Genomic DNA, 118,460 nt, shown 5'->3' on the forward strand with positions numbered 1-118,460 from the left:
TTTTCTGTCTGCCTGTGTATCGACCTTGTTTTGGATTACCGACCTTCTGAGTGTTTTGCCGCCTGCCTGTTACCCTCTTTGCCTGGACTGCGTTTCTGATTCTTTGCCGCTAGCCCCGATCTCTTGCCTGGTTATGACCACGATTATTGGACTGTCTCTGACACTGTTGTTTGCTCTGGTGATTCGACCCACGCCTGCCTGTACTGTATTCCTATTGTTTGCCAATAAACCGCTTATGGATCCCAACCAGCCTGAGTCTGCGTCACAGAATACTTCGCCACAAACCGATCCAGCGGTCCTTGTGCACTTCTCTAATGAGTTATCAGCCCAAGGGAATTTGCTGGCAGCTCACCAGCAACAGTTGGCCCGACTCACCACCGTAACGGAGGAGCTGGTGAAATCGCTACAAAGTCTGCACCAACCCGCATCTGATCCAGGCCCTTCAACATCGTACTCCAGCTCAACGCCAGCGCTGGTGTCTCCGACCCCCGTGAGTACCCATCCACGTCTTACTTTCCCCAAAAAATTCGATGGCACACCAACACGTTGCAAAGGATTCCTCATGCAGTGCTCCATGTTTTTCGCTCAGCAGCCCCACTGATGAAAGTAAAATCTCACTACTGTGCTCCATACTCACCGGGAAAGCGCTGGACTGGGCCACGGCGGTGTGGGCTAACCAAGGTTTGAACATTACATTTAACGAGTTCATGCAGCGCTTGAAAGAAGTGTTCGAACACCCAGAAGGAGGAAAGAGCGCTGGGGATCAGCTGTTAGCCCTGCGGCAAGGGAGAAACACAGCCGCCGAATTCGCCCTAACGTTTCGCACGCTCGCTGCGCAGACTGTGTGGGTGGAAGATACACTAAAGCTACTGTTTCGTCAAGGATTGAATACGGATTTGCAGTCCGAGCTTGCTTGTCGCGACGAGGGGATGACGATGGACCAGTTCATTGAGTTAGCCATCCGTTTGGACAACCTAATACGGTCACGTAGACCTACCCGCGTCATCAATCCTCTCAACCCAATGAATCTACCCCCCGATGTCGCCGAACCCATGCAAATCGGACGCACACACCTCTCTGCCGAAGAGCGCGAACGCCGCATCAGGAACCGCCTTTGTTTATACTGCGGACAAGCAGGCCATTTGAGAGCAGAATGCCCGACGCGTCCTCCTCAAGCGCCGGATTGCAGGGTGAGTTTACTGATTTCCTCCATCCAAGCTACCCATTGTATTGACGTTCCAATCCAACTCACGTTCCAAGATAACACTTTGTCTACTAAAGCATTATTAGACTCTGGGGCAGCGGGCAATTTCATTGATGAAAATTTAGTCAACATGCATAAGATACCACTAATACCATGCAACTCTCCTCTGGCAGTGGCAGCGCTAGACGGACGCCCCCTGGGGACCGGTCACGTAATGCACACCACCTCTGAACTCACCCTGCAAGTTGGAGCACTGCACACTGAAAAAATTCGCCTGTTTGTCATCCACTCTCCTCACAACCCAGTCATTCTTGGTTTACCCTGGCTACAGGCACATAATCCACTGATATCATGGCGGGAAAAACAGATCATCCGTTGGGACCCTACCTGCTCTTCCACATGTTTAAAGGCCATCCGCCCCACCCCGGTGAGAACAACTACAATAGCGAACCTCACCAATTCTGCCCCCAATGTACCCTCTGAATATTCAGATCTACTGGAAGCGTTCAGCAAAACCAGAGCCTCTCGGCTACCACCACATCGACCCAGCGACTGTGCCATCGAACTCCTGCCAGGTACCACACCACCTAGGGGCAGAATCTTTCCCCTGTCTCAACCCGAAGCTGAAGCCATGAAAACTTACATAGCGGAGGAGTTAGCCAAAGGTTTCATCCGCCCATCCACCTCACCGGCCGCAGCGGGGTTCTTCTTTGTGGAGAAGAAAGACGGGGGCCTTCGACCTTGTATCGATTACCGTGGGCTAAACGAAATAACAATTAAGTTCAGATACCCACTACCCCCTGGTTCCTGCAGCATTAGAACAGCTCAGAACTGCCAAAATCTTTACAAAGCTTGATCTACGGTCTGCCTATAACCTCATTCGCATCCGGGCACCAGCAGTGGCCACTACGAATATCTTGTTATGCCCTTCGGGCTGTCCAATAGTCCGTCCTTGTTCCAGTCTTTTTATAAACGATATATTCAGAGACATGCTTAACCAATGCGTGATTGTATACATTGATGACATCTTGATTTACTCTGACACCCAGGAGGAGCACGTCAAGCAGGTCCGAGCAGTCCTAAAACGTCTCATCGATAATCAACTCTTAGCTAAAGCTGAAAAGTGCGAATTCCATCAAACCTCGACTACATTCCTTGGGTACATCATCAGCCCGGAGGGGGTGTCTATGGATGAAAGCAAGGTACGTGCAGTACTAAAATGGCCTCAGCCTTCCTCAATAAAAGAGCTACAAAGATTTTTAGGATTCGCTAACTTCTACAGAAGGTTCATCAGGAACTTTAGCTCCATTGCAGCTCCACTCACCTCCATGATAAAGAAAGGAAACGCCAAACTCCACTGGTCCACTGACGTCACCCAAGCCTTCAATGAATTAAAGAACCGCTTCACTTCTGCACCCATCCTCCATCATCCCGACCCAAACACCCCGTTCGTAGTGGAGGTAGATGCTTCAAATACAGGCATTGGGGCTGACTCATTATCCCGCCAACATGACTCCACGCCTCAGAACCCCTGCCCAGACTCCATTATTCCATCCTCCTTGATTCTAGCCCCAGTACAGTGGGATATCATTTCTGAAATAAACCTGGCAAACACTCAGAACCCACCCCCCTTGGACTGCCCGCCCAATCGAACGTATGTTCCGCCCAATCTAAGAGAAAAGGTAATCCGGTGGGTGCACTCTGCCTCAAGCTCCGGCCACCCAGGTATTACGGCAACAGTACGCCTGCTGCAGAACCAGTTCTGGTGGGAATCATTACAAGCGGACACCAGAACGTTCGTAAGCTCCTGTCACATTTGTGCCGCAGCAAAGTCTTCTAAGCTACCACCAGCAGGGCTACTTCATCCACTACCCATACCACAACGACCTTGGTCACACATAGCCATCGACTTCATCACCGACTTGCCTGTCTCACAAGGTAACACCACCATATTAACAGTTATTGATCGTTTCTCCAAAGCGTGTCGGTAGATACCCTTACCCAAGCTCCCATCAGCCTTTGAAGCAGCAGAACACCTTTTCCATTACGTGTTCCGTTATTATGGTCTCCCTGAAGATATAGTTTCTGACCGGGGCCCTCAGTTTACATCAAGGGTTTGGACGGCCTTCTTTCGTTTAATCAATGTAAACATAAGCCTCACCTCAGGCTACCACCCACAGTCGAACGGTCAAACAGAACGTCTTAACCAAGAAATCACCAAATTCCTCCGTATGTACTGCCAGCAGAACCAATCTGATTGGAGCCGCTTTCTTCCCTGGGCAGAATATGCACAAAATTCCATCGTCAAGCCTTCCACGAAACTAACACCCTTCCAGTGTGTTCTGGGGTTCCAACCTCCTCTGTTTCCTTGGTCGGGCGAGCCGTCTGAGGTTCCTGCTGTGGACGATTGGTTCCGTCGGAGCGAGGCTGTGTGGAATCAGGCCCATGTCCACTTACAACGAGCCATAAACAGGAGTAAGGTGCAAGCTGATCGTCATCGTCGATCCAGCCCCAACTACTTGCCTGGACAGTGGGTGTGGCTTTCCACCCGGGACCTTCGGCTGCGCCTACCTTGCAAGAAACTCAGTCCCAGGTATGTGGGTCCCTTCAAAATCTTGAGACAAATTAACCCAGTGTCATATCGACTCCAACTGCCTTCTAATTATCGTATTTCTCCCACCTTTCATGTATCACTGTTGAAACCTGCCGGTGGCCCGAGAGTGGAAGCGGAGGATGATGACGAATCGGGCCCCCCACCCATGATCATCGACAGCGAGGAAGCATATCAGGTGCGAGATTTGCTAGATTCCAGACGCCGGGGACGCCGGATGCAATACCTGGTAGACTGGGAGGGGTACGGTCCGGAGGAGAGGTCCTGGGTCAATGTGGAAGATATCCTCGACCCCAATCTCATCACGGAGTTCCATAGGACACACCCGGGAAAACCGGCCCCTCGGCCCCGTGGAAGACCCCGGCGTCGGATGTGCTCTCGCGTCAGGAGCCGCTCGCAGGGGGGGGGGGCTCTGTCACGAATGCCAGCGAAGCTCCCTCGATCGGCCACCGGAGGTCTCACTCTCCCGAGTACTAACTGGACTACAAATCCCAAGCGCCCACATACCTGGCCTGATTACGACGCACCTGTTTCACGTCAGCCAGCTATTTAGGCCCCACACACACACACGCACCTCGCGAAGTATTGTTTGCCCCGCAACAATTTCTGAGCGTTTATTTCTTGTTTTCTGTCTGCCTGTGTATCGACCTTGTTTTGGATTACCGACCTTCTGAGTGTTTTGCCGCCTGCCTGTTACCCTCTTTGCCTGGACTGCGTTTCTGATTCTTTGCCGCTAGCCCCGATCTCTTGCCTGGTTATGACCACGATTATTGGACTGTCTCTGACACTGTTGTTTGCTCTGGTGATTCGACCCACGCCTGCCTGTACTGTATTCCTATTGTTTGCCAATAAACCGCTTATGGATCCCAACCAGCCTGAGTCTGCGTCACAATATTCTAGTACTTAGTATGCCCTCCATAATTTTGAATATACTGCTCTGACCCTTCTTGGCACATGACATGACAAACTGTCACATCCAGTGGCGTAACTTTGTTTTAAAAAGTGGGTGGGACAGGAATGTGTATGTGTGGGGGGGTATTGTAATTGTATTATTACAAAAATATAATCGAGAGTATGTATATTAGTTAATAAATAAGTGGATCCGCTGGTGAAAACAAATTGTCCTGATGGACTGGAGGCAATATTTTTGTTTAGTATGCAAGAGATTCTGGGTTCGAATCCAACCATGTAGGTTTTTTTTTTTTCTCATTAAAACCAAAGATGTTCGTCAGTGATTGTATATCAAGAGCAGGGACACGTTTATTTGTATTTTGTTTTGTGATTCAACGTAACGAATAGAGAGTCTCTGCAACAGTTAAGCGATAGATTGAAGCGCTCGTCCGTGTGAACACTGCGCAGCGTGCACAAGCGCCAAGAGTACACTGTTGCGCCTCTGATAACAGCGACAACGAGCACTCAACATGATTTTTGTTTCTTTTGTATTAGATATCCGCGAGATGCCGCGAGATGTTTCAAAAAGTGGTGGGGACAATATCGACCCTTTCAAAAAGTGGTGGGGACATGTCCCACCCGTCCCACCCGCAAATTACGCCTATGGTCACATTTGTTCTGTTTAACTTATGGATGATGAGCTCCTTAAATGCTCTGATCTTTAATGGGGAATGTTGCTCAACTCGTCTCAACAGAATCCCCCACAGGCGCTCAAGAGTGTTAAGATTGAGTGCATACATGTTCACAGAAAGTTTTTCACTTTGGGAGAATGCATATCCTTATTGTCATGTTGAAAAAATATCCAACAATGCAGAGAATGAGGAAAGCGTAACAACTTCTTTTTGAAGTGGTGGGAATTCATGACAGCATTGATAAAGCACAACCAGGGATGGGCAGTATTTCAGATAGGCTACATGTATTTAAAATACGTATTTGAAATACAAAATACTATTTTGTATTTTGTATTTTGTATTTTAAAGCCTTTGGAAAAAATCAAATGTAATTTGTATTTAAATACATTTAATATGAGTATTTTTGTATTTTCAAAATACTCAAAATACTTTGAGACAGTCAACCTCTTTATCAGGGTGTTGTTTTCATGCATCAACTAGTTCAGACCAGACACGCCCCGAATAATTTGAAACGATATGCCGAATAATTTGTAAAACACCTCTTATACTATGTCAAACACTCGTCTCGTGAGAAGTTTGTGAATAAATGGATTTCTTCACATGTAAACTGATTAGGTTGTGGGTCATTTTGACGACACATGTGAAAAAGTTTTTTAGTACACTTCTTAAACCCTAAGCAAATAATCAAGTTAAACCCAGTAAACTTGAAATTGTGACTTGAGACATTAGAACAAAACATATTAATATGATAACATATGTATAACACTAAATTGAACAATACTGTGTTATATATGTTTTTTAATTAATTAATTATTTATTTAAATTAACGATTGTATTAAACACCGACCATTACTTTATTCATTATTTTGGCTATGCAGGCTCATTTTGTAAATGTAATCATTTTAAATTTTGAACATGGTGCTTTATGAAAATGTAACTGGACACATTTCCAAATTGTGATTGTGTTTACCCATCTATGCAAATGTTTGTTTATGTAGAGACGAAATAATTAGGTTAATCATTGTCTGTCTCCATCAGTTTAGTGTAGTGATATTGTGCATTTGTGATGACAATGATGAAAGATACACTAAACCTTTATTTTTGTTGTTCACCAAAAATAAAAAAATTTTTTATTTTAGATAAACTTTATATTTTCTAATTATGTATATAGAAACAAATAAACTTTACATTAAATAAATATAAAAGTTACTATACTACTTGCGTAAAAAAAGCATCAAAAGAGTTTGAAATTCAGTTTTTGCTGTGGTATCAAAACTGATATTGATAATTGTGAAACCATGCCATATATTGTTACTGTGAAGTAAAATTAAGATTTTGGTCATATCACCCATCCCTATTCTTTGCTACAGTGGCATGAAAAAGTATGTGAACCACTTGCAGAATCTGTGAAAAATAATTTTAATAAAATAAGTGAGATCATATAAAATGCATGTTATTTTTTATTTAGTACTGTCCTGAGTAAGATATTTTAAATTAAAATATGTTTACATTTAGTTCACAAGACAAAACAATAGCTGAATTTATTAAAATAACCCCATTCATGTGAACTATTGATTCTCAATACTGTGTGTGGTTACCTAGATGATCCACGACTGTTTTTGTGTTTTGTGATGGTTGTTCATGAGTCTCTTGTTTGTTCTGAGAAGTTAAACTGAGCTCTGTTCTTCAGAAAAATCCTCCCGGTCCTGCAGAAATTTCAGTTTTCAAGCATTTTTTGCATATCTGAACCCTTTCCAGCAGTGACTGTAGGATTTTGAGATCCGTCTTTTCACACTGAGGACAATTGAGGGACTCAAACACCACTATTAAAAAAGGTTCAAACATTCACTGATGCTCCAGAAGAAAACACGATGCATTAAGAGCTGGGGGTGAACTTTTGAACAGGATGAAAGTCACAATTTTTCTTATTATATTTAAATATCGTTGTTTTTCATTTAGTACTGCCCTTCGGAAGCAACAGAAGATACTTGCATGTTTCCCGGAAGAAACATTAAGTACAATTTACCTTGATATTTACATTCAAAAGTTTTCACCCCTCTGCTCTTAATGCATCGTGTTTCCTTCTGGAGCATCAGTGAATGTTTGAACCTTTTTTAATAGTTGAGTTTGAGTCCCTCAGTTGTCCTCAGTGTGAAAAGACTGATCTCAAAATCCTACAGTCACTGCTGGAAAGGGTTCAGATATGCAAAATCCTTGAAAACTGATGAATCTGCAGGAGCTGGAGGATTTTTCTGAAGAACAGAGCTCAGTTTAACTTCTCAGAACAAACAAGAGACTCATGAACAACCATCACAAAACATAAAAACAGTCGTGGATCAGCAGGTAACCACACACAGTATTGAGAATCAATAGTTCACATACTTATGAATGGGGTTATTTTAATAAATTCAGCTATTGTTTTGTCTCGTGAACTAAACGCAAACATCTTCTATGTAAAATATCTTACTCAGGACAGTACTAAATAAAAAATAACATGCATTTTGTATGATCTCACTTATTTTATTAAAATTATTCACATTATTATTCACCATAAGTAATAGACTACATTGTAACCTTGTCAGAAGTAAGTATATAAATGGCTGCTATTTTGCACTACATAAGTTTATTTGTAATTACCAGCAAGGAAGCAAGCACTTAAGAAAGAGAGAGAGAGAGAGAGAATGACAGAGAGTGCAGAAATGAGGTAAGGAATTAAAAGTCAGTAGGCCTGTGTAGTTTCTTAATTCACTGTGACTATTTATAATTAGCTTAACAAAATTGTCACATTGGCTTTTAATGATGGTGATAAAACATAATAAAAGTTAAAAATTAGTTTTTTTTTTTGTAGTTTTTTATTTCCTACAGGGCAGGGGAAGGGAAGAGGTATATAAAATTAAAACGAAAGTTTCTAAGTTGCACACATCTAAATGCTTTTTGGCATTCAGAATAGGCCCAGATAGATTTCAGCCTAATAGGGATACCTGCCCTGAATCTTCAATTTCACATGTATTTTGTGTATTTTCAAAATACAAAATACTGTATTTGTATTTAAATACATTTTCCCACACAGTATTTTGTATTTGTATTTAAATACATTTTTCCACACAGTATTTTGTATTTGTATTTTAAATACATTTCCATGTATTTACGCTGTAACGTCTGGACCAATCAGCCACACAATTATTCATTGTATTTAATGAATTACCCATAAACTCACTCTCACTATCAAAGTTCTCTGAACTCATCCCCCTAAAACTGTAACCAGCATCCCAATGTTGCTAGCACACAGGCCAACCTAGGTGTCCTGTTACAGTTATATGGTACTTTTATGATCCAGAAGAATTCTGGAGAGACTAGTGACTCATTCTTCCTGAGAAGGACAAATAAACTCTCTTAATCCTATGTATTCTCTATATAACCACTTGGGAAATGTATAAACATGTATCCAATTTTCCCATCTCATGACTTTCCTTTTATAGGCTTTATTCTATGTATTAATTCTCTCTTTTGAACTATTTTGGTATTAATGTTCCATAGTTGCAAATGTATAGTTAACTGAGATCACATTGGCAGCATGTTTGGTATCTACGGACTCCAACTTTAATTTCCTATTTGGTAATTTATGTTACATGTTACTAACTCTGTGACATGTTAGAATTATAGGAAGCTAGAAGGTTATTCTCTCATTCATCCAATCCAGTGTCTTATGCTAATATCTTGCTACAGAACAAAGACTCGTAAAACTTCCCTCTGAAAGGGGAACTCCTTATTGGCTCAGACACCTCAAGAGGGTGTGACATCTTCACCCCTTATATTCACTGATCACAACGAACCCCCTCTCTTCCTGCTCGTCCTCCTCTTCTTTTCTTTTACTGACAAATGCTGACTTCAAGATGATGCTGTAAGAAGCTAGAAGCTTCTAAGGAACCCCAAGCTTGTGCCAGGCCTCGGCCTAGACCTTCCATTCACCAAAGATCCTCTGAATCCAACTGGTTCTCTTTCATCAAGACAATATCAGCAAAGATTCAACGGAAACCTCCACAAATTGCATCAGGACAGTTTTAATTCAACTTGGAGAGACATGCAAGTATCATGTCTCACACGCGTGTTTTGCGCTCATATACGGGAGTCCCTATTCATGTCGGTCCTGACTACAGGCTTTTAGAAGAATAAGATTGTTATTTCCCATAACCTGGAAATGAACATTTCTTAGAATTAATAAACAATTAACACTGTGTGTTCATTGAACAACAGGTTAATTGATTGTAATATTAATTTTATTACATTAAGTTAATTTTATTAACTGATTAAAATATTAATAATTAATTATAACTAGTTATGATTAATTATTCATATTTATTTTGAGCTAATTTGCTGCAACGGCCATCTCTGAGCACAACTCCCTCACACCTTCAGCACTCATACATCCCTATATAAGAGCTTTACTATCACTGAGCTTTACTGTGGGAACCAGGCACTTCTCACTGTACTCCTCCTCTAGCAACACCATAACATTTTGGATGCTGTTAGATCAAAAATTATTGATTTGGTCTCATGAGACCAGTGTATTGATTCCCAGAATCTGTATTTTGTAAATATGGGCTTTGGAAATGGCTAACTGACTTCATTGTGCTTTGGATACAGTAGGTAGTTCCAGTGAGAACAACAACACCATGAATGTCATTTCTGCAGGCTGCATCTTACTCTGTGAAATAAACAGTCACTCTTTTCATAGCTTTTGCTGGCTCTGAGACACTCCCTTGGTATTTCTCCTGTTCTTTATAGCAAAAAAATCCCTCATCACTTAATGAAAGCTTAAAATGAAGGTCTGATATTTCAGGGGCCTTGTCACAAGTCCATTGTTTTTGAATTTCTGTGTTACTTTTGCTATATTTTCACACTTAAAACACTGATTTGGTAATCCTCTTGTACCACTATCTTCTTCTGTGCTAAGAAATACAGTGCCCTCCACAATTATTGGCACCTTTAGTAAATATGAGCAAAGGTAGATGTGAAAATAAATCTGCATTGTTTATCCTTTTCATCTTTCATTCAAAAAATTCACAAAATTCTATCCTTTCATTGAAGGAAAACAGTTGAAAGTGGGGGGAAACTCACATTATGAAATAAATGTTTTTCTCCAATGCATGTTGGCCACAATTATTGGCACCCCTAGAAATTCTTATGAGTAAAATATCTCTGAAGTATATTCCCATTCATATTTACATTTTTTTTAGCACACCAGGGTGACTAGGAGCATGAAATTGTCCAGCCATGACTTCCTTTTCCACAGGAATATAAACATGAGGAAACACAAAGGCCAAATTCCCGTAACCATTCATCACAATGAGTAAAACCAAAGAATATAGTTCTGATGTGCAGCAAAAGATCGTTGAGCTTCACAAAATAGAAAGTGGCTGTAAGAAAATACCTAAAACATTGAAAATCCCCATTTCCACTATCAGAGCAATAATTAAGAATTTCCAATCAACTAAAGATGTTACAAATCTGCCTGGAAGAGGACATGTGTCTAAATCGTCCTAATGTGAGGAGGAAAGTTTGAGTGGCCAAAGACTCTTCAAGGATCACAGCTGGAGAATTACAGAGATTATTTGAGTCTTGAGTCTCAGAAAGCCTAAAAAAATGATCAAACAGCACCTACATCCCCACAAGTTCTTCAGGAGGGTTTCAAGAAAAATCCTCTGCTCTCATCCAGAAACAATCTCCAGCATATTCAGTTGTCAGTCAAGACTGGAACTTCAAAAGGGACCAGCTTCTATGGTCAGATGAAATTAAAAAAGAGCCTTTTGGCAGCAAACCCACCAGATGGGTTTGGTGCACACATGGATAAAAAGTACCCATGCCCACAGTTAAATATACTGCTGGATCTTTAATGTTGTGAGCCTATTTTTCTGCCGGAGATCCTGGACACCTTGTTCAGATACATGGTATCATGGATTCTATCAAATACCAACAGATAAAAAATCAAAACCTGACTGCTTCTGCTAGAAATCCAATAATGGGCTGTGGTTGGATCTTCCATCAGGACAATGATCCAAAACAAACATCAAATCCAACACAAAAATGGGTCACTGAGCAAAAAATGAAGCTTCTGCCATGGTCTTCCCAGTCCCCTGACCTGAACCCTAAAGAAAATGAGTGGAGTGAACTGAAGAGAAGAAGCACCAGCATGGAGCTGGGAATCTGAAGGATCTGGAGAGATTCTGCATGAAGGAATGGTCTCTGATCTCTTGTCAGGTGTTCTCCAAACTCATCAGGCAATATAGGTGAAGACTCAGAGCTGTTATCTTGGCAAAAGGAGGTTGCAAAAAAGTTTTGAATAAAAGGGTGCCAATAATTGTGGCCAATGTGTTTTGGAGAAAAACATTTATTTCATAATAAGTTTCCCCCCACTTTCAATTACGTTCCTTAAACGATCAAAAGGATAAACAATGCAGATTTATTTTCACAGCTGCTTTTGCTCATAATTACTAAGGGTGCCAATAATTGTGGAGGGCACTGTAAGTCTCCTGACAGTTCTCTCCCAAGTGGTTCTATTGTTGTCAGCATTAAGTCTGAGAATGATTCAGTGAGCTACATAACACTTTTAATTGTCAAGAAATTACTTCTCTTTAAATGTTTTGGTACAACCTGTTGATCAAACATTGCATTAAAGGGTTAGTTCACACAAAAATGAAAATTCTGTCATTAATTACTCACCCTCAAGCTGTTCCACACCTGTAAGACCTTCATTAATCTTCGCAACACAAATTAAGATATTTTTGTTCAAATCAGATGGCTCCGTGAGGCCTGCATAGCCAGCAATGACATTTCCAATTAAACCTTTAAACTTACACCAGAAAATTTTTATTTGGTTTTATTTAGTAACTTTAAGCAGACTTGCTGGAACATTATATCTCTAAAGAACCCTATCATGTCTTCTAAGTAATTGAGAAATTGCTGACTTTCAGAAGTTTCAGAGGGCATGTACTCATTTATGCTGTGCACTGAGGAGCAGGAACCTTGAAAAAATAGAATAATATGTGACCTGATCCAGCAAAATGAGTCACAGTGACCCAAATTTCAAAATTGAGATTTTGGTATCAGTGGAAAGATGAGACAATAAGCTTTAAAATGATATCCTAGTCAAGTCATACCTTGAATAGTTTTAAAGATATACCCATTTGAATTATGGTCGTCTGCCCTCTTTTTCAAATTGAAAACCTGAGAAAAACGCTTTTAAAGTTTTTTGCCCGTTTTTTTTTTTTTGTTGATATCTTTCAAAATCCATTGCATTAAAAGGGATAAACTATTTATTTTACAGCTTAATATGACCAAAGACATTTTTATATATATAAATGCTAAACCAGGCTGAAGCTCAAATTATTTGAAAGTATTTATTTGAATTAACACTTTAAGACCTGAAGGCTTTTTTAGTTTTTTTTTTTGTTTGTTTTGTTTTTTTTTTTTCCTGAGCGACACACACAAAAGTAAAGACTCATAACTCCAAAACTCTAGCAAGGAGAGTCAAAAGGTAGGTATCATTTGATAGAAAACATTTTAAATTTTAAGAAAATATAAATTACATTACATTTGGAAATTGTCTTGCTGAGAAACAGCTGATAAAAGACACAAATATATATACTTTTTTAAAAATAATTTTTCTTTTTTTATTTGACATGGAATAACTCAGGAACACAATAAGATCGCTTAAAAATTCTTTTTTTGGTGATGCTCTCCTATATGTGTGCTGCATCTGGTTCAAATTTCTTGGTGATAGCATAAAGAATAGTTTGAAAAACTGTTGTTCATTTTTTCCGCAGCCAGGTGGCGCCAACGGGCGGTAAACTCCGGTTTAGAGGTGCTTCTCAGCACTCCTTAGGAGTTTTTCAAAATGGTTAGATGCATTAAAAAGATGAGATTCTAAGCTTTAAAATGATATCTATTATGTGTTATTCCACGTTGGAAAACAAACATGGATGGGTCCGGGAACATTGGATACACACTGCATCCCGGAGAGATGAGAGACATGTTTTTAGCCAAGTATGTTAAATAATTTCGTGAGTAATATCTTGTGATCAACGCAATATATTATATTGATTTTGGATTCGTTTTAATCTTGAGAGTCTGCTTTAAATATTGATGTGCCATTTTTATGATCTGTGCATTTTTCATGAAGTTATGAGCATGTGAAATATACATACTTGTATTCAGTTAGCTGCTGTGCTATTTTTGTTGTAAACGCATATTACTCAGACTCATTAGAGGGTGAAAACAACAACAGAAGCATGTTGGAGGCTTGATATGAAAGTTTAAAGTCTTTGGTTTTGTATGCAAAAAGAATTTTTGTGCTACCTATATGGATTCAATTTTTATTGGCTTTTAAAGAGAGACACGCAAATGGGAGCTTTATTTTATAAGGCGCGCTAGTCTGACAGGAGGATGGCTGGACCGATCGCGTGCCTGTCAGTCGAAACGGGGCTTCCCATTGTTAAAAATCAGCATTTAGGTCAGTATGTTTACATTTCTAAGCTTTTTGATTGGTTCTATACAACGTGTAACACCATATTTGTAGAGCAGAGATAATGACGTTTCAGGGGATACTGGGAAATGCTCATAAGTGACGAGAGGAGTTGAGAAGTTCATTTCCAACGAATTTAGTAAAACCATGTCAAATTTAATAGCCATTTAAATACCTTTACTCAATTATCTGGACTACGAAACTTTGGGAGATTATTTTTGAAAGTCTGTTCTTTGAAATTAGCTTAAAAAAAAAAATTATTTTTTCATTGTTTTTCCACATTATCGGCCCATATCTTAAAATAGAACGTTGCGACTTCCGACTCATTTCGCCAGATCGGGTCACATATAATAAAATGTAATATAATATGATATAATATAATACAATATAATATAATATATAAATGTATGTAGGCTACTTTGGTGCATTACAAAAACAAAAACAAAAAATCAAATGAAACCAAGTGAAATTTGCATAAGACAATACTAGATTTTTTTTCTCAAGTTTACACAGGTGTGCTACACTTCAGTGTAACCATGGGTGTAGTTTATTTAATATAAGGAAGTGTTTCACTAATGTTTGACAACCTAAAAGTGTCCAAAATACATTTTGTCCAAACAAAATATTGTTTTTTTTAAAAATGTGTGTTGTTGTCACGTTTAATATTTTATGTAATGCAATAACTCTCATACATGTTTAGGCTAACCCACATGAAAAATACTATAGTATTTTATAAATACTTTAGTGTTTTTGAACCATACTATAGTAAAGTACTTGAATTAATTTATTGTGGTAATTCTATAGTTGCTGTGGTAATATAACAACTATAGTAATACTTTACCCAATACTATACTAAGATTTCTACAACTATAGGGTATATTATACTACAATACACTACAGTTTACTGTAGTAAAAACTAAAGTATACTACAGTATTTATTACAGTTTATCAGTTCACTATAGTTGTAAATACTATAATATATACAGTATACTACAATTTACTATAGTATGGTTCAAAAACACTATAGTATTTACTATAAAGGTGTTTTTAAGAGTTCAAGTGTCTTTGCTTTTTGAGGCCAATGTATGTTAATCAAACAGACATGAGGTATTTGTATTGTTAGGCTTCTTGTAAAATGGCTTCTTTCAGAAACTGATGTTAACATTACTTCAGCTTATCCAAAAATTCTAAGATATTTTGAAGATACAGATATTATTAGATATCATAAATGACAGGTATAATCTACTGGAACATATTCTCATTTTTTCATTTAAAATCAAGTCACCGATGGGCTCTTCTCATCTCATCAACAGCGCCCCCCTTTGTTGATTTCCGTGATCTGCAGCATATCCTGCCATAACATGATTCTCACCTGTTATCTGCCTTTCATCTGCATCTAGTTTAAGCACCAACGTGCCAAGTTGTTAATACTGATGCATTGTAGATTATAGTTTGTTTGCTTATCTATTGCTATTTTGTGTTATGAATTCTGTGACAATATTAACAAATTTGATTCTGTTTTCCATGATTTCTCAGATCATTTTTCATGACATAAATTAGATAACACTCTTTGTATACACCAATTTACATTAGTTAACATTAGTTAATGCATTAACTAACATTAACAAACAGTGAGCAATGTGGTTGTTAGAGTATTTATTAATCTTTGTTAACACTGGTTGATAAAAATACTGTTCACTGTTAGTTCAGGTTAGCTCAGGTCAATGAAAACCAGATATGCCACCGGACATGCCTCTAAGCACAGTAGCATATGCCAATGGCTTCTGTACATAAGATGCCATGTCACTTGATGTTATTGTTAATATCGCTACTGGGAAATGCTAACAGAGAAAGAGTGAGCTCTAAATCATCTGCTCTAGTTCAACAGCAAGTCTTATCTATGTTTGAACTACCATTACACAGTAACAGTACAGTCAATAAAACGCATTGGCACATCTCTCTCTGTGAGAGTTACACTGGTGTGTGGCCTAGGTCAAAGGTCGTCCAGTCATGTGACTAGATATCTATATCCTCATTCATGAAGTGAAAGCTTTACTTCATATCATATTATATTGGAACTACAGTATAGCGTCTGTTATGAAGGAGAGCTACTTTAGGGTCTAACAAATATTTGTCTATAAGGAACAGAGCACTAGATCGCTTCCGTACTTCACCAGCAGAACGGGAGACATTGCTGTCCTCGGAAATCATGTGAGTTGCTTCTGCTTTTGAAACACATCTCAGAATGACAGTTTGACACTTATAGTACTTTCAGTGACATTCTGCATTATAATGTTTAGATTAGTTCATTCTAAGAGTTTAAACTTCACTAAAAATTTTCAAATTGTATTTAAATTAAGGTCTTTTATCTAAACCAATATTTAAATATAATCTAAACAGATCACAGAAAAACATTTTTTAACTAATATCTCTTTAAAAATAAGGAATTAACAGACATATTAAAAGCATGTTATATTCTGTGAGACAAGTTATAGAAATTGTTAAAATTTATTTAAAATTGAATTGATCATTGCAATTATTTTAAAATAACATAAAATAAAATAGAAAAAAATGTGTATTTTACTACAAATAAAGGTTCTAGAATTCTTGCAAAATAATGCAGCAAAAATCATTTTTCTGTTGATAAGGGGAAGTGTTTTTAGGTCACTGGTGTGTGATAAATCTTATCTGTCTATATATTTAGATAGATTCTATTTTTTAGGACACAACATCTTATATAATAGCCATAAAAATATTAATAATTACCCTGAAAATAATGCCTACTTTCATTGCATAAAATAAGTAGGCCAGTTTATGTTTTGATCAAAATGTTACAGAATTTAAAAACCAAAGCTGTTTTCATTCCACTTCTATTTTATTCATTCATACATTCATGCTGTGCTCCAAACCCTTGCTCATTCTTTCTCATTTTTCACTCTCTCTCCATTCTTTCTCTTAGGGGGGAATGTCAGAATGGAATTTCCTTGGATTTGTTCCTGCATTGCTCTCTTGTTCCTGCTGTGAGTAATGCTTGCATTTGTCCAGACAGAACTCTCTCCCCTCAGGATTAACATGCAACACTTTCTCTAGACAAGAAAGTCATGCTTCACTATTAGATAAGAACTGACATGATTACATGAATATCATTTTTTACAGTTACTTTTAATCAGTTGGTGTCAACTGCTGCCCAAATAATGCTTGTTGGAGCCACCGTATATCACCTTAAAGGGTTAGTTCACCCAAAAATGAAAATTCTGCCATTAATTACTCACCCTCATGTCGTTCCACACCCGTTCATCTTCAGAACACAAATTAAGATATTTTTGATAAAATCTAATGGCATAGTGAGGCCTACACTGACAACAAGATAACTTTCAGATGGCCAGAAAGCTACTAAAGACATATTTAAAACAGTTCATGTGTTAAACCTTAATGTTATGAAGCGACGAGAATACTTTTTGTGCAAAATAATGACTTTATTCAACAATATCTAGTGATGGGCGATTTCAAAACACTGCTTCATGAAGCTTCGAAGCTTTACCAATCTTTTGTTTTGAATCATGCTTCGGAGTGTGTATCAAACTGTCATGTGATTTCAGTAAATGAGGCTTTACATGTTTCACAATTTCAATTGTTCACCACTGGGGGGTGTGACTCCAGTGTTTTGAAATCTTTAGTAACCTTTCTGGCCATTTAAAAGTGTTAATTGTCTTGCTGGCAATTGAGGCCTCAACTGAGCCATCGGATTTCATCAAAAATATCTTAATTTGTGTTCTGAAGATGAACAAAGGTCTTATGGGTTTGCAATGACATGAGGGTGAGTAATTAATGGCAGAAATGTCATTTTTTGGGGAACTAACCCTTTCCCCCGGTTTCACAGACGGCTTAAGTTAGTCCCAGACTAAAATGCATGTTTGAGCTGTTTTAACTGAAAGCAACTTGTACTGACATATCTTAAAATATGTCAGTATCATTGTTTTGTCCCAAGACGCACACCAGTAATGTTTTTTTTCTAGTGTACAGTTATAAAAGATACTTATTTAAATATCCTAATTGATATGTCTAAGCCCTGTCTGTGAAACCGGGCCCTCAAGTTCCCTACTTTATTTGAATCATTAGACTTCTCTCAGAGTGTATTTGTAATGTGGTTGATTTTCTTTGTGTTTCAGGTCTGCATCATGTTTCTGCTGTCATTTGTACAGCGCAGAGCGAAGGCCCAGCCCTTTGAGGATCGCTTTCCCTATCTCAGGGGTCGATTTGGCATTGTGGTGTGAGTGATCTCGGAAAACAAAACCTGAAGTTCCGCGGTTAATATTAATCTGTGTTTTTAGTTGTCTAAAGACTTTTTATGTGTGTGTATTTTTCTTTGCAGTCCATTGGATTTCATCGGTAATCTAAGTAACCGATGGTCTTATGGTTTCGCATTTGGCGCTATTGCTCCCAGTGTGATTCAGCTCTTCTCTGAGTCCTACACACCACTTAATGTGCCTAACTGGGCTAAAGGTATAGCAATGCAAATATTTTATATTTGTTATACACTACCGTCCAAAGGTTTGAAAGAAATGTAATACTTTTATTCAGCAAGGATGCATTGATCAAAAGTGACAGTCAAACATTTATAATTCTACAAAATATTTCTATTTCAAATAAATGCTGTTGTTTTGAACTTTATATTCATTGAAGGATCCTGAAATAAACTGATGATTTCCACACAAAAAAGCAGCAGTGGTTTTCAACACTGATAATAATAAAAAAAAATGTTTCTCGAGTATCAGATCAGTATATTAGAATGATTTCTGAAGGATTGTGTGACAATGATACGGAAGAGGATTAGGGCCAAGCAATAATAAAAAAAAATAAAACCATCTCGAGATTAAAGTTGTTACATTTCGAGAAAAAACTCGTTAAATTTCAAGAAAAAAGTCGAGATAAAATGTTGAAAATAAACTCATTAAATTACGAGAAAAAACTCGTTAAATTTCGAGAAAAAAGTAGAGATAAAATGTTGAGAATAAACTCATTAAATTACAAAAAAACTCGTTAAATTACAATAAAAAACTCGTTAAATTTCGAGAAAAAAGTCGAGATAAAATGTCGAGAATAAACTTGTTAAATTACGAGAAAAAACACGTTAAATTTCGAGAAAAAAGTCGAGATAAAATGTTGAGAATAAACTCGTTAAATTACGAGAATAAACTCGTTAAATTACGAGAAACAACTTGTTAAATTTCGAGAAAAAAGTCGAGATAAAATGTTGAGAATAAACTTGTTGAATTACGAGAAAAAACTCGTTAAATTTCGAGAAAAAAGTTGAGATAAAATGTTGAGAATAAAGTCATTAAATTACGAGAAAAAAGTCGTTAAATTACGAGAACAAATTTGTTAAATTATGAGAATTTAACGACACTTTTCTCATAATTTAACAAATTTGTTCTCATAATTTAACGAGTTTTTTCTCGTAATTTAATGAGTTTATTCTCAACATTTTATCTCGACCTTTTTCTCGAAATTTAACGAGTTTTTCCTCATAATTTAATGAGTTTATTCTCAACATTTTATCTCGACCTTTTTCTCGAAATTTAACGAGTTTTTTCTCGTAATTTAACTAGTTTATTCTCAACATTTTATCTCGACTTTTTTCTTGAAATTTAACGAGTTTTTCCTCATAATTTAACGAGTTTATTCTCAACATTTTATCTCGACCTTTTTCTCGAAATTTAACGAGTTTTTTCTCGAAATTTAACGAGTTTTTTCTCAAAATTTAACAACTTTAATCTCGAGATGGTTTTATTTTTTTATTATTGCTTGGCCCTAATCCTCTTCCGTACAATGAAGACTGCAACAAGTAGGAATAAATTAAATAAATATATTAAAAAAGAAAAGTTATTATTAAGTTATTTTAGATTGTAATAATGTTTCTTAATATTTCAGTTTTTACTGTATTTTAATCAAATAAATGCAGACTTGGTGAGCATAAGAGACATTAAAAAAATCGTACAGATCACAAACTTTTGAACAGTACTAGTGAATATAGTGAATATAATCTTGGAAACTTGATCTATTCTTTAGTTTTAATCAAAGGAAAGTTACAGTTGACCTATATGTGTGTTTCTTTCAGCCATTGTGTACCTGGTAGGAGCGATAGAAGTTGGGGTGGCTTACCTGCCGTTCTTTGCTTGTCTGTCAACGCCACACCGGGCACTAGGAGGGGTTTTAGGTGTTCTATACACACTCATGTGGTACATAAAAAAAAATACTCATATACACAGAAAACCTTCAGTCTGAATTCTTGGCCTAGCTGATCCTCTGTTTGTTCTTGTGGCTGTAGGGATCTGTATAGTGTTGTTAACTGACTGTTGAGTTTGTATATTCTGTTGGTTTCAGGCTCATTGTGAGACTGTACGACACGATAAGCTGTCCCTCTGGAATGGTCAGTGAATATTATTAATAATTAACTTTAATTTATTAATTATTAACTTTATATTATTACATTTATGTGTGCATTTTAAGATTAGTTATCCGTCAGTATTTAAAATACTGAATGCAATAGTGTGACAGTGGATAATTAAAGCACATTTCGCTGTTTGCAGGTTTTAGGTCGTCACGAGAAATTGATCATCCTCTGGCCGTTCTTCCTGTGCCTGCTTTTCCTGCTGGGACGGTTTGTGTATATCATTGTGAAGGCAGTAAGAATCCACATGCAGCTACAAGCTGATGAGGTCAGATCATCTTGTTGTAATTTATGTTATGTTTACATTTTACAATAAGGTTCAATTCATTGGCATTAGTTAATAAAATTATCCTTTAATATGCATACTGAACGGACATGAATTAACATTACTGTAAACAATAGTATATTTAGCAATTAACACTAGTTTATAAATGAATGTTTCTCTGATCTGTAGAATGAGGAGGATCTACAATTCCATCAGTTCAGATATGTACAGACTCTACTGAAACGCCCCTCTGAACGGTACACACTCACATCAACATTCATTTATCACTGTATTCACACCAATCAGCCAATACTCATTCTTCTGTTGACCCTCAGGCCAGAAGAAAAGAGTTGGTTCAGAAGAAAAGTCTATGACTGGGATCCTCACTTCAAATTCCCTAACAGAATGATTGGCACATCCGTTATCTCTTTGATTGGTTTGTACACGGTCAGTTGGCACGTACAAAAGCATTATTTTTTTGTTGTTTTTTTTTTAGATTTGAGTAGCTTTAAACAATGCAAATGTGTTTGCCTATATGTAGATGACGCTAGCAGACTACAGCTTGAGTGACTACACCTTTGACAAACTAGATGCTTTGAAGGACTCACTTGCAGAGATTGCATCGTCCTGTAATCAAACAGACAACATCTTCACATCTCTCATTCCCAGCATGAATGAGTTCAGCATTGTTGCACGAAGTAAGAGCCGCCTTTTTCTTCTTGTCTTTTTGTTTGTTTACACTGCTATTCAGAAGTTTAGAGTTAGTACGTTTTTTTATTATTCATTTTTTTTTACACTTTTATTCAGAAAGGATGCATTCAATTGATCAAAAGTGACAGTAAAGACATTTTTATGGTTACAAAAGATTTCTATTTCAAGTAAATGCTGTTTATTTGAACTTTTTATTCAGTGAAGAATCTTGGGGGGAAAAAGTCACAATTTCTAGAAAAATATAAAGCAACACATCTGTTTTCAACATTGATAATAAGAAGAAATGTTAATTGAGAACCAAACCAGACCATAGATAGATAGATAGATAGATAGATAGATAGAGGAAAATATTATTAGATTATTTATTTAAAAAAAAAACCTTTAACACTGAAAAGTGATTTAATATTTAATATTTTTGTTTTAGGGTCTTGGCTGGCGACAACCATTTTTTCGACTCTGACATCTGTTACTTACACTTTTCATGTGCTTGTATGTTACAGGTATTCTTGCTTAAGCAGTCTTTATATATAAAATTCAACACTATATCAGTCATTTAAAAAAAAAAAAAAACTTTACTAAACAATGAGCTGCACTTATACCTGCAGGAAACATTTAAAGAGGTTGTGGAGGGGACAAAAAAATTTTCTTCCAGAGAAGTTCCATAATCCAAGCCCTGCAGTCAGCGTGGTAAGTAAAGATTTGTAAATTCATTGGGTTTCCTCTACGATTGAGGTTAACAACATCATTAGAAAGACAAACTCAGTGGCATTTAGATTGCTTATCATGATGCCAAATGCTTTTTTTTCTCAGGCGGCTATAACAAGATATTCAGGCTGGCAGATTGCATTCACTCTGTGGGGTATGTAAAACGCTCTAAAATTTGGACTATGTTATTCAGTTTCCCTGTAGTAGTGATCTTCATGTGACCTCATATCCTGTCCTCAGAAAATGTGGTGAGGTCAGCTGATAAACATTACCTTCTGTTCAGAGAGGTCATTACCTTCACGGGCATGTGTCCCTTGGCATACTTTGCTTGTGTTTTTAGTCAGTGTGACTCGAATATATGGAATGATATGATGACATGGTTTGCTGTGTTGCTTAAAAAATGATTTTTGTTTCTGCAGGGTTTCTGATAGTTCACTTTGTGCAATTTGTTTTTGCCTTAATGTTTGTGTATGGAGTTGTTCTACCAATCCAGAAGGGACAATTTCTCAGGTGGCTTTCTAGTGTAGGCGTCATTCTGTGAGTTTTGACATCTCAAGACAACATTATTTTCATAAGCATAATCATTAGACCATTTTTTTGAATTTGCATGACACCATTCTAAACTACTTTTACAAACTACTGTTACAAAAAATAGATTTTTTTTGTAACATTATAAATGTCTTTACAGTCACTTTTGATCAATTTAATGCATCCTTATGGAATAAAAGTTTAAGAAAAGTCTTACTGACCACAAACTGTTGAACAGTAGTGTTTTACAGGTGCTGGTCATATAATTAGAATATCGTCAAAAAGTTGATTTATTTCACTAATTCTATTCAAAAAGTGAAACTTGTATATTATATTCATTCATTACACACTGATCTGATATATTATCACACAGACTGATATATTTCAAATGATTATTTATTTTAATTTTGATGATTATAACTGACAACTAAGGAAAATCCCAAATTCAGTATCTCAGAAAATTAGAATATTGTGAAAAGGTTCAATATTGAAGACAACTGGTGCCACACTCTAATCAGCTAATTAACTCAAAACACCTGCAAAGGCCTTTAAATGTCTCTCAGTCTATTTCTGTAGGCTACACTATCATGGGGAAGACTGCTGACTTGACAGTTGTCCAAAAGATGACCATTGACACCTTGCACAAGGAGGGCAAGACACAAAAGGTCATTGCAAAAGAGGCTGGCTGTTCACAGAGCTCTGTGTCCAAGCACATTAATAGAGAGGCGAAGGGAAGGAAAAGATGTGGTAGAAAAAAGGGTACAAGCAATAGGGATAACCGCACCCTGGAGAGGATTGTGAAACAAAACCCATTCAAAAATGTGGGGGAGATTCACAAAGAGTGGACTGCAGCTGGAGTCAGTCCTTCAAGAACCACTACGCACAGATGTATGCAAGACATGGGTTTCAGCTGTCGCATTCCTTTTGTCAAGCCACTCTTGAACAACAGACAGCATCAGAAGCGTCTCGCCTAGGCTAAAGACAAAAAGGTCCAAAGTTATATTCTCTGATGAAAGTAAATTTTGCATTTCCTTTGGAAATCAGGGTCCCAGAGTCTGGAGGACGAGAGGAGAGGCACACAATCCACGTTGTTTGAGGTCCAGTGTAAAGTTTCCACAGTCAGTGATGGTTTGGGGTGCCATGTCATCTGCTGGTGTTGGTCCACTGTGTTTTCTGAGATTCAAGGTCAACACAGTCGTATAGCAGGAAGTTTCAGATTTCATTTTACAACAGGACTTGGCACCTGCACACAGTGCCAAAGCTACCAGTATCTGGTTTAAGGACCATGGCATCCCTGTTCTTAATTGGCCAGCAAACTCGCCTGACCTTAACCCCATAGAAAATCTATGGGGTATTGTGAAGAGGAAGATGCGATATGCCAGACCCAACAATGCAGAAGAGCTGAAGGCCACTATCAGAGCAACCTGGGCTCTCATAACACCTGAGCAGTGCCACAGACTGATCGACTCCATTCCACGTCGCATTGCTGCAGTAATTCAGGCAAAAAGAGGCCCAACTAAGTATTGAGTGCTGTACATGCTCATACTTTTCATGTTCATACTTTTCAGTTGGCCAAGATTTCTAAAAATCCTTTCTTTGTATTGGTCTTAAGTAATATTCTAATTTTCTGAGATACTGAATTTGGGATTTTCCTTAGTTGTCAGTTATAATCATCAAAATTAAAAGAAATAAACATTTGAAATATATCAGTCTGTGTGTAATGAATGAATATATCATACAAGTTTCACTTTTTGAATGGAATTAGTGAAATAAATCAACTTTTTGATGATATTCTAATTATATGACCAGCACCTGTATAGCCAACACCCTAACTTATGATAATCTAATATTTATCTATTAAAGATGCTGCATGTGTTTTAGTAGCATTAAATTGTGTTTTATGTCTTTTCAGGCTCACAATATTCATAATTATAGCCTTGGTGGTAGTGCAGATTATTCTGGTCCAAGTGTTTTTCCTGCAGGACAAACTCTCACCTGAAGACAAAGAGAAGCCTCTTGCAATCAACAACAGGTAGGACCATTAAAAAGCTCATTTTATAAAATGAAAAACAAAGAGATGAGGCTGTAAATATGACCTTAAACAGTCATGATGGTTTCTAAGGTGTCCTGAGTGATAAATATAATTATAAATATGAAACATAAAAACCTTTTTTAAAAGATATTTCTCAAATAACCCATCTCTCTTTTGTCCTTCCACAGAAAAGCGTTCCACTGCTTTAACTACTTTTTCTTCTTCTATAATGTGATTATGGGGTTGAGCAACTGTATTTTGCGCCTTTTAAGCAGCTGCATTGTGGGTACATGGCTGGTGTCACGCATTGATCGGACCATCATGCAGCGCGGCTATGAGTCCATGGATCCAGGTAATAATGACATATGCTGGGCTATGCAGTGAAAATTTTATTTTCCAAATATCATTTTATTCTTAAAGTCATTAATAGGAACATGATAATTATGATGTTAATTATTTTATTATTTAACCCCTTAACTGTCATCCCCCTTTTGAGAATAGATGTAAAAATGCACTATCCAAACTTAAAAGGTTGTAATTCATGAATGTTATGGAATATAGGCATAGGTTTGGTCTTGTTTTAAAGAAGACACTCAGTAGATTATTACTGATGTGAAAAATGAAAGTATGAAAAAGTTAAGGAAGTTTAAATTTACTGTAAATCAAATGTACTGTACTAAACATTTATTTTATATAAAATATATTTTACAAAATCATTTTTACTCTAAAATTACTATGAAATCAAAACCATATATCTAACCAAATTTGAAGTTGATATCACAAAAATTGAAGTTCCTATGAGATTTTGTTTAGGCACTGTACCAAACATAGCCACCAGGTGTCATCCATATTCCATTGAAATTTAATATTTTAATATTCAAATATCACTTCTATAACAAAACAGTCACCAAATATGGAACCTTGAGACTCACACCTTTCTTCAATATGTGAAGATTAGAAAAGGTTTTGATTATAAAGTATTTAAAATAAATTTTGTAATATGAAACCTGATACCACCTACTAGGGGAGGAGTTCACTAAAATAATTTAAAGTACTGTTTCCATGGGATTGCAATATCCAATTTCAAAGTGGTTTTCACAGGATGAATTTTGAGTTTGTACGCTTTCGAATGATACCTAATTCATGATGATTACTAAAACCTGTGATATGAAAAAAGGTGATAAATAAAAAGAGTGCCAAGCGTCCCGCCAGCGTACCACTAGGGGAGGAGTTCGCTAAAAGAAATTAAAGTACTGTTTCCATAAGAATGCAATGTCCAATTTCAAAGTGGTTTTCACAGGATGAATTTTGAGTTCACAATCTTTTGAATGATACCTAAATTATGAGGATTACTAAAATATGTGATATGGAAAAAGGCAATAAATTAAAAGAGCGCCAAACATCCCGCTAGCGTAGGGGAGGAGTTCGCTAAAAGAATTTAAATTACCGTTTCCATGAGAACTCAATGTCCAATTTCAAAGCAGTTTTCACAGAATGAATTTTGAGTTCATAAGCTTTCGAATGATACCTAATTTATGATGATTACTAAAATCTGTGATATGAAAAAAGGCAATAAATTAAAAGAGCGCCAAACATCCCGCTAGTGTAGGGGAGGAGTTCGCTAAAAGAAATTAAAGTACTGTTTCCATAAGAATGCAATGTCCAATTTGAAAGCAGTTTTCACAGGATGAATTTTGAGTTCGTAAGCTTTCGAATGATACCTAAATTATGAGGATTACTAAAATATGTGATATGGAAAAAGGCAATAAATTAAAAGTGCGCCAAACATCCCGCTAGCGTAGGGGAGGAGTTCGCTAAAAGAAATTAAATTACCGTTTCCATGAGAACTCAATGTCCAATTTCAAAGCAGTTTTCACAGAATGAATTTTGAGTTCATAAGCTTTCGAATGATACCTAATTTATGATGATTACTAAAATCTGTGATATGAAAAAAGGCAATAAATTAAAAGAGCACCAAACATCCCGCTAGCGTAGGGGAGGAGTTCACTAAAATAATTTAAATTACCTTTCCATGAGAACTCAATGTCCAATTTCAAAGCAGTTTTCACAAGATGAATTTTGAGTTCGTAAGCTTTCGAATGATACCTAATTTATGAGGATTACTAAAATCTGTGAAATGAAAAAAGGTGATAAATAAAAAGAGCGCCAAGCGTCCCACCAGAGTACCACTAGGGGAGGAGTTCGCTAAAAGAAATTAAAGTACTGTTTCCATAAGAATGCAATGTCCAATTTCAAAGTGGTTTTCACAGGATGAATTTTGAGTTCGTAAGCTTTTGAATGATACCTAAATTATGAGGATTACTAAAATCTGTGATATGAAAAAAGGCGATAAATTAAAAGAGCGCCAAACATCCCGCTAGCGTAGGGGAGGAGTTCGCTAAAAGAATTTAAATTACCTTTCCATGAGAACTCAATGTCCAATTTCAAAGCAGTTTTCACAAGATGAATTTTGAGTTCGTAAGCTTTCGAATGATACCTAATTTATGAGGATTAATAAAATCTGTGAAATGAAAAAAGGTGATAAATAAAAAGAGCGCCAAGCGTCCCACCAGAGTACCACTAGGGGAGGAGTTCGCTAAAAGAAATTAAAGTACTGTTTCCATAAGAATGCAATGTCCAATTTCAAAGTGGTTTTCACAGGATGAATTTTGAGTTCGTAAGCTTTTGAATGATACCTAAATTATGAGGATTACTAAAATCTGTGATATGAAAAAAGGCGATAAATTAAAAGAGCGCCAAACATCCCGCTAGCGTAGGGGAGGAGTTCGCTAAAATAATTTAAATTACCTTTCCATGAGAACTCAATGTCCAATTTCAAAGCAGTTTTCACAAGATGAATTTTGAGTTCGTAAGCTTTTGAAAGATACCTAATTTATGATGATTACTAAAATCTGTGATATGAAAAAAGGCAATAAATTAAAAGAGCACCAAACATCCCGCTAGCGTAGGGGAGGAGTTCACTAAAATAATTTAAATTACCGTTTCCATGAGAACTCAATGTCCAATTTCAAAGCAGTTTTCACAAGATGAATTTTGAGTTCGTAAGCTTTCGAATGATACCTAATTTATGAGGATTACTAAAATCTGTGAAATGAAAAAAGGTGATAAATAAAAAGAGCGCCAAGCGTCCCACCAGAGTACCACTAGGGGAGGAGTTCGCTAAAAGAAATTAAAGTACTGTTTCCATAAGAATGCAATGTCCAATTTCAAAGTGGTTTTCACAGGATGAATTTTGAGTTCGTAAGCTTTTGAATGATACCTAATTCATGATGATTACTAAAATCTGTGATATGAAAAAAGGCGATAAATAAAAAGAGCGCCAAGCGTCCTGCTAGCCGGACGGCGACAGAATATTTTTTATCAATTAATTATACTTGGGTGATGAAATATTTTCCCTTTACAGGCTCTAAAATGTAAGCTTAATGCCAGTGTTTCTGCACAATGGTTATAATTTACTTTTTTTGGGCAGGATATAGCACATGGATAGGGATGATATTTGCTGATCACTACCACAGCAACCCAGTTATGGTGTCTTTCTGCCATCTACTGCTCGGCAGAACACTGGAGAAACAGGGACCTGCAGTGTCCTCTTATGCAACTTTTAGCAATAACACAGGTAATAATGACAGACATATGAAAGAACACATTTCTTTAAACAGACATCCAATAAAATAACTGTCTGCTGTTTAACAGGATGTTCAGTAGGGGGCAGAGTACGTGTGCGCTGGCTGCTGCTTTACACACTGCTGAGGAACCCTGCACTCATCCTGCTGAGAAAGAGAAAAAAACTGACACACATCGACAACCAAGACCCTCTCCTCATGGCCCGAACCATCACCTCACAGGCTCAACAAGCAGATGAGCTGGTCAACAACAAAACTGCCGAAACAGAACCAACACAGTTAGACATTTGAAAGAGCTGGAACTCTTGAAACTTTTTCCTGGGAAGCAGAGCAGTGTCAGGGTGTTTATCTGTTTAAAGACAGAGAACATGTTTGTGTCTGAAACATTAAGGTCATCTATTGCACTACTGGCAAAACAGTAGATGCCTTCTGACTCATCTGCATGTCCATTTTTTTTGACCAATGAAATGTTCTCTAGAACGCTTTAAATTGTAACATCATCAACTCATCAAACTCATCAAAGCCGTTAAACGGAGCCTCATCAGCGAACTGGGTCCGGTTGCATGAACTGCTAAGACTAGTCTTACAAGTTAGTCATCACATTTTTTTCTTTAAAACTGTTCATAACTGTTTTAAAGGATTAGTTCACTTTCAAATTAAAATTTCCTGATAATTTACTCACCCCCATGTCATCCAAGATGTTCATGTCTTTCTTTCTTCAGTCGAAAAGAAATTAAGGTTTTTGATGAAAACGTTCCAGGATTATTCTCCTTATAGTGGGCTTTAATGGACACCAAACAGTTGAAGGTCCAAATGTCAGTTTCAGTGCAGCTTCAAAGGGCTTTAAACAATCCCAGACGAGGAATAAGGGTCTTATCTAGCGAAACGATCGGTCATTTTTGAAAAAAATGTAAATGTATATGCTTTATATAAACAAATGATCGCCTTCTATGTGGTTCCGCCAAAACCACATTTCCGTATTCTCCAAAAAGCTTACGCTGTATGTCCTACGCCTTCCCTATTCTACTTACAGATAAAATTTAACTGGCGCCGCGTTCGTTCCTTAAGTAGAATAGGGAAGGTGTAGGACATACAGCGTAAAGTGCGGAACCACTTGGAAGGCGATCATTTGTTTATATAAAGCATATGCATTTACAGTTTTTTCGAAAATGACCGATCGTTTCGCAGGGAGTACTGGGTTAATGCTTTTCATGAGCTTCTGAAAAAAATTTGAATGTTTGATTTGTTCAGTGCTATTGGTCAAATAGTATTTTATAAGAAAAATGTGAAATATTTATTTGGGTGAATTAACTTCATGGTGAATGTCCAAAATAAATAAATAAAAATAAAATACTACTATGGTACTTGTTTTGGTACATTTTGTAAGTCCATGAATAATATTTTTAGCATAATTAGAATTCACTTATTTGAAATAAATCTTTGTGAACTGATGTTGGTCAGATCGTCCATAACATCTTTGTATACAGTATCATAGACTATAATAAAACTTACCTCTAAGACTGAACTGTGTTCCTTATATCCATTCCCATAATAGTGTGATAAGTAATATAGCATGGTATTGAATGTTTATCATAAACAATGCACTATAGTATTAATATTACTCAGAGGTACTTAAAAGTATACTTTTTGTTAGTGATGCGTAAGAGGTGTCAGTAACATATCTAGGCCCATTCATCCATTAGTAGGAATAGTATTATAAAATGTCTTTTCTGAAGCTAAAGATTTTTCTCTACTGATTCCTTAGTGAATAGTTTTTTAAATTTAGTTAGTCAGAGGTGGGTTGTGTGTGAGCACATGACTGTCATCACCCTGAATTCTCACAGCAAGAGTTTTATTTATCACTTTTGCCTTCAGCCCCTTTACAGAGCAAGATTGCTCATTTTAATAGGTTTTTACAATACTAAATGCTGACAAAGAATTTTCTACTCTTTATCTTAAAGGGCTGGGCCTTCAATAGTCTAGTCAGGGTCATTGGGATTTATTTATATATTTATATATTTGTTTATTAATTTGTTATGTAAATACAATAGAATAGTAAATAACGTACTTGGATTCAGCTGAATTATTTTATTTTATTTTATTTATTTTTTGGCTTTATGACATTTGACCTCAGTCCTTTTTCAGATGACGTCGTATGACGTAGCTGCAGGGATAGCAAATACACGTGCGTGCGCGCGCGCGCGATATTAAACGGCTAGATTAGTGTGAAGAGAAAAAGCAATCAGGTGAGTTTAATTAATAATACTTCCCTTAATAATGTTTTGGTCATATTTTTTATGATTTTGGGAATAAGAAGTTTCTTTACAAGTTAAAAGAAACGGAATAATAAAGTTAAATCAGATGCCTGTCCCTTGATAAGCTAGTTAATTAACGTACTGTCTGATGAAAGTTAGCTAAGCTTCCTCCTTCCCGCCTGTCTTCTTTCTGATATTTGAGTGATTAAATGCTTTATGTTTTTCGTAAGTGTAAGGTTATCTTGGCTGATACCTACTACCAAAATAATTACGGCTTTAAAACATAAAAATATTGTAAACTGTATTTTTGGGGTTAATGTTTGTAATATGAATAAGTATGACATTAAAAATAAAAAACAAGCATGAACCATTACTTTTTACATGAAAATAATTTCAGTCTAAGGGTCGATGACAAATAAGTTCATAAAAGCTTATGTGAGAGTTTTATAAGTTCATAATATTCATGTATGTTCATACGTTTTTGGAAAACTAAGTGGGGAAAAACATGAATAACTTTTTCAACAACTATAAAATTTAAATTAATGTGTGTACACTGCTTAATTGTTATTTTCAAGTAAAATAGTTCATATAGATATAGAATTAAAATAACAATTAAGCAGTGTACACACATTAATTTAAATTTTATAGTATTATATATACATCAAACAGGTTTTCTAGGGGTTAATCCATCTGACCTGAACTTTTCAATCAAAATATTGCCATTGTTCTGTTATACACAGCTTTAGTTTGATAGGTTGCTCTATTGTTATGTAGACTCTGAACATTCATTAATTACCACAGCCATAACTAACTATAAACCTTCAAAGCATATCAGTCTCACTGTAAGATGCCTACCTAGACAGTATTTTTGAGTAGCTCATAACTCATCCGACTCCGAATGTGCCTGCGATGCCCAAGATCCTATCTAGCAACTCATTAGGTTACAAAAATGCTGTCTGCAGCCATAGTGTCTTCATTCAATTGGCTTTGTGTTTGAGTGCAGGATGAGTGACGTGGAGTTGGTGAAAAAGATGCTGCGAGCTGTTCTTCAGAGCAGTAAGCACGGTGTGGCCATGGCCCGCCTGCAAGGAGATTACCGGGCTCTGACAGGAGAGATGATTCCCTACCGGAAGTTCGGCCATGCCAATCTAGAGAGCTTTCTGCGCAGCATTCCTGGTGTGGTGCGGCTTGAACGCTCCAGTGCTGGGGAGGTGATGCAGTCAGTTAATCTGTTAATAGACCTCTTATCTTTTGTTTACGAATGCTGCGCATGAACTTCAGGCTGTGTGAAAACAAAAGCATCATTGAGATTTTATATAAATAGGCCATGGTGAAACGATTACAGGTTTTGTGAATCGATAATTTAATTTTTGCTTCTCCTCCTGTTAAATACCACATATACACACACACAAAGAAAAACATAGAGAAAATGTTATTGATTAGTCTATGTATCATCATGCCAGAATCAAACTATAATGTGACAGACTTTATGTGTATGTTTGTAGGTCATGTGTTTTGCTGGTGTGTGTGAGGAGACGGCACACATCGCACAGCTGGTCGCCCGGCAGAAGAATGTGAAGAAGTCCGGCTGCTCTAAATTGCTGAACTTCCAAATGAGAGCAAAGTCTTCCTCTTTGTTTTCATATAACGGTAACTCGCATGCACAAACAAACGAAAAGCCCCAGTAAGAGACGCTGTTTGGCTGATATGATGTCCTTTTCGTGGTTCATTTCAGTCAAGTTTTGTATTTCGTAATGTCACATATTTCTTATACAACTTTTTTTTTTTTTTTTGTAAATAAAATGCTTCTATGCTTTCACTATTTTCTAATCATCAATATTTCTAATATATCAATCAATATTTTCTAATAATTTTTCTAGCTTGTGCTATTCTAGGTGATGTTTGAATTGAACTTTGTATTGCAAGCACTTCTCGTGTTATCATCTCCTTATGATCAATCACTTGTCCTCAAGTCCTCATTTCTAAGTTGCTTTGGACAAAAGTATCTGATGAATGTAACTTCTGTATTATTCTGCTGTTCATAAATTAACAGAGCACATCTTAAAGTACACTAAAAGTCCCCCTGTAGTCTATATTTTTATCCCTTGAAACTCATCTTTGATCACCAAAATGACATATTTAAATGTTTTTTCCTGTGAAAAATATTTCTTCATGCCTTAAAATGGCTTGAATGTAATTCTACACTTTGCTTAATTTAGTATACGCGGTTCCCCGCCTCCACTCACTCACACCAGCTCAGAGATCCACGCGGTCAACTTTACTGTAGTAAACGCTGGCAAGTGGAAATACTGGTTTAAAGGGTTAGTTTACCCAAAAATGAAAATTGTCATTTATTACTTACTCTCATGTCATTCCACACCTGTAAGACCTTCGTTAATCTTCAGAACATAAATTAAGATATTTTAGTTGAAATCCGATAGCTCCGTGAGGCCTCCATAGGGAGCAATGACACTTCCTCTGTCAAGATCCATAAAGGTACTAAAAACATATTTAAATCGGTTCATGTGAGTACAGTGGTTCAATATTAATATTATAAAGTGACGAGAATATTTTTGGAGCGCCAAAAAAACTAAATAACGACTTATTTAGTGATGGCCGATTTCAAAACACTGCTTCAGGAAGATTCGGAGCACAGATGAATCAGTGTGTCGAATCTGCTGTTCGGAGCGCCAAAGTCACATGATTTCAGCCGTTGGCAGTTTGACACGCGATCTGAATCATGATTCGATACACTGATTCATTTGTGCTCCGATGCTTCCTGAAGCAGTGTTTTGAAATCGGCCATCACTAAATAAGTCGTTATTTTGTTTATTTGCCGCTCCAAAAATATTCTCGTCGCTTTATAATATTAATATTGAACCACTGTACTCACATGAACCGATTTAAATATGTTTTTAGTACCTTTATGGATCTTGAGAGAGGAAGTGTCCATTGCTCCCTATAGAGGCCTCACGGAGCTATCGGATTTCAACTAAAATATCTTAATTTTTGTTCTGAAGATTAATGAAGGTCTTACGGGTGTGGAACGACATGAGGGTAAGTAATAAATGACAGAATTTTCAGTTTTGGGTGAACTAACCCTTTAATTCAGCCATAAAATCTTTGAACCAGAAACTGATTCAGAAGAAGTGAAAGAGTGAATTATACAGGGTCGTCTACAAAGTCGATGTATGAGAATGGTAATACGTTTCATGTGTCACTCTTTACAACGTCGGACACATAACGGTAATTAATGTTTAGCCTTATGCTTGACTACGTTATCAAACAGCTAATAATGTGTTGTTAATGTTACACAAACAATGTTCCCATTTGCCATCTGAGTCAGATAGCTGCCTTCTAAAAATCAACATCCTTAGAAACACTTTGAACAACTCAGAACGTCGCTGGAGTAAGGCACATAGTTCATCATATATACATCGTATATAATTCACCCATTATATTGCTAAATGTACCCGATTTTTCATATCAACAGGAAAATACTCAGAGATAACCTGGCTTCTCTAGAGACTCCCCTACTTCGCAGCATAGTTCATGATATGCTAAAGCCTGCCTGCATGTTGACGTGATCAGTTACATGGTAGTTTTTGACGTCACAAATACCATTGATTTCAAACCGCGTTTTTGAAACTTTCTTTAGATTAATGTAGCTTTAAGGAGAAAATACTCAACAATGGTGTTGACTTATGAATTTGCACATGGTTTGTCTTAAAGCATTAAAAACACCACATAGACACACAAACAACATTAAAAACTTGATTTTCACCACGCAAGGTCTTAAAGCTTAAATTCTGTGAGGTGTAAAACCTTAAATGGATTTTATTTTTTTTGTGTGTGTGTTGTAAAACTAAAGTTGTTTTTTTCTTTTAAAGAGCATGTTAACCACATTAATCAAGTTAATGGGATTAACTCTGACATTGAAAATCTTAGTTTCTGTGCCCACGTCCCATGAGAGCTTATTAAAGGGTTTAATGCTGTGCCTTTGCCCACCAAGCTTGTCTGTATATGTGTGCTGGCTATATCTGTGGCATTCGGTCACCGTTGCGCTCTAATGCCACAAACTATTTAGCATCCTGCAGACCGTCATGTAGCCCTTCGAGGTATGTGCTTGTTTATTGATGTGGTTTAACTGTTTTGGTCTTCGCAGTCAAACCTCGCTTGTCTCTGCGGCAACCGGGACACATGACTCATCCCGCTCGAGGCACCGCATCCAAATCTAGTTTTTACCCTAACCAGCGCCAGCTTTACAGCACCGACCTCCCCTCCTCCCGGGCTCCTTCCCGGCAACAGAACTGGAAATCACCAGGGTGAGTGATGTGAGACAAAACACTTGTGAGCACTAAAACATTCTCAATACATTCATCCCAACACTTGTGTGATTTCAGGTTAGGGGGGACTGCATTTGTACCCAACAAGATCAATACAGAAATAAAGACTCAACCTTATAAGACCAGTGGGACACCAGGTAAACCACACGTTTTGCCCTATTAAAAATATTTGTATTTTCTTCATGACAACGGTAAAGTTTATGTTGGCTCAGATACAGTGTTTTATTTAGACAAGACCGAAGCCTGAAACTAGAGCTGCATGATTCTGAATAAATTGAGAATCACAATATTTTGTTTTTAAAGTAAAGAACACGATTCTCCCACGATTCTGAATAGACAACTAAAAAAAATAACATGTAATTTAATTTAATTGCTGCAGTCTATTTAAAATGTTTAATTTTAATCTGTTTGAATGAATGATTGAATGACTCACTTGTTTCATTACTGGATGAATCAGCATCTCTTGAATTAATGATTCAATGACACAAATTAAACTCACTTGTCACCACCTACTGGCGTAACAATGTAATTGATACAGTTGTTATTTGATTTTCTCTATTTTGATCGCTTTTGTAGACATCAGTGTTTATATCTGAAATATAAACTTTTATCCCAGTATTTCTGTGACAATTTGAATATTTGTAACACGTTTCTGAAGATTAACCTGAACAAAACCTTTAAGCATCATAAGAGCCATAGAGCTTATTTTCTGCAGTAATCCAAAAGCCATTGGGAAAATCCTGTTGGCTTTTTGTCTAGGGAACCAGGGTGGAGGTAACTTCTGGGTTGGCCTACAAAAATATTTCATCACTGCTGCACTTTATTTTCCTCAGGATATGCTACTTTACTTTTATAATCTCCTCTTTTTTTATTTTTTGATCTATCAATTTAAGTGTGACGTTTGTTTCTGTTTTCTTCAGCTCAGCAAAAGCCTGTAAACTGTGCTGATGTTGCGGTGGTTCAGGGTCGAATCAAACAGCTTCTGCAGAAGTACAGCAGTGGAGTCTGGCTGTCCAAAATCCCTCAGCTCTATAGGGATATGTTCCAGGAAGAGCTCCACATGCACAAAGAAGTGGAGACATGGACACACATCTGCACTGTGAGAGAAATTACTTACTGAACCTCATAATGTAATAAAGATGGTGACTGTTGTTATATGATATATGATCATTTTGTTTTCTTTGTCTCTGCTGTCCTTTAGGTTGAAAAGCCAGGCAGCAATAACATAGTGGACCGCCTGGTGTATCCAGTCTTGGACCCTGCCCCAAAACCAAGCACTGTGCCTGCTGTAGCTCCATGCAAGCAGTCTCCTAACACTGCATCTTGGAAACAGCCAACACCTGCCCAGCAAACTACCCGCATCCTCAGAACTCTTGCCATTAACATTCCTCCTTCAACCCAGAAATCCCAAACACTCTTGAGCCCAACATCGCCCAACTCCACCATGATGGATTTTACTCTCCCCGAAACACCCAAAGCTCAGCCCAACGCACTCATCACCCCTCCCTCCACCCCGCCCTCTCACCAGCCTCTGACTCCAGAGATCAAGCAGAAACTGCGGCAGCTGCTCAATAAATATAGCCAGGGCCTGTGGGCTCATGCACTTCCACAGCTTTTCCAGGAGGCCTTTGGGTAGGATGCTATGCTGTATACTGAATATTTGTAAAGTGCACTGCATACTATTTTCAGTATGCAGTGGAAATTTTGAACAGAAGTCCATTTATCATTATAATACTATAATTTAGATTGTTTACATTTTTTAAAAGTTGTGTAAACTGTCATTTTTGGCTATCCAAACAAAAATAAATCAAGAAAAAAATGCATACTGCTAAAATAGTATGAATGTGGTTTATTAGCATGCTATTCTTAACTGCAGCTGTAATTGAAAATACGCATATCATCATATATGCATATGCATATATCACTGAATATTCAGTCTTGTCCTAGCACTAGTGTAAGTGAAGTAAAATGTACTATACACTACCATTCAAAACTTGGGGTCAGTAAGATTTTTTTTTTTTTTTTTTTTTTTTTTTTTTTTTTTTGAAGAAGAAGAAGAAGAAAAAATAAGTTACATACGCTCACCAAGTCTGCATTATGTTGAACAAAATTATAGTAAAAATAGTCTGACCACCTTACATATCACACAAATATTAGTTTATTTGTAAAACTTTTTTTTAACTTTGTCTTGTCTCTCAGGTGCGAGTTTCCGCAGTATGTGTTGGAGGATCTGTCTTTGTTGGCAGATACGTGTATGGTTGAATACCCCATGCCGGACAATCGAAAGAGAGCCATACTGTACACACTACCGTGTCAGGTGCAGACGCAGCCCCGTCCTCGCCCACCACCACTGGTTATGCTCTGTGCCAGCAATCCACATGTGCCTCCTCTGATTATCCCAGCGACAGAGTTTCTATCTGTTTTGGTGATGGAGGTCAGCAGCAACAACATTGTTCTCAGGTAATGCTCACAAAACTAGTATTTTAATATTAGATATAAGATAAATCTCTAGTTCTATTATTTGCATTATTTAAGGTTGTGGATTCATGATGGTGTCTTATTTTTCAGGTTTGTGGGGGATGGATACTCTAAAGCTCTGGAGGTGATGGAGGAGGCCATGCTTCAATTCTATACTACAGTTGGAGCTGGACTTCGTCTTCTCTCCCCAAAAATTGGACAACTGGTGGCGGTTGCGATGGAGGAAGATGCAGTACTGAGAGCTCAGGTCCACCAGGTCACAGAGGACAACGTGAAGGTACCAGACTCTTCTGTATCCACTTCTGCAACTTAAGAGCAGAGGGCTGTTTCATAAAAGATGCTAAGAAAAGCGAGGATTAAACTCCAACACCTGACTTGAATGAACAAATGGGTTGGGGCTAAAGTGGTTTCATAAAATGTAATTGAAGTTTACGCAGTCCTGCTAATTTGATCCAGGTTTACCTAGTCAAGATACAATGAAAATTGTGAAAATTGCTTTTCTTAAGCAACCCTAGAGGTCGATCATGGATCAAATCGATCCACCATAAGAAAGAGCATACATTTTGTGCTATTTTATGCGTTTGAGACATGGTGTTTTCCTTAGTGCATAACTTACTTTTCATAAGTTCATACTCCATCTGTAAATGTTAGAAAGTCATGCAAATATTTCCATTTTGCTGCTAAACTTCACAGTGAATGAGTAATGCTGTGCGCATTCTCGCTAAACAGACGGGACGCAATAATTCTGATTAAAATATATATTTTGCTAAAATATTTGATGTTGGACATTAAATGTGCCTTATGTACAATTTTAAACCTACAAGTAAGTGTATTTTTTATGATAGTAACTATAAATGGACTATTGTAATGGGGTAAACCAATATACTTTAGCCCAACTACTGAGTTTAGATTTATCTTACCAATTAAAATTTAGTCTGTGCATATTTATTTTAACCTTTTAATTTTGTGATTTTAATTTCTGCTCTTCTAATAACCATAAAATGTACTACAGCTGCCAAACAAAACCAGAGAGAAATGTATTCATATATAGAAATGTATTAAAATATAATTTAAATCTAATTAAATCTTGGGCACAAAAGAACCTGTAGGTTACACACACACATATATGTGTTTTTGAAGCGTTGATCATTGTAGCCAATCACAGATATATATGTTGAGTGCGAGAACACATTGGCCAATCAGAGGTGTTTATGAATCTCCTCAACAGTGCTCAAAATGCTAGGGGGAAATGCTGATCACATTTTTTTTTTTTTTTTTTTTTTAAATTTCAGTACCGACTTGGTATCAAAGTCAGTACTTTTGACAACCCTATCATAGATCCATATCCAGATATAAACCCCCACTCCCAATTCAATATTTATATTTTTATATTTATATATATTTCAAGCATCTTTGTTCACTTCTTTGTGCCTGTCTTCAGCGTGTCCCATCTTTGAACTATGTTAATGTCCTGTTTACAGACTGTGTGATATTTCCACACAAATTACACTTTGGGAAATTATTGCAAACTAAAAACTGTCCGGTTGTGATCGTGTGTTTGGAGCAAAAACCGCCCAGTTCTGATTTAAGGCTGGTGCCTCTAACTTCCTCTAACATCATCTTTCCTTTTCGTAGGTGTACTGTGTGGATCATGGGTTCTTTGAGGTGGTCAGCAGGAAGAAGATACTCCAGCTGAGGGATCAATTCCTGACTCTTCCCTTCCAGGCAACCACATGCCAACTTGCAGGTAACATTTATCAGAGGCCTTTGTGTATGTGTGAGAGAGCAATATGTTACATAATTACTTTTTGTGTTCACATTTACTTGTGTTTGTCAGGTCTAGAGCCATTCAGTACAGATGCGGTAGTTCTGAAGACTCTGGAGTCATTAGCTGTTGGTCGTACGTTATTGGCTGAGATTGTGGAGCGAGAGGACACGCCGCTTATTGTGCTGTATGACACTTCTCAGAACGATGATGTCAATGTGAACGCTGTATGCTTGAAAGCCCTGCAGGATAAGTCCATGGAGAATCCTCTACAGGTCAATCATTAATAAAATCACAAAATTATTAAATTGGATTTTTCCAAAAAACAAAAAGGAATAAATTCACAAAATGAATGAATAATAATAATGTTTTTCCCCTCATGTCTCTTCAGGTGAACAGCGTGTACACAAACGTGTGTGTGACAAATGTGTGCTCTGATGGCAGTATTTACTGTCAGCTGCCTTCTCGAGGCCAGGCCAAACTCAAAGACATCATGGACAAGATTGAGTCACATTTCATCTCTCAGGTAAAACAATTAAATTCAGTGTTTTTGATTTTAGGCATCTGTTAGGTGTATATGATCGTGGGAACATTAAATGTCTCTTATGTGTTTCTAAGTTAACATGGGAGCTGTTGGTGTCCAAACCATTCTGCGGGAAAGTGTGTCTAGCTAAATACAAGGGCAAATGGGCGAGAGCAGAGGTGAGAAGACATTCTGCTTTTTCCCTTCATCACTCATATCATGTTCTATCTCTGGAGTTAACTGTCCTCACACATAGGGTTGGGAATCAAAAATCGATTCCAATTCTGTAATCGGATACTTAAGGTCAAGGATTGCATACTTGTAATAAAATTAAAATTTCAGTTCCACTTATCGATTCATGTGTGCGCATTTTAATGTGATTTCAAACCATTTTCAAGTGCCAGAAGACTTGAAAGAGAACTCATTTCGACACAGAGAGACACCTCATATAGTGTGCAATACTAAATTGAGTTCTTGAATGCACAAATACACACAAAATTGTCAAAATATCTTGGTAAACTCGTTTTTTGAAGGTGAACAATTGAGAAACAGAATGCATGTGTAACAGATATTGTACATATAACAATATATGTACATGATTTTATATATATATATATATATATATAATATATATATATATATATATATATATATAATATAAAAAACAGTATATTGGATCCTGCATGAGGTCATAAAGTGACAGCAGCTTAATAAACCTGCTGCAGTCTGTCATTAATGTTAACCATAGAATAAAGGAAAATGAAACCGAACAACTGACCGAACAACTTTTTTAACTTTAAGGATTAATCTGTTTATATTTTAAAAAACTTTTTATAATTTCTTTTTTTATTTTATAAAACTTTTTTTAGAAAACTGTGCCGTTATTTTACATTTGATTTACAATTTCTGTACCTGTTGTATTCATTTGTGCTATTGCTAATTTTTATTTTTATTTTATTACTGTTTACTTGTTTTTAATAATGTTTGAAATTTCTATTAGTTAGTCCAGTTGTTTTTTCTGTGGTATTTTTGTTAAAACCATATGAAAATGTTAGTGTTCTTTAGGCTTTTTTGTAAGCTGCTGATTTTTGTTCATGGAAATCATCTGCAACAAAATCAAAATCACAATATGGTTTAATGCAATTACCAAATTGCAAGGGCTGCAATTTAATTAAATGTATCTGCTGGGGGTTTCAAAATGAAGCTTGGCACTATGTTCATTTACACACGTGAAGCTCATGATACGGTTTGCAGTAAATGCTGCTCCACACGAACCTCATCTTTGGTTTGCTTATAACATGCATTTGGGAATGCAACATGTGACAGTCATTTCACTAGATTTGTAATGAGAAGTGTTTGTAAAACTGTTGACGACAAAGGAGAAACTTTAAGGACTTCCTGTGGTTTTCTGCCAAAATAAAAGCACATAGGTTTAATGTTTAAAAATGAAGAAATTTCTATGTGAATATTGAATTTTATATGCAGATGTACTACCCTACAAAATAACTTTTTCCAAATAGAGCTATTGAAGTCATTGAGTAAAAATTCCAGTTTTCATATCACAATTTGTTGTAGAAGAACTAAATATCGCATTTTTTAAATGTCGTTTTTTTCCCCCCAGTATTGTGCAGCTCTAGTGAAAATTACATTTGTTCAATTGGTTAAATGTAGAATGTGTGTGTCATCTGTGTGTAGATCATTAACCTTCATGGCAGCCAAGTGTTGGACATCTTGTTTTTGGATCTGGGACTTCCTGCTTCTCTGGAGGTCAGTGAGCTCAGAGAGATCCCGCCAATCTACCTCAGAGAGCTCATCACCATTCCACCTCAGGTACACACGTTTATATTCTTGCTCACTCATTTCCATTCATGCTCGTCACTTACTACAGATGTGCAGGTCATTGTCTCATTTACGTCATTTATGTTTTAGTTTTTTCTTGTTTTTGAATAATAAAGTAGCTCAAATAACTCATTTAGATATGAATGAAAGTAATTGTTATATACTTCTGCCCTTGTAGGCTATAAAGTGCCTCCTGGAGGACGTGAATGCAGATGGGGGTGTTTGGCCTCCTGAAGCTGTTCTGTGGTTGAGAGAGACAGTCCTCAGCAAAGCCCCCAGCTGCATGAAGGTATTGTACATTCAGTTGATGTTTACTGAAAAATAGATATTAATGATTGATTTTCTTACTCCAAAGTAGGGATGCACGATATTTTGAAATTGCATTATGGCATCAATTCAAGTCACCTTTTATCTATATAGCGCTTCTTAAAATGCAGTTTCAAAGCAGCTTTACAGTGATAGAAAAATAATGTTACAAAGTTTGTTTTGGCTGTACAGTGGCTCTAGAAGAAAATGGTGTCATTGTCCAGCTTAAGTTAGTTTAGTATTGATTCATTTTCATTGTAAAATGTATTAGTTATTAATTTAGTTCATTTATCTATACAACAGCTCTGGAGAAAACATTGTCATTGTCCAGCTCTGTTCAGTTCACATACAATGGTGTCAGTGCAGGAAGATCAGTAATATTGTTGAATATTAAGTAATATTAGCTGGCTAGCCAGGCAAGTTTCAGATTAATTTGCGCCAATCATGGGTTTTAGGTACCATGAAAATGACTTTGCTTTTAGCTGTGTTCATCACCATAGTAACTTATGCTCCATAGCTAACCTGCTCCAGGGCAGGTTATGTTCTGGGTCAAAGATCTCAAACTGAAATTGGACCAATCAGATGTGAGCTAAGTGACGCTGACACCTCCAACACAATAAAGTCACTCCCCCAGTGTCTCTTCCTCCAAATTAAAGGTCACTATATTGTTAAAAAAAAAAAAAAAAAAAAAATAACGATAAAATTGTCTGGATTTAATCATTACTTAGACACAAGCACATTAATTACATACAAGCAATTTTAGTTTAACAGTTATTATTAACATTTAGACTATTAATACACAGATCATATATAATACAATTAAGCTGTAAATAAACTCTTTAAATATTACTACATGTGACCTAACACACATTTATGTGCACATGCTCCAAAAACTCAGGATCAAAGCCTGAGTTGACAGAGAAAGTTGATGATCAGCATCATGGTACCAACAAAGCCAGATTGGAGTGGTTTGGTTTTGTCAACTTGAAACTAATCCTATAACTCTGAATTTGTTCAACTACCATCACGGTACAGGCCCCTGGTTTTACTTTTGAAATTAAGAAACTACAATGTAAATATTGTAATTGTACAGTTGTGCTATAAAATATTATTATTATTATTATTATTATTATTATTATTATTATTATTAACAACACTTTTTTTAATTTATTTACAGTACAATAGTCATTACTTATATAGTTTATTATTATTATTATTTCATAGTTATAGTGGATGTCAAAAGCAGTAGGAATGTAGCCTTTGATTAATCAAATTAACACCCAAATTTTTCCTAGTTTTCTCAAATTGTTCAGATTGAAAAGGATGGTTTGTCCTTAAAGACTTCAGATTAAAAAATTGTTATTATTATTATTATTATTATTATTATTATTATTATTATTATGTAGATGCACTCCTTTACAAAATCAACCTAATAATTCTAGAATGAATAGAGCTATTCAGGTCACCTAGTGAAAGTTCCTGTATTTATATGTTGCATAAAAACAAAATATTGCAATGTCCATTTATTGGCATGTTTATGTGCGTTTAGATAATCAAGCTTGATGAGACCAGGACTGTGCATGTCTACCTCTTCAGTGGCAATGGAGCTCATGACCTTCAGAGCAGCATTAACCACCAGCTATCCTCATGTCCATTCTGGCAACGGGGTGCCTACTTCAGCAAGATCGCCAGGGTTTCCGAAACTATCCTGCCAGTGGCAGGGGACAACCCCCATACATCTCCTACACAGTCTACTGCCCTCACACTGCCTCCTCAGATGGACTTGCCGCTTGTTGGGCAAAACATGGATGTGTTTGTGTCAGTTGCATGCCACCCTGGGCACTTTGTGCTGCAGCCGTGGCAGGAGCTATACAAGCTAGTGGTGCTGATGGGAGAGATGATCCTGTTCTACAACAAACAGGAAGTAACCCAAATCAACATCCAGAAAAATAACGTCTACGCTGCCAAGATTGACAACAAGTGAGATCTGAATGGCACCTCTGATTATAATTCCTCACCTGAATAACACAAGTAAATAAATTTCTGTCTTTTTCTTTTTTTTCTCACTAACTTCTTCTTGTCACCTCGCTGTCTTTATCTATAGTTGGCATCGTGTTTTGGTAAAAGGCGTCCTGACCAATGGCTTAGTCTCTGTGTACGAACTGGATTATGGGAAGTACGAGTTGATCAACTATTCCCAGCTCCAACCACTCATCGATGAGTTCAGGCAGCTGCCATTCCAGGGCATTTTTGCTCAGCTGGCTGGTAAGAGAGAAGCTGGAGCCAAATGGAGCTCAAAACAAAATTATATCTTGATTATTTTGCAGCCACCTTCTAGTATTTGATAAACATACTGTATTTGCTCTGAAATGGCTGAAAGGATTATTTATCTTTCAGAGGAACCATACAGTATATTTCAGCCAAACACCCAATGTTGGAAAGTAGAATATTTAAAGGAAGTATAGTTTTTTTTTTTTTTTTTTTTTTTTTTTTTTTTCAAAAGTAAGAAAATTTTGCTATACTACTTATTTTTTATACTCAATTATGTTGTAATAACGAGATGTCGTTAAAATGACATCTTTTCTTGTGATAAAGAGGTGTTATGTCCTTAAAACGACATATTTTTACATGACGTGTACGAAATATGCCTTTATCTGATCTATAATAGAGAATTTATATAGCCTAGATCAGTGCCTTTATCACACTTCGGCGCATTCGAAAAGCAGAAGCGGTTATAGCGTAAAATACCTTTTGATTCCTGTATCAATGGCATAACATGAGATTGTTGTGATTTGGTGTACAGTTCACAGATAGTCCATCTAAACCAAACTTTCTCAAACTTATGAGACAGAAAATTTTCCAAGGACTCCTCATAATTTGCCTATAACTGAGATTAAACCCAAAGTTAATGTGGGTGGGAGTAATGAACACAATTATTTTATTGCCGTATATCCCCATTTGTAAATATGCACTTTTTTTATAATGGACAATTTTATAACTTAGCCTATACCTTATTTTCTGGAGAATAAGTTGCACTTGATTGTCGCATACACCGGGTCAGACTTAAGTTTTTGAGAACCCCCCAGAGGAATTGCATTGGTGTATCAGTCGCATTTTATTATTACATGTAAAAATAAATGTTTACAAACATTAGGCTATAAACATATATAAGCTATTTCCTCAACAAATCCTTTAATTTTAAAGGTATTCAATATAAAACAAGAATGAAAAATACACTACAGGTCAAAAGTTTTTCAACAGTAAGATTTTTTTTAATTTTTTTTTTATGTTTTTAAAAGAAGTCTCTTCTTCATTTATTTGATCCAAAATACAGCAAACACATTTTTCTATTTGAATATATTTTAAAATGTAATTTATTTCTGTGCTGAATTTTCAGTCAGTCTTCAGTCCAGTCTTCAGTGTCACATGATCCTTCAGAAATCATTCTAATATGTCGATTTGGACAAATAGATAAAGCCTTGGTGAGCAGAAGAGACTTATAATTTAAAAACATTAAAAAATCTTACTGTTCAAAAACTTGACCGGTAGTGTATAAGTATAAAATAAACTAAAGCCGCGCACACACTTAACGATTGTTAGGCGATTATGAATGTAAATTGATACTTATGACTGACTGTGCTCAAACGCGTCCAGTCAGAGCCTGCGATTACAATCGGTGTTCAAATTCCATGTGTAAGTATTTAAAACGGCTTCAGTCGCAGGAAACAATCGCTGTATGTTGAGCTCAGTCTTAGAATGTTTTAGCTAGTCGTTAAATGTGTGCCTGGCATAATTATAGTGGCGTTCATTAGAAACAAATTTATTTTAAAGCCTAAATGAATTTGTTTAAAGCGAAACTGAAACCGGCGTTGGGCTCTGCTCTCATTTGGCACAAATCCATATGTTTCTATATTCACATTTGGACGCTAAATTATTGTTTTTTATGTTGTTAACAATGCTTTGTACTTCAATCGTGTCCCAAAACAGCATCCTCCACATGTGCAAAAATGACATATTATTATGAGAAAAGATAACATCTCGTTCTTATATAAAAAGATGTTGTTTTAACGACATCTGGTTATTACGACAAAAAAATATGTTGCAGCAATGCGCCACCGTAATATTTATATATGGATCAGTATAAAAAATAGTAATATTTACATGCTTATTTTTTTACTAATACTTTTTTAAAGCATGTGACATTCTGCACAGGGCCTTCTGTGAACAGTTTTGAATGATTGTACAAATGAAGTGTGAAATCGGTGATTAATAGCATCTCTGATTTAATTTGAATCATTTCATAAAGTACATTTATCTTAAACGAGTCGTGACAAAAGGCTGACAGCATATTCTGTCGGAAAATTAACAACCAAATAAAAATGTTAAAGGTGCCCAAGAATGCTTTTTCACAAGATGTAATATAAGTCTAAGGTGTCTCCTGAATGTGTCTGTGAAGTTTCAGCTCAAAATACCCCATAGATTTTTTTAAATTAATTTTTTTAACTGCCTATTTTGGGGCATCATTAACTATTCACTGATTTTTTTTCAGCGCGCCGCCCCTTTAATTCGCGTGCTCCCTACCACACGAGCTCTCGACTATAATACAGTGCATTTACAAAGTTCACACAGCTAATATAACCCTCAAATGGATCTTTACAAGATGTTCGTCATGCATGCTGTATGCATGCTTCGAATTATGTGAGTAAAGTATTTATTTTGATGTTTATATTTGATTCTCTATGAGTTTGATAGTGCTCCGTGGCTAACGGCTAATGCTACACTGTTGAAGAGATTTATAAAGAATGAAGCTGTGTTTATGAATTATACAGACTGCAAGTGTTTAAAAATGAAAATAGCAATGGCTCTTGTCTCCGTGAATTCAGTAAGAAACGATGGTAACTTTAACCACATTTAACAGTACATTAGCAACATGCTAAAGAAACATTTAGATAGACAATTTACAAATATCACTAAAAATATCACGCTATCATGGATCATGTCAGTTATTATTGCTCCATCTGCCATTTTCGCTGTCTGTTGATTCACCTGTGCAGATCCAGACGTTACTGGCTGCCCTTGTCTAATGCCTTTCATAATGTTGGGAACATGGGCTGGCATATGCAAATATTGAGGCGTACACCCCGACTGTTACGTAACAGTCGGTGTTATGTTGAGATCCACGTGTTTCCCGGAAGTCTTTTAAACAAATGAGATTTACATAAGAAAGAGAAAGCAATGGAGTTTGAAACTCAATGTATGTCTTTTCCATGTACTGAACTCTTGTTATTCAACTATGCCAAGGTAAATTCAAATTTTGAATCTAGGGCACCTTTAAAATCATCACAGTACTGATCTGTATTGATGTTTTGTTGTCGTCAAAATGGCAAATATATTGTAAATAATTGATGCATCACCCAGCTCTTATTACAAGTCACCTCAAAACTAATGCATGTATTAAAGCTTCTTATTTACATGTAAAATACTTGCTTTCAGGTGTCAAGCAAGGGGTCTGGTGTGAGGAAGCTTCTATGGTGTTTCGTAACCATGTTGAGAAAAAGCCGCTGGTGGCCCAGATCGAGTCAGTTGAGGAGGGGGAATGGCCCTGGGAGCGCAAAATCTCTGTCTACCTTGTGGACACCACACAAGAGGACAATGACATCTGGATCCACAACATTATGGTGGAGTTTTTAGATGAGATCAGCAGAGCTGCTTGAGACTGTTTCGACTACCCTTTCCCAGAACCATGCTGAAACCTTGAGCCTGAAGAAATCTAGCTCTAGAATTCAAGAGTGTGTTTGGTGGGCTCATTTTATTTAATTGTTCACAAATTGTTTCAGTTATCGTTCCGAGCGCCATGGGAAAGGGATTCCTTTACCTGTTTTTGCTTTTATGATAAATAATAATATTATACCATTGCCAAATTAACTTGTTATTGCCTGAACAGCTTCCCTTTCTTTGTCTTTACAATAGGGCCATTTGTCTTTTGATTTATTTATGTTTTTGTGTGAGACACTACTGCTTGTATTGTTAAAACTCTTGATTTTGCACTTTGGTTTGTTTGCTGTGGTCTTACTGTGTGTTTTCAGAAAAGAAAATGGCCTAACTGTAAAAGAACATTTGTATTTAGGTTCTCATGTTTGTTTTATTTCCAAGTTAACATTTGGTTTGAGCCATTAAACGAAAGGACGACAACACGAAACACTTGTGTGACTGTCATTTGTCTCTGCAATTTGATAGTCTGCAACTTGATTGGTGGGCTGGATGAATGGCGTCAGTGATTGGCAGGTCTGCGCGGTGGGCGGGGCGAAGTTCTGCGCTACTCCAAGTTGTGGAAACTCTTTGATCGCCACCGACTACTGGACTTGTTGAAAGAAGGCTCGAGCAGTGACTTTTAATATTTGGACTTTCTCCGCCGTGTCAAGCGTTGTTTTTCTATGAACCTTGGATTTGAGAAATCATTGCTTGAGGCAGCAGCACATTTGTGTGAATTAGCGGCTCCGAAAAGAAACCATATCTGGTCAAAGTATTCAGCTGTCACATGCGCTATATATAGTGTGGGATAAGCGCTGTCTGAAGTAAGTGAGAATGATAGACGCTCCGGCGCTAACGCTGTGTTTTCATCATTGCATTGAGCCGTGAAACGTTCAGATACGCATATTAACAGTACAGAATGAAGCTCGGAGAAAATTATATTTCATAAATGTTTGCTTTTTAAATGTATTTTTGTTTCTTTTAATGTCAAAAGTATCTGAGGCTACACAACTTTAGTAATTGTAGATTTATTAACTGAAGTGGAAAAGCAATTTGTTTGAGGAACTGTCTGGGAATGTGTATATAATTAACTAGTTTATTGATTTGGGAAACCTAAACTAGAGGCTACCATTAAAGGCAGTATGTTAATAATAAATTTGCATTATATAGTGTGATGGAGTTTGCTGGCAATGTCCTTGTCTTTAAGATTTACCAAGGACACTTGAGAAGGTCCAAAGAGCAGAGGCCAGCCTTCAGTTTGTCTAGTTTTCTTCTCATAAGATGTATTATATGACTCAATTTATCTGTTTAAGATCATAGTACTGTATATATTTCTTTAAAATAAAACTGGCATGCTTTTTTAAAAAGCAAGTGTAAGTAAAACATCTTGCACAGAGACATTCAAACGTTTAAGTTTTAAATAGTAATAGATTCTGTTCAAAGTTAAGACAGTATTTATGCTTTTTCTGGTTGTCCAACGTTAGCACAGCATGTCCTCAGTTAATGTGATGAAGTACACCTGTGGTTATCCTGCTTTCCATAACCCATATAATTTGAATTTAATACTGTCGAAAATCAAATCAATAATCATGAAAAACGTAATTATTCAGCATAAACTCCTTTGAACTTTGAATTTAGAATAGGCCTAATAATGGATCTGTCTCTTTTGTCTTCACCAAGGTCCTGTGGTTGGGGGGCTCAACTGTTCCTGCCTTTTTTCTTTTCTTTTCTTCTGTCCTCTTCTTCCCTTTTATCTTATTCATCATGTTCCGTAAAGAGATGGAGAAGTACCGGGATGTGGATGAGGATGAGCTCTTGCAGAAGCTCAGTGAAGAGGAGCTCAGGAGACTAGAGGATGAACTTGAAGAGCTTGATCCTGATGTAAGTGCACTTAAAATAAGGTGAAATGTCTCAAACTGGACCTTAAAAGCTGCATGAATTCACACACAATTCATATAAATGTGCTCACACAGTAATTGCCTCTGATTGCATTATGATAGGTTGATAAACTCTCTTCTGTAGTGCTTTGGCACTGAAAACTATATTGAGTTTTGTTAGTTTTTAAAGGAGGCCTATTGTATTCCCTGTGTTTTGTTGTTGGATTTGTTAGAAGATTTGTTTTCTAATTTTGTTTGATTCGACTTTTAAGTATAATGTTGTTTGACGGGACTGTGTTGCTAGTGCTACCTAGTCTGGTGGTTTGTCTGGACTGCGTTATGTCAGTTGTGTTTGTTTGTCTGGACTTTTTTTTTTAACATGATGTTTGCTTGACTGGACTGTGTTGTTATCTAGTCTGATTTGTTTGTCTGGACGAAGTTTTGTTTCCTAGTGGTGTTTGTTTGTCTGGACTGTTGCTACCTAATTTAGTTTGTTTGTCTTGACTGTTATTTTCTAGTCTTTGTTTGGATTTATTTATTTATTTATTTATTTTTTGTTATTCTGTTTTTGTTTTTCCATTTGTTTGATCAGACTGTTGCTACCTAATCTGATTTGTTTGTCTGGACTGTGTTGTTTCGCAGTGTTCTTTGTTTGGATGGACTGTGTGTGTTTGTAATGGTGTTTGACTGGACTGTTGTTTTATTTTGGACTCTGTTGGTCGTCCATTATGTTTTGTTTGGTGTTGTACATTGTTGTTTCAGTACCATTTTTGTTTAAGAAGCCCACTTTATTTTTGTGTTTTTGTTTGTCTGGAGTGTGTGGTTTCATAGTCATGTTTGTTTGGCTAGACTTTTTTCTATTACATATAATGGTGTTTGCTACCTACAGTAGTCTGGTATGTTTGTCTGGACTTTATTTCTTAGTGGTATTTGTTTGGCTGGTTTGTTTTTGCATAATGTTGTTTGTTTGACTGGACTGTGTTGTTTTATTTTGGACCGTGTCGTAGCCCATTATGTTTTGTTTGGTATTGGACATTGTTGTTTCAGTGGCATTTTTGTTTGAGAACCACTTTCTTGCTGTCGTTTTTGCTTGTCTGGACTGTGTTGTATCACATTGATGTTTCTGAGTTTAGACTATTATGGTGGAGTCAGTTTGACAGTGTTGTTTTACAGTGGTTGGAGTGTGCTGTTGTTTTGCAGTGTTTTTAGGGAATTCACTGTCGTAAGGCTGCGATTCTCTCTCTGTTGATAGTGTTCTTTTTCTCACTCAGACCACAGTTTTTATTTGCTCTTCAGGAATCTGGTTTGACTCCAGCATCTAAGCACTTCTTGACAGATTTAGACACAGACGTAGGATAAATGTCCAGCAACAGAGAAGAGGGAAAAGAGAATTTCTTCTCCCTTACTTGAGATGTTCAGCCAGAGGTGCAGAAGTTTACCATAAATACTGGTACTGGAACAAAAGTTAATCTGCTCAAATGTAACAAAAATAAACATTTTCCACCAACGCCGAGGCTTTTCCCGAAACACTAAATTGTGCTGTAAGTTTAGCAGTAGAAATCTCTACTTTAATGATTTTAAATGTCACTTTAGAATTAATTTGTCTCAATTTGCTCAATTTTATCTGCACTAAGAATAAACAATACTAAGGTGTCCTATAAAGTTCTGTTCTCTCTGAGTTCTCTTTGAAACACTGTGTGTTCTGGATTCTGTCATCACATTTAACATGCACATACGTTGACATTCCTCCATTTGCTCTGGCCCTTTTTTGTGGATATGGGCTGATAGGCCCTGACTTAAAAGAATGTTATCATTGCTCACTGTGTTTCTGGAGGTGGTGGAGTTTGCCTTTTCAGTATGTGGTTGCAAGTAAGAAAACCTGGGTTACCATGCTTCATAAATCTTAGAAAGCCAGTATCAAATAGTTGCAAAGAAAGGAAGTTGATGGAAAATGGATCCTGTGACTGTACCATGGTAAAGTGATTTTATCAGAAACCATGGTATTTTAAAGGGATAGTTCACCCAAAAATGAAAATTTTGTCATCATTTATTCGCCTTCAAGTTGTTTGTTTGTTCTGCTGAACACAAAAGAAGATATTTGGAAGAATGTTTGTAACCAAGCAGATCTCGCTATCCCATTGACTACCTTTTTTTTCCCTACTTTGGTTAGTTAATGGGGGGCGAGGTCTGCTTGGGTGAGATCTGCATTTTTGGGTGAACTATCCCTTTAAGATATGGCAAATTCATAATTTATTGTAATATACTATCTTACATTCTTTGCACTTTTTCTGAAAGTTTGATGACAAAACGAATGTTTCATGAATTATATTGTTTTTAGAACGCACTGTTGCCAGCAGGATATAGACAGAGGGATCAGACTAAGAAAGCTCCGACTGGAACTTTCCAGAGAGATAACCTTCTAGCTCACCTGGAGAAACAAGCCAAAGAACATCCAGATCGAGATGATCTTGTTCCCTACACTGGCGAGAAAAGAGGTGAGAAGCGACTTTCATTTAGAACCATGGGCATTTTTGACCCTGTGAACTTTTAGAAAATTACCTTTTATGCTTTCATTAGTTTGTAATTTGTCCACTAACAATGTCCAACATTGTGTATATAGTATATCAGAGAAGAAGTTCTGTCATTTTTGTCTTTTTTATCCTGAAAGTTATAAACATTGCCACTAGACTGACATTTCCAGCTTTGTGTTTGACATTTTGTAGAGAAATGACATTTAAATAAACAACAAACTACTTTGTCTGACTAATACAAATTTTATGGCTTTATGAGTCTAAATTACCGTACACCGTCAGTACACCACTTGTATTTTATTCTTTTTGCATAACATGATGAAATTACAGCTCGAAATGATGCACAGTAACATTCTGTCCACAAATGTTATTTACTTTTTATTTGTCTTCATTTTCTTCCAGTCTCTCTTCATTTTCTTCCACGTCTCTGTCTGAGTCATGCATCAATCTTGTGCTGAGAGAGTTGTCTCCTTCATTTAAAAGTGCACTAACATTTTAAAAATAGTTTTCTGGGGGCAAAATAATGATGTTGAAATGACAGCATGTGTACATAAGACAGTCATTATTTTAGCAAAAAAAATAAATGAAGGCATTTTTCCTTCACTCTCTCTGTTTCTACTTGTATGTGTAAATGTGTGCATGTAGGAAAAGTGTGGGAGCCTAAGACAAAAGTTGTTGACCCTATCCTGGAAGATGTCACTCTGGAGCCTGAACTAGAAGAGGCGCTATCTAGTGCTACTGATGCAGAATTGTGCGATATAGCAGGTACAATATACTGTTACCAATTTAATTCATGTATGTAGACTATGCCTCTTTGATTCTTGGAATCCAAGACACCATTTTATACATTTAATTATAAAAGTGTATTTTTAATATAATTGACTTCATATGGATATGTGCATAATCTGTAATGGAGTTTAAAAAAGGCAGTTTTTACTGTTATTTTGTAACTTCACTTAATCTTTATTAAGGCATAATTAAATTCAGCACACTCTGTTCACTAATTTTAATATTAATTCATATTCAAATGAGTGAATCCATCTGTAACTTCACTGACTAATTTGAACTTCCTCTGTGTGTGTGTCTATATCTCACAATGTGCCTCTGTCTGGTCTGTCTTTTAGTCCTCTCCACTCCATTTTTACATCTTCATTCCTAATTTTCTCTGTCCACTCCCCTGCTCCACCATTTCTGAGCCACGGATCACTCCAGTAGGTTAATCTGCAACATTGTATGCTGCTCTAATATTTCCAGAATGTTTCTTAAACATTAGCTCAGTATTTGCATGGTATGCTCAGCATAATATGTTATCTGCATGATGATTTTAGTGTTATTTCAAGGTTGCTTTTAACCAAAAAATAAACTGTCATCTTGTACCAGTCATGATGTTCCAAACTCATTTGACTGTCTTTCCTTTCCTCCTCCACTGTATAACTTCAGCTGCACAGGAAAGAGCAGCATGATCATTCTTCAAAATTTCTTGTTTTGTGTTTCACGAAGAAACAAAATCATACAGATTTAGAATGACAGGGTAAATAATTCATTCTTATTTTTTAAGTGAACTAGTCCTTTGCGTATGCAAACTGCGTATGCAAGTTTGAATTCTTTTTCTTTCATAACAATGACTCATCCTTGTGCACTAAGGACACATGGCTACCAAAAAAGGGGAACAAAGTTTTTCTGCTGGCTAAAAAAAACCCTCTCAACTGTCAGCCACTTACTTTACTCTCATTTGGCATGATGGAGTGGTTTTGCTAAAAATGAGGTCAATTGTTTTTTCCTCCGGGATCATGTTTCAAAAACAGCAGGATTTAAGGAGTTGACTTAATGGTCTGAACATCTTATATGTAGTGACAGATTAGAGCTTCATATGGGAATGAGGTTAGTTCAGTTGTCTTTGGCCCACGGTCAACTATCAGATGCAGCATACATGCCAGACTCGTAAATTGCTCTTTCCTGTTGACTTGCTATTTAGATGTTTTGCTGTCCCTTTTCATTTTATTTAATTTTAATTTGGTGCCATTACTGTTATGCTTGAGATATTTTCCGTTGGTTAAATGTGAATTTTGAGGTGATATTTAGAAAAACATGATTTTATATATGATTTACATAAGTTGTAAATGGCAAACTCTGCCTGTTTCATTCAGAGGCTCATATAGAGGGTGGATAATGGACATTTACAACTATTACGGTTTTGAGTCAAGAAAGCTTGACTAACACAGGCGCATATATATATATATATATATATATATATATATATATATATATATATATATATATATATATATATATATATATATATATATATATATATATATATATATATATATATATATATATATATATATATATATATATAATGAGGTCAATTGTTTTTTCCTTTAGGATCATGCTATACAAAAAAAAAAAAATATATATATATATATATTTATATATACAAATACAACTTATTCAACTTATTCTGCTTTTTTCCCCTAAATTTGAAAATCTTTTTCTCTTGCTGCAGCCATCTTGGGTATGCACACACTGATGAGCAATCAGCAGTATTATGAAGCACTGGCCAGCAGTACTATCGTCAACAAGCAGGGTTTGAACAGTAAGTGAATACAGCAGTTATCCTGTAATGGTTTTGTCTGGTTTGAAGCTTCTTATTTGTCTGATTGATTTTTTTTTTTTTTTTTCAGGTTTAGTTTATTCCAGTTTTGCATTAGTATTTGTTTGCATTTGCATTGCTATATTCTTTAATCAGAAGTAACTGTAAAATACAAGTTATATATTATAGTATATTGGATAAAGTTGTGTTGAAAGTGCTTGGAAACTTTAGGCATACTGTAAAAAAACAAAAAAACAAAATACTTTGAAAATGTTTCCAGTTTTACAGGATGCCTGTATATTTTACAACTTATAATATAATGTTAACATACCTACTTTAACTACCAAAATCTTCCTTTTTACATTAAAATGTAGCGATAACCACGACAATAATACAGGTGGTACAATAGAAAGCCACATGATGAATCAGAGTTCATTGTTAGCGGCCTGTTGGGAAAACATAGTCAATGCACATATATAGACAGTGCACAGAGTCATTTATACCTACAAAGACAAAACACTATCAGGGTTACACACATGATGCTAAAATAATGCAAAACAAAAATCTACACAAAACACACTAATATACACCACTGATAATGAAAATGAGAAGAAACTAAATTATTTATAATAAAGATGTAATCATATGTGATGTGTAACACAGGGACTTCTGGCAATGTCCTTTTACTGTTTTTTTTTTTTTTTTTTTACCATAAATTATATCATAGTTCATAGTTTTTACTTGCAAAAATCATGAATTGGACAGTATTTTACAGTGAATGTCAAATGTAATTTATAGCAAAATATCAAACCAAATGGCATCTGCAAACAAATTATGCTAGACCTTTAATTTTTTTGCAAATACTTTTAACCAGCTGCTCTTCAGGTGATTTATAGTGTGGTTGTACTATCTTTCTTTGAAAATAAATTCAACTGAGTTTGATATTTAGTTCTGTAAAGTATTCCTGATCCTCAAACAGTAGAGCATGGCGCTAACATCGCATACAATTTGTATCTTGAATGCATTGTTGTCAGTTTTGGTAAAAGTGTCTGCCAAATATATAAATGTAAAATGTAAATAAATGTAATGCAATGCCATACATCTGTAATGTGGCTTGAGACCACAGTGTACCGTGTGATATTGTACTGTGTTATAGCTGGCACTGAACCATATGATTTGTTATAATTCAGAGTTGTATTATATACACAGGTGTAATCCAGTGTACTCAGTATAAGCCAGTGCCAGATGAACAGCCCAATGACACAGATGTAGAGGAAACACTACAGAGGATCAAAAGCAATGATCCAGATCTTACTGAGGTCAACCTAAATAACATCAAGGTGCCACTTTCACTCTTTTATTTATACTTTCTGTTGAATACTGTATCTTTATGTCTGCTAGCCTGCAGTTTTGATTGTTTGCCCTATTGTGTGTTCTCTCTTTTTTTCTGGTGATATGTAGAATATTCCAGTCCCAACTTTGAAAGCATATGCTGAAGCTCTTAAAGGGAACAGTGTTGTGGAGCGCCTGAGCATCGTTGGCACCAGAAGTAATGATCCTGTAGCCTTTGTGAGTTAAAGAAGCATGACTATTCTCAAAGTTCAGATTTTTCAAATAATTTAAACTAAGAAATTAAATTTTCTGAAAAGACAATGCAGCCTGTTTTTACAAATGTAATTTTTGGAATTGTGACTAATGACAATTAAGCACAGCAGGGCTTGACATTAACTTTTTTTGCTTACCAGCCACTGTGGCTAGTGGTTTTCCAAAGTTACTAGCCACTCAGCATTTTCACTGGCCACAGTGATATTTTTATATTATCTCATAATTTGGCGCAATCCCACGCGGAATTCAAGCCTTGTAACACCAACAATATTCATTGAGTTGTGTCAACTTGCTTATATATAGTATAATGCAAAAAAAAAAAAAGACTGCCTTTATGCTTAATAAAATTAAAATTATGAAATTAATAAAAAAAAAAAATTGTTTGCATTTTGGCATGAAATGTTTTTTTATTTTTTTTTATTTTTTATTTTTTTTTTATTAGTTCAGCAAGAATGAATTAAAATTATTGTAAAGACATCTTTAATGTTACAAAAGATTTCTATTTCAAATAAATGCTTTATTTTGGATTCATCAAAGAATATTTATTTATCATATTTTTCTCAAAAATATGAAGCGGCACAACCATTTTCAAATGCGGTGAAAATAAGAAATGTTACCTGAGCACTAAATCAGTATATGATTTCTGAAGGATCATGCGACACTGAAGACAGGAGAAATGATTCATCAAAGGAATAAATTAAATTTTAAAATATATTAAAATACAAAAAACATTTTACATTGTAGTATTTCACAATTTTATAGTTTTATTATATTTTTTATCAAATAAATGCAGCCTTGGTGAGCATAAAAGTCTTCTTTCAAAAGCATAAAAAAATCTTACCGAGCTCAAACTTTAATATCTAATGGTAGCATAGATATTAAACAACGTTGTAATGTTCTTTGGTTCCCAGGCATTAGCAGACATGCTGAAAGTGAACACCACTCTGAAGAGTCTAAACGTGGAGTCAAACTTCATTACTGGAGCTGGAATTCTGGCACTCGTGGAATCCTTAAAGAGCAACACTACACTTCAGGAGTTAAAGATTGACAACCAAGTACGCTCACACACACATACACAGAATAAAGTTATGTAAAGGTCTGAGCCACTATCCATGAGGTCAGGGGTTCAGTCTGAAGGTAATGATGATGGATGGGGGAATGAAGGCATGGGTAGCACTGATCTAAACTGCATTATATCCTGTATTTATATCTTGCATATTTGTGTATGTGTGATACAGAGCCAGCCTTTGGGTAATAAGGTTGAGATGGAGATAGCTAATATTTTGGAGAAGAACACTACTCTGCTGAAGTTCGGATACCACTTCACCCAGCAGGGCCCACGCTTGCGTGGATCTAATGCCATGATGAGCAACAATGACCTTGGTAAGAAACACACACACTGATGTTGTCAGATTTGTTATTTGTATGTGTATATTCAGAATTAACATTGATTGTTGTTGTATGTGTATATTTGCTGAAAAATGCATAAATGTGTGTTTGCGTGCTGGATGGGCTGAAATAGGTACACTACATTTTTCCCCATCCAGTTTGAGGTCAGGAATGTTTTTTAAAAGTGTTTTTGAAAGAAGTATCTTATGCTTACCAAAGCTGCAATTATGTTGTCAAAAATACAGTACAAACAGTAATATTGTAAAATCTTATTATAATTGATGGAAATATTTCATGTTATTATCAATGTTGAAAACAGTTGTGCTGCTTAATATTTAATCATGATAATTTTTTAGGATTCTTTATTGAATAGAAAGTTCAAAAGCATTGATTTGAAATAGAAATGTGTCTCTTTTGATCAATTTAATGCAGTCTTGCTTAATAAATACGTAGTTCAGTCATGAAACTCTAACGTGTCGCAGATTGGCTGACTCGTGCCTGGTACTACAGTCAATCGGGCATTTCTTTCTATCAAGCTAGCCATATATATTTTGGTCTGACCAGGTAGCATTAGACAGCACGCTCATATTAAAGGGATAGTTCACCCAAAAATTAAAATTTGATGTTTATCTGCTTACCCCCAGTGCATCCAAGATGTAGGTTACTTTTATTCTTCAGTAGAACACAAATGATGATTTTTAACTCCAACCGCTGCCGTCTGTCAGCCAAATAATGGGAGTGAATGGGAACTTGGATCAATAGGAGTCGAAAAACCTTGCAGCAGTGATGTCTCGCGCATATACTTCAATGAGTGCTAGACATCACTGTCGTTGTCAGAGCGCGATCAGACCTCACTAAACGAGTGCTGAACGTAGTTAGACATAGTGGTGTTTTAGAGGTAAAAAATGATATTAATACTGTTCGGTTTCTCACACAAATTGATCGTTTCGTGTCTTAGGACATCAATGTGCCGTCACGAGCCGCAGGGTTTAATTTGGATTTGTCTATGCAAGGTTTTTCGACTCTTATTGATCCAAGTTCCCATTCACTCCTATTATTTGACTGACAGACCGCTGCGGTTTGAGTTAAAAATCATCATTTGTGTTCTACTGAAGAAACAAAGTCACCTACATCTTGGATGCGCTGGAGGTAAGCAGATAAACATCGAATTTTCATTTTTGGGTGAACTATCCCTTTAACTGGGACTGCATAATTAATGGCAATTAAATCGCACGCGATTTCGCAAAGGCCAAAGATTATTTCATGCGTAGCTTGTCAGAGCTGTACGGCTCTGTGATCAGTATTAAATGCTTCTCTATCTGAAAGCCAGAAGGCGCTCTCGTGCAGAAACTTCAAATATGCCCTGCCACCTAAGTAGGTAATGCTCATCATTCCAGGAAATCCCTATGGGCATCATACTATTGCTATAGCTGAATAAACAGAAGATTGAAATGCTTTGATTGATTAAACATGACTAATAAAGACACAACTGCCTTATTCTCATCATCTCACAGAAGGATGCTAAACTGTCGTTATAAAGTGAGTTTGGAGTAAAAACATGTTATTAAATGTTGTATTTTGTTGGACAAGATGTTAATAAATGCCTGGAAAGATGTTTGACGCGTGTTGCTTTTTCAAATGCACATTATAAGCGACTCAAACGCACAGTGCTTTCAGATGGATCAGCATTTACTACTGATCACAGAGCTGTGCTGCACTGACAATCTGTGCATAAAAGAAATAATTGCAGCCTCTGCGGTTTCATAATCGCACTAAGTTCAAGTGCGATTTCAATGTTATTTTTCTAATCGTCCGATTAATCGTGCAGCCCTAGTCTTAACCCTCCTCCTCCCCAGCACCACCTGTCTACTTGCTCGGTAGCAGCAGCAGTTTCTTTCTGTTTTTGTGGTCTAGCAGAGCAAGTCTGTGTATTGCCTGCCACCGCAGCAGCAGTGTAGCAGATCTAGTCTGCCAAAACATTAATATTGTTAAAATATTGTGTTCAAGCTATCCCGAGAGTTGCCATGACTGAAAAGTATTAATTTCTTTAAAAAAAAAAGTCTTTCTGTCCCCAATCTTTTGAATGGTGGTGTATGTATTGGTGTGTTCATGCCATGTATGTATTTGCAGCACGTGTAGTTCGGTCGGACACAGATGGCGCGATCACATTCACTCTGTCGGTCCCTGAGCTGGAAAGAGCCTTCTGTAAAAAGTTCAAGTTCACATCAAAACCCAAGTAAACACAGAGTCTTGCCCTCCTTCTCTCCCTCTGGGCACTACCAGCTGTCTTTTTTGGCTCTTATTTTAGCCTTCTCGCAATACCTCAAGTCTCTGGATCATTACTTTTCCTCAAACTCCCCTCTGCCGCTTCAGCATCTCCACTACTGTATTTCCCTCCATCAAAGTGAATTCAAAACCTGTCTCTCTTCATTATCTGGTTGTTTCTTGGTCATTTTGTTTGTCTGTCAAAGTGTTGTGCTGTTTGTCTGATGGGTTGTCTTTAGGTTTTCAGGTTCAGTCTTTACTTTCTGATGCCAAATCAACAAAAATATTATTGAAAATGGCCTCTGGCTTGCTGTGCATGCAGAGCTTTTTCTTTAAGGAATAGTTCACCCTAAATTATTATTATTATTTTGCCAAACGCATATGACTTTCTTTCTTGTATATGTCTCAATAAAAGTGATTGGGGACTAAAGCTTTTGAGCTCCAAAAAGCACTATAAAACTAGCCCATTTGACTCGCGCTATATTTAAAGCCATTCACAAACAGCTCTTTTGAGTGAACTATTCCTTTAAATCCAGTTTCTTTCTTTGGAATTTACAAATGCAATAAGGATTTTCCAGTGTCTAACATTAAGGTTATGCTCATGGTTAATTCATGTTAGTTAATACATTAACTGCTGTTAACAAATTTACCTTATTGTAAAGCAAAGAAATGATGTAGGGCTCATGAAAATATGGAAGCTTGTTTCTGCCATGAAATAAAAAACTAAAAAAAGTTAATTGCGACTTTTTATCTTACAATTCTGACTTTTTTTCTTGCAATTGCAAGATAGAGTCAGTATTGTTATAAAGTCAGAAGTTCGAGTTATAAAGCCAGAATTGTAAGAAAAAAGTCAAAATTGTAAGAACAAAGTCAGAATTGTGAGTTTATATTGTGAGTTTATATGTGAGTTCAATTGACTTCCTTGCAATTGCGAGTTAATATCTCGTAATTCTGACTCTTTTTTGCTGCTTATAATGTCCAATTGTGAGGAAAAAAAGACAGATATTGTTTCTCAGAATTGCGAGATTTAAACTTGAGAAAAAAAGTCAGAATTGTGAGTTATAAACTCGCAAAAAATTGCGTGATAACTCACAATTTTGAGAAAAAAAAATAGAATTGCGACTTTATATCTCCCAATTCTGGCTTTATAACATGCAATTCTGACTTTATATCTCGCAATTTTGACTTTAACATGCAATTCTGACTTTATATCACACAATTCTGACTTTATATCTCGGAAATTGCGGGTTTAGAGATACAAACTCGCAATTTTGAAGAAAAAGTCAGAATTCTGAGATAAAAAGTCGCAGTTTTTTATTTTGTGGCGGAAACAAGCTTCCGTGTGAAAATGCTGACAGGACAAGTAAAAGTCAAAACAAAGCAAAAACATAAAATCCTTATTGTTGAACACTTTGTAGGCTGTTATGTTGAAAGTAAAATTCCTCATTATGTAACTTTTTTTTTTTTATGTCCTCAAAAGTGGTCAACCCTTTTTTGTTTGTGTGTGCAGTAAGAAAGAGAAGGCTTGAAGGAGGGCCCATCTTTCCTAAATGTCGGACAAACGTGTAGCAGCAGCAGCGGGAACCCTCTATGGCCTGGGACCTGCACCAGTATACTGTACATCACATCACACCCCATCTCATCCCAAATCCTCCCTCCATTTCTGTCCCTTTCACAGGTAACTCACAGGATCATCTAAAGAAAACATATTCAATTCAGAATCCTTTTTTTCAAAGCCCCAGATCTGGAAACCCAAAGGTACCACTCTGTTTACCAGACACATAGTTACTCATGGCGGAGTGTTTTAGAAATGTGTAAACTACCTGCCATAACATTAGTAGGGAAAAATCATCTACTTGTGTTGATGGAAGCGGTAAAGATGAAAATGACGCTCAGTTTATCACAATGTTCTCAGCTGACATAATCCTCATGCTGTAAACAGTTTGACCTTAAAGCCAGTCATTTTGCTGTGTTTGGATGCACACCAAGAGCATCAAACTTCAAACTTGACTGATTGTAGCTGTGGTTTTGCCTTGTCCAGGCCAGTTTGAGTCTCACTATAGTGGTATTACTCGCACATGTCGCATAGAAGCATGTTTTTGCTGTGTGTTTTTGGGATATGCTGTAATTTTGACATGTTCTTCTCTTCAAATGTTTAACAACTGGTAAATTTGTCGCTCTACAAATGAATTGTTGGCAAGTCACTGTACTGTGGTTTCTAGTATGCGCGTTTGACTGCAGAATCAGGTGATCTCCACTATGCTGCGAATACCAATGGAAGTGCATTGTTGGTGCATATTTGTCGCTCACATTGAAAATGAATGCAAATTCATTTTGCGAATTGGTCACCTGATAACAATACAAAATCAAAGCTCTAAGTATTTGCACCGCTCCAGCATATTTATGAAATTATTTATAGATTTTATATTCTTTGTTTGATGAGGGAAAACCTCTTTTTCATGTTCAGGACAAGCTGTATTTCCTTTTCCACAGTTAGCAATAATCTCTCTCTTTTAACAGTTTCTTTCTATGATAACCACTTATCATAACAGGAATGTGATTGACTTGTAAACAGTGTTCTCTGTAGTAGTCTTCCTCATTAAATGCCTTTTACTCTTGAGTGAGGATTATAACACACAATAGCTGCGTTTCCACCGCAGGAACTTTCACCAGGAACTAGGGACATTGGGGTGGTACTCTGTGTGTTTCGACCGCAGGCACCAGGGTCTAAATGAAGTTCTGGGTCCCTCAGAAAACCCCTCCTCGCGAGGTAGTACTTTTGGTGCGCTCAAGTCCTCCTGGGAAGTTCATATTTACCAGGTGGGAAGTTGTTTACAATGTCAGTTGCGTTCAGGCAGGTCACTTTCGTCGAAGCAAGATGGCGGTGTACCTTCTCTTAATTAACTACACAAAAATACAGCAAGGGGTTGGGACTTGGGCACTGAACATGCTGATTGGTTTCTGAGTTCACACAGCATTTTGATTGGTTGACTTCATGCAGCATTTTATTTCAACTACCATTTTTAAGTCTGTTGCGGTGCGTCCAGTAAAAGTTGTTTGCTATTTGAAGCAACAATGGAGTTTAAAAAATATGACAGATGGACTGACAGCGAGGTTCAGGCTTTATTAAGCTTATATGCGGAGAATGAAATCCAGCCGGAACTGAAAAAGTTGTGCGCAGTCCTACATCAACGGACTAATCTTCATGGTACTTTAGACAAAGACTTTATATACAGAAAGATGGTGCACTCCTATTACTATGAATGGGAGAAAGTGCAACGCACTCATGCACAATATGGCGGAATAAGTCCCGCCTACAAAGTAAAAGTATCAGTCGCTGATTGGTGAAGTCATCGTGTCACTTCAGCTGCCGTTAGAAGCTACGGTTGCTATATAAACAGTCAGTTTTCTGAGAGGCACGCTTAGGACTGCGCATGCGCGTTAGCTTGGTCCAGTCTGAATAATGCGTTTTTTTTGGTCATGATTTGAACGTTTAGAAACTAAATTTATTGAACGGTTGTTGTCAGACTTCATTGTTTTTTTCAAATATGAAGTTTAATCGTAAGCTTGGCAAAAAGTTTCAAAGATGGCCGCCAAGTGAAATGACATGACTTAAAGGGACTTTGCTTTAGACCACAATGGAAATGCAGACAGCAATAGATCTGGGGGAAAAAATTTTCCTGGGACAAATTGTTCCGGGTAATTTCGGTGGAAATGTGGCTAATAGAAAAAAAATTATCATAAAACTTTGTATTATTGTCTATGCCTGTTCTCACAAAGTAACGTCCAGGTTACTCTTCACCCAAAATCGAAATATAGCACAGTACTTGCATGGTGCTTTGATAATATTATATATGTATTATTAAACCACCATGCAAGTATTGTGCATTGTGATGGCAATTAAGAATTCACATTATAGTAATTTTACTGTAAAATAACTGTCAAAATATAATTCAGTACAACAAACACAATTGTACTTAACAATTTATATAATATAATTATTTAGCAAAATATAATTTGTTTTTTATGCATCTTGATTTTGAGATGAAATGTGACCTGGTCATTTCTTGCCAGTTTTTGTGAGACTAGGCATCATTTGCAGTGATTTAGCAGGGTGCGTGTATGTGTTTCTCAGATATTTGTTGTCCGTGATCAGGCCTTACTCCTTTCGCACTCTCCCAGCACAGTAAAAGTCAGAATGTTTTATGGATGTAAACATTTTCCTACTGTTTAAAGGACAGAACATTTATAGGACTTTGTCTTGTTCAGAACCAAAAAGGGAAAATTCACTGTTGATTGTCATGTCCCGTGTTTGGAAGCAGGCCCATAATCATTGCCATAGAGTGCCTGGGCTGGTGCACATATGTACATTTTGTTAGTGCACCTTACTGTATGTGGTTTATTGAGTTAATAAAGATTGAAAAAGTTGCGTGGAAATGTTGCCCTCAGCAGAAACTCTTTCTTTTCTTTTCTTTTTTTTTTCTTCCACATTCATACCTATGCGTCAGGAATACTACTGAAATATTTATGCTCGGAAGAGTAAAAAGTTTGAATAACAGTGCCACTTTGTGGTTTAGGTTATTAATAATGGCTGTGTGCTTTCTTTCAAAAGTTTAGTTTAAAATGTATGTTAATGTTTAATGTGAACTGTATTTATTTTATATATATATATATATATATATATATATATATATATATATATATATATATATATATATATATATATATATATAATATAAAATACAAAGCTTCTGTAACATTATAAACTACCATTCAAAAGTTTGGGGTCAGTAAGAATTTTTATTTTTATTTTTCTTAAAGAAATTAATACTTTTATTCAGCAAGGATGCATCAAAAGTGACAGTAAAGACATTTATAATGTTACAAAAGATTATATTTCAAATAAATGCTGTTCTTTTGAACTTTCTATTCATCAAAGAATCCTGAAAAAAATATATATTGTACACAAATATTTTGCACAATTGTACACAATAAATGTTTTTTGAGTACCAAATTAACATATTAGAATGATTTCTAAAGGATCATGTGACACTGAAGACTTGGAGTAAGTTCAGATTTGCCAACACAAGAATAAATTACATTTTAAAATATTTTCAAATAGAAAACAGTTATTTTAAACTGTAATAATATTTCACAATATAATTTTTTTTTTTTTTACTGTATTTTTAATTAAATAAATGTAGCCTTGGTGAGCAGATGAACTTCTTTTAAAAACATTAAAAATCTTACCGATCCCAAACTTTTGAACAGTAGTGTGTGTGTGTGTGTGTGTGTATGTGTGTGTGTATATATATATATATATATATATATATATATATATATATATATATATATATAAATATATATTTATTAGAATTGACATTCAAGTACATATACACTACTATTCAAAAGTTTTAGGTAAAGTTTTTTTTTATGTTTTGAAAAAAGTTACAGCAAGACTGAAAATACAGTAAAACAGTAATATTGTGAAATATTATTATAATTTAAAATAACTGTTCTATTTTAATACATATTTTAAGTGTACTTTATTTCTGTGATTGTAAAGCTGAATTTTCAGCATCATTACTCCAGTCTTCAGTGTCACATGATCCTTCAGAAATCATTCTAATATGAATATAATATGATTTGTTGCTCAAAAAACATTTCTTACTATTATCAATGTTGTGCTGCTTGGAAAACATGATCATTTTTGTTTTTGTTGATTCTTTGATAGAAAATGCTAAATAGAACAGCATTTATTTAAAAAAAATAAAATGTAACATTAACAATGTCTTTGGAACAACTTTGGAACAATTTAATGCATTTTTCCTGAAAGAACGTATTAATTTCTTTTTTTTATAATCCAAAACGCCACATTTCGATCAGTGTCTATACTGTATGTCACAGTCTTTCAATTTGCCTAATATCGGTTCATAAAATCTACAACATCAACTACAAAACTGCTCATAAAATATTTAAATATTCCAAATTCCATTAAATGCTGTTTTCAGTATTGAAACACAAAAACTAGATTTGTGTGACTGTTTTATTATAGTGGCATCAATTCTTGAGACAGACATTTCACATTTCATCTTTTTTTAAAACATCAGAGCCATTCATACAATTCATACGATTTTATTTCTTGTTTTACTGCAAGCCAAGCAAACAGAATATGTTATTATTGCTGAGAATGTTGTAGATTACAGACAAAAATTCCATGGCTCTAGACCAGAGAAATTACAGTCCATTCAAAACACACAGAGCATCCCTGTGAAACTGAGTTACAGTCTTAAAATCAGAAATTTTCATAAATTCAGAATCTGTCGTAAAGCGCAATAAAGGTGTGAGAACGCATCTCGACAACACTGTTGAACTGAATTGAGGCATTAAATGTTCCAGACCGATGATACTACAGTGCAAGTGTGACAAGACTCGCCAGAACGAACTAAATGGCGTCATGACAAACGTACGAAGGTAGTTGTGATTTAGCTTACGGCGTGGGGGAATGTTATTGCCTTCTTTATCTGATTGCAGTGACAAAAACAAGATGTCAGTGAACACACAAACACTATGGACACATGCAAGACTAGAATGTCTTCAAGTTAACTTTTTTCCTCATATCGAACACTAAATGAACATGGACAACATTATTGACTGATAATGCAAAACAGTGGAATAGACACTCGAACAATTCATGCATATATATTGCTTTTTACGTATTGAATAAGAAATAACTGCCAAAGAGATGATGTGATTCAGGTTTCCGCGCAAAGATAAAATATGGCTTATATTCTGATAATTAACCCCTCTTGTTTGATTGATCTGTCACTAATATCTAAAGCTCCTCACAAATCGAAATGTGTGAATGGTGTAGTCGGGTGTATGGTGTTTTGCTCTAGTGTGCTCTCTTCTCGCCGAAGTCAGTACACGTTAAAATGATATCTAAAGCTGCGTGTGTTCAAGAGTATTCGGGGTATTACTTCTTCAGCATGTCCTGCAGTGGGCCCGGTAGATACTTCATCATCGTGTCCATGATGTTTTCCTCCTCCTCGTCATCTCCGCAGCCGGATGGTACTGCTTTCTTTGGACGGGTCAGACTGCCTTCGCTCGCCTGCTCCATGGCCGCCTGTTCCTCGGCTTCGGCCACCTCTCGCTTCTTAATGCCGTACTGATACACAACCATAGAGCATGACATTAAAATGTTAAAAATATAAAAAAGTTTGTATAATAAAAAGCATTCCCTAGGCCATAAAAGTGCTTAAAGCTACAGAAACTCTCAGGCACAGTTTATATTAGTCTACAAAACTAATTTCAGCACTTGAGTCAAATGTGTCCAAACCTCTGAATGGTAGGCCTATGTGATATGGTACTGATAATACAAAACTAACTTGAAGTTGTGTGCCTTTTTTTATTTAAATCATTTAATAAAAACATTATCCATCCTTAATGTCTCGGCCAAACCTTTTGAAGTAAACTCAAGTCAATTTGTTTTTCTTGTTAAAGGGATAGTTCACCCAAAAATGAAAATCCTGTCATCATTTACTCACTTTCATGTCGTTCCAAACCTGTATGTTGTTTCTGTCTTCTGTGGAACATAGTTGTTGATAACCATACAGTTTTGGTTCCCATTGACTTCCATTGTATTTTTCTGCCCATTTAAAATCAATGGGAACTGAAACTGTTTGGTTATCAACATTGTTCAAAATATCTTTTTATGTTTCACAGAAGAAAGAAAAACATATAGGTTCGGAACGACATGAGGATGAGTAAATGATGACAGGATTTTCATTTTTGAGTGGTCTGTCACTTTAACAAGACCAAAAATATTGACTTGACGAGTTGACTTAGGAAGGTTTTTCGGAGACATTAAAGAGGTAGTTCACTCAAAAATGAAAATTCTGTCATTAATTACTCACGCTCATGTCGTTCCACACCTGTAACACTTTCATTCATCTTCAGGACACAAATTAAGAACTTTTTGATAAAATCCGAGAGCTTTCTGTCCCTTCATAAACTGAAGCTCACCGAATACAGAGAAGCTCAACAAAACCTGAATGATGTGTGAAAACAACCACTTCCAGAAGCTCAAACGTGCTGCGTAACCAACGAAGTTCATTCTTATGTGTTATGGAGCACGTTTAAAGGGTTAGTTCACCCAAAAATGAAATTTCTGTCATTAATTACTCACCCTCATGTCGTTCCACACCCGTAAAACCTCCGTTCATCTTCAGAACACAAATTATTTTTGATAAAATCTGATGGCTCAGTGAGGCCTCCATCGCCAGCAAGATAATTAACACTTTCAGATGCCCAGAAAGCTACTAAAGACATATTTAAATCAGTTCATGTGACTACAGTGGTTCAACCTTAATGTTATGAAGCAATGAGAATACTTTTTGTGTAACAAAAAAACAAAAATCTTTTGTTTCGAATCAGAGGTTCGGAGCGTGAAAGTCAGTTTCAAAATTTCAGTGGTTCCAGACTGACCTTCAAAAAAACAACCCTATAGGTCATTTTTCAAGCACCTTATTACGACCTATATTTAAGTTTTAAAGTCATGCGCCCTCTACCTGGTGTAAAAATAACGACAGTGTCGTGTTACGTCTGTCGTCATGAAATGACGGATGACTGTCCTTACCAATCAAAATGCGTGTTCATTTAAATGCAATGTGTGGACTTTTTACACCATTTGTCCTATTTTCCATTTAGCATTTACCTTTTTTATTAACGACTACACCCACCCCACCCCTAAACCTAACCTTAGTGATTTATAGTGCATATACACTTTATGAGCACATGCGTTCTCTTGAATCGAACCCACGATCGCATATTGTTATATATTGCAATGCTCTGCCAATTGAGCTACGCGAAACCCAAAATATGACGCCGATAAAAGGGAACAATGCATTAAAATGAAAGTGTCCTGTTGTCGGTAGGGGTGCAACTTAAGTAAACGCTCCTATGGGTCGTATTTCAGGGAAGTGACAAATGACCTATATAGGCGTATTGGTTGGAGAACATGTTGAATAGTTCACGTGACTTTGGCAGTTTGATATACTCTCCGAACCACTGATTCGAAACAAAAGATTTGTAAAGCTTCGAAGCTTCATGAAGCAGTGTTTTGAAATCGCCCATCACTAGATATTGTTGAATAAAGTCGTTATTTTGTTTTTTTGGCACACAAAAAGTATTCTCGTCGCTTCATAACATTAAGGTTGAACCACTGTAGTCACATGAACTGTTTTAAATATATCTTTAGTAGCTTTCTGGGCAATGTAAGTATTAATTGTCTTGCTGGCGATGCAGGCCTCACTGAGCCATCGGATTTTATCAAAAATATATTAATTTGTGTTCTGAAGATGAACAAAGGTCTTATGGGTGTGGAATGACATGAGTAATTAATGACAGAATTTTCATTTTTTGGTGAATTAACCCTTTAAGCTTTCAGAAAAGGTTTGTTCTCACACATCATTCAGGTTCATAAAAAAATAAAAGCCTAAATTAAATCAGTTCATCATAAAAAGTGATCAAATCTCTTCAGAAAATTTGGACTAAACCACTCAATCCATATGGATTAGTTTTATAATCTCTTTATGAAAGTTCAAAGTTCCAGTTGTGAAGGCAGTCTATGGAGGGACAGAAAGCTCTCATATTTCATCAAAAATATCTTCATTTGTGTTCCAAAGATGAACGAAAGTCTTATGGGTTTGGAACGACATGAGAGTGAGTAATTAATGACAGAATTTATATTTTTGAGTGAACTAACCCTTAAAGGATGGATAATGATTATTTTCCAAAAAGCAAATGAAACTAGATGACTTTTTGTAATGATGACTTATGTAAGATGTTCTGCTGGTTGCTCTGACCTTGTCTCTGATGCCCTGTCTTATATTTTCCCGCTCTGCTTCCATCTTGGCGTGTTTGGCCTTCCTCTCCTCCTCCTCCTGTCTGAGAGCTTCCTGTCTCTCTTCTTCCTTCTCTTTTTCTGCTTCAGGGTCTTTGTCCTCCTCTCCTCCCAGCATTTTACCAACATCAGGGGGGCCTCCTTCAAACAGATAACAGATGAGTTATGAAACAAATTAATATCGTACAGTATGTATATTATTTTTTTTAATAGCCTATAATTTACAAAGGTAAATTACGCTACCATGATCCTTCAGAAATCATTATAATATGCTGATTTGGTGCTCAAGAAACATTTAGTTTCATCAGTGATGAAAACAGTAGTTTTGTCCTAACCGTAAATTGTAATGCATTTAAAAATAGAAAGTTAAAAAGAACAGCATTTATTTGAAATAGAAATCTTTTGTAACATTACTGTCATTTTCGATCAGATGAATGCATCCTTCCTGAATAAAAGTATTAATTTCTTTAAAAAAAAAAAAAAAATCTTGCTGACCCAAAAACTTGTATATTTGGTAGTGCTGAAATTTCATTGGTTTGCTATAAACTGAAAAACACCCTCCCACTTTATCTGAAAAAAAAAAAAAAAGTGATGATGAAGACAAAAAAGCCCAACCAACTCAGCAAAAAGTGAACTTATAAATAATACATTCACCAGAGCAGGTCAAGTAACCTGGAGGCAGAGAAACAGAGAAACATATCAGAAGAATCTATCCAACCACTGAAGGAAGTCCTGTCCGTGGCCGTTCACACGGAACGCGTTTTTCCATAGTTTTTCTATGTAAACACAAGCTAGGCTCACATATGACCGAGGCGCTCCCGTCTTGAGTCTTTCGCAGCGTCTCGCGCATGACAAGGCGTTAAAGTTAAAATCAGTTCAACTTTTAAAAAAAGACCTTGTGTTTTTCCTCCATTCTAAAATGCTGTCTGTGTGAAAGAGCTCTAAAACTGCAGAGCATCCTGCAGGAATAATTGATGGACTGGTCACAGTACCACTGCCTCTGTCCCGGGGAGGCCACACTATGCCTCGACACACTTCCAAAAATATACAGAGGAAATATCACTTCCAAAAATCCTGGCCTCTGTAGTAGTACATCAGTTTCAGATCTCCCAAGGCTTCTTCAGCAAAATCTGAAATGTTAAACGAGGATATATGTGACAGTGATCTGGCTTTGTGTGATATGTGAAGAAGAGGGGGAGTGCTATGTATCAAACACACACACACACACACACACACACACACAGATCAATTTCTGTGGTCTGGCTCTCACCACCCACTGAAGCACAAACTGTACACCATCAGAACATTACACGACAAGGCGAAGAATGTTCTAACTAGTGCTAAATCAGGGAGAAAAAGAGTAAACGCATCAAGAACACGATGGAAGCCTGTTGCTATGAAGAACCAAGATGTCCAGGAACACACAAAACAGGTAAGAAACAAAAAATAGACAGACAAAACACTGTAACACCATAAGTGGCCAGATTGCCTGAAAACTTTCCAAGTGGTGCTCACTGCAGAGCTAAATGAAGTCCATCTTCCCCTATTTGGATGTCATGGGTGGAGTTTGACCTAATTTAGGTTTATGGGTATGGTTAGGGTGTGGCTGGATCTTCAAGCTCCACCCATTACACCCAGAGAGGGGGAGCTGGACGTCAAGCTCCATCCATTGGCTCTGCAGTGAGCAGACTTTCAGAAGATCTTCCACAAACACAACATTAGTTTTAATGTTGTGTTTAGATGAGAAAAAATTTATCAGTGCTTCACCATTATAGCAGGGGTCTTCATGTTTCAGGTGGATAAAGAGACATATATTAAAAATATGTGTATTGTACCATATAAATGTATTTAGGCTACATACTGTGATGCTTATATTGCAAAAACATTAATAATTTTATTGATGTACAGCATTATATACATTACATTTTAATTTTTTTATCTAATTTAATACATTGTCACCAATTTTAAGTTATTTGTAGTTTGGGAAAATCATGCAATAGGATTGATATAACTAAAAAAAAATTTTTTTTTTCATTTAAATTTGATTTACTACATTTTTAGTTTTGCTAAAATTGAATATTTCACAGTTTATGTCAAAATTATGACATTACTGTATTTAATTTTTGGGTACTATGTGATTAGATACACGTCTGATATGTTTACAACTAGCTATTTTTCATGTTGGGTTCATTTTATGTCATATAATAGTTTATAAAACATGTCTAATAGGTCATATCTAATATTACATGCCGTTCAATGAATTCAGAGAAGAAATGAATGTTTAGATGAGCAAAAGTTTATCAGTGCAGCTACAATATTATTCAATATTTTTCAGGTGGAAAATGTGTATTGTACCAAATGAATGTATTTGCATACATTATTGTGATCATTAAAATCATTTCTAATGATGCACATTGCATTTTAATTTTTTTACAATGCTATTTAATGTGGAAGGAACAAGGAAGCATTTAACTTAACTATCTTATTAGGTATTATATACTTAAAATACTTAATACAGTATTTCTGTTATTTTTATCACATATTAGATCAAATAATTGGTTGACCAACTCTTGAAGACAATATAATATTAATATTTGTTGTTTCAGATTATTATTTCAATGTCAGCTACCAATCTATACAACTGATATATTTAAAAGGTTATTAAATATGAGACAAAGAACTTACTGATGCTGGAGAATTGGGCTTCTGCTGATTGATTTTCTACCTATAGGTGGCACTATTTTTTCTAGTGGGGGAAGGGGATATTTGTGTATATGTATATGCTTTCTGTGCCTCTCAGTGTCTGTATGCACTCTTGAGAGCCTGTTTATTTTTCAGTGTAGTGTATGTATATGGAAGTAATGTTCTTGACTCCTGTGAGTGAATTTGGGGCATATTTAATCCACAGTGTCCTTTTTAACCTTGAATTTTATAGCTTCAAAAAGAGAGTAAAGAAAAATTGAGCCAGATAGATATGGTGAAACAAACATTCACCAGTCTGGTTTACTTTACAGTGTTAACATATGGTGTTGCATGTGCTCTTTTTCCGCTTTTGTACCTCTCGACAGATGGCATCAAAATGGTTCTCTTTCTGAAATGTTAAAACAAAGCTGGTATTTTGAAGACTCACTGTCACTGAGACTGAGATCAATTTAAGTCTTGTGTTTTGAAATATTTAGTCTTGGGAACAGTGAGGGCAGCTGGTGCTCTTCACACTGTCCTCTGCTGCAGTCAGCTGCTCTGTGGCCCTGCTCCAGCGGTGACATCAGCTCTTCTACTGTAAACACGCTCCAGCTTGCGTCTGAAGCAAATATTTGAACTGCATGGCCATTTGGGCATCCTCACCACATCACCACACAAACAAGCTTTCATATTCAGCATACTGAAAGTGAGAGATGATCTGTTATTATATGAACCAAAGCCTTGCCTCTGTATTCATGCACCATGGTATTTATTATGGTACTTTATGGTATTTCAAAGAATCCCATGGCCCATTCCAGAAACAGGGTACAGGGTAGTGTAGAGACTTATATTTAAAGTCAGCATGAAGCGGAAGTTGCGATAGTCTTTTCTTCTCTATTGTGACATATATCCAAGTGAAATGGCTTCTCAAACAAGAAAAAAATGTATGGGACGGGATTTGATTTTGTCCATCAGGAATTGATTGGATGGTTGTGGTTTGCTCTTACTGTGATGTCATGTGAGTGACAGGTTGTCCCGCCCTCACGCTAATAAACACATCATCAGAGAAGAGAGGAGATGTCGTTGCAAGAAGGAGGGGAAGTTATTTTGATTAAATGTTATGAGGGCACACGAATAAAAAAAAAAAGAAAAAATTATGTGTATGAATAATTTATAATAAATACTAAAATATTGCATAAAAAATATTGCATAAAAATGTCACTTTTGATTTCATGGTGACTTTAATAAACTATTATATTACATAAAATTAACCTAACATGAAAAGTAGCCATAAGCACATCATTTGAATTAAAAAAATAAATTCAAATTAAAAATCTAATTTTATTTTATTTTATTTAACAAAAACAAAATATTTAGATGTGTCTGACCCTGTTCCCAGATGATTTGCCCCAATTTCAAAACATGTAACATTACTTAAAATTGGTGACACCCAGGAAGTGACATCATTTGGACCCTTTCAACGTCACGATGGGCAAACAAGTAAGCATCTTTCGATTTTCTTGTCGATTTTTTACACACAAACTTCATTTGTCAAGCTTAACCATTCAGCTCCAATACCCAAGTTACAGAATGGAAAAAATATCAAATATTTTCTTTAATTTATGAAGAAAAAACATCTGGTTCAAAATTAGCTAGACTAAATTTGTAACCCTGTTAGCCATTCTGCCATAGTTTATTTTAATTTTATAAAACTGTAGCCTATATGCAATTTAGATGTTTAGCCTAATTAATGTTAATTTAATTAATAAAGACAATAAATGAATAAAAAAATGAAACTGCTCGATATTCAGTTTAACTTCTTGGTTAAGAACGTCCTTCACAGACCATTTCTTCGAAAATTAGAAAAAGAAAAAACTAATTCCCAGGTCCTATTTTGTACCCCATTTGTGGAAAGTGCCTATTAACCGTGATGAAACGCGAATGACACTCTGTACGGGACAGTGTCCTCCAAGCAGAAGTACACAGTGTGTCTCTGACACCGATCTCTGAGATGACAAACGCCGACTAGTGTTGCTTCATAACGTTCTCTCCGGTGCGTAAAGCTGAACAGTGAACGATTTCCAAGGAGCGCGCACGTGACCACTGCTGCAGCACTACAGCACTGACTCAAGTCTTTCATTGCAACTTTAATCTCCCAATGGGAAAATATACACTTACCTCCCAAAGCTGCCTTCATCAGGAAATTCATGATGGCTTTTCAAGTGTTCTTGTCCTTGGCACTTCAAATTTGTGAGAGCAGAGATCGTTTACTGTCAGATCTGTAAATAAAATAAACAATGGTTTCAATGACAATAATAATAACGATAATAAATTTAACACTTCAAACTATAATATAGTACGCTTAAACTTGTAACCACAATAATAATAGCAAAACTGACGCGACTGCAGCTCAATAAAACACGCACAACTTGATCAGAACGTTTTGTCCTTCAGCTCACAAGGTGCAATGTGAAACCACATGTATTTTCTTTCAGCGCTGGTCTTCGACCAAAAATCACAGAGCAAATATCACTCACATCTTCCACAGTGACAGATCATCAAATCCCTCCGTGCAACTGATGCTGATAGCGACAATTAGCCTGTCACACTAGCAAACCCATTGTGCTAATTCTATTCATTTGCGTCACTGCCTATCACCACCGTGCGTATTTTAGATAGAAAATATACCTATCAACTTCCGGGGGTCAGAGATCCAGAAGGTAACTTTGGACTTATCGACCAATGATGACTCCCTTTATCCAGTGCAGGACAGTCTATTTAGTCATATGGCCCAATCTCCCTAGGATTTCAACAAAGTGTCGTTCCGACCTCAGTAGTCTTGGTGCATTACCTTAATTGAACCCCCGCCGCAACGGCTCGGTAGTATCTAGTACACAAGCCGTTTTCAGCACCACATTCGCTGGACAGCGCCGGCTCGTGACCGCGCACCTCCAGTAGCCGTGAGAAATACAATGTAAATACCTGTATAGGGTCCGCGGATGAAGCGAGCAATCGTGCCGATTTGGAAGTTGACGTGGGCCAGTTGTGGAGGATGTGTATTATTAGCCCACTATGAGCATCCCTGAATCTCCAGGCGTCTCTTCCTGCTCTCCCAGCGCCTGTCAGAGTGTTGGCCACGGGAACTGCAGCCGGAACGCAAGACGGTGAAAGCCCTGTGCATCACACGCAGCCTTTTTCCATCAAAACATCCCACGTCCCCAGTCGGAGAGAGGAGCAATTGATTGGAGGTGCCGATGTGAAACACGCCTCTGCTAGTGTTTAGCAACTGATCCTTCCGCTACTGTTGTAAGCTTCGTATAACAGATGCTGTCAGACCTGGAGAATGAAAGATGGAAGGATCTTCACCCCTCATGACATGGGCGTCGAGGTCTCTAAAGAGAAAGTGCTGATTCAGGGTCTATGGCTCAGACTGGGCTTGTCCTTTACAACATTGTCACCCACATTAACTTTGGATGCACAGTGGCCCCAAAATGCACACTTTCTAAAGTAGCTAAATGAATCTGATTGCATATATTAAAATAGAAAACAGTTATTTGAAATTGTAAAAAATATTTAACATGATTACTGTTTTAGTGTTGTTTTTTGGTTTGTTTTTTGATCAAATAAATGCAGGCTTGGTGAGCATAAGAGCCTTCTTTTAAAAAATAAAATAAAAAGGTTGCCTACTCCAAACCTTTGAATAGCAGTGTATACTGTTAAAAATGACAATTTGTGAGCCTGGACCACAAAACCAGTCATAAGGGTCAATTTTATGAAATTGAGATTCATACATCATCTGAAAGCTTAACAAATAAGCTCTCCATTGATGTATCGTTTGACCTCAGCAATGCATTTGATATATTTTGATATATTTACAGTAGGAAATTTACAAAATAAATTCATGGAACATGATCTTTACTTAATATCCTAATGATTTTTGGCATAAAAGAAAATTCGATAATTTTGACCCATACAATGTGTGGTTGGCTATTGCTACAAATATACCCGTGCGACTTATGACTGGTTTTGTGGTCCAGGCTCACATTTATGGCTGTCAAACACCTGTTTTTATTCTCCTGTGTGAACTCATACTTCATACATTAACTAAACTGCACAGTGAAGTTGCTTTAATGTAAATGCAAAAGTGAAGAAGAAAAGTGAAGTTATGTTAATCTTCACAATAACATAACCATTAACTATTTTTCAACATAAAAATATAATAATTAAAAAAAAAGATATATATGATATGAAATATAATAATTTTAAAAATGCAATGTTATAGGTGCTGTTTTGTCATGTCAGCTTTATGCATTTCCCAATCACTTTTAGTGCTCTGCATTGACAAATTGGATACATGAGGTCACCCTTCCCCTGCTAAAAAAGAAAGCCAACTAGAAAGAAAAACACATTTTATATTCACATCAGAAGCATGAAGTGGCATTTAGCAGGTGCTTTTTTTATCCAAAGCATTCTGCAGTACTAGTAATTAAGTAGGGACAGGAACACTGCGTTTAAGCACAGAAAAGGTTTACTTAGAGTGATTTTTCATGATGGTAATGCAAAAAGCTGTCTGACACCAGGAAGAATCAATGTCCAGAAAGACCTTGGGGACATAGCCACCTTTTAGCTGAGGACACACCACATGACTCTGCATGATTCAAACACACCCTCGCTCAACACTGCAGTGCGCAAAGGTTCTCCCTACAGTCACACCTCCCTGTTGCTGTAGTATTATTAAAAACTGATGCAACTGACCAATGAAAAGGTTTAGTTTTCCAGTGTTCTCACTGCTGAGACAAGACGGTATGTTTACCAAACTTTCGGTGAGAGGTTCTTTTTTCTCAGTTTTAAACTTTAAAAAATTAAGAAAAATGGTTCAAATACATCATCAATCCCCATTAATCCTTCTTCCAAAATGTTATTTTGTCTTACTCTTATTCACTATGGTAAGCCTATTATAAGTGTTTATATTTTAGACCTGTTGGGATGGTTGACCCTATGCACGGTTACTTCCTGCCTGGTTTTCGTTAAGCCAGCTTGGGCATTTCCGGTGAACTGTTCGCTGCCATTTTGTACTTGCTGTACATCGACACAAAACCATCGATGCTTGATTTTTTAATGCTATTTACATTTTATTGTAGTTATCACACTTGCCTAATTTGCCAATAAACCAGTTTTATTGATTGCAATAAAGACGAAGCTAATGGAAACATCTGAATAAGAAACACGGTGTCTGTAGATGCAACATTTTTCAAGCACTTCAAATGTTATTTTTAATGTGATGACCAAAAACATTATTTGTTCATCCTTCAGAGATTGTTCCTATTTGTAAAACTAAAAATTTCAAGATGTAGGAAATCCAACATTTGATCAACGCTTTTATTTAAAAATAAAAAATACATGAATTAACCAACAGATGGCGGCAGAGGAGCATTTATTGGCTCATGTTAGCCATTTCGTGTAATAGTTTTTCACTGTTTCGCTTTTGAATAAATATTAAAAATCATAAAATCACTAGTATGAAAGTATGAAGTACACACAAAATCACATGAAAAACAATAACTTTTCTTTTGAATGAATTACGCAGAAAGCGAGCACCGCGCTCCCCTTTTATAATCAGGGAGGAGGCTGCGCTGAGACACGTCTTTTTTATGTCGTCTTACATTTGAATAACTAAATTGACGCTAGGCCTGACTATTTAAGTGACTATATTCTGATTATATACTAAGTATACACTATTGATGCTATTAAAGCTACCTCAGGACATTGAAGATATTGGCACGCCAGCATTTCATTGGAAGTTTTCCAGCTGGCTTGTATTATTGCAGAAGTTCTTAAGAACGTTCCGTGCATATGGTCAATTGCATAGGTACATTAACGGCCCCTGTGTGTCTAGACATATCCGTAAATAGAGAAAAGTTGCTCTGGCTACTTTAACGCATGTATGGTGTGGGAGTGGCATAGGTTAGTCGTCACAAATGAGCAAGAGAGGTTGAAATGGAGCAGCTAAATCTCTAATCTACGGGGAATGGGGTTGCCAGGTCTACACTCTGGGGATGGGGGGTGGGGGTGTGATGGCGTTTTTATTACTCAACAGGTGAGTAAGGTATTTTATTCAACAGATAAATTCATCATTATGTAGCTCTCTAACAGAGTTCATTGTAAATAATACCTATTGTGAAGGGTCATATTCTGCACAGTCACGCAGAGCCAAAGAACAAACAAAACAATGTTCTTCTGCAAAATGCATGCAGTTTTTTAACCACTAGAGGGCCAAAAGAACATTTTAAAAATCTAAAGAACCTTTTTCCAATATAAAGAACCTTTTGAGCATTTGACAGTCTCCATGGATGTCAGAGTTTCTTCATGGAGCCTTAAATGCCAATAAAGAACCTATTTTTAAGAGTGTATAGGGTGTCAAAGATGACAGCAGCAGTAGAAGCAGTTCAGGAGGACATGCTTCACAACAATCTGATTTCATCTTTTTTTTTAAGTGAGCTTTTCTTCATTTCTTTCATCACTCAGATATATTCTCATGTCTGAGTTTGACAAAGGAGGTATAGTGGGTCATTATATCAAGCAATGAACAGAAAGGCCCACTGAGATCATCAGTTGCATTGATCATGAATGTAGATCAATACTGAAGGACTGAGAGAGAGAGAGAGAGAGAGAGAGAGAGGGGGGGGGGGGGGGGGGCTGTTTTATGGTCCAACTGTTTCTGCTGAATTTTTATTCTGTGAGCATTTATCTCTTCTGGACTGCAGCCAAATGGGAAACACTGATTTATTCGCTCTCTGCGCAGAGAGCTGAGTGGACAAAAAGAGGAGGGAGCAGGGAGAGGAGAGCAGACTCTGATTATTGAAGAACTGAAAGAATAAGAGAAAGAGAATTATGTGTTTGAAATGCCTTATAAATATCTTGCACAAGTCATATTCATCTCTGCCATCTCCTTTCCACTGTGTAGAGCGTCGCTGAAGAGTTATTCGTGCTGCCGTTCCCCATTTATGCTGTCAGAACAATTTTAACAGGTTATGACTGCAACAGAACTCAGCAAAATAAGGAGGGACAGCATGAGAAAAGACATACATTTTAAAAAAAACTGGTTTAACTACCTCCAAAATGAGAAGAAGTGAAAAATAAACCTGTACTTATTCCAAAGTGTGAATGGTGGTATATATAAAAACGTAGGCTACTATACACTTATATATGTACTCTACTGTCTAGTGTATGAATTTTATGAGGTTATTTTGTCATCCAACATCAAAGTCCCTCCACTTCATAAGTAAAACTGTGTCAGCTGAGTGCATGAAGTGTCCAACATTACATTTTTTTTTCAATTAATCAAGTTTATATTTAAAGGCGCTCTAAGCGATTCTGAGCGGAGTAACTTCCTGTTGACGTTCGAAGTGTTGTCAAACTAAACAGAGGCTAGCTAGACCCTCCCTCCTACTCCTCCTGGTCCTCCCCTCCGTGCTTCCTGAAACAGTCATGAACGCGTATTTAAAATGTAAGTAGCTTGCGTATTGACGGTGCTTTTCGTTATTGGCTGGAGCATGTTTATTATGTTAAGTGGTCCAGGCTGCACCAGTTTGTTTTTATTGCAGTTTTCGGAGCTTGTGGCGACTACAGAGACCGCGTTTTTTTACAGTGTGTTCAGGGGACAGGCAGCTAGCGCATAGTGAGGAGATGTTTGCGGTATGTGACAAAAAAAAAAAATTGGGCCTAAAAACGCGTCAAATCGCTTAGAGCGCCTTTAATACAATTCTGAGAAAATAAGTCAGAATTCTGAGAAAAGAAGTCAGAATTGCGAGATATAAACTCGCAATTGCGAGAAAAAAGTCAGAATTGCGAAATATAAACTCAATTGTGAAAAAAAGTCAGAATTGTGAGTTTTTCTGTTTTGTTTCTGTTTTTTCTACCTTGCAATTCTGATATATAAATCTTAGCTGTTCAATCTGTAGAAAAAAAGTCATAAATGTTAGTGCGGTTCATTTTAGCATGTGTGAACGCTGCCATCCGAACCCTGGTGTGCACCAACCAAACAGACCGAGACCGCTGAAAAGATGGGTCTCGGTCCGCTTCCAAACGAATTCTGGTGCTTTTCAAATGATATTTGAATGCAACACGGACCAAAGACATGTAAACCAAAGTCCCTTTAAAGCCGCGCACACACTTAACGATTGTAAGGCCGATTATGAATGTAAATTGATACTTATGACTGATCGCGCTCAAACGTGTCCAGTCAGAGCCAGTTGCGTTCAGTCTGCGATTACAGTCGGTGTTAAAATTCCATGTGTAAGTATATAAATCTGCTTCAGTCGCAGGAAACAATCGCTGTATGTTGAGCACAGTCTTAGAATGTTTTAGCTAGTCGTTAAATGTGTGCCCGGCTTTTAAGACAAGTCATTTCACTCGGCGGCCATCTTTGAAACGCCTCTCGGGCATCCAAGTGCAACTTCTATCTCTTTGAATGGGGAAACATCAAATTCTCTAAAGCTGTTTGCCAGGCTTTCAATTAAATTTCATATTTGAAATCACCAGTGAAACAACTGTCTCATAAATTTTGTTTCTAAACGCTCGAATCATGACAAAAAACGGTATTTTTCAATCTGGATCAATCTAATGCGCATGCGCAGTCCTTAATGCTTGTCTCTTGTGCCTCATTTCGGAGGCGCGCGTCTGACTGTTTCTATAGAAACCGGAGCTTCTAACGGCCGCTGCAGTGACGCGATGACTTTATCAATCGGCGATTGGCTTTTATTTAAAAGGCGGGACTTATTCCGCCATATTGCGCGTTGCACTTTCTCCCATTCATAATAATACGAGTGACACATCTTGTGTTATTCGGTAGTCTTTGATGTAAATGAACCAAAAACAGGAAGATGAGACCCTAAAAAGGACAGAATCCTCACGCATATCGGTTTTCTCTCGTCATAGTCTGGAGTTTCCCCATCACAGGCATCAGACGCGCGTCTCCACGCAGCAGATCGTTCGTGTGTGTGATGGATGGATTCCCGCCGCTGTTTTGACTCCTTTACATATTTTATAAGCTCTTCCCGAGTTCCCAGCGGGACCATACCATACCACCAGCTGGACCTGCATATGACCATACCATCATATGCAGGCTACACACACACAACGAGTGCATTTATCTCAGCACACAGCATTGTTTTGGATGTTTGGTAAGTTCGGTCTCAAAATAGGCAATATGTCATAAAATCCGACCAATCACGTTGTGAATGTATCCCTATGCCTTTAGGTTCGGTATCTTTTGGTTCGGTGATAAAATTGCCAATCTGAATGCAAATCGGACCAGGACTAAATGTTTTTTTTTCTTCTTTGGTTCGGACCAAATGAACCAAACGAACCGAACTACAAGTGTGAACGCACCCTAAGTCAAAACAGTGAATAAAGCTGCGCATTCCTTTAAATCCTATTTGTTAATTAATGACGTCATCAGCGACTAGTCAACGTTGACTCGACTTTAATCACATAAATGACGACTTTAAAACAGTCTGAAGTCATTCAACCCCTAGTGTGGATCTTCATAATTCAATGATAAAGTTGTGCAATTTGTTACCAGTGACATTCGATATATTTGTCACATTTGTGATAATGAATAGCAGAAAACGAATAACCCAGTATTGAAATAATGTGAAAAAATACAAGTCACAATTGGATTAGCATACTCAAAAAAGCACTAGTAACGTAAAAATGCAGCAAGTATAAAGAAACACATATTAAAACAGCTTGCCATAGCAGGCTACCTGTCACTGTGTGGTTATCCAGTGACAGATAACCTCGTTAAGTCTGTGGACTGTGTGTGGTGCTTGTTTATGCTTTGAAAGTGCCCTTCCCTTCTCTCACGTTTCACTGCGACACGCTGGGTCAAGAATGCTCAGTTATACTTCCACCCCTCCCATCCATGCCTCGGGTTTTTACAAAGCGCAGTTTGCGGAACGACTCGCTCTTGATTACGCAACCTGGTCCACTTTTACGCACATCATGCCAGTGCCACTGCAATGCAGCATCGACCGAGCGCGCGTCCAGCCGCACTGCTGCTGCTGTTCTGCAGTACTAGTGCTACTGGCACGCGATCATCTGAGTAGGCGTGTGTTGAGTATTGATAAGGTGTGATGATGCAGCGAGCCTATAATCATCGCGCCAATTCTCCCCCACCTTTTTTCTTTTACTGGTGAGAAAAGGTGCAGAGCAGCTGGTTCACATGTTTGTACTGACTCTAAAATAGTTTATAAAATTGCGCAATGACGTGTGTGATACGTTTGAGGAGGAGAGACGAATATAAGAAATAATTTTAGAGAAATTAAATATAAAAACCCATGTGTCGGAATAAACTGCAACCCAACTTCCGTAACCTGCCATTAGTTCTAATTAGTGGAAATTTAATTTACCTGTATTATATATAAATTGTCTTGCCCATTTGATCTACTCCATCAGCTATGAATATGTTTTAGTAAGGAATGTTTGCTTTTAATGTTATATCAATGTTAATATCAGAAAGAAAACCAAGGTCACAATATGCTCAGAAGATTTGTTATTGATCCCACTAATGGAGATTTCAGCAAAATTTATTTAAACTTTAGTGTTTTAAAAAAAAGGAGAAATTGTAAATATCAATATTCATTTATTATAATGTACAATATTTTGCTTTGATTAAATGAATCGACAGTTAAAGGATTAGTTCACTTTCAAATTAAAATTTCCTGATAATTTACTCATCTCCATGTCATCCAAGATGTTCATGTCTTTCTTTCTTCAGTCAAAAAGAAATTAAGGTTTTTGATTACGGAGCCCCTAAAGGGATGTGGTGGTGAAAAAAAAAAAAGGAAGGAAGGAAATTTTAAGTGCTGGTGGAAAAAAAATTTGGGATGTGAGGAATTTTTTTTTTTCAAATCTTTTGCATTCCCTTGCAAAACTTTTGCTTCCCACGCAAATATATTTGCATTCCCTCGCAAAGTTATAATCGTTCCCTTGCTGTGAGCTCAGACAAACACTTTCTCTTTAATGTCCCGCTGGCTGGCAGTAGTGTTTCAGTTAGTAACATACGTTAATAATGCACACAAATAATGCGCAGCTCATAGAGTTTGAACTTGTTGGACTCAAATATAAAGAAATGCAGTCAGTGCTTATGTCAAGCAGTTCAGTAAAGTTGTCAATAGGGGTGTGACGAGATCTCGTGGCACGAGATCTCGCGAGACTAAACTGTGACGAGATTTCTCGTCGAGGCGAAAAGTAGTCTCGTGATTTTGCCATGACAGAGTGTTAGGATGATTAGGAAAGAATATGCCACCGCTACGTTTACATTACGCCTCCACTGTCGTTTTGCTTTGTATTTAAATAAAAAAAAAACATTTAATTCAGTCGGATAACGGTCGCCGCCGCTCCATATTCAGAGTACGCGCGACCGTTGAAAGTGAAAGTAAACGCGAGCGCGCATTCAAGCGTGATTTCAATTCCCCGCATTTGACAGCGGCTCCCCGATGAATACAGTACAAATCATGTACAGTAAGGTCTGAAGAGACTGAAATCATACAGAAGAGAAGTCAGTCAGTTGAGTTAGTAGCAAAACCTTTTACAGTGCTTGAGTATTGTTGTCTTTTACTGCAGATGATAATTCAGTCTCAGAAAGTAGAACTGAAATGACATTCATTACAAGATGATTAGTTAAAACATTTAAAATACACCTGCAGAATATTTTTTCTAGTCATGCATTTCGCCATCTTGTCTCGTCTCGTGAGCTCAATCTCGAGTCTCGTCTCGTCTCGTGAGATACCGGTCTCGTCACACCCCTAGTTGTCAATATATTCACATATATGTGCTTTATAATAAATTGGTCTCTATGAGCAGGCGACGGAGATACACATCTGAAGGGACCGTCTGAAAAGTGCAAAACCCAAAACCCTTTTGCTCATTTTATATTATGAAAAATACTCAATAACTTCACTGTAACACACTGTACTGTCACCAAATTTAGTTCATACATCACTGCTCTCCTGCTGGTTAGGTACTACAACACTTTTGCAAATTAGGAGGGAAAGCAAAAGATTTGAAAAAAAAAAATTCCTCACATCTCAAATTTTTTTTCCAACACTTAAAATTTCCTTCCCTCCTAATTTTTTTTCCACCACCACGTTAGGGGCTCCGTATATAGTGGACTTCAATGGCCTCCAAACAGTTGAAGGTCAAAATTACAGTTTCATTACAGCTTCAAAACGTTCTACATGATCCCAGATGAGGAATAAGGGTCTTATTTAGAGAAACAATTGCTCATTTTCTAAAAAAATGTGAAAATTATATACGTTTTAACCATAAATGCTTATCATGAACTAGCTCTCTTTTTCTTCTCTATTAGAATTCCAGCAGTGTAGACACATTTTAGGGCTTCCGGTTCCAACACCGTAAAGTCTATGGGTTTTTTGAATTGGTTTTTGCTAAATCACCTGAAATAAGGTCTGTGGTTAACAAAGCCTCTAAATATTTTCACGTTTTGATCTATGACATAAAACACACCAGTTATAACCCGCTTGTGATTTTTTAAACCTTTACTGTGTCTTAAAAACGGCGGTTGCTAACAAATTGCTAAAAGGGACTACTTCCTTTGGTGGGGACTTTAGACGTCATCATAACAAACAGGACATTTGGACAGCATTTCTCATGAAAAAGTGTATAACTATTCATACACAGCACAGATCATAATCAGTGAGCATGTTTTTAAATAACATTGTTTTCTAAATAAAGTTTGAGGACGCTTGGTAGTGACAACATTGATCAGCGACCATAGTCTACTGTTAGCTTTTTATATCTGACGACTTTATTTAGGCTTCAAAATGTATAAATGTTTTGTTACCTTGTAAAGATTATCTTGATAGACAAAACGTGTAAGTGTCATAACCCTTTGTTAAACACAGAGCTTATTTTCTGCAATTTTCCAAAAGTCTATGGGAAAAATGCATAGGCTTTCAACCGAGGGAACCCGTGCACCGCTAACTTCCGGGTTGGCCTACAAAAACGCGTCATCCCTGAGGTACTCTATAGAGAAGAAGAAGAAGAGATGGTTTATGGTTAAAACATATAAAATTTTCATTTTTTCTTTAGAAAATGAGCGATTGTTTCTCTAAATAAGACCCTTATTCCTTGTCTGGGATCATGTAGAACACTTTGAAGCTGCACTGAAACTGTAATTTTGACCTTCAACTGTTTGGGCTCCATCGAAGTCCACTATATGGAGAAAAATCCTGGAATGTTTTCATCAAAAACCTTAATTTCTTTTCGACTGAAGAAAGAAAGACATGAACATCTTGGATGACATGGGGGTGAGTAAATTATCAGGAAATTTTAATTTGAAAGTGAACTAATCCTTTAACAAAGACACCTGTCAGTGGGGGGCAGCAGTGAGCTGAGACTCGTCCGCTCGTGCAATAGAAACAGAGAAAGAATCCTCCCCAGTGCTATCGTCGGTTAGCTGTTTAATCTTCCCTATTGATAATTTGATTAAGTATATCAGCATTTGGTATATTCGGTTCTATAAACGCCTGTTATCACGAAAGGGAATGTACTACAGATAATCGTGTCAAACGTAAGTAATGTGCACTGCTAACATAGCTTGCTAGCATTCCTTGTGCCAGCAGACGAAACTTTTCGCCACGTTACCTACACTTTGACTCATCATCTGTCGTAGGATAGAAACAATACAGTTCTTATAATCAATTATTGTAGAATATTTGCGGATATCATATGTGGACTCCTTTTATTGAGTTTAACTTAAAATAAGTAACGTACCCAATTCAGTAGACTTTGTCTTCCCAGTGCTTTTCTTTACCCAATGTTTTATATGCTATATTGTGAATCTAATGTTGAAAATATAATGTGCTAATGACATGGTGTATGGTAAGGTACTTCTATCTATCTATCTATCTATCTATATATATATATATATATATATATATATATATATATATATATATATATATATATATATATATATAAAATGTGTGTGTGTGTGTGTGTATATATATATATATATATATATATATATATATATATATATATATATAGATTGATAGATAGTGTTATAAAGAAGGTAATAGTATAATTGTAAATTCATTTAGTGAAACTGGACTACAGTCCAAGTCTTCTTGAGCTCTTCAGAATTCAGGCAAAATCTGAGCTTTTTTCTGCTAGAGTTTATCATAATCCAACTTCTGATGGTTATATAGTCATTTGGACACATGCCCTGTTTGGTTAGATTGTACATCCCATGCTGTTTGGTTAAAAGATCTAGATGCTTTCTGGTAGGAAATCAGGATTTTCATATTGCACATGATCACTTGTTTATCCAGTATTGTGTGTTGCAGAGGTGCCCAATCCTGTTCCTGGAGATCAGCCCTATCTGCAGAGTTCAGATCTAAGCCTGATTCAGCACTCCTGTCTGTTATAATAAAGTGGTCCTGGAGATCTTAATTAGCTGGCTCAGTTGTTTGATCAGGGTGGGAGCTGAACTAGGAAGGTAGATCTCCAGGAACAGCGCTGGGCACCCCTGGGCTATTGTGATCAGGTGGCCGTGGTCCTGCGCTTGTCTCTTATTCTTCCAGTAGATGGCACCATTTCCCTTTGTTTTGACATGCCTTGTCTCTTCTGACATAAATGTGCCTCAGTTTCAGATGCTTGTCTGTATTATTCATAGTTTTCAGTCATGTGACTGCCATGGAAACCTGGATGGCAAAACACGCATAAAACTGAATTACAGACCTGTCAATTTTCCATCTCAAAACAAGAAAATCACATGTGAACAAAATGCAAGTTTTCAATATACAGCACCTGCTGCAGTATTTCAACTACTATAAACAGCGGGATGTTCTAAAACGCTTAACGTGAAAAACACATATTAAAGTCCCTTAATGTGCTAAAACAGTGTTATTAAAAGATCAAATTCAGTATAAACCTTATTGAAGATGCATACAGGTGAGCAGATGAGCCCAGAATATGAACACACTAAATGGTTGTGTTTTCTTTATAATGCTTTTCTTTGGAGAAATGCTTAGCGAGAAACTGCGTTGTGCTTATATTCTGTTTGCGTGAACATAGTATGCATCATCAATAAGGTGTAAACTGAATTTGGTCTTTTAATATCAATGTCTTACTACATTAGTACTTTGCACAAACCTGGTAAAATTGACTGGCGGGCAATGGAGGAAAGCCTTGATTTGCCCTCCAGGTTCCTATAAGGGTGTGACGTCACGTGGAAACTATGAATTATCCCGCTACTCCAGAACAGACTGCATGCACTAGCTATGTTTTTGGCTTGTCTTTCACCTCTGGTTGTCTCTGTGTATCTCCTCATTGAGCCTTTTCAAGCCATTTTGTAACTCACATTCATAGGAGACAGTAGTAGCTCAACATGCCGTTACTGCTAGATAAAAAAGGAGGACTGATGTTGATATGGCACCATTTCAGATCAATATTCAGTCTTATGTCAACAGAGAGAGAGAAAGAGAAAGAAGATAAGATATATATGGGAAGGTTTGAGTAGTAACTCCTTAAGAGCTTCCTTGTAGCCGATAATTTCTTCACACCTAAGGTGTTACCTCTTATTTGTGATGTAGTTACTTCTCAATACAGATCATAGATCACATATCACTGTCAATGCAATGCTTAAATTTTGCTTTAGGATGTAAATGTTGAAATGCAAACAATCAGATCCTTGTCCACCGCACCAAAGTTTATTGCTCAGCACACAACACACCCTTACAGATGGAAAGCGATAATGCAGACACAGTCAGTTGCATACAGAGGCACGCTGTTCCTGCTTTGTCACTCTTACTGTGGAAGTCACAGGTTATGAGGACGTGGCTCTTTTACAGAGCACAATGAAAGAGCCACATCAAATATAGCTTGAGCTAAAAAAAAAAATTTCGTTTGGTTGATGTTGAATTGTTTCACTGCAAAGTAAGAGAAATTTATGATGAACATAAATTAAAGTGGCTATAATTTAAAAGTTTTTTGTAAATGTCCTTTATATCATAGATTTGTCAGCAAGTATAAATCATACAAAAACATACAATACAATACATGCATTATATTAAAAAAACTACATTTATTAACTGTAGTTTTATTATTATAATTAATAAGTAAATTATAGTAAATAATATGTGTCTTGGGTCAAAACAGTACCATTGAAAATACTAATAAATTCCTGCCATTTATTGCCATTTGATTGATAGTGAATTGTTTATTGTAAAGTAATGCAATGAAAATAATCATTTATGATAAACACATAAATCACAGTGGCTATAATTTAAAAATATGCAAAAAGTGTTTTTGTTAATGACCTTTTATGTCATTACCAAAGTTTTGTCAGCGAGGATCATAAATCATACAAAACATACAATACATGCATTTTATAGTCATTTCATACATTTTATAGTAAACTGTACATTTATTAACATGCTTATTATAATTATTAAATATTACTGTATAATTAATTAAATAATGTGGGTCAAAATAACCATTGAAAAAATACTAATAAATTGTTGATTAAGATGTTGAATTGTTTATTGTAAAGTAATTCAATGAAAGAAATGATGATGAACAAATAAATTAAAATGGCTGTAATTTAAAAATATGCAAAAAATTTTGTTTTCAACGATCTTTTATGTCATTGCACATCAGCATAGCCATTTTATTAAGAAATTATTATGACTGGTTATATCTGGTTAGAAACAATAAAGCTAAAAATGCCTCTGAAAATCAGTTTCAAGGTGAAAAAATATTGCCATTTAGCTATACAGAATCTAATTTATCATAATTGTGAAGGCAGTTATTATTGAAAGTGTGTTGTGGAGTTACAGTAATGTTATGGAATGTACAAAGGATATACACATACTTATGATTCATCTGCTAAAAGGAAATGAAATAAGATGGCAATTAAACAAAGTGGGAGGAATCTGTACAAATGCTTGGCAACTGTTGAGTGTATGTGTATTTCCTTCTCCTTCCTGCCTTTGAATACTTGAAACTCCTTTCTGGACTGGAGAGGATCCAGGGGCGGAGACTCCCATGTTGCCTCTCTCCCAATAAGCCAATTGGTGTACGAGACCTATTCTGACTCCACCTCCTGGGTTGTTCCTTTCCGCGCTGCTTTGTGTGAAGCATGCAGGGGGCCGCTGCCCTCCTCCCTTTTGCTTTAATGGCTGTCAGAGACACTGAATAGAGGAAGAGCAGCTAGAAAGGGGTTCTGTTTGATTCAGAAAGCAGCGGGAAAGAAAACACTGCACACACCATGATGCCGGGACATGCTAGAAACCCACACGTGAGTCAGATGCCATTTTGTCATTTGCTTTTCCCCGTTCCTTCTCCCTCCTTCCATCCCTCCCTCCCCCCCCCCCATTTGTAATGATTAGGTTGCAGCTAGAGTCTTGTGATGCCTTTTAGCAGGGATGATGTGTGTGTAAGCTGCAAACATGGTGGATTTCTCAGTGTCTTGATGTGGACACTTAGTCAGAATGGTATTAGCAACATGACTTCTGGTTTTTATTTTTATGTAGAGAATACAGCAGAAACACAGAGGTTGGTTGGAAAGATGAGCAGTGCCCTATGTAGGACAACTGTGATGAAGTGTGTTGAAGTGATGAAGATTTCCCAAAAGGCCTAGCACTGCCTTAAACTATGCCATAATGCTGTTGTAACTTCATTTGTAGTAGACATGTGGGAGTTGGCCCTGAAGATGTTTTGTAGACAGCTCTTGGTAGAGCACAGAAACTGTACTGTCTGAGATTGTGTTCATGTCATACCACAGATCATGTGCGAGTACCTGCGAAGCGAAGTATCTTTAAATACACTCGTTTTATTGCAGGATTCTTCTGCCTGTATAATCCACATACACATCTAGATAATGTCAGGTTAAGCTTATTTCGCATTTAAACTACCATTAAATGTTTGTGGTCAGTAAGTTTAAAAATGCATTAAAATTGCAGCAGGGATGCATTAAATGGATCAGAAGTGAGAGTAAAGACATTTACTTTTATTACAAAAGATTTCTATTTTAAAGAAATGCTGTTTTTTGTTTTTGTTTTTTTACTTTCTAATCATCAAAAGATCCTGAAAAAAATGGACCATGGTTTCCACAAAAATATTAAGCTGTACAACTGTTGTCAACATTGATAATAACAAGAAATGTTTCTTAAGCATCAAATCAGCATATTAGAATTATTTTTTTTATTTTTTTTATTTTTTGAAGACTGGAGTAATGATGCTGAAAATTCAGCTTTGCCATTGCAGGAATGAATTATATTAAAATTTATGTTAAACAGTTAAATTCAATTGTAATAATATTTCATATTCTTGTTTTTTTAAACAAATAAATGCATCTTTGTTGAGCATAAGAAACTTGTTTCAAAAAATCTTACTGACCTCAAACTTTCGGAAGTGAAGCACACACTGAAAATGTGTGACATATCAAGTGTCACAGTTGAACAGAATACATTTCTTAGTGGCACATGATATTGAAATATGAACGTAAAACACAATATAACTGATTTTTCTTATAAAATTATGATTTTGAGAGCACATAATTCTGCAAGCCATTTTAAATTCGATTTTTATAAATGCATTACTTAGATGCTTTTTTTGCTATTTGTCACCATGTTTTCAAAATATTGCTATAGTTTTTTCAAAGTTTAAATGAATATATTTTTTATTATGAACTAAACCTTCCCATGCACATGCAATACATACATACATAAAAAAATGATTACAATTACATTTTTTGTGGGATTATAAGTTAAAAATGTCAAGCGGGTATAACCACCTAAGCTTCAAAAGATTTTGTTTTTAATCATTTTTTTTAAGAAATAGTAAGGAGTTTGTCATAATCTTTTATTTTATATTAATAGCAGTATTTAATAGTAATGAAACTGTTGCGTTTTATTACCAGTATTTAAAAACTCATTCTCAAATCAGAGGCAATGTGGTTTAACTAACAAGCAAAAAGACATTGAAAATATTTACATTCAAAAATAGATTTATACATATATATATATATATATATATATATATATATATATATATATATATATATATATATATATATATCTATTCCTGAAAATAGTATAAATGCTACAAGAACATGAAACATCTTGGGCATCTTTATTTTTCATTGAATCAGTTCCATTCCATTAAAGGGATAGTTCACCTAAAAATGAAAATTCTGTCATCGATTACTCACACTCAAGTTGTTCTAAACCTGTATGAATTTCTTTCTTTTGCTGAACAAAAAAGAAGATACTTTGAAGGAAATGGGTAACCATAGGTGAAATATTCCTTTAAGCATTCAGTTTTCTGGTGGAACTGGTTTGTCATGGCGTTTAGTTGACAATTTACATTTGATGTTATAACAAGAATTTCCAGTCATCTTTGGCTTTGTGACAGAAGAAGACGACTTAAACCACAAAATTGAACATATTTGCATTGGCCCCAAGGCACACCCTTGTGGCATTCCTCTGTATTTGGGATAGTTTTCTTTTGAGTATGAATGGTTGAAAGCCTCTGAATATCTCTCTTCTAACAATGCTGTATGAAATCATATTATGACAATATGCTCATCTTAAATCAAATCAGATAAACAACTATTTGCTCTGGTATTAAAATTGCATTCTCGCTGGATGACAATGTTTTTGTCTTCACTAAAAATTAAACTCCTTCGTTGATTCTCAAGGGTGTACAATGCTATCTATTGCACGATTTAGTCTTTAACCCTACAAAGCCTACTTTTTCATATTAGATAAATTAATTTCTAAGGCCTCTAAATTATCAACATGATCAAAACTTTGTTGAAAACCTTGTACACAATCTACTACATGACTTCTGTTGAGGCCTTTTAGTATAACCGTAAAAATGTCCATCTTCAGGTTATAGTACATGTGTCTTTGCTGTTAAATCTTTTTGATAAAGTAAAATAATGTTTATACCAATATAAACATTATTAAAAAATAATGATTATATTGGTATAATTTCAAGATGAATATTTAATGGCTGAAGCAACTCTGGTTTATTTGATCATCTATACATAATCTTTAGAAAAATCTAATTAAAATGTAAGTATCAAATATTATACAACAGATTTTTGAGGAATGTTTATTTGTATCTCTTAATTATCATTGTTTGCATTGCATTGCATTTAATAGAGTGCCCCAGGGATGACGCGTTTTTGTAGGCCAACCCGGAAGTTAGCGGCGCACAGGTTCCCTCGGTTGAAAGCCTATGCATTTTTCCCAAAGACTTTTGGAAAATCACAGAAAATAAGCTCTGTGTTTAACAAAGGGTTATGATACTTACACATTTTGTCTATCAAGATAATCCTTACAAGTTAACACAACATTTATAGATTTTGAAGCCTAAATAAAGTCGTCAGATATAAAAGGCTAACAGTAGGCTATAAACGGACTACAGCACACCATAGTCGCGAATCAACGTCGTCACCACCAAGCGTCCTCAAACTTTATTTAGAAAGCAACTTTATTTAAAAACATGCTCGCTGATTATGATCTGCGCTGTTATGAATACTTATCCACTTTTTCGTGAGAAATGTCCCCGCCAAAGGAAGTAGTCCCTTTTAGCTGTTAGCAACCGCCGATTTTAAGACACAATAAAAGTTTAAAAAATCACAAACGGGTTATAACTGGTGTGTTTTATGTCATAGATCAAAACGTGAAAGTATTTAGAGGCTTTGTTAACCACAGACCGTATTTCAGGCGATTTAGCAAAAACCCATTCAAAAAACCCATAGACTTTACGGCGTTGGAACCGGAAGTCCTAAAATGCTAACTCGCTTCCGGGTTTTGCCTACAAAAATGCGTCATCCCTGAGGCAGTCTATTGCATTGCAATAAAAACTACAGCGCTTTGATCATAAAACTAAGCATTTAAATATCATCACATCTTACTAAGATTAATTCTTGGGAGATAAAGAGTGACAAATGAAAAGAGTGAAAGGTAGTGCTGAACATTTATTTCACATGTGAAGAATGTTCAACTTTGGGTAAAACGCAGTGCTTATCACTGTCTGCAGCCGTCCAATCACAAATACCACATCGACCAACCGCCTCCTGCTGGGACGCCAGCAACAGATGACAAAAATCATTCAAAGCAAGAGCCAGAGCATATACTTTACATTGTATCGACTTTTTATATTCAGCAACAAACTATCTGGGAAATCAGATACTAGTAACACTTCCGTGGATATTTCATATATATCACATAGGCCTATAGCATCTAAAAAAAAAAAAAAAAAAAAGCTATAAAGATTACATTATCAGGATTTCATCTTCTGTTTTGGCCATATAAAAATGTCACAAATCTTCACAAAATTGCATATTTATGTTCAGTTTGGGCTTCTGAATAAAACAGGCCATATATATATATATATATATATATATATATATATATATATATATATAAATAAATAAGATTTTTCTTACTATTTCAAGTTTAACTCTTTTGCCCTTTTAACTCGACTTTGCCTGGTTTGGTAATTTCCCCATAATGCAGTGGGACTTTGACACTCAGTGATAGGCCCTATATTCCGTGTACTTTGCTTCTTCTACTTTCCAGTTGTGTTGTTTGCTTTTTTGCTTATAAAACAGATTTGAAATGGTCAATGTCCAAATACAGAAACAAGCATTTGAAGGTGTCTTCTGGCATAGGAAGGGCCTTTAGCAATGTCTGCTGAGGGGCAGTAAAGGATTATAGTCATTAGTCAGGCAGGTCGCTTAAGTAACATGCATAGTTTTATATTCCTCTATGAAGTGATGTAGCAAAATACCTCTTTTCTTTCCTTATTCTGTTTTCATGCCTCAGAGTGTTCAGGTCAGGAATACTCATGTAAGTATGATCCTTCTCAATTTGGCAACTCGGCTACAGTTACTACAGTTTTGTTTTCATTATTTTTTCTCTTATTTAAACACACTGTCATTCAAAAGTTTATGGGGATTAGTATGTTTTTTTTTTTTAATGTTTTTTAAAAAAGTCTTATACTCACCAAGGCTGCATTTATTTGATAAAAATACAGTAAAAACAGTAATATTGTAAAATATTATAAGAAATTAAATTAACAGTTTTCTATTTTAATATATTTTAAAATGTAATGTATTCCTGTGATAGCAAAGCTAAATTTTCAGCATCATTACTTCAGTCTTCAATGTGACATGATCCTTCAGATGTTATTCTAATAAAACATTTCTTATCATTATTAATGATTAAAACAGTTGTGTTGCTTTAACAGGCCTATAATTTTGGAAACCATGATTTGTTTCAGTATTCTTTGATGAATAGAAAGAAGAAAGTTCTTTGAAGGGTGTTTGGACATAAATGTGTGTTGGCAGTGTGTGTACACAACCACCCTATAATGATAAAAATCCAACATCTCCTTTATTTTAATCCTCATAAATCATAAGCAGTGTCTCAGAACAAGCCGTTTCCAGATCCCTGGCAGTGTGACGTCATATTAGCCACAGGCTCCGCCCATGAATGTGCGCAAATCATTTCACACCGGATTGCTTTGTGAAGAATAGCAATACAAAGGGACAATACAAAACAGAGGTTGTGCTAAAAATGTGTTACTCAGGATATATAAGTACAAACTGTTCGTGATCCAGCTTAAGCTGTAATTACAGTCTCCAGAGTGATACTGGATACGGCAGTAATGAAGGTGAGAGCACTTTATCACAGTTCATTGGAGCTGATTTACGGATATAAAGTTTACCAGTTTATTAAGCACCACCTGAAAAAGCATAAGGTCTTTATATGTTTGTTTACTGTTAGTTGTAAAGAGTGTTTCTGTGTACTTCGCTGTGTATGCTGATGATAACACAAGGGAAAGAGAGAGAGTTTATGGATAATATTTTAATGCACACTTCACACAAAATAAGAAGCATCCGTTTTCACTCTAGAAAATCACTGTAAGAGCCTAATAAAACACAGTCACTGTGTTTTATTGGGCTCTTACAGTGATTTTCTAGAGTGAAAACGGATGCTTCTTTTTTGTGTGAAGTACAATAAATGTTATAAAACTCATCAGTAACGTTTTGGCCATCATTCGGCAGTACAACAGGCTTGTACTAATATAGTGGATAAAAACAAGTATAAGTTATAACCGTAATTAAACTAAACTGTACCTGTTCTATCTCCATGCAACATATATTCGCAGTTTTTGATATTATAGAGCGTCCTGACTGAATCCTGACTGAATGAGCTCTTGAAGCTCCGCCCTCTTAGGCCAGTGCAGCAGCTCTTGCATTTAAAGGGCCCACACTGAAACGCTGCGTTTTTGGTCAACCACAAAAAGTGGCTATTTTAACATGGCATAAAAATGATCTGTTGGGTATTTTGAGCTAAAACTTAACATACACACTCTGGGGACATCAGAGACTTATTTTACATCTTGTAAAATGGGGTATAATAGGTCCCCTTTAAAGAATAGCATTTATTTGAAATCTATCTGAAATCTTTTGTAACATTATAAATGCACCGATATAAAGCAAATTTTCACACTATTGGCTATCAGCCAATAATTTAAAAACAGCCGATATTTAGGGCCAATATATCCTGTCAATCAAAAGAGGGCAGGAAAATGCATTGAATTTGTGATTTGTGTAAAGAAAAGGTTAAGAAACCAGTTCGATGTTCAATATTAATAGTAATTATATGAATAAGTAACATTCAGAAAGTTAAGAAATTAATCTTCAGAATTTAGTTAATGTGCGTTAATATTAGTTTGAGTAATGTTTGTTTATAACTGATACCAGTTACTCTGGAACAAGTTGATGAAATGGAGAGAAAAAAGTTTTTATTTGCATTTCTTTCTAAATATAATAATTAAAATATGATTTAATATTAATTATAATGAAATTATCTTTCATTTAAAAGAAGGTATAAAAGGCAGAACCCCCGTATCGGTATCGGTATCGGCAGATATCACTCAGCTTTTGGTATTGGTGGAGAAATTTAGTATGGGTGCATCTCTATGTTTTTACTGTCACTTTTGATCAATTTATTGCAGCCTTGCCAAGCATTAATTCCTTAAAAAAATGTTACTGACCCTAAACCTTTGAACAGTAGTGCATAAAACAGATCCAGTTCCAATCTGGCTTGCATATTGGTTAATACAGGGTTCAAGCTATGCGGAAATACATCTATTTATTCTATTATATATCTGTCTATATAACTTTAGTTTACACGTCAGGGACTATATCTTCTAGTGGAAGGATTTTGCTTTATGAATTTGCTAAATAAACCATTGTTTTTCTTTTTAAAATGATTTTCTTATGTTGTAACCATTGTTTAAAGCTATAAAGTTCTCCGCTACACGTCATGCATTTGGCCGTAACTATAAATTTGCATATTCATTCTTCTTTATGCTTTCTCAGAATACCATATATATTTGTAATCATGTTCCTCATTTAGGAGCTTTACTATCTGAGGACCCAGCGAGCACAGGAGAAGATGGAGCGATCGGAGAAGGAGTTGAAGCAACGACTACGCGTGTGCGTAGCCACCTGTAACAGAGCGGACTACTCTAAACTCGCCCCCATCATGTTCGGCATCAAGGCTCACCCTGAAATCTTTGACCTAGAGGTGGTGGTGCTGGGTTCACATCTCATTGATGATTATGGGTAAGACTGCTGAAAATAATTTATTTGTTTAAGTCACATCATCTGTTTAACTAATCTACATTAAATTGTTGAAGGGAAAGTAGATATCAGAGGGGTTGTCAAAAACAACTACATTTGTAGTTATTAATTTGAACAAGCTAAACTAATAAATTGGTTTTGGCATTCCAAACCTGAAATGCTTTCCTTTTTTGGAACACAAAAGAAGATTGTCCATGCATTGAAAGTTGTTTTGGTCCCTTTTTGCTTTCATTGTGTGGACAACATTGAAACAATAACCACTTTTCCACCATCGGGGCCTAACTGTTTTTGTTGCTTAAAGGAATAGTTCTCCTAAAAATGAAAATTATCCCATAATTTTCTCACCCTCTCACCCATCCTAGGTGTATATGGCTTTCTTCTTTCAGCCGGACACAGTCTGAGTTCTATTAAATAATATCTTGGCTCTTCCCAGCTTTGTAATGGCATTGAACAGTGCCAGTTTTTGAAGCTCCAAAAAGTGCATCCCTCCATCATAAAAGTTATCCATATGACTCCAGTGGGTTAATAAATGTATTCTGAAGCGAATGATGGGTTTTTGTAAGAAAAATATCCATATTTTAAACTATATAAACTATAATCACTGGCTCCCGGCAATGGTCGTACATGCGTTCAGGAGAGAGTTTCCTGGTTTACACAAGAGGTGTCTATTCTCACCTAAGCTTATGCTACACCTACATCATACATCTTATGTCAGGTCAGAGGTCACCCTTCCTTCCACCAGAACTCAATTCTCTCGTGAATGCATGTACGTCCGTTGCTGGGCGCCAGTGATTATAGCTTATAAAATTTTAAAGGTGCCCAAGAATGCTTTTTCACAAGATGTAATATAAGTCTAAGGTGTCCCCTGAATGTGTCTGTGAAGTTTCAGCTCAAAATACCCCATAGATTTTTTTTAAATTAATTTTTTTAACTGCCTATTTTGGGGCATCATTAACTATGCACTGATTTTTTCAGCGCGCCGCCCCTTTAATTCGCCTGCTCCCTGCCACACGAGCTCTCGATTATATTACAGCACATTTACAAAGTTCACACAGCTAATATAACCCTCAAATGGATCTTTACAAGATGTTCGTCATGCATGCTGTATGCATGCTTCGAATTATGTGAGTGAAGTATGTATTTTGATGTTTATATTTGATTCTCTATGAGTTTGAGGCTGTGCTCCGTGGCTAACAGCTAATGCTACACTGTTGGAGAGATTTATAAAGAATTAAGTTGTGTTTATGAATTATACAGACTGCAAGTGTTTAAAAATGAAAATAGCGACGGCTCTTGTCTCCGTGAATTCAGTAAGAAACTATGGTAACTTTAACCTCATTTAACAGTACATTAGCAACATGCTAACAAAACATTTAGATAGACAATTTACAAATATCACAAAAAATATCATGCTATCATGGATCATGTCAGTTATTATTGCTCCATCTGCCATTTTCGCTGTTGTTCTTGCTTAACTAGTCTGTTGATTCACCTGTGCAGATCCAGACGTTACTGGCTGCCCTTGTCTAATGCCGTTCATAATATTGGGAACATGGGCTGGCATATGCAAATATTGGGGCGTACACCCCGACTGTTACGTAACAGTCGGTGTTATGTTGAGATCCGCGTGTTTTCCGGAAGTCTTTTAAACAAATGAGATTTACATAAGAAAGAGAAAGCAATGGAGTTTGAAACTCAATGTATGTCTTTTCCATGTACTGAACTCTTGTTATTCAACTATGCCAAGGTAAATTCAAATTTTGAGTCTTGGGCACCTTTAAATATGCATATGGATCCATTCCGTGCCGATCAGGCCCAGCCGGTACGGATAGTTTATTTTTCCACTGTGGGGCTGATAATGAAGCTCTTTGGAAAAGCATCAGTCATTGCCTTGGTAATGTAAGAGTTTACGGATAGTATGAGATGTAAATAGTGATAGTGTTATGTAGGGCTGGACGATTATGGCCTAAAATCAAAACCTCGATTAATTGAACATTTTACCTCGATTACGATTAATGAACGATTATTTTATTTCTGATTTTTTTTTTTTTTTTTTTTTGCCCTCATAGTTCACTGACAAGGTTTGTACTGTAAATAGCCTATGATTGACTATTAAGGTGGGATATTTTTTTTCCTGTTGAAAGAGTGATCTGACATCATAGCTCACTATCAGCAGTTATTTCATCTATGGTTTGTAACATTTCTTACAGGTTTCTGCTCGTTGTAAATCAGATAAAGATAAATTAGCACAGTACCAGTAGTGATTGCGTGTGTGAATTAGTCATACCGTCTCTCTATTAATTGTGAAGCTGTGGGTTGTAAATAGTTCCTTCAAAAGTAGAAAAAAATAGATGCTATAACTTTTGAGTTTCTAAGCTATTTTAGTGATAAATCACAGGACAGCGCTGACAACAAGTTTCTGCGTTCCTCTGTGTGCGCGCGATCTTCACGTTTTGCGCAGCTGTTTGTATGAGTGTTCGTGCCACATGCAGCTGCGCGAGCGCGGCATAGATATACATCTATATCTATGCGAGCGCGGTAGCTCGATATAATAATACACATCCGATCGTCTAATCGCTTGAATGTCCAAACCATAAAACAAATACAACTGACAAAGTTTAGTCAAGACGCAAGGCTCACCGCTCGCGCGCCATCACTATGTGTTGAACCGGCGTTCACCTCCGTGTTTTGCTTTTATGCCACTGACTGGACTGGGCGGAGTCACGTGGCTACACACGCAGTTATGTTTTTAAGGGGGAAGTATTAACAGGATTAAAAAACCGAAATAACCGACATGGGAAAATTACGTCGGTTAGAGGTCCTGAATTTCGGTTTCGATTACTTTTCGATTAATCGTCCAGCCCTAGTGTTATGGAGGATGATCAGGTATTTTTTTATTATTAACTTGTGTTTACGTTGTTCAAATAGCACTATTGGCCAGCTACAGAGAAACTGGTAGCCAGGCAAACAGATCAATCCTGAGTGGTGACGTCACTACACGCTTTCTACCAGCACAGTTCAGCCCGTGCTGAGAATTCTGTGCCAAGAATATTTGTAATCGTTCTGTGCCGAACCAAGCTCAAGTGGAAATGTAACTGTTCCTTAGCGTTCTTAGAACCGTTCAGTCTGACAGTGGAAAATAGGCTGTTCTTCAAAATATCTTTTTTTGTGTGTGTTCCACTGAAGAATGTGAGTCATACAGGTTTGGAACAATTACATGAGGTTGAGTAAATGATGAAAATGAATTTATGAAATTTTCATTGGTCGGAACTTCTCACAGCACTAATGTAAAACAAACAAGCCAAGTCTTCATCTGGGCATGAGAGCTTCAAAACATGAATCAGCACTATTTTTCACTGTTGCCATGGAAATGTTGGAATGTAGCTCTTGACGGTAGGAGTTTGGCTCTCACAGTGGGCTGCTGATGGTGGCTAGAGGCCCTCGGAGCCAAACCAGCCTTTACTCCTCCTTGGGTCAAATAAATTTGACAATACCTTTATTATTCTGTTTCAAAGCAAATGGAAAACTTACCATCTCTTACCATTTACACTTTTCACTTTTGTACATCATTTACAGTCTTTGCTTCTACATACTTGAAGAAATATAAGATTGAAAATGGACTTGCATTGTTAAAATGTTCACTTTTCGAACATACAGAATTATAACATACAGCGATGATATCTTGTAATATTTGTATACTGAATCCCAATTGATCTTGCTTTTATTTGCATACTGAATTGTGATTGATCTTTCCTTTCTAACAGCTTTTAAAAGCTGTCGCTCTTTGATGCAGATTAGGGCTGCAACAACTAATCTATTAAAAAAATCAATAATAATCGATAATGAAAAAAATCGACAGCAGATTTTATTATCAATTAATTGCGTCTGCCACTATGTGCAGAAAACCTCCGCCAGTCTCACCGATTTACAGCATTTCTATGAACAAAGCGCATCTGTTTCTATCGACAAAATGCAATTGTTGAGTGTTTTCAAAATTGTTTTCCTCAGCACATAACTTGATTATTCTGAGAATGTCCTGTGAGGATTTAAAATTTGACAGCAAGTCTTTGTTAAACTTCACAGACTACACTGGGCAGGATGTGGAATAACAATTTTGTAAATAATGGATTAAAATGTATTTATATGTTAACTAAATATTTTATTATTATTAACAAATACTAATTTCATCCGATTAATTGAAGAGAATAATATTTTTTTAAATAATCATTATTTCAGGCACTAAGTCATATTTAATGATTTTTTTTTTTGTCTCTCTCTTTCCTAGAAACACGTTCCGTATGATTGAGCAGGATGAGTTTGACATCGGCTCCAAATTGCACACCATTGTTCGTGGTGAGGACGAAGCTGCCATGGTGGAGTCGGTGGGTCTCGCACTCGTGAAGCTTCCCGACGTGCTCCAGCGTCTCGCCCCTGACATTCTGCTCGTTCACGGCGACCGTTTTGATGCGCTGGCCTTGGCGACGGCAGCGTCTCTAATGAACATTCGCATATTGCACCTTGAAGGCGGAGAAGTGAGCGGAACCATTGATGATTCAATTCGTCATGCCATCTCCAAACTGGCACACTACCACGCCGTCTGCACACTCTCAGCCGAGAGACACCTCATCTCCATGTGCGAAGACCACTCTCGTATCTTATTGGCTGGCTGCCCGTCGTACGACAAGCTGCTCTCTGCACACCAACGAGATGATTATGCTGATATCATCAAATCTTGGATTGGTATGTACAGTAAATGGATGGGATAAGATAACCGTAGAGATAAACAATGAAGCCTGTGCAATCCTCAGAGTTAAAGTTGTTAAAAAGACTAATACTATCATTTATGCATATGTGGTTCTTTCTCAAACAGGCAGTGATGTGAAGGAGCAGGACTATATTGTGGCCCTGCAGCATCCCGTTACCACAGACATCAAGAACTCTATTAAAATCTATGAGCTAATGCTGGACGCTCTCATCTCTTTCAACAAGAAAACTCTCATTCTCTTCCCGAATATTGACGCAGGTCAGCTGTCTCTCTCGTTTTCTGTTTTTCTTTCCCACTTTTTGTGCCTTTGATGATTATACACACATTTGCTAGCTGAGTACAGCTGTGGTTTCTGTCAGATTGAAAGGTTTAATGTGACCCTCAGTGGCTTTGTCAGCAGTCTAAGATAACTTGCAAAGGCTCTAGAAACAGACAAAACAGCAATGGTTTGTTTTGAGTTCGGTGTTAATGAAGGGTAGACACAACTGGAGGTGGCACTCAAGCAGAGGTGACTTTTCTTCCGTTGAAATATAACTCCAGTCTGTTCACAGGAACACAAGGAGTCTAAACATTAAAATGGCCCGGACACTAATGCTGCGTTCACACCAGATGCGACTTGCGCGAATAAATCGCGCTATTCGCGCGTAGTTGGACGCTTGAACATTTTGAGTTTACTCGCTTCATTCGCGCGTGAAAATCCCTTCACAACAGACGCGAATTCGCGTCATGACTCTCCCACTGCTTTCTGCACACTTCCTCTGAATAAACACAACTTGTCAGTGGGGAAATAATTGTAAATTACAGCGAATAAGCTCAATTGGTCGTCTTTAGTTGGCTTGTAGTCTTAATATGTATCTATATATAAATATATATATCTAAAATTGAGTAAAGACCGTTTTTTACAACTTATATTGTCCGACCTCCTCACTCACTTTCTTTCAAACACGATCCTTTTTATTTCTGTTTCTATAAATGTATGAAGATGTATAGCGACGATGATTTTGTCCTCCATTGTTGTTTCGAATTTCTGCCTCAGCTCGCTACGTCACGTCACTACTAGAGCAAGCTCCTGATTGGCGCGGAAATTCGCCAAAGTTCAGATTTTTCAACTTGCGCGAATCGCGTCATTCGTGCGAATCGCTCAATTTGCGCCGCGTCATTCGTTCGAATCGCTCAATTCGCGCCGCGTCATTCGTGCCGCAGGATGTCAATTTGCGTCTTTGCATTGACTTAACATGTAAATCACTCGCGCTTACCGCTTCATTCGCGTCCGGTGTGAACGCACCATAAGGGAAGGTGGCATGACCAAAAGTTTTATATCATAGTACAAGTAATTTTACGGTAATGGTCAAAATATAGTTGTTTTTGCTGTAACTTCAAAAAACAAAAACAAAACAAACAAACAAAAAAAAACAGGTAAATAATAATATAATATAATATAATATAATATAATATAATTAATATAATATAATATAATATAATATAATATAATATAATATAATATAATAGTGTGAATTGAACATAATGGGATAGCGACAGTGTGCCTTTAACTTCAATGAAATTCAGCTAAAACTGCAGACACAATGTAATATAATGTGTTATTTTAGTATTAATTATATAATATTATAGTATTAATTCATTTTAAATTAGCCTTTATTTTTGTATTTTTAATTTTAATTTAAGTTTTAGCAATTCTGTTATGTGCATTTGCCATTTTTATTATTTTTTGTCATTATTTTTAAACTTTATTTCAGTTTAAGTAATTTGAGTTATTGAACAATTTTATTTAAATTGTTTTCAATTTTTGTTTTTAATCTAATATTTATAGTATATTTTATTTCGACTTTATTTAAATTAATTATTTAATTTTAATAGTTTTAGTTAACAATAACACTGAATATAATATATAATAATTGTAGTCTGAATTGAATGTGATGAGAAAGTGTCTGTGTGACACAAAATACACCCCTCTTTGTAATTGTGACTCTTATGAGGCAGTATGAATTGTTAAAAAAAACTCCCAAACTCTTAAGACTTTATCAGTTTGTATCTTCCCCTGCATGCAGGAGAGAAATGACTATGAAAACCACTTGACTTGACGTGAAACAGTCAGGAATCCTTCCCTTATTAACTGAATAAATGAATTCTGTAGTAGAATTCTGCCCCAGTGACACCATTCTGCTCTGTCTCATGCAGGCAGTAAGGAGATGGTTCGTGTGATGAGACGGAAGGGAATCGAACAGCATCCGAAATTTCGTGCAGTAAAGCATGTTCCGTTCGATCAGTTCATCCAGCTGGTCGCACACGCCGGCTGCATGATTGGGAACAGCAGCTGTGGAGTTCGTGAGGCCGGAGCGTTCGGAACACCTGTCATTAACCTGGGTACTCGCCAGACAGGTCGAGAAACAGGTACGATTAGATACGAATACGACTTACTGACCTTTAGAGAGAAGTTAAGTCATTATGGCAGGATATGATCACCATTTTACGGTTCTGTTTATAGTGTTTATTTCAGGATGTAGAGTATTTCATTTGGATCCTTCAAACCAGCATGACATGTTTATTCTTCTAATCAAGCCCAGACTGCTTTTTGTTTAATTGAGTGTCTTTAATATTGTCCTTGATGGACCGGTTTTACTAATTCATGTTATTTTGACAATAGGGGAAAATGTTCTGCATGTGCGAGACGCAGACACGCATAATAAAATCTACCATGCTCTGGAGCTGCAGTTTGGAAAACGCTACCCCTGGTAATGAGCTCTTTTTGTTACGTTTTAGGCATCTTGTATTTGCAAGCATCAAATGTCATGATTGTAATGCAGTTCTTGAAAATAATCAAAAAATATTTTCTAATTAGTATTTTTTGTTTTTGTTTTAGAAATTAGAAATGTCTTATTTAGTGTTAATGTTATACACTATTATAGTATTTATTAATATTTTGAATGTTTTTTTATTTTAATATTTTCATTTTTCATTTGAGTAATTTTGCTGTCCACTTTTGTTATTTTTATCAGTTTTTTTATTTCAGTTTTAGTCATTTTAGTACTTACTAAAACTTAAACTTCAACTAATTTTATATCAGTTTGTTGCTAAGGCAAGTTAAGTTTTTCATCTGATATTTTATTTTAATATATATTTATTTTATATAAGCTTATTTATTTATTTAATCAAAATTTAATATTTTTTATTAACAATAACACTGGTCTAAGTGTGTAAATCTAATAAACATTATTTATAAACAAGCTGATTAAAATCACACTTGAATGTAGTTATAGACTGATATATCAGACAAGCTGATTTATCAACCATTGTTTAGCATATTTGATTTTATGGGAATCATTAAATCACATTTCATCATACATCTCAACCTGCATCCCAATTCACGTACTTATGCACTACTGTTTGCCTTTTGTAGTATAAAAGTAATGAGTAGTGTGTTCACAATGAAAATTGTGTCCACAAAGAAAAAGTGCACTTTAATTATACTCGGAGGGTGCATATAATTAATCGAAAAAAATGAAGTGTTGAATGTTAAATATTTAATGCACTCAGCTGTCACAGCTGTAATTATGTACAAGATTTGTAATCAGATTTTTGAATGACAAAATAACCTTATAAAGTTAATACACTACAAGGTTGCATGCATTGTGCATAAATACATAGAATGAATACATACATATAAGTGAATAGTGTATAGTGCATCATTGGGACACAACTTAAGACTCTAAACATGTCCTATGTGTTCTGGATCTGTCAACTAGCTCCAAGATCTACGGTGATGGTAATGCGGTCCAGCGTATCTTGAAGTTCCTGCAGTCCATTGACCTATCTGAGCCACTACAGAAGAAATTCTGTTTTCCTCCCGTGAAGGAGTGTATCTCTCAAGATATTGACCACATTCTGGAGACACAGAGTGCCCTTGCTGTTGACCTGGGTGGGACCAACCTGCGTGTCGGCATTGTCAGTATGAAGGTATGCAGAGAGAACCTCTGGAGCCAGATCCAGTTCATCTTTAGAACGTGTTATTAATATCAGGAAGTAAACTACAAGGTGCAGGACATGCTGTACATTATCAACACAGCTGTGATTGCTTATGACAGGATGTGTGTGTTTGCCCAATTGTGACGTGTACATGCTTTTTTTATGCAGCACTTACGTCAATATTTCATACATATGACACACAGAACTCTGACTGTAAAACGAACAGCAGCAGAAGGGTTGTGTAATCAGCTCTACGTGTGTGTGTGTGTGTGTGTGAATGGTGCAGAACAAGTTTTCTGAGCCGCAGACTAAGAGACATGCCATTAAATATGTAATTAGTTAGTTTCTTTTAATATTTGGCCTCGGGGAAGCATTGCTGAATTTAATTGCTGCATTTGTTAACCTTTGTTAATGTTAGATAAAACATGCATGTTCATGTTAGTTTACAGTGCATTAACTAACGTTAACAGGTACAACTTTTGTATTTTTATTAGATTAAGATTATGAGGGTACATGACATGAATTTAAAAAAATAATGATATGCATAGATAAATATTTATAGTAAATACTGTAATATTCCAAAAAAAAAAAAAAAAAAAAAACTTTGACTTTGAAACCAATGCGACATCTCAAAATGGCCAAATATCATCTGATTAATTGTAATGGCTGATATACAGTATATTGATCTGACATTTCTTAACATAAGCATAATCCGGATGCTCATGCAGTCTATAAAGTAAATTCTATTTATATTTCTTGAATGCTTCAGTTTGACCAGGTGTTTTATTGGTTTAGGTGTATAACAATCACAGGGTCCATACTTCCAGTCAGAGTGATGGAGAGGTACCAACTCAAAAATGATCAAATCAGCAATATAAAAGCAAAAAATATGTCAATCTGTGATAGCAAGGATAGATTATTGACTGATTATTGCTGTTTTTAATTTGCATGTATAAAATTACCGTTCAAAAGTTTGGGGTCTGTAAAATATTTAAATGTTTTTGAAAGAAGTCTCTTTTTCTTACCAAGGCTGCATTTATTTAATCAAAAATCCAGAAGAAAATCAATATTATTATAATTTAAAATAACTGTTTTCTTTTTAAATATATCTTAAAATGCAATGTATTCCTGAGATGCAAAGCTAAATTATCAGCAGGTCAAGGAACATGTATTATTTTTTTTATAAAGATTTCCTCTCATTATCGTTATTATTATCAGTTGTGCTGCGTAATATTTTTGTGGAAACTGCAATGCATTTTTTTTGATACATTTCAAAAGAATTTTTGCAAAGTTCAAAAGAAAATAATTTGTTTTGAAATAAAAATATTTTGTAGCAAATGTCTTAAGCCAGGGACACACCTAACGATTAGCTGAAATATTCTAAGATTGAACTGAACACACATACCGATTGTTTCCTGCGACTGAAGCCGATTTATATACTCACACATGGAATTTGAACACCGACTGTAATCGCAGACTGAACGCAACTGGCTCTGACTGGACGCGTTTGAGCACGATCAGTCATAAGTATCAATTTACATTCATAATCGGCCTTACAATCGTTAAGTGTGTGCGCGGCTTTAACTGTCACTTTTGATCAATTTCATGCATCCTTGCTGAATAAAAGTATTCATTCTTTCAAAGAAAAAAAAAAGTCATACTAATCCCAATAACGGTAGTGTATCTTGCAGAACATGATTGGGGTAAAAAAATTAATGGTTAAGTAATTTGTAATTTAAGTACTGTGTAATTTTTCCTGCAAAATTTTTTGTCATGGTGTAATAGCTGGTTGTTGCTTCATGTTTGTTTATTTGTTTATGAAATTAATCTTGTAAGTGTGTGCTTGTGTTTCAGGGTAAAGTGGTTAAGAAGTATATCCAGTTGAATCCAAAGACGTTTGAGGAGAGGATAGAGCTGATTCTGACCATGTGCAAACAAGCCATGGCTGATGCCGTTCATCTCAACTGCAGAATCCTGGGAGTCGGTATGTCTGCATTTGTCCCATGTCTCCTTCTATCTATCTACACATTCACTCAGTCATTCACTGTCCATTTGTTTGGTATTTCTTTCAGGTGTGAGCACAGGGGGGCGTGTGAACCCACAAGACGGGGTCGTCCTCCACTCCACCAAGCTAATAAACGAGTGGAGTTCGGTGGACATCCGTACACCTCTCTCTAGCGCCCTTCATCTGCCCGTGTGGGTCGATAATGATGGGAACTGTGCAGCTCTCGCTGAGAGGAAATTTGGCCATGGCAAAGGCGTGGAGAACTTTGTCACCATTATCACTGGAACCGGTTTGTTCTCTTGCTTACGTCCCTTACTGCTGCTAGTTTCTAGGATGGTGGGTTTTTCCTTGATTTGACAATGCGGACAATGAGACCTGACAGAAAGTGGATTTAAAACCATCAGACTGGTGACACTGGTTAATCAGGTTACCACAATCAAATCGTCTTTAACTTTTGTCAAGCAGCCTTCTACCCCAGGGTCATTCTCACAAAACAGTGCCATTTATGCCTGAAATGTTTTTAAAAAAAAATTGCCATTTGAAAAGGTTACTGCTGAACGCTATTTATTTTGATTATTTAATTTAAGTATTATACTATATATAATGTTATTATTATTAATAATATATAAATGTTTGTTTTCATATACTATTTTTTATACTTTATGTACACTTCCATTCAAAAGTTTTTTTTTTTTTTTTTTTTTTTTTTAAGAAATGAACACTTTTATTAATGCATATTAAATTGATCAAAAGCAAAGACGGTAAAGAGGTTCAAAATGTTACATTTAAAAAAAAAAAAAAAATATTTTGAACTTTCTACACTGAAGACCAGTGTTGGGCACGTTACTTTAAAAAAGTAATTAGTTATAGTTACTAGTTACTTCTCACAAATAGTAACGGAGTTAGTAACTGAGTTACATCATTATAAAAGTAACTAATTACCAGGGAAAGTAACTATTGCGAGGCGTGGAGGCGTGGGCGCGATCACTGGCGCGTGAACTGGAGCGCGTCTTATAGGCTAAATGAACCGAAACTCAGAGGCTGCTTGCCTCGCAGACATGAGAAATATGTCTATAGAATGCTTGAAATATCTACTTTAACGAAAATGAAGAGGCTACTCTGATTATATAGCCTAATCCGAATGAAATGTGCGTTATCTCTCTAGGCGCGTCCATATGAGCAGATGATCAGCAATGAGAATCAGCAATGTCAACTTCATCTTTGCAGCCGACACTGATTCAGAAAACATTACTTTATTAATAAACAATTAAAATGTCTCCTTGCTGTTTTTGTCACACTCATATTCATTACTTTTGCCGGTTCTTTATGGCAATTATGCATGCCATTGAGTGCTATATAGCCTATATTATGTAAACGCTCCTTATTATGGTTTATTCTCTCCAGTATTTAAGAAATTAAATTAATATAAATGTGATTAGTCAACTAATAGCTTAAATGAACAACTACTAGTCGACTAGAAAAAAACTCATTTCACATATTTTCGATCAAGCATCAAAAAGGGTATTCTGGTTTGAGCTCGCGCTTCGCGTGCATGCTCTGACAGACACACACACAGCGCATCATACATTATTATCAGTTTAAAATTATATTTGTGTATGACTAACCGCAGTACACACCAGATAAAAAAACTTTGCAGGTCCTATGGCCGAGAGAGAGCTTACTCGGATGAAAACCGCTTCAGTGAGCTCAATTATAGTAACGCGGCATTTTTTTGGTCAGTAACGCTAACGGCGTTGTAACGGGAGAAAAAGTAATTCATTTGATTACTCGTTACTGAAAAAAGTAACAGCGTTAGTAACGCGCGTTATTTATAACGCCGTTATTCCCATCACTGCTGAAGACTAGAGTAATGCCTACTAAAAATATAGCTTTTGCCATCAAAGGAATACATTACATTTTAAAATATGTTGATTTTTATTACTGTTTTTACTGTATTTTTATTTAAATAAGTGCAGCCTTGGTGAGCATAAGAGACTTCTTTCAAAAACATTTAAAAATCTTACCGACCCCAACATTTTGAACAGTAGTGTATATGTTATTGTTATTTTTCTCTGATTGATCACTGATTGATTTTTCCCATGACAGAGTTCTGAACCGTTATTTTGCATTGCACACTAAACAGTCAAATATGTCAAATATTGTGACTGTTATCCTGGTAATATCATCTATAGTAATTAATTACACCGTTTTCTGAGAATGAACCAGGAAACATTTTGAAATAATGTTTTTTTTTTTCTCTAAGAGATACAGGTGTGTGTATATAGTATGTAAGTTTTAGAAAATACAGATTTTAACTGCTACTATATCAGGAGGTTCCAGATTCTTGTTTGATCACATGCGACGTGTACCTGCATAAATAAAGTCTTGACACTGGTATAATTGTTCCTTATGATTGACTGCTCTAATTCTGCCTGTAAATTACCTTTCCCTTGTGTATATATGTACAGGAATTGGAGGTGGTATAATCCAGCATAATGAACTGATCCATGGTAACACATTTTGCGCGGCTGAACTGGGACACATTGTGGTCTCACTGGAAGGACCAGAGTGCATGTGTGGCAGCCACGGCTGCATAGAGGCCTACTCATCAGGTCTCGCCCTGCAGAGAGAAGCCAAGAGACTCCATGACGGTGAGATGACCAGACACACACACACACACACACACACACACACACACACACACAAACCCCAAGAGTTGCGCTAAAGTATGCTTATCAGCCTTGCCCACTCTGTCGTAAATTGTTTGAGTTTCGCAATTTTTCCTTTACAGTTGATAATGAACAACTAAACTGGTTTAACATAGTAAAACATCACAGGTAACAGTGGTGTAACCCTCACTATTGTTTTTTACATTCCACATCACTTTCACCATACCAAAGCTCAAAATCCACACTTAAACCCACTCAAAAATGTTGCTGATGTATTTCCGTTGTCACTCTTCTCCGCCAGCCTTTATCTATTCACTCTTTTAAAATAAAAACTGACCTAGCCCTGTTTTGAGAGAAGAATTGCAATGTGGAGTAAAAGTAGCGACATTATTTCATAGTGCAACGTTGTCTCAACAAAATATGAAAATGGTTATTGGAAGTCTGATTTATTTTAGTGACACTTGATTTGAATTTATAATAACAACATTTTATAATAAGGTCCAATTAATGCATTAACTAACATATTACATGTTAATGTTAGTTAACAAAAATAGAGCTGTTCATTTTTAGTTCATGTTAGCTCAGTTCAATTAAATAATATTAACAGATACAATTTTTAATTTTAATAAATTATAAATATTATACAATGTGTAGTAAAATATAATGTCTTGGTAAATGTTGAAAAAATGTTTTTTCATTGTTAGTTCATGTTAACAAATAAAACCTTGTTGTAAAGTGTTACTGAATATATTTATTTATTAAAATATTTTTATTTGAATTCATTTGTTCCAATCAATCGATCGATCAATCGATCAGTGATTAAAATGAATTATAACTGTTTCCAGAAATCCCTGTTCTGCATTTAATATTATTCTTTTTTGGCTTTCGCTGTTTTATGAGGACTGAAAATGATTTTTGTTAGCAGGTCTTTAATTTCTTGTTAGTAAGTTTCAAAGTTGTGTCCTAAAATTAATAAACACTGGTGCTGCGTCCGAAATCGAATACTTCCCTACTAGATAGTATGTGAAAAAACAGTACGCCAAAAGAGTAGTATGTCCAAATGCATAATATTTGATAAACAGTAGGTGAAAATTACCAGGATGACCTTCTACTTCTGCCAAGACTCTGAAGTGTGCATATGATGGACACTTTACTGTCCCGTGACGTGATGCAACAAATGTGTTTCCAAGTAAAACGTGACTGTTGAAGTTACATGTTTCTTTTACTTTTGATGACAGAGGACTTGCTGTTGGTGGAGGGAATGACTGTGAATAACAAAGAACAGGTGAATGCTATTCATCTAATCAACGCTGCTCGCCTCGGCAACCCCAAAGCTGAGAGCGTACTTCGCACCGGTAAGAGGCACATTCAAGTACATACTTTATTCTCGAGCAGGTCTGAGGTTAAGAAAAGCACTGATAGTCTCTCTTCTCTTCCCTAACAGCGGGTACTGCGCTGGGTTTGGGCATTGTGAACATCCTGCACATGATCAACCCATCTCTAGTGATTCTGTCTGGTGTCCTGGCGAAGCATTACGAGGATCCAGTTCGTCAGGTCATCAGCCAGCGCGCTCTGCTCTCAGCGCAGGGGACCAACATCAAGGTGTCTGAGCTGGAGGATCCTGCTCTGCTGGGTGCCGCCAGCATGGTACTGGACTATACCACACGCCGTACCTACTGACGGAGCTCGAAAACCAGGAACCAATCAGTTACAGACTTAACGACCGAGGGCCAATCATGTGCTACGTCCTTGTTAGGATCATAGTGGCTTTTTAAGCCTGACGAGAAAAAGCTTTTATTTGTTTTGCTAGTTTTTTCTGTAGTCTAAATAGGTGCTATATTATGTGGGATCAAACGCCTGATGAAAGGATTGTAATTTTGAAGAATAAGTATATGAAGTAAAATTTTTATTTATTATTTGCACGGTGGAACTAATGGGGTATTTGTTACAGAGGCTGCTATGGTTTGATCACCATGCTCCATGTCTTGCTTTCTATTATTTGTGTTTTTTTCATGTTCTTCTTTGCGCCTTGTACTGATCTGTTGCCAAGCCTTTTTTGTGTCTTCAGCACCAAATGTTTAGTTTTATTCATTTACCCAACCTGTATGAATGAGTGAAAAATGTTTACTCTAATTTAATATTTTATTTTTGAATCACAGAACCTGTAAAATTATTTTTTATTTTATGTACATTAAAATCAACGAACAAAATGTCCTTTTATTGCCGTTGAATTGATTTATTATATTGGAGTCCCACAATACATATTACTACAATTGATATATTTAAAATAAAAATACTATTTTGCTTTGCACATGAAGAAATTAATTGTTTCAGAATTAGTAGTAATATAATTTTTTTTGTTGCTTTATTGCAAGTTAGTATTTTGTCCCCTCTCCCTTTTTTCTTTTGTACATTTCTCTTGTTTTGTCCTTCTTAAATGATTCTTCTTAAATAAACATTTGCATACAATTATTCATCTGAACTGATAAGGTTATTACACTTGTCATCTATTTGTGTAGCCTTTTGGGTTTCATATGCTTGGTTGGCATTAGATATCCTGAGATGAGCCACCTAGAGGCAAATGTGCTGTAAGTGATTTCTGTACCTCTGCAAAAAATAATAATAAAAAAAATAAAAAATAAAATAAAATAAATATATATATATATATATATATATATATATATATAGAGAGAGAGAGAGAGAGAGAGATGTTTTTTTCCCACTATTTAGCCAAGCAGACACTTAAAATACACAACACAATAAACAACTCTAAAATATATAAGAAACCATAAACAACACAGAATACAAAATGTGGCAAAATACGTTTTTATGCCTCACTGGACTAAAATACTTATACTTAAAATAGTTTTCAGTAGGTTAAACCTACTTTATATGTTAAAACCACCTATTTAACAAAACAACCCAAATAAAGATGAATAATAAAAAGTCAAGATCTTTTATTGAAGCGAAAAGATAAGGACTTTTATTTTGAAAAACATGGGCGTGTGCGCAAATAAACCCGGAAGTTCTACGTTCTCTTTCATTTAGACATTTGACGCGTGTAACTAAAGCAGTGAGACAAACTCACCCCTGTCATTTCTATAGCTTTTTTTGGCCGTGTTTGTGCACTTTGATTTAAAATGCCTCTTAAATTTGAGTTATGCCCTGGTCGCATGATCGGAGGAAACAACCCGTGTTTCATTATTGCAGAAATCGGACAGAATCATCAGGGGACATTGAAATCGCCAAGAAAATGATCAAGATGGCAAAGGTAAGAGTTTATTTGTATTTATCAGCATCGATATAGTACATTTATTAATGGCTGTAAGCCTGCAAGTTAAATAGTTTCTGGAATTAGTTTAGTTAGTGTTTGCAGTAGTTTAGTCAGTGGTACAGTGCACGACAGCTGTCCAGGCTGCTTAATCTGATACTGGACATAAAATACTTCACTGACCTAAAAAATGCTTCATCTCAAATCACTTCCTCACACTTTGGAAGTTTGTCATAAGTCATAACTCTACTTATAAAGACGTTTAATAAGACGACATAGAATCATAAACAGCTTTTACATATTATAAGTAGATACAGGTGATATAAACATGGTTTAAATTAGTTACTGATTTATTTTCCGAAAGAGAGTATTCCTTGAGTGCATACTGTAAACCCCATTCGTAATCATAATGAGATATGTTTTAATAATACACCAAATCAGCATGTATAGTACTTTTGAACTGGTCACAAAGCTTGACCTTTCTTATTTTTGTATAAATTACTCATTACTCATTTTTTCCCCCTGTCATCGTTACATTTAAGGTCTCGTTAATTTACGTTTCTGGTATTATTTAGTGTATATAACTATTCCTCCTTTACTAGGACTGCGGGGCAGACTGTGCGAAGTTTCAGAAGAGTGAGCTGGAGTATAAGTTCAATAAGAAAGCGCTGGAGCGGCCGTACACCTCCAAACACTCCTGGGGAAAAACATACGGAGAGCACAAGCGCCATCTAGAGTTCAGCCATGAGCAGTACAGAGAGCTGCAGCAGTACGCGAAAGAAGTGGGCATCTTCTTCACTGCGTCTGGAATGGACGAGGTGAGCGGGTTACAGCCCCAGAACGCATGCGCAACTTATTTTAATATGTCTTTTTGTTTTGTTTGTTTTTTTGCATCACGCTCACTGTTTACTAGGTAAGAAGACATGAGACACGAAATACATGTAACTTAGTTACACATTTAAAATACAAAATTTCAGTAACATTTTAAATGGGTGGTAATCAAATTACAGTTACATCTGAAAAGTATTTTAGATTACCAAAGTGATTACTTTGAATTGTAATGTCATTTAAACATTAATGTAAACTGTGGCAGGCAATTAATGTAAACAGCAATTGGTGATCCTCCGACTCTGATAGTTTGCAAAAGCATCCTAAGCTATAGTTCTGCTTAAAAGTTTCTTACCCCTTGCAGAATATGTAACATTTTAATCATTTTAACAAAATAAGAGGGATCATAAAAACTGCATGTTATTTTTATTTAGTACTGTCCTGAATAAGCTATTTCACATAACAGATGTTTACATATACTCCACTAGACAAAATAACTGAATTTAAAAAAAAGTTGCCCCTTTTCAAACATTTTTGAAAATTTTGTTTTGCGATAGTTGTTTGTGAGTACCTTGTAATTGTAAAAAAGGTAATTGCGACTTTTTGTCTCACAATTCTGACTTTTTTCTTTCAAATGCGAGTTTGCATCTCACAATTCTGACTTTTTTTTTCTCAAAATTGTGAGATAAACTCACAATTGCAAGTTATAAAGTCAGAATTGCGTGATTTAAAAACTTGCAATTCTGACTTATTTTTCACAATTGCGAGTTTAAATCTCACAATTATGACTTCTTTTCTTGCAGTTCAGACATTTTTCTGAAAAATTACGAGTTTATCTCACAATTATGAGTTTTTTCTCAAAATTCAAAATTTTTTCAATATTGCGAGTTTATATCACAATTCTGGCTTTACAACTCGTGATTGCAACTTTATATCACATAATTCTGAGAAAAAGGTCAGAATTGTGAGATAAAAACTCGCAATTGCCTTGTTTTTATTTTACATATTTATTAGTATTCCAAAGTATTCTAAAGTATTTAGATTAAGTTACAAAACTTGGGTAGTCTAACAAAATACTTTACAAATTACTTTTTAAAGCATGTATTTTGTAATATGTAGTGAAAGACATTTTAAAAGTAACCTACCCTGCCCTGCATGAGCCTGCCAAACTCATCAAATAGTAGCCAAATATAATGAAATTTCAAAATGTCTTGTGGATTATTGTTATTGTTTTATCTATTGTTACATCACATTTGTCATGTTTTTATCACAGCTGCCCCTAGTACTATGATACTTTGATATATTCCATGGCACTACATTAAAACGAAAATAGTTCAGAACAAAGCAAAATAGTTGCGTCTCCATAGAATTTCTTTTCTTATATCTATATTCAAAAATTTACATTTAAAACACTAATTTCATAACATTATTCCCACAACTGTAATTGCAGTGTAAATGCATCTCAATAATGATAATAATAATAATAATAATAATAATAATAATAGTATAATAACAGTAATAATAAATAGTAATTTCTGTCTGTAATGCACAACATTGATTTTGCTCAGTTACCATTTAGAACATAATTACGGAAGAGGATTAGGGCCAAGCAATAATAAAAAAATAAAACCATCTCGAGATTAAAGTTGTTAAATTTCGAGAAAAAACTCGTTAAATTTCGAGAAAAAAGTCTAAATAAAATGTTGAGAATAAACTTGTTAAATTACGAGAAAAAAATTGTTACATTTCAAAAAAAAAAGTCGAGATAAAATGCTGAGAATAAAGTCATTAAGTTACGAGAAAAAAGTCGTTAAATTATGAGAAAAAAAGTCGAGATAAAATGTAGAGAATAAAGTCATTAAATTACGAGAAAAAAGTCTTTAAATTATGAGAAAAAAAGTTGTTAAATTTCGAGAAAAAAAGTCGAGGTAAAATGTTGAGAATAAAGTCATTAAATTATGGGAAAAAGTCGTTAAATTATGAGAACAAATTAGTAATTTAACGAATTTGTTCTCATAATTTAACGACTTTTTTCTTATAATTTAATGTTTATTCTCAACATTTTATCTCGACTTTTTTCTTGAAATGTAACGACTTTTTTCTCGTAATTTAACGAGTTTATTCTCAACATTTAATTTCGACTTTTTTCTTGAAATTTAACGAGTTTTTTCTCGAAATTTAACAACTTTAATCTCGAGATGGTTTTATTTTTTTTATTATTGCTTGGCCCTAATCCTCTTCCATACATAATGCCAACAAAGGACATATGTATTTATTTAAATAAAGATATAAGTATGAAAGTAATTTAAATGTGTTCTACAATATGTACTAACCTTTGTGTATTTTTTATCATAGTAATTGTGATTCTTGGTAAGAATTCTGCTTACCAAGAATACAATGGTACTTGTCCAAAAAACAAACAAAAAAATAATTGTAGGATATTAATTGTAGTAATTTCAATATTAATGTGTAAGATATTAATGTGTAATTTCTGTCTTGTGTCTTTAAGATGGCTGTAGAATTCCTGCATGAGCTCAATGTGCCTTTTTTCAAAGTTGGATCTGGAGACACCAACAACTTCCCCTACCTCAAGAAAACTGCCCAAAAAGGTCTCCGTAGTTTTTTTCTTCATTATAAACTGATATTATCACAGTCAGTAAGATATTGTAAAATTATAAAATTGCTAATATTTTACTACCACACCCACATACTTTATTTTTTAAAATTTTTAATATATATTAAATATTCTTAATACTTATTATGAAACAGATTTAACTTCTGATGCTTGTGTGTGTTCAGGACGTCCTATGGTTGTATCCAGTGGGATGCAGTCCATGGAGACCATGCGGCGCGTTTACGAGACCGTGAAGGAACACAACCAAAACTTCTGCATCCTGCAGTGCACAAGCGCATATCCGCTGGAACCTGAGGACGTCAACCTGCGGGTTATCATGGTACAGAAACCAGCTCCTTGAACACTCAAAAATCCATTATATGTCATTCAAGTACAGCGCATGTGTGTCAACATCAGAATCATTATGGTCTGCATTTCTACTGTTTCTTTACCTACTTGATAGTTTACATATAATTATATCATTAGCTAAATTAAACATCATATAATTATGATTAAAGGGTTAGTTCACCCAAAAATGAAAATTCTGTCATTATTTACTCACCCTGATGTCGTTCCACACCTGTAAGAGCTTCGTTCATCTTCAGAACACAAATTAAGATATTTTTTATGAAATCCAAGAGGAATATGACTCCATAGACAGCAATGTAATCAACACTTTCAAGGTCCAGAAAGGTACAAAAGACATCGTTAAAACAGTCGACATGACTGCAGTGGTTCAACCTTAATTTTATGAAGCGACAAGAATACTTTTTGTGTGCAAAAACAAAATTAATGACAGAATTTTCATTTTTGGGTGAACTAACCCTTTAAATAAATGAATCTCGCATAACCATAAAATACATGCTTTTTTTCCAACCTACAGGAATATCAAAAAGAATTTCCTGACATTCCCATTGGTTACTCAGGCCACGAAAGCGGGATCAGCATCACTGTGGGGGCAGTTGCACTGGGAGCAAAGGTCGTGGAGCGGCATGTGACCTTGGACAAGACCTGGAAGGGCAGCGATCATGCGGCATCTCTGGTGCCAGAAGAGCTGGCGGAGCTGGTGCGATCCATCCGCACTGTGGAGAGAGCTTTGGGCACTGGGCTGAAACGCATGCTGCCCTGTGAGGTGCCATGCCATGATAAGGTACAATAAGAACCAGTTCGAATACTTTCCTTTTCATTTTGTTATGTCTACATGTCAGTTAGTGGTGTGAAATGGATAGTTCACCCAAAAATTTTAATTATCCCATGATT

The 118,460-nt window shown here is 36.0% G+C and overlaps 6 protein-coding genes across 14 annotated transcripts in view; 5 read left to right on the forward strand and 1 right to left on the reverse strand.

Annotated features, from left to right (window-relative positions):
- Positions 1–15,904: 15,904 nt before the first annotated feature.
- stra6l (STRA6-like) lies at positions 15,905–28,941 on the forward strand. Its single transcript, XM_048197297.1, has 18 exons — positions 15,905–16,130; positions 16,879–16,939; positions 18,089–18,189; positions 18,292–18,422; positions 20,038–20,158; positions 20,304–20,349; positions 20,510–20,638; positions 20,825–20,892; positions 20,971–21,082; positions 21,177–21,333; positions 21,771–21,846; positions 21,952–22,033; positions 22,157–22,205; positions 22,471–22,588; positions 24,492–24,611; positions 24,800–24,963; positions 28,102–28,248; positions 28,326–28,941. Coding segments are annotated over exons 1-18 (1,905 nt in total). The 5' UTR covers positions 15,905–16,128; the 3' UTR covers positions 28,547–28,941.
- A 1,426-nt stretch (positions 28,942–30,367) lies between these two features.
- On the forward strand, positions 30,368–47,966 carry tdrd7a (tudor domain containing 7 a). Its single transcript, XM_048197299.1, has 18 exons — positions 30,368–30,501; positions 31,514–31,721; positions 32,016–32,160; positions 34,676–34,835; positions 34,914–34,993; positions 35,777–35,955; positions 36,058–36,488; positions 37,056–37,316; positions 37,425–37,611; positions 38,970–39,081; positions 39,172–39,374; positions 39,491–39,625; positions 39,718–39,801; positions 41,318–41,452; positions 41,640–41,750; positions 43,317–43,747; positions 43,872–44,032; positions 47,261–47,966. Exons 2-18 carry the CDS (start codon positions 31,515–31,517, stop codon positions 47,479–47,481), a joined length of 3,243 nt encoding a protein of 1,080 aa, XP_048053256.1. The 5' UTR covers positions 30,368–30,501; position 31,514; the 3' UTR covers positions 47,482–47,966.
- A 123-nt stretch (positions 47,967–48,089) lies between these two features.
- tmod1 (tropomodulin 1) lies at positions 48,090–64,215 on the forward strand. 2 transcript variants are annotated; one of them, XM_048197300.1, is made up of 11 exons: positions 48,090–48,342; positions 49,199–49,399; positions 51,734–51,890; positions 52,572–52,691; positions 54,433–54,522; positions 55,729–55,859; positions 55,981–56,088; positions 57,036–57,179; positions 57,363–57,507; positions 59,644–59,749; positions 61,289–64,215. In XM_048197300.1, the coding sequence occupies exons 2-11, from the start codon at positions 49,283–49,285 to the stop codon at positions 61,305–61,307; spliced, it is 1,137 nt and encodes a 378-aa protein (XP_048053257.1). In that variant the 5' UTR covers positions 48,090–48,342; positions 49,199–49,282; the 3' UTR covers positions 61,308–64,215. The 2 variants fall into 2 exon arrangements, with proteins under 2 accessions (XP_048053257.1, XP_048053258.1); XM_048197301.1 differs by lacking the exon at positions 59,644–59,749 and having other exon boundaries at positions 48,091–48,342.
- A 1,595-nt stretch (positions 64,216–65,810) lies between these two features.
- On the reverse strand, positions 65,811–75,737 carry cplx2l (complexin 2, like). 4 transcript variants are annotated; one of them, XM_048197302.1, is made up of 4 exons: positions 75,347–75,737; positions 74,543–74,643; positions 69,645–69,823; positions 65,811–66,946 (listed from the first exon to the last, which is right to left on the reverse strand). In XM_048197302.1, the coding sequence occupies exons 2-4, from the start codon at positions 74,571–74,573 to the stop codon at positions 66,755–66,757; spliced, it is 402 nt and encodes a 133-aa protein (XP_048053259.1). In that variant the 5' UTR covers positions 74,574–74,643; positions 75,347–75,737; the 3' UTR covers positions 65,811–66,754. The 4 variants fall into 4 exon arrangements, with proteins under 4 accessions (XP_048053259.1, XP_048053262.1, XP_048053261.1 ...); XM_048197305.1 differs by lacking the exon at positions 75,347–75,737 and adding an exon at positions 75,216–75,243; XM_048197304.1 differs by lacking the exon at positions 75,347–75,737 and adding an exon at positions 75,053–75,188.
- A 10,033-nt stretch (positions 75,738–85,770) lies between these two features.
- Positions 85,771–112,701, forward strand: gne (glucosamine (UDP-N-acetyl)-2-epimerase/N-acetylmannosamine kinase). Of its 5 annotated transcripts, none has more exons than XM_048197310.1 (14): positions 85,771–85,961; positions 94,237–94,260; positions 96,841–97,049; positions 101,353–101,807; positions 101,938–102,090; positions 104,029–104,241; positions 104,495–104,582; positions 105,594–105,804; positions 106,609–106,656; positions 107,668–107,797; positions 107,886–108,107; positions 110,287–110,469; positions 111,726–111,842; positions 111,932–112,701. In XM_048197310.1, exons 3-14 carry the CDS (start codon positions 96,880–96,882, stop codon positions 112,165–112,167), a joined length of 2,226 nt encoding a protein of 741 aa, XP_048053267.1. In that variant the 5' UTR covers positions 85,771–85,961; positions 94,237–94,260; positions 96,841–96,879; the 3' UTR covers positions 112,168–112,701. The 5 variants fall into 5 exon arrangements, with proteins under 5 accessions (XP_048053267.1, XP_048053266.1, XP_048053263.1 ...); XM_048197306.1 differs by lacking the exon at positions 85,771–85,961 and adding an exon at positions 89,526–89,693; XM_048197309.1 differs by lacking the exon at positions 94,237–94,260.
- A 794-nt stretch (positions 112,702–113,495) lies between these two features.
- Positions 113,496–118,460, forward strand: part of nansa (N-acetylneuraminic acid synthase a) — a 7,053-nt gene continuing 2,088 nt past the window's right edge. Inside the window, 6 exon segments of the mRNA XM_048197311.1 lie at positions 113,496–113,712; positions 113,715–113,758; positions 114,361–114,576; positions 117,096–117,195; positions 117,386–117,540; positions 118,084–118,350. Of these exon segments, the coding sequence (XP_048053268.1) occupies positions 113,628–113,712; positions 113,715–113,758; positions 114,361–114,576; positions 117,096–117,195; positions 117,386–117,540; positions 118,084–118,350 (867 nt within the window). The 5' untranslated portion in view covers positions 113,496–113,627.

Source organism: Megalobrama amblycephala, linkage group LG7 (assembly GCF_018812025.1).
Source record: "Megalobrama amblycephala isolate DHTTF-2021 linkage group LG7, ASM1881202v1, whole genome shotgun sequence".
Lineage (NCBI taxonomy): Eukaryota > Metazoa > Chordata > Actinopteri > Cypriniformes > Xenocyprididae > Megalobrama > Megalobrama amblycephala.

Bases quoted from the DNA above. Each gene is read 5' to 3' on its own strand.
- gne (XM_048197306.1), top strand. From the start codon at position 89,664: ATGATGCCGGGACATGCTAGAAACCCACAC. The intron at 108,108-110,286 runs GTTTGTTCTCTT...ATATATGTACAG, and splicing joins CACCATTATCACTGGAACCG to GAATTGGAGGTGGTATAATC. The intron at 110,470-111,725 runs GTGAGATGACCA...TTTTGATGACAG, and splicing joins AGCCAAGAGACTCCATGACG to AGGACTTGCTGTTGGTGGAG.
- tdrd7a (XM_048197299.1), top strand. From the start codon at position 31,515: ATGAGTGACGTGGAGTTGGTGAAAAAGATGCTGCGAGCTGTTCTTCAG. The intron at 34,836-34,913 runs GTGAGTGATGTG...GTGTGATTTCAG, and splicing joins CAGAACTGGAAATCACCAGG to GTTAGGGGGGACTGCATTTG. The intron at 39,375-39,490 runs GTCAATCATTAA...ATGTCTCTTCAG, and splicing joins CCATGGAGAATCCTCTACAG to GTGAACAGCGTGTACACAAA.
- tmod1 (XM_048197300.1), top strand. From the start codon at position 49,283: ATGTTCCGTAAAGAGATGGAGAAGTACCGGGATGTGGATGAGGATGAG. The intron at 51,891-52,571 runs GTGAGAAGCGAC...GTGTGCATGTAG, and splicing joins CTACACTGGCGAGAAAAGAG to GAAAAGTGTGGGAGCCTAAG. The intron at 57,508-59,643 runs GTAAGAAACACA...ATGTATTTGCAG, and splicing joins GATGAGCAACAATGACCTTG to CACGTGTAGTTCGGTCGGAC.
- cplx2l (XM_048197302.1), bottom strand. From the start codon at position 74,573: ATGAATTTCCTGATGAAGGCAGCTTTGGGAG. The intron at 69,824-74,542 runs GTAAGTGTATAT...ATCTGTTTGAAG, and splicing joins GATGAAGGCAGCTTTGGGAG to GAGGCCCCCCTGATGTTGGT. The intron at 66,947-69,644 runs GTCAGAGCAACC...GTTGTGTATCAG, and splicing joins GACAGGGCATCAGAGACAAG to TACGGCATTAAGAAGCGAGA.
- stra6l (XM_048197297.1), top strand. The intron at 18,423-20,037 runs GTATAGCAATGC...TGTTTCTTTCAG, and splicing joins TGTGCCTAACTGGGCTAAAG to CCATTGTGTACCTGGTAGGA. The intron at 24,964-28,101 runs GTAATAATGACA...TTTTTTGGGCAG, and splicing joins CTATGAGTCCATGGATCCAG to GATATAGCACATGGATAGGG.